This window comes from Ovis aries, chromosome 4, assembly GCF_016772045.2.
Source record: "Ovis aries strain OAR_USU_Benz2616 breed Rambouillet chromosome 4, ARS-UI_Ramb_v3.0, whole genome shotgun sequence".
In the NCBI taxonomy this organism is placed as follows: Eukaryota; Metazoa; Chordata; class Mammalia; order Artiodactyla; family Bovidae; genus Ovis; species Ovis aries.
In genome coordinates this window covers 41,648,658-41,761,577 of record NC_056057.1, presented here as the reverse complement: position 1 = coordinate 41,761,577, position 112,920 = coordinate 41,648,658, and the positions used below count along the sequence as shown (strand labels likewise).

Below are 112,920 nucleotides of genomic sequence, written 5' to 3'. Positions count from 1 at the left end.
AGGAAACCCTGCTTTCCTCAGCAGGGGTTCACTACTGGTTGAGACCACAAGTCCTCCTAAAAAGGCTCCCCATAGAAAGGAAGATAGACCACATTCTTCTCTGTGTTTTAAACACAGGTTTATAGCATAAACTGTTGGTAACTAGTTTGCTTGGATAATAAAATCCAGAATAATTTAGTTTCTTCATGTTAGCTGCCAGGCTAAACCCTGAAAACCTCACAATGAGATACCACCAATTCAGGATGATATTTTGAAAATCTGAAGATACTCAAAACATATTGATGTAACGTCCTTGCATTTAATTGGGAGGGAAAAAGTAACCTCCCAATGTATGGAAATCTACGAACCAAGACATTCTCTTCAGATACTTAAAAGTCTACTTTCTTTGCATTAGGATATCTGTGAACATTCTAGTCTAAGAGAAATACAAAGGAAACTTTACTTCTTAAACTAAGTAGGACTGGATGCTGTAAAGTAGAAACTCTTCAAAAGAAGTGGACGAAAATTACATATCTACCTCATGGCAGAACTGCATAACCAATCAATAATTCATTTTTAAATTTTCATATAGAAATGCATATCATTGTATGTAGGTACCAGGAAAATGATTTTCACTTATGTGTCTATAGGTAAATACATGCATATTCTAAACCCTATCATTCCTCACCATGCTTTCTCTAAACTCTATATATTAATTATAAAAGGAACAAGAATTCATACTCAAACATTACTAAAATACATGAAAAATACCCAATAGAAAATATACTTCCTTTAATACGTGAGACATAGATTTTTTACATGAAAAGTGGATTTGGATGTCTGTATGTTTCTGTGTGAATGTGCGTGTGCTGAGTTGGAAGTGGCATTTTTGAAAATGTATTAAACATGTGACTTGTTTGACCAAGGCAAGTGTCAATGTACACATGGATGAATCTTCATTCTTTACTCCATAGAAAATCTGTACTATTTGGTAAAGTGGCACATTTGCATTCTAAAGTATGCTTAATCTCTATTAAAATATAGTTGTTCAAAACTGAAGTTTGAAAATGAATAGCATGTGCAAAGGAGTTAACCTAAGTTAGGAATCTATAGCATCTTAAAATGGGTGTGCGCTGAAAAGAATGTGAAGAAAGAGAACAATCTACACAACTTTCAGTTTTCAGGAAAAGTAGTATAATTTAAAGGAAAAAAAGGTGTAGTAATAAGGAAAGATGGTTATCCATGAAAATTTGTTCTTGTGAAAATGCTGGATATTTGCATTTGGAATTTTACACATGTATTAATCTGTCTATCATAACCCATTTTCAACGTCTGAACTATACACTGACCATATTTAGAGCTGGAGTTTGTTGCAGGTGTGTTTCAACTGTCAGTTCAGAGTTTCAGGTTGAAGTTCAATATATCAGATACACTGTGGCTGCTTTCTCTTTGTCTGCCTCTTCAGGCCCATCTACAACTTTAAATAACCACTCCACTTAAATAATCACTGCCTATTACATATTTCTGCATATACAAATGGGATTACCTGTTTGCTTTTCTGAATTATTTGCAGTAAGCTTAGCTAATAAACTAATAAGGAGTTAGTGTTGAATACTGGTATCAAATACATATAGGCATACTCTGCTTTTTTCTTTCCTATATCAAAGACAGCTGCAGTTTTAAATATTTGTGAGAATAAAAACTCCCTCTATTAGAAAATGATTTGCTTTCCATTTATAATTTTAAATGTGCTTTACTTCAATACTGTTTGATATGCTACTATAATTGTATATTTGCTGTTCTGTCTATATACCAGTTTTGACATATTAACTCCTGTTTTCTTTTCCCAACTGTTCTCAGATGCTAGTAAGCTTATATGCAAATATTTCAGAAATGCTCCATTCTACACTCTCAAGAAGAGAACTGTGACATAGTTAGGGCAGACATAAATGTTTTAAAGTCTTGTTTTTTAACTGTGTGAAATCCGAGTCAGATGCATTAGCATTACCTATAAACTTGCTAAAAATGCAGAATCTCAGTTGCCAACTCAGACCTACTGAATCAGAACTTGTAGTTTCAAAGGATCCCAAAGAGAAAGAGAGAAAGAAAGAGAGAGAGAGAGACAGACACAGAGAGAGAGAGAGATAAGAAATTGGAAGAGTCCTGATTTAAGAAAGATTGAAACTGAATTACCTGTGTAACAGCTTTATTTGACCTGTTCATGGTAATAGTTTGATTTATCACCAGACTGACTAAAAAGATAAAGAGAGCAAAACTACAGAAGTATAATGAGATAAGGGGAAATCCAGCAGACTTTAAAATTTTCTATAAATATTTCACTAAGTTTTGCCCATTGCCTGTTGAGCTTGTAAATGCTATTTCCAAATGGTGCAATTCAGTCCAGTTTGGTCATTCAGTCATGTCCGACTCTTTGCGATCCCATGGACTGCAACAGGACACGCCTCCCTGTCCATCAATGAGTCGGTGATGCTGTCCAACCATCACATCCTCTGTCATCCCCTTCTCCTCCTGCCTTCAGTCTTCATAGCATCAGGGTCTTTTCAAATGAGTCAGCTTTTTGCATCAGGTGGCCAAAGTATTGGAGTTTCAGCTTTAGCATCAGTCCTTCCAATGAACACCCAGGACTGATCTCCTTTAGGATGGACTGGTTGGATCTCCTTGCAGTCCAAGGGACTCTCAAGAGTCTTCTCCAACACCACAGTTCAAAAGCATCAGTTCTACAGTGCTCAGCTTTCTTTATAGTCCAAAACTCACATCCATACATGATTACTGGAAGAACCGTAGCCTTGATGAGACAGACCTTTGCTGGCAAAGTAATGTCTACTTTTTAATATGCTGGCTAGGTTGGTCATAACTTTCTTTCCAAGGCGTAAACATCTTTTAATTTCATGGCTGCAGTCACCATCTGCAGTGATTTTAGAGCCCCCAAAAATAAAGTCTGTCAGTGTCTCCACTGTTTCCCCATCTACTTGCCATGAAGCGATGGGACCAGATAGCATGATCTTAGTTTTCTGAATGTTGAGCTTTAAGCCAACTTTGTCACTCTCCTCTTTCACTTTCAAGAGGCTTTTTAGCTCCTCTTAACTTTCTGCCATAAGGGTGGTGTCATCTGCATATCTGAGGTTGTTGATATTTCTCCTGGCAATCTTGATTCCAGCTTGTGCTTCATCCAGCCCAGTGTTTCTCATGATGTACTCTGCATATAAGTTAAATAAGCAGTGTGACAATATACAGCCTTGACGTACTCCTTTTCCTATTTGGAACTAGTCTGTTGTCAGCTGTTATGTTCAGCTCTGTTGCTTCCTGACCTGCATACAGATTTCTCAAGAGGCAGGTTAGGTGGTCTGGTATTCCCATCTCTTGAAGAATTTTCCACAGTTTATTGTGATCTACATAGTCAAAGGCTTTGGCATGGTTAATAAAGCAGAAATAGATGTTTTTCTGGAACTCTCTTGCTTTTTTGATGATCCTGCAAATATTGGCAAATTGATCTCTGGTTCCTCTTCCTTTTCTAAAACCAGCTTGAACATCTAGAAGTTCATGGTTCACGTATTGCTGAAGCCTGGCTTGGAGAATTTTGAGCATTACTTTACTAGCATGTGAGATCAGTTCAATTGTGCAGTAGAGCATTCTTTGAGCATATTCAGATGGTAACAGGAATTTATAGGTTCTATATGGCAGAGTAGAGGGTGAGGCGGCAGTAACTTTGTACTCTCAAGATTTCTGAAATGTGTTATTTGCTTTGCTTTACAATATACATGACAAACATCCATGTTTACTGTATGTAAAGTAGGACATAGGTCATGGGTAGGGCAGAGATACTAAACTCTGGAGATACTCACCAGAGTTTATCTGAGATGGAAATTATGCATTGGAATAAAGGCACTCTTGAGGACCCTCGAGTTTTATATATCACATAAACTATAAGGAATATATTAATAGCCACAGAGCTTTAGCCCAACCCTAAAGCTGCCAGAACTTACACAGACCTGGGAAATAGACTCTTGGAGGGCTCAAACAGAACCTTGTGTATACCAGAACCCAGGAGAAAGGAGCAGTGACCCCACAAGAGCCTGACCTAGACTTGCCCGTGAGTGTCCAGGAATCTCCAGTGGAGGTGTGGGTTGGCAGTGGCCTGCTGCAGAGCTGGGGGCACTGAGTGTAGCAGTGCCTGCATGGGACCTTTTGAAGGAGGTCCCCATTATCTTCAATACCTCCACCATAGTTTGGCTCCAGGTAAATAACAGGGAGGGAAAACAGCCCCACCCATCAAAGGAAAATTGGATTAAAGATTTACTGAGCATGGTCCTGCCCATAGGAACAAGACCCAGTTTCCCCCTCAGTCAGTCTCTCCCATTAGGAAGCTTCTATAAGCCTCTTATCCTTCTCCACTGGGGGCGCAGACAGAATGAAAACAAAAATCACAGAAAACTAACCAATCTGATCACGTGGACCACAACTTTGTCTAACTCACTGAAACTACGAGCCATGCTGTGTAGGGCCACCCAAGATGGGCGGGTCATAGTGGAGAGTTATGACAGAATGTGGTCCACTGGAGAAGGGAATGGCAAACCACTTCAGTATTCTTACCTTGAGAACCCATGAATAGTAGGAAAAGGCAAAAAGATAGGACACTGAAAGATGGACTCCCAGGTCAGTAGGTGCCCAACATGCTACTAGAGAAGAGTAGACAAATAACTCCAGAAAGAATGAAGTGACGGAACCAAAGCAAAAACAACAGCCAGTAGTGGATGTGACTGGTGATGGAAGTAAAGTCCAATGCTGTAAAGAGAAATACTGCATAGAAACCTGGAATGTTGGGTCCATGAATCAAGGCAAATTGGAAGTGGTCAAACAGGAGATGGTAAGAGTGAATGTCAACATTTTAGGATCAGTGAAATAAAATGGACTGGAATGGGTGAATTTAACTCATATGACCATTATATCTATGACTGTAGGCAAGAATCCTTTAGAAGAAATGGAGTAGCCATCATAGTCAACAAAAGTCATCAACACAGTCCAAAATGCAGTACTTGGATGCAATTTCAAAAACGACAGAATGATCTCTGTTCATTTCCAAGGCAAACCATTCAGTATCACAGTAATCCAAGTCTATGCCCCAGCCAGTAATGCTGAAGAAGCTGAAGTCGAATGGCTCCATGAAGACCTACAAGACCTTCTAGAACTAACACCCAAAAAAGATGTCCTTTTCATTATAGAGGACTGGAATGCAAAAGTATGAAGTCAAGAAATACCTTGAGTAACAGGCAAATTTTGCTTTGGAGTACAGAATGAAGCAGGGCAAAGGCTAATAGAGTTTTGCCAAGAGAATGCACTGGTCATAACAAACATCCTCTTCCAACAACACAAGAGATGATTCTACAACATGAACATCACCAGATAGTCAATACTGAAATCAGAGTGATTATATTCTTTGCAGCCAAAGATAGAGAAGTTCTATACAGTCAGCAAAAACAAGACTGGGAGCTGACTATGGCTCAGATCATGAACTCCTTATTGCCAAATTCAGACTTAAATTGAAGAAAGTAGGGAAAACCACTAGAACATTCAGGTATGACCTAAATCGAATCCCTTACAATTATACAGTGGAAGTGAGAAATAGATTCAATGGATTAGCTCTGATAGACAGAGTGCCTGAAGAACTATGGATGGAGGTTTGTGACACTGCACAGGAGGCAGGGATAAAGACCATCCCCAAGGAAAAGAAATGCAAAAAGGCAAAATGGATGTCTGAGGAGGCTTTACAAATAGCTTTGAAAAGAAGAGAAGCTAAAGGCAAAGGAGAAAAGGAAAGATATACCCATTTGAATGCAGAGATCCAAAGAATAGCAAGGAGAGATAAGAAAGCCTTCTTCAGGGATCAATGCAAAGAAATAGAGGAAAACAATAGGATGGGAAAGACTAGAGATGTCTTCAAGAAAATTAGAAATACCAAGGGAATATTTCATGCAGAGATGGGCACAATAAAGGACAGAAATGGTAGGGACCTAACAGAAGCAAAAGATATTAAGAAGAGGTGGAGAGAATACACAGTAGAACTATACAAAAATGATCTTCATGACCGTATGATCACTCACCTAGAGGAAGACATCCTGGAATGTGAAGTCAAGAGGGCCGTAGGAAGCATCACTGCAAACGAAGCTATTGCAGGTGATGGAATTCCAGCTGAGCTATTCCAAATCCTAAAAGATGATGCTGTCAAAGTGCTGCACTCAATATGCAGCAAATTTGGAAAATTCAGCAGTGGCCACAGAACTGGAAAAGGTCAGTTTTCATTCCAATCCCAAAAAAGGCAATGCCAAAGAGTGCTCAAACTACCGCACAGCTGCACTCATCTCACATGCTAGTAAAGTAATGCTCAAAATTCTCCAAGCCAGGCTTCAACAGTACATGAACCGTGAACTTCCAGATGTTCAAGCTTGATTTAGAAAAGGCAGAGGAATTAGAGATCAAATTGCCAACATCCGTTGGATAATTGAAAAAGTAAGACAATTCCAGAAAAACATCTACTTTATTGACTACACCAAAGCCTTTGACTGTGTGGATCACAACAAATTGTGGAAAATTCTTTAAGAGATGGGAATACCAGACCAACTGACCTGCCCCTTGAGAAATCTGTATGCAGGTCAGGAAGCAACAGTTAGAACTGGACATGGAACAGCAGACTGGTTCCAAATAGGAAAAGGAGTGCATTATGTCAAGGCTGTATATTGTCACCCTGCTTTTTAACTTATACACAGAGTACATCATGAGAACTGCTGGGATGGATCAGGCACAAGCTGGAATCAAGATTGCTGGGAGAAATAGCAATGACCTCAGATATAGTGAAGAACTAAAGAGCCTCTTGATGAAAGTGAAAGAGAAGAATGAAAAAAACTGGCTTAAAACTCAACATTCAGAAAACTAAATCATGGCATCTAGTCCCATCACTTCATGGCAAATACATGAGGAAACAGTGGAGACAGTGTCAGACTTTATTTTTGGTGGCTCCATAATCACTGCAGATGGTGATTGCAGCCATGAAATTAAAAGATGCTTGCTCCTTGGAAGGAAAGTTAAGACCAACCTAGGCAGCATATTAAAAAGCAGAGACATTACTTTGCCAACAAAAGTCCATCTAATCAAAGCTATGGTTTTTCCAGTAGTCATGTATGGATGTGAGTTTTGGACTATAAAGAAAGCTGAGCACCGAAGAATTGACACTTTTGAACTGTGGTGTTGGAGAAGACTCTTGAGGGTCCCTTGGACAGCAAGGAGATCCAACCAGTCCATTAAAGGAAATCAGTCCTGAATATTCATTGGAAGGACTGATGCTGAAGCTGAAACTCCAGTACTTAGGCCACCTGATGCGAAGAACTGACTCACTGGAAAAGACCCTGATGCTCGGGAAGATTGAAGGCGGAGGAGAAAGGGACAACAGAGGATGAGATGGTTGGATGGCATCACCGACTCAATGGAAATGAGTCTGAGTAAACTCCGGGAGTTGGCAGTGAACAGGGTGGTGTGTCGTGCCGCAGTCCATGGGGTCGCAAAGAGTCAGACACTACTGAGTGAATGAACTGAACTGAACAGTAAAACAGTAGGCTCAATTGCATGCATAGAAAATGTATAGAGAGGAAGAAGCATCAGAGGCAAGAGAGGAGAATACAAAGACAAGGGCTTATTTCTAGGGAAGAGTGAGCCTCTATACAGTAATAGAAGCATAAACAAGGCCAGTGCAGAGGAGAGAACCGAGCTTGGACCTACCTAGGCTCATAGAGCCACAGTTACAGCTACTGTTCTACTACTGCTAATACCACATTCATTCTACACAGTTGAGGACTATGTTTTATTATGGAAAGACAGGCCTACATGAACGATTGGAAATACGTAGTTGGTATAACTCCACATCCTAAGTATTAAAGAGCAGAATTTAATTGCTGGAGACTTCATAGGAACCTTCATAGGAATCTTCTTCTTTTAAGAAGACAACTTCTTCTTAAAATGGAAATTTGGATTGTGATAAATTATTAAATATTTTCACTTTCTGATAGAGATCAGGGAGCAGGATTCTAAAACTTTTCTTTATTTCTGAAACTTTTATGAAATAGTAACATCAGTTATGTTGTATATTTTCCACAGATATCTTAACAACCCTTTTAAATTAAAGGCCCCATAAGATTGTGAAACCTATCTGTATTAGCAGTTAACTTCCTTCTGCTTGTCCCCATTCCCTTCCCACCCTAGCCCTGCCATCAGCACGTGAGCAGCATGTTTAGAGAAGTACAAGGAGGGGAATCAGTGGAGTAATCAACTGAACGGACAGCTGAGTGACAAGGATTCAGAAATTTTTCTACAAATAATTTCTTGCTGAAATCTGTTACTTTGCTTCATTATTTATGTTATCAGAATATTTAACTCTGGTTCCAGCTGAAGCTGGCAACACAGGAAATTCCTGAACTCACCTTCTCCTACAGACACTTCGAACCTACAGCAATGTAAAGAACAATTTTCTCCGAAAAAACTAAAAACTAGCTGAGCAAGTTTTCTGACACATAGAACAAATGAGAAAAACTCCACATCAGGGCAGGTAGAAGAGGCTGCAAAACAATCCTGCCATTGTCAAGAAATGGTCATGGTTAAATCTAACCTGGAACATCACCTAAGGAGGAAAAAGTCTAAGCCCCACATCAGGCATACTAACATTTAGTAACTGCCCTTGAGAGATGAGCACACAATACAACTAGACCTGAAAGCCAATGTTTCTCTCATCCATGAGGAACTAGAAAATGAAAAAAGTGAGGTTCAAAGTTAGCAGAAAGAAAGAAATAAAAAAAGAGCAGAAATAAATAGGGACTAAAGACATAGATAAGATCAGCAAAACTGAAAGCTGATTCTACAAAAATATAAACAAAACAAAAAAACCTTGGGTACATGCACCAAAACAAATTCAAATAAATGAAAGAATTCAGATAAAATCACAAGTGAAAGAGGAAATATTACAACTGATACCATAGAAAAACAAAGGTTAATTAGATACTATTGACAATTATATGTCAATATATTTGATCACCTAAAAGAAATAAGGTAAATTCCTAGAAACATACAACCTACCAAAACTGAATCATAAAGAAACAGAAAAACTGAATACACCAATTACTATTAAACAGCTTGAATTAAAAAATCTAAAACTTTTCACCAAACAAAAATTCAGGATCTGACAACTTCATTGGTGATTTCTATGAAACGTTCAAACAAGAATTGATAAAAATTCTTCTCAACTCTTCCCAAAAACAGAAGAGGAAACATGCCAAACTCATATTACAAGTCCAGCAAAATTATCACATAAGAAAGGCACAAGAAAAGTATAGATCAATATCCCTGGTAGACACAGATGCAAAATTCTCAACAGAATATAAACAAGGCAAATTCAACAACACGTTAAAATGCTTATACACTGTGAATATGTGGAACTTATTTCAAGGACACAAGGATTGTTCAACACGTACAAATCATTCCATGTTATACACCACACTAACAAAATGAAAAATAAAAGTCACGATTATCTCAATAGATACACAAAAAGCATTTGACAAAATTCAACACTTATTTATGATTAAAAACTTCCAACAGAATTACAGGAAACGTACCTCAACATAATAAAGGCCATTTATGACAAACCCACAGCTAACATCATATCCATGGTGAAAAGCTGAAAAACTTTCTTCTAAGATCAGTAACAAGACAAGGGTGACCACCCACAATTGTTACTCCACATACTACTGGAAGTCTGAGCTGCATCCATCAGATAAGAAAAAGAAATGAAAGATGTCTACATTGGAAAGGAAGAGGTAAGACTGTCTCTGCAGATGACTCGATATTATAGGCAAAAAGTCCTAACGATTCTGCCAAAAAATAAAGAAAAAAGAAAGACACAGTTAGAACTAGTAAAAAAAATTCCATCAAGTAGCATGATACAAAACCAAAGTACAAAAATGTTGCCTTTCTATACACTCTATAAACTCTCAGACACAAAAACTAAGAAAACAATCCCATTTGCAATTGGTTCAAGATGAACCATGCACATAGGAATAACGTAACTGAGGTGGTGAAAGATAAATTCTTTCTCCTAAATTCTGCACACTAAAAAATGAAATGATGAAATAAATAAGTCACAAAGATCTTCCATGATCAGGAATTGAAAGAATATTTGCTAGCTTAAAACTCAACAGTCAAAAAATTAAGATCATGACATATGGTCCCATCACTTCATGGCAAACAGAGGGGGAGAAAATGCAAGCAGTGACAGATTTTATTTTCTTGGGCTCCAAAATCACTGTGGACAGTGACTGCAGCCATGAATTAAAAGGTGCTTGCTTCTTGGATGAAAAGTTATGACAAACCTAGACAGCAGAGAACTCACTTTGTCAATAAAGGTCTGTATAATCAAAGCTAGGGCTTTTCCAGTAGTTGTGTATGAATGTGAAGAGTTGGACCATAAGGATGGCTGAGCACCCAAGAACTGATGCTTTTGAACTGTCGTGCTAGAGAAGACTTGAGAGTCCCTTGGACAGCAAGGAGATCAAACCAGTTGATCCTAAAGGAAATTAACTGTGAATATTCATTGGAAGGACTGATGTTGAAGCTGAAGTTCCAATTCTTTGGCCACCTGATGTGAAGAGCTGACTCACTGGAAAAGAACCTGATGCTGGGAAAGACTGATGGCAGCAGGAGAAGGGGGAGACAGAGGATGAAATGACTGAATGGTATCGTAACTCAATGGACATGAGTTTGACCAAACTCCAGGAGACAGTGAAAGACAGGGAAGCCTGATATGCTGCAGTCCATACGGTCACAAAGAGTTGGACATGACTGAGAGCCTGAAAAACAGCCGTGATGGAAAACAGGTGGAGGTTTCTCAAAAAATTAAAAATGCAATGAGGTCAAGCAATTCCACTCCTGGGTATTAGAAGAAAACAAGAACCTTGATTTTGAAAGATTTCTACATTCCCAATATTGCTGCAGCATTACTAACAATAACCAAGATCAATCAATCAATCAACTGATCAATTGATTTATCTATCTAGAACAGACTATCATACAGCCATAAAAAGTAAAATCTTGACCTTCGTGACACCATGGATGGTCCTTGACGACCATAAGTAAAATAAGTCAAATAGAAAAAGACAAACACAGTATGATTTCATTTATATGTGGAATACAAAAGAAAAAAAAGTCAAGCTCAGATATACAGAAAACAAATTGCTCGTTGCCAGAGGCAAGGAGTGGGGGTAGATGAGTCAGCAAAATGTGTCAAAATGATACAAACTTCTAGTAATTAAGTCCTTGGTATATACTGTACAATATGACAACTCAGTAAATAATCTTGCATTGTACATTAGAAAGCTGCTAAGACAGTAAACCTTTAGTGTTTATCACAAGAATAAAGAACTGTAACTATTTACAGTGATAGTTGCTACCTAGACTTATTTTAGTGATTATTTCACAGTGCATATAAACCAAATCTTTACTGTACACCAGAAACTAAGGTAATGTTATACCCTAGGTATCTGCACAGGATTGGTCCAGGACCTCCATGAATACCAAAATCCAAGGAGGCTCAAGTTCCTTACATAAAATGGCATAGTGCAATTGGTCCTCCATAGCTGCCATTCACATCCTCAGATTCAACCAAGCATCTGCCCTTCACATCTCCAGATTCAACCAAGCACAAACTGAATTCCAAGTCTGGTAAAACCTGCATTTAGGGAACCCAAGGATATGAAGACATGGCTGTGTGTCAACCGTACAATATTCTTCAGTGTATTTACCTCAGCTAATACAGAATAAATAACAAGGACATGAAACTAAGTGTGGAAGTTAAAGTGACTCATTAGATATCAAGTAGAGGCTTGTTAGGACTTCCCAGATGGTGCTAGTGGTAACGAACCCGCCTGTCAACGCGGGAGGTGTAAGAGGTGTGGGTTTGATCCCTAGGTTGGGAAGATCCTCTGGAGGAGGAAATGGCAACTCACTCCAGTATTCTTGCCTAGAGAATCCCGTATAGTCCATAGGGTTGTAAACAGTCAGACATGACTAAAGTGACTTCAAAACTCCTTTGCTCTCTTCTCATATATTATTTATGTTTATTGGACAATAACATTTTATTTTGCTTTTCTTTTTATGGTAAACATTTGCAAACTTGGGCTTTTAATATTTTTTAAAAATCTTCAATTTAGTTTTTATTATTTTTGTGAAAATGTTTTTTCTATTGTGAATAAATTTAAAATTCCTATAACCTCCTTTCTCTAAATGTGATGGATAGAAATTTGGTTTTGGCGCCTGGGATTTGAATTCAAGGCCTACCACTTTCATGACCTTGCAAAAATTAATTAAGCCTAGTGTGTTAGTTCCCTTACATGTAAAATAAAAATTCTGATACCTAAACCATGGAGTATCTTTGATTAATTTAATAATGTATGTCAAGTGTTTTCCACAGTGAATGAAACAGAGTCAGTAAATGCTAATTAAGACCCTGTAACTTTGGTGCCCACTTGCTCAGTCGTGTCTGACTCTCTGTGACCCCATGGACTGCAACTGCCAGGCTCCTCTGTCCATGGAATTTACCAGGCAAGAAGACTGGAGTGGGTTGCCATTTCCTACTCCAGGGGATCTTCCTGACCCAAGGATCAAACCTGTGTCTCTTGCATCTCATGCACTGGCAGGCAGATTCTTTACCACTGCACACCCTGGAAAGCTGTAACCTTGGTAGGTAGTAAATGTGAGTTGATTGTCAGGTAACTCATATTTCTCTTCTGTCAAAATTGGTAGCCCTGGAAAAACTACTCAAATTAACTGACTTATGCAAAGAGTTGAAAGTTTATTATTACTGCCTTATTCTTATATGTAGCACATCTTGGATTTGAAGTTACCCTAGTTACAAGCTAATAAGTTGGTCTAAACTATAGATGGATGTTGGCAGAAGACGCATGATACTCCTGGGACAAAGACAAAAAGTTTTGTTACAGCTATAAAAACCATAAGTATCAGCCTACTTGCTGTCACATCCTTGGACCTTATGTCTCACAGGGGAGATATAACAGGGTCAAATGGATGCCGTGCACATAGTGAGACTCATGAAGCCTAAATTTGAGGGATCCACCACTTTCACAGCAAGCAGTAAGCAATGCCTCTGATGGTTTGGGGGCAGGAGTAAGACATTATCTCATTCTTGCAGGTTCACCACTGAAAACATAAGCCCAAGAAAAGGCCCATGTATGAGCAGTTACGGCCTTTCCTTCTGGCACACCAGCAGAATATGCAGCAACCCTAAGCCCAACAGCTACTATTTCCTTTGTTGCATACCCTACCCAGCCATGTGTGACAGGTTATTATTATGTTTACTCTTTTTAGTTCTACGATAAAAAATCTGATAAACTTCTGGTTAGTGATATTAAACTGACTTCTTCATGGAATGATTTTCAAGTTCTCAATGTGCTATAAATTTCTAAGAAGAAAGATTTACTGTTCAGCATTTCCCTAAGTTTTATGACCATGAGTTTCTTCTATTTAAGAATACCAATTGCAGTTTTTCAAAAGTACTGTTGGCTGCTGCTATTTTGCTTGCCTCTATTTACTGACCTTTTAACAAAAATCACTGCAATACTCTTATCTATCCATGAATATAATATTCCTCGGTCTAGTATTTTTCTGGTGGCAACTTTAGGATTTTCTATCTACAGTATCATGTCCATCTGCATCAATGAATTTGGTAAAATCACCGTTTAGAAAACTAATATACAGAAATTTGTTGCATTTCTCTACAGTAACAACAAAATAACATAAAGGTAAATTAAGGAAATAATCCTATTTACCATAACATCACAAAGAACAAATGTCTACAAATAAATGAAGCTAAAGAGGCAAAAGGCCTGCACTTGGAAAACAATACAACTCTGATGAAACAAACTGAAGACGACACAACCAGAAAGATATCCCTTGTTCTTAAATTGAAAGAATTAATATTGTTAAAATGACTGTACTCTCCAAGACAGTCTAGAGATTCAGTGCAATCCCTATCAAATTATCAATGGTATTTTCCACAGAAACAGCAATTAAAAAAAAAAATTGTATGGAAATACAAAAAGACCCCAAAATAGCAAAAGCACTCTCGAGAAAGAAGAATAGAGATGGAAGAGTCAGACTCTCTGACTTTCAATTCAGTTCAGTTCAGTCACATCCGACTCTTTGCAACCCCATGAATCGCAGCACGCCAGGCCTCCCTGTCCATTACCAACTTCCAGAGTTCACTCAGATTCACGTCCATCGAGTCCGTGATGCCATCCAACCATCTCCTCCTCGGTCATCCCCTTCTCCTCCTGCCCCCAATCCCTCCCAGCATCAGAGTCTTTTCCAATGAGTCAACTCTTTGGACAATACTAAAAAACCTATAGTCATCAAAACAGTATGGTACTGGCACAAAAACAGATACTTAGATCAATGAAATAGAATACAAAGCCCAGTAAGAAATCCATCCAATTAATGGTAAATTAATCTACAAAAAATGTGGTAAGAATATACAATGAAGAAAAGATCATCTATATAACAAACGGTACTGGGAAAACTGGACAGCTATGTATAAAATAGTGAAGTTAGAACACTTTTTAACATCATATACAAAAATAAAGTCAAAATGCCTTAAGACCTAAATATAATACTGGATTCTATGAAACTCCTACAGGCAAACATAGGCAGAATATTGTGACATAAATCATAGCAACACCTTTTAGATACACTTTCTAGAGTAATGGAAATAAAAACAAAAATAACAATTGTGATCTTATTAAATGTAAAAGCTGTTGCACAGCAAAATAAACCATAAACAAAACAAAGAGACAATCTATGAATGGGAGAATATATCTGCAAATGATGTAACTGACAGGGGATTAATTTCCAAAATACACAAACAGCTCATGCAATTCAATATCAAAAATCAAAACCAAACACCCAATCAAAAAATGACCATATCTAAATAGACAGTTTTCCAAAGAGGACAAATAGATGGCCAACAGGCAGATGAAAAGATGCTCAATATCACTAATTTTCAGAGAAATGCAAACCAAAACTTCAGTGAGGTATCAGCTCATACCAGTTAGAATGTCCATCATCAAAAATAATAAATGCTGAATAAGGTGTGGATAAAAATTCCTACACTGTTGATGGAAATGTAAATTAATGCAGCCACTGTGGAGAACAACATGGAGTTTCCTTAAAAGAAAAAATATATTGTCATATATCCAGTGACCCCATTGCTGGGGTTATACCCAGAGAAAACTATAATTAAAAAGACCCAAGCATCCTAATATTCTTAGCAGAATTATTTACAATAGCCAAGACATGTAAGCCCCCTAAATGTCCATCAACATATGAATGCATAAAGAACATGTGATATAAAATCATAATGGAGTAATACTCAGACATAAAAAGAATGAAATAATGCCATTTTCAGCAACATAGATGGACCAAGAGATTATAATACTAAGTAAAGTAAGTCAGACAAGAGAAAGACAAGCTTCACCTGACATTGCTTATGTGTGAAATATGAACAATTGACACAAATTAACTTATTTTCAAAACTGAAATAGATTTACAGACTCAGAAAACAAACTTATGGTTACCAAATTGAAAGGGACAAATTAGGAATTTGGGATTAAAACATATACACTACTATAAATAAAATAGATACCCATAGGGACCTACAATATAGCACAGGGAACTATACTCAGTATCTTGTAAAAATATACAATGGACAAGAATCTAAAAAAGAATATACAAATATATTCTTTTTCATTGTGTGCATAACCCAACAATGGTTTGACTACACAATGAAACAGCACTCAGCAAAGAAAGAAAATGGTGATACACCCAACAACACGGGTACACTTTAAATGTGTTATGCTAAGTGAAAAATCTCATTCTCAAAAGGCCACATATTGTATGACAATATCCACTTGTATGACATTCTCAGTTCACTTCAGTTCAGTTGCTCAGTCATGTCCAACTCTTTGCAACCCCATGGACTGTAGGACGCCAGGCTTCCTTGTCCATCACCAACTCCTGGAGCTTACTCAAATTCATGGCCATAGAGTTGGTGATGCTATCCAACCATCCATCCTCTGTCGTTCCCTTCTCCTCCCACCTTGAATCTTTCCCAGGATCAGGGTCTTTTCCAATGAGTCAGCTCTTCGCATCAGGTGGTCAAAATATTGGAGTTTCAGCATCAGTCCTTCCAATGAATATTCAGGACCTAAAGTTATGTCCAACCTAGACAGCATATTTAAAAGCAGAGACATTACTTTGCCAACAAAGATCCATCTAGTCAAAGCTATGGTTTTTCCAATGGTCATGTATGGATGTGAGTTTTGGACTATAAAGAAAGCTGAGCACCGAAAAATTGTTGCTTTTGTGGTGTTGGAGAAGACTCTTGAGAGTCCCTTGGACTGCAAGGAGATCCAACCAGTCCATTCTAAAGGAGATCAGACCTGGATGTTCTTTGGAAGGACTGATGCTGAAGCTGAAACTCCAGTACTTTGGCCACCTGATATGAAGAACTGACTCATCGGAAAAGACCCTGATGCTTGGAAAGATTGAAAGTGGGAGGAAAAGGGGACAACAGAAGATGAGATGGTTGGATGACATCACTGACTCAATGAACATGAGTTTGGGTAAACTCCAGGAATTGGTGATGGACAGGGAGGCCTGGCATGCTGCAGCCCATGGGGTCGCAAAGAGGTGGACGTGACTGAACTGAACTGAACTGAACTGAACTGAACTAAACTGATTTCCTTTTGGATGGACTGGTTGGATCTCCTCTCAGTCCAAGGGACTCTCAAGAGTTTCCTCCAATTCTTCAGCACTCAGCTTTCTTTGTAGTCCAACTTTCACATCCAACATGAGCATTGGAAAAATCATAGCTTTGACTAGATGGGACCTTTGCTGGCAAAGTAAAGTCTGCTTTTCAATATGCTGTCTAGGTTGGCCATAACTTTTCTTCCAAGCAGCAAGTGTCTTTTAGTGTCATGTCTGCAGTCATCATCTGTAGTGACTTTGGAGCCCCCCCAAATAAAGTCTGTCACTGTTTCCATTGTTTCTCATCTACTTGCTATGAAGTGATGGGACCGGATGCCATGATCTTAGTTTTCTGAATATTGAGTTTTAAGCCAACTTTTTCACTCTCCTCTTACACTTTCATCAAGAGGCTCTTTAGTTACCATATGACATTCTACAAAAGGCAAAAGAGCAAGGCACAGAAACTGATCAGTCATTTACCAGGTTAGCACTGGGGCAAGTGCGTGGCTGATGGTACAAGGAAATTATACTGGTGCTGCCGATTTTCTGCACGCTGTTTGCAGAGAAGGTTACAAGAACCTTTTTTATGAATGCTTAAGAAATGCATCAAACTGTATAACAAAATAAGATATTTTAATTGTATGTAAATGTAGAATGTTTAAGTCTCATCAGAAAAACATAAAATATTTAAAAATATTTTGGGTAGTAACTTATAGAATTCCAATATGAGAAAGTCAATACAGAAAAACATTAAGTACTTCTTTTCTATATTTTATTTTTGCATATTTCATATATTTCAGAAGCTCCAGACCAATGGGTACAATATAAGGAAGATAAAGAAGTTACATGTTGGCTCAAAAAAGAAGCCTCTTTACTCCAAAGTAACTGGATGCAAATTATTGAGGATAACCCGCAACTTCAGCTGGCAACAGTGAAGCTCCAAATGGGAACAGAGAGGGTGCCTAAAGCAGCAGAAACTTGTTAGTCAAGACAAAAATTTCCTTTACATATAAAAATTTTGAAGCAAGTGATCAAAGTGATCACAAGGTGTAACACACAAAAACATAAACTGCATTCACACAAGTTTGCATGTATATACAAGGATGTATACTCGAGTGTTAGTTTACATATGGATGTGTATAAAGATTGAAGTGAAGTGAAGGTATCAGTCACTCAGTCGTGTCCAACTCTTTGCGACCCAATGGACTGCAGCCCTCCAGGTCCTCTGTCCATGGGATTTTCCAGGCAAGAATACTGGAGTGGGTTGCCATTCCCTTTTCAGGGGATCTTCCTGACCCAGGGATCGAACCCGTCTCCTGCACTGCAGGCAGATTCTTTACCATCTGAGCCACCAGGGAAGCCTTGTATAAATACTAGATCATAAAAATGACTTCTCCCCCTCTTCTCTTAGAGAGTTAAGTCAGCTTTGCAAAAGTTCAAGAGAAGTTTAGGTCTGCTAACACTTTCAGCAAGCCCAGTAAATTTACATACTGATCTGGCCCTGCCCACATGAGAACTATCTACATATAAAGAAGTGCTCCCTCTTTAATCTGTCTTTTACACACAGCTCTTACCACGGCTTCTATGAAACATTTGGGTAAGTTTATTTTATATCTTTAATGCAGTACATTTACTTTCATCCTATGGTCTGATTCATTAAACTATATGGTTTAACTCTGAATTTTAATGACACTGATACTCTACATTTTATCTTTAAGGGTGTCCTTTAAATTTTCTTTTAAAGATGATATCAGAAACCTCTGTTTTAATCACTCAGGCTTTCACTGGCATTATCATATCCTGCTTTGTCTTTTGTATTCAATTTTTTTCTTTCTAAATTTTGCACATTTGTGTTTATTTTTAATCCCTGCAGATAAAGCCCCTCTTCGCCATATAAAGCAGATATAACCTGCCACTGGTTTAATATTTCTATAAATGAAAAAGGCAATGGTTAAAAAATAGAAGTTCTTTTATGCATATACACAGACACACAGTCATCTGTGTTATGTATGTGCATAAATATGTGTGAGTAAATCTCCATGATTAGTTACCCTAAGGATTAAAGTGATAAAGTATATTTTTACCTTATGGTCTTACATTGGTAACTAATATTTTTGTGAGATACCTTACACTGTATGTATACAATGTATATGTTACAGGTCTTTAGAATGAATTTTGTTTAAATCTTAAAATAATATTTGCCGCTTAAAGAATATTGTCATTGTTCACTCTGTGTTTGCTGTATTTATTTTCTTTTCTAATAACAGCATATTTAAAATTGTTATTCAATCTATACAAATGTCTTGAAAAGAATATGTAAGCCTAGATCCTGATCAAGAACTCATTTATATATATATGTGTGTATATGAATATATTTTTTTCTTTCCAAAAAGGGTATAGGCTTCTCAGTCAGTATATCTGGGTTTTAATCCTTGTTTTGGCACATATTGGCTGTGTGACCTCAACTAGTCTAAGGAACATATAAGGTGATATGACAGGTCAACGAGATAACATATGGAAATATTTATGGATAAATATATGGATAGATGTAAGACACTTATTTGGACAACTGGCAGATAGTAAGCCTCCAATATAAATCAATGCTATTACTGTATCATCATTATAATTTATAGATATTTGCTTATACATACAACCTAGAATTGCAATGCGTATGATATTAAAATTCTTTTCATTTGCTGAGCTGTAAAGAAGTGAATCTCTACAAATTTTTACAGCCACATAGACACCACATATAGCTTCACATTTTAAAACTTAAATCTACCGTATGATTTGATCTTCAGTTTAAGGATGTAGGCAGCCAGTACAGTTATTCTCTTCGACAAGAAAGGAAATCAGGAGTGTATCTGTGTACTGCCAGTTTGCAAAACCTGTTACTATTAACAGAGCTGTGGTCAGAATGTGGCCACAAGAGTCCTCTTACAAAACTCTTAATATGCGTCTGTCATCTGTGTTCTGGGCTTCCCTGGTGGCCCAGATAGTAAGGAATCTGTCTGCAACGTGGGAAAGCCAGGTTTGATCCTGGGTTGGCAAGATACCCTTGAAAAGGGAATAGCAACCCACTCCAATATTCTTGCCTGGAGAATTTCACAGCCAGAGGAGCCTGACTAGCTGCAGTCCATGGGGTTGCAAAAGAGTCAGACACAATTGAGCAACTAACACTTACTTTTCACTTACAGTTACTACACTTTCTTTTTCCTCTTTCACTTCACAAATGATAAACTCCATGAATGAGGTTCTCTAGAAGTACTGTTTTAAAGGATTTTTTGAAAATATACAAATGGTAGAAGAAAGCTTGTTTATTATTTTTCATATTCTTTGAGAAGGCCTTTCAAAGCATGACACAATACTTAAAAGGAATCACTGTGAAAGTTAATGGCATAAAAGTTAAAATTTCTCAATAATTTAAAAATACAAAAAAAAAATTTTAAATAGTCCAAACATTTTTTTAACTGTCAAATTAAGAAGACTGGCTATTTCCTTACTAATTAATAAGGAAGGGTAAAACCTACAGAGGGGAAAAAAGATGAACAAAATTATTATCACTAATATTTAAAACTGTAAATGCCAATACAGTTAAGAAAATAGGTTAAACTTCACTCAATTAAATACTTAACAATTAAATACATACTTGTTAAAAACAAAGTTCAGTATAAACCAGTGTGAGTTATGTATGGAGATAGGCATTTTCAAACATTGCTTTTATCTGTTTTAACTGAAATTTGGTAAAAACTCTCTATACCAAAAAATGTATATATTTTCAATCCAAAGACTTTACTTTCTGGTGTTTACTAGTGCTCAAGTACATAAACAAAACTGCATAGACACAAATTTTTAGCATTATTTTTGTAAGATCAGAGAACTAGAAAAAACAAAAGTTACATTAAACATGATAATGGTCTTTTAAAAGACATTCTATATTTATTATGGACTACTTTTCAATAATGGATTAAAAAAAAAAAAAGAGTTAACACTATCCATGAGATGAGAATTTCTCCAAGGCACTTCATATTAAAGAAACAAGTTGCAAAAAGTGTGACTCAGTATATACCTCAATCCGTTGTTGTTTAGTCACTAATTTGTGTCTGACACCTTTGTGACCCCATGGGCTGGCTGTCCATGAGACTTTCCAGGCAAGAATACTGGAGTGGGTTGCTATTTCCTTCTTCAAAGGATCCTCCCAACCAGGAATCAAGCCTGGTCCTCCTTCCAAAATTCCTGCATTGTGGGCGAGTTCTTTTACCGCTGGGCCACATACATATATTTGTGAGTGTGTTATAAACTGACAAGTATATGTTTATAACTTTATAACACACACACACACACACATATATATAGATATACACACATATATATATATATTTAAAATTTATATAATTCCTAGGAGGATGTGGACATACTTAACATCAGTCACTTCTGAAGAACTGATTTGGTGATTAATATTTTTTTTCAACTATTTTCATTTGTTTTTTACTATTCCATGTCACATTAATATATTCTAAAAGATAAACATTTTCCAATATCATGGTTTGTGCTAAGTCCTTCATATTACCACTCTTTATCTTTACAACTATCCTGAGAAAAACCTATTTCCACTATGACCGAGAGAGAAGCAGAGTAGTAATAATAAGTCACACACTGTAGCAAGGGATGAATTCCAAATTTCAGCTTACGTCCATTTACTTCCCTAGCACAGGCCTTTCATTTCAAGCATATTTGTGATATGACCTAACATTATAATAACCTCTCATTTCTGGTCATTCTCATTACTTTCAACATATCACTGTAGTTATGATAATCATGTGGGTTTCCATGTATTCAACTGATTACCAGCTACCAGCCTGCTCTGTGCTCTGGGGCTTCAGCAGTGCACTAAGCAGACAAGTTTCCCCTTCCCTTCACAATAGAGCTAACATTCTAACAGACACAGAAATAGGACCAAAAAAAAATCAATCAAGTGTATGTCTGATGGAGATATGCAATCTCCACGAAACAGAGAAGAGGCGAAAATGGCCAGGGGCAAAAATGGAAAGGGAAGCATTTTGCTGGCTTGTAATCAGGTGCCTGTCAAGTGCTACACACAACTTAATTAGTTCTTATTATGATTCTTTAATTGAGTTTCCTCCATTTTTTGATTAAGAAAATAAGTTATTTAACTCCAAATCCCCAATCAATAAAGCTAGTGGTGGTAACATCAGGAGTCAGTTATGTCTGATTCCAAATTCTGAGCGGTCCTTCAAAAAAAATATAAAAAAGCGTTCCCAAAGCACTGTTCATAAGCTGTCATTGGCATATAGGTAATTTTAGTTTTCATTCCACTAAATTTGTCTAGTGCTCTGCAGCGGTCCCCAACCTTTTCGTCCCCTGCCACTCACCTCCTGCTGCGCACCCCATTCCTAACAGGTCCCGCACCTATAGGCGGCCCAAGGGTTGGGGACCGCTGCAGTGGATTCCATGGGGTCACTGAGGGTCGGACATGATTGAGTGACTTCACTTTCACTTTTCACTTTCATGCATGGGAGAAGGAAATGTCAACCCACTCCAGTGTTCTTGCCTGGAGAATCCCAGGGATGGGGGAGCCTGGTGGGCTGCTGTCTATGGGGTCGCACAGAGTCGGACACGACTGAAGCGACTTAGCAGCAGCAGCAGCAGTGGATTAACACAAGGTTTATCCTCATATAAAACATACTGTTAGGTAGAAAGTTAGGCATGAGCAACAGAGGGGTGGCCTAGCTGATAAAGTTTCAAGCTAAACGCTAAAGCCCACCTCCACAGGCCGGGTGAGGCTGAGGAAGAGTTCACAGATATGCTACAAAATAACCACAAAAACATTTCTAGCTCCACCCAGCCTATGTGCCCCTGTGGCACAGTGGACACAAACCAACCACAGGGACTTCTCCTACCCCACCACGTGCTTCCTTAATGCACAGCTGTGTCCTCAAGTATGGGGAAGACATGCACAATAGAGTCTGTTACGTAACTTGCAACTATCAATCAAAAACGTCAATCCACGCCTACCTAGATGAATACACAAAAGCCCTGACTTGAAAAACCCTATCCCTCATCATTTCAGGTCAGGGCAGTGCCTTTATTGGTTTGCCCACTTCTCCTTTGAGGTGTTCTTTCTGTTTTCTTCAGTAAACTTATTTCTGCTATGGGTAAGACCTCAGATTCTTCTTTGTGTCCTTATCAAGAACCAAGGCCCGTGAGGATGGGTCCTCTTAGACTCTCCTTATTATCTGCGGACACATACCCTTCAAAATATTGTACGTACATAATCTTTTTAAAATGTAAACCTCAACATAAACTACTCAGAAATGATATGGTAATTTTCCGCCTTACTGTTTCAGATGAGTATTTTGCTTAAAATATAAATATATGGTTGCAGATTTTACATAGCTCTGTATTTTCCAGGTCTTGTATGCTAAGCTATTCAAGAACGTTGTTTATGGGACTGAACACTTAAGAGCTGTCTCCGGGAATGGAAATATAACTCTTTGGGCTACTCACAGAAGTATGTGACATTTTTCTTTCCAGAGACAGAGAATTTGGATGGTGTTAGGCTACTGATTGGGCTTCCCAGGTGGCGCTTGCAGTAAAGAACCAGCCTGCCAATGCAAGAGACCTGAGATATCAGTTCAGTCCCTGGGTCTGGAAGATCCCCTGGAGAAGGGCATGGCAGCCCCAGTATTCTTGCCTGGAGAAACCCTTGGACAGAGGAGCCTGATGGGCCAGAGTCCATGGGGTCATAGAGTGGGACACAACACGACTGAAGAGACTTAGCATGCACAGGCTACTGATTAGTGATCCAAGGAACTTGAGCATCAATTTAGGCATTTACATGTATTTTTCTGGATTATCTTCCTCTATTAGTGGTCATACTTTCATTATAATTTAACTAAACTTTCAATATATCTAAGATATGCTGTTTTAAATTAGCAACTGCAATTCTGTGTTAGTGGGCTAATATTGTCACACTGGAGGCTGTGTATGGTGTATGTATCCGTGAGAATTAAGGCCGAGAAGGAAATGTATCAAAGCAGCTTAAATACAATAAAATAGACATTCTTAATCAAAATAATTGTTAAATTAGCTTTTATACTACCATCTTACTAATACAACAAAGATACAAGGTCTCAATTTTAAGGAAATTATCTTTTTAAAATATGTAAACTTTCTGTAAGTTATTCTTAAATGAAAAGTATAATGAGCTTACACAGCCCACTTCTAGTTTGTCTTAATTAAGTGGTCTGACATTGGAAAAAACAATCCCAATATAATTTTTTTATAACTTACTTTTACATAAAGGTATCAGTCAAAATACCCTGGAAAAAGAAAGAAATTCTCCAGAAAAGAAAAAATGCTTTGAGTTCCTTCCCAGCTGTGTTGCAAAGCTAGCAATTGCAAGGAGCCTACACACGGTTTAAATATTATCTAAAGAACTAAATGCATTTCTGCCTATTATTGTTAGGTTGTCTTTCAAAGCTGATTGAGAACCATTTATTCAGCTGGTTTGTCCGTCAGATGAAAGCTTAACCTCGGGAGATTTTTATTTTGCTTCTAGGATTGAGAATTTCTTTGTAAAAAAATGTATTTTTAATAGGGAGGGTCTTTTATTTCTCCCCAGTGCAATGCCTTTTCAAGTTAACTTAAGAAAATACTTTTTATATTAAAATATCATCCTAAATAGTAATTCTATTTAAATGTTATTTAATAGTTGGTTTTTTATCTAAAAAATCTAGAGAAATAATATTTTTGGTTTTCATAGAAGAATTTTGCTGTGATCACGAAACTTTTGTAAAACTAACAGAAAGTGACAAATGGTGGAAAAAATCCAGTTAGAAAAATAGGTTTTTTCCTTTATGACTGACAGTCTCCAATTATTTTCACAAGTGTCAAGCACAACATTTTAGATTAATGCTGTATAGAAAAGTGCGTTTTATTTAAACTTCATGAAATGAGTTCTGGAAGCTAAATCATACAGGGAAGTGCGACTCTGCTAATTCTCCCTAATCTGTACTTCTGATCCCCTGGGCCTAATTTTGTTGTGTTCAGTTGCTTAGTTGTGTCCAACTCTTTGCAACCCCATGGACTGCAGTATGCCAAGCTTCCCTATCCTTCACCATCTCCTGAAGCTTGCTCAAACTCATGTCCATTAAGTCAGTGATGCCATCCAACCATCTCGTCCTCTCCCTTCAATCTTTCCCAGCATCACGAACCCAGTTATCATCTGGAATAATGACTGTGCAGTAAAACAGAGCATACTAGAGCCCACTCAGCAAGTTATTTCCTTACGTCTCTCTGGCCTCTGACTTATTTGGAAAAATGGTTTAAAAAAAAAAAAAAAAGTGCTGCCGAAGGATCTCAGATGGAGGTCATCACCAGAATAGAAAAACAGACCTTGAAAAACAATGTCAGTAAGAGGACACAAGTTTCTTTCTTCTCCTTTTTAAATTTCTCTTGCAACAGATCACTCACCGGGACCTGATATATTTTTTTAAGCATATTTAAACTCACACTGTTTTTTTTTTGTTTGTTTTTTTTTTTTGTAATAAGGACTTCAGTGTAGAGTTTTTCTACAGAATAACATTTGGTCCTAAGAATAACTGTCTATTTAAATTTTGGAGCATTTGTTTGAAAAATCCCTCTTAGCCTTTTTAAAAGTAAGTCATAATGATTGTTTTTAAATAAAAAGATTTATGCTTCCCAAATAATAGGAGATTACACTACTATATACTCTTAATGAGTTATAGAACACAAGCAGCAAGCAGGACATGTTGTCTTGAAGTTATTAGGCTTTTTTTAAAAATTAGGTTTTGTGTTTTCCAAGTTCTCAACCCTACCTTTTATGTTTAAAAATATTGAAACTTTGTCCAATAGTTAATGTCATTTTGCTTGATGTTTAAAATTTTACGTTTATCTGTAAACATTTATTTGTTAACATTTACAATGATGTAGTATCCATTTTTATTGCTGGGGAATTTTCATTGTCTATTAAGCTATTTGTACATGATATTTAATTTAAATTATGAATGAAAATAACCATAATGAAAATAAACATCATTACAGCAGAATTAGATCCTATTAAACAACTTGCCATACTTATACCAATATGGTTCACAATATGTAATGTTAACTAATTATTACTTTAGAGAGTCTATTAGTTTGTTTAATCTTCTATCATAACTGCACAGATTTTGGTGAACTTGACTTTGTTCACACAGTAATGCAATGTCTATTTTGGATATGCTCTTATTATGCATTTCTTAAGGAACAAGGGCACTTTAATTTTTACCGGAGATAGTGAATTATATTAATTCAAATAATGATTCTGATTTAAATAAATTGTATAAATTATACACAATTTGGTAGAATAAAAATAAACCAAAATTCATACTTTTGGATATTTAGGAAGCTAATTACAGACAAAAGCAAATTACTTTCTTGAATGATGATACCAAGTTTAAATAAAGACAAACCATTCTATAGAAAAGTTTTAATTTACTTATAGTAAGTAAATTCATATATATTGTAAATAATAAATTCTCTAGAGAAAACTTCAGACAATTTCTAGAATTGTCAAGTAACATACTGAAAGATGTTATTAAAATCTTTGCATATACTTTTTTCAATTGTTTACTATATAAACTAGTAAAAGAAACATTTGTTTTAAATACTCATCCATAAGTTAACCAACAAATACATTTTTAAAAATATTTTATGTAGAAATCCATTGGCACATGGGATAAATTATAAGATAAATTCATTATGGGACAAGCATGCACTCTTGCAATCTGAAACTGTTTTAAAGTTTCATAGCTCACATCCCAGGAAATTTTAACTCTGGGCAATGCCTTTTCTAGGTGGAGTCTCCCAGGGACTATAGCTCTATTCACACATGGGAATAATTACAGATTCTTTGGGAACTTTCTCTGATTTTCTGAACTACTTATTGGAGACACTTCATGTAGCTCAGCCTTAGTTCCTACCACCATGTTGCCAACATTGTGCAAAGGCATAGCGCTTATATGTTCATTTTAGAAACACTCTGTAGATATGATAGCGAAGAAGAAACAGAAAAATTATGTTCTTCTTTTTTTCAAAGAAAGCCCACATATAGATACATTTTTAATTCTACAAAAGGAATAGAATTTATGATCTATGAACTGACAGGACACAGCTGATCTCCCTATAGATTCAAGAGAAGTATGTGATTAGTGATATCTTAAAACACATTTTTTATTTTCTGTTCTTGATGTTAAGTCTCAATAATTAGTTTTCTTTCCTGCCCCTTTCTTTTCTAAACTTCAGTACTTTAAGCAATCAATAAATTACTACAGACATCGATGTTTTGTCTATTTCTTAAGATGAAAAAATAAAGAAAAAAGTTTAATCTAAAATTAGCAAATAAAACTTTAACATGTAAGAAGCTGCAATATTCTGTTATTAACACTCTTGATATGTTTGTATGTATAAATAATAATTTCTATCTTATGAACAAGATAAGAAAAAAAAATTTTGTTGTTGTTCCAGAACAGTTGTGTAATACACTGCAAACTATTATCCCTCTCAGGACCTCATTTTCCTATTTGCTTATCTCCAAAACATCTTCAAGTATCTATGTATTTATCTCTTCTTTTTCATTTTAATAATATGTAAAATAAAACCATAGGGCTTCCCTGGAAATTCAGACGGTAAAGAATCTGCCTGCAATTTGCGAGACCTGGGTTTGATCCCTGGGTTGGGAAGATTCTCTGGAGAAGAGAATGGCTACCCACTCCAGTAATTTTCCCTGGAGAATTCCATGGGCAGAAAAGCCTGGTGGGCTATAGTCCACAGGGTCACAAAGAGTTGGACAGGACTGAGCAACTAACACACAAAATAAAACATTAACAGAATAGAATATACATTTTGGCTCCTATGTTGAATATCATTCTATTTAGCAACTATTCTCTCTTCTTTTAATAAGCCATCTTCACAAAACACCAGATATTTTCATCTACTGTAACCTCATTACTGGTAACTATGTTGTAGATACTCTAAGACATGTCTCTATAAAATGATTATTAACTTTCCACAAAGGAATTATAGTAAAATTTGTATGTGAAATGATAAATATGGTTTCTAAAAAGAAACTGCATTATTAAGAAAATCAGGTAAGCAAGAAAAATTTTTTACCTGCTACAAATAGCTACATTTGAGAGAACAGTGGGAACAAACCACATTTTTTTGAAGATGAACATAAATGAAAGAGCTGTTTAATAGAATGTGCTGAGTAACCTGAACTTTTCTCTTATGTATCCAGTGCATGTCTGATATAATGCCTTGTTCCCGCACTGCTTAAATGAATAAAACTACAATTGACCTTTTGTGGGGGCGGGGGGGGGGAGATTTAAACTTATGGTTCCAATTTTATGCAGATTTTTTTCAATAAAAGCTAAATTACTACCCAAACCACAATGGCTGATTGGTTGAATCCATGCATACAGGACCACAGATAAGAAGGACTGATTGTATAGTTATAACCTCGATTTTCTACTGTGCACAGGATCTGTGCCTGTAACCCCTCTGTGATATTCAAGGGTCAATCAATTCTATTTCAAATTTATAGTATGAACACAAGTTTAAAGTATGACAATGAGAGCAATATTTACTCATGGGGATAAGGCACTGAAGCATAATAAATGAACCCAAGTACAGTAATCCTTCCTTTACCCATGGGTGTGGGGGAAACATTCCATCACCTTCAGCTTGTGCACGAAACCACGGATGGCACCAAACCATAAGTGGTTCCCTATTATTCAAGATTTTGCTTTGCACAGTTTCAGTTACCCTCAGTTGACCTTATTTAAGTGTGAGTAGCTGAAACCACAGAAAGCAAAGCTGCCGATGTGATAAAGGAGAAATACACTCATGTGAAATACCCTGCATATTCTTAGAAAAAAAAAAATGGAAAACTTACATCAAGGTGACAAGAGTCAGGTAATTCAAAATATAAAAAAGTACATAAACTCAACTTCTTTCTGTCAAAAATACCAGTACATGTATTCAGGAATACTGGGCTTCCCTGGTAGCTCACACAGTAAAGAATCTGCCTGCAATGCAGGAGACCTGGGTTCAACTTCTGGGTCGGGAAGATCCCCTGGAGAAGGGAGTGGCAACCCACTCCAGCATTCTTGCCTGGAAAATCCCATGGACAGAGGAGCCTGGTGGACTACAGTCCACGGGGTCTCGAGTTGGACACGACTGAGTGACTAACACTATGCAGGAATATCAGAGTAACACTTAAATCTTGGCTTATATATCATCCAGACCGGTATTAGACTAGTAACTAACCATGCAATTCAAAAGAATAAATTATTGACACTTCTCTTTTCTGATGAACTTGACTGTATGGGCTATGTGCACTATCTCACTTCAATATTACGTTCAGAGCAGACAGAGTCTAGCCAGTACCCAGGTCTGCTCATGACTCGACATCTCTGGACTCAGGGTCCTTGGATATCCTAGTAATGAGTTTTTAGGTTTAGAGTGGGAGGCAATGCACAACATGTGCCCCCTGTGTCATCCAGCGGACTTTCTTGGGATGTTTTTTTCCCTTGAGACTCTTCCCTATAGTCCATGTGCTGCGTGAAGAAAGGAGAATGATTTTAGGAGAAATAGATTCTCAGCTAGGTAATGGCATAAAATCTGAAAAGGGACAAATATACACAAATATATCCATTTTTAGCATTGACATAATTAAAATTTTTAAATCACTTATATGCCATCTGTCAGACCTGCAAAGAACATGGAGGTTGTTTTGGGTTCCCACCACCACTGTAATCAAAGTCACTTTGCCTGGTCTTCCGTGTAAGAATTTGAATGAAGAACCAGTTCAGCTGCTTATATTAAAAACTGCAGATATTGTGTTAGCATCTTATGTTACACATAAGGAATTAAGAGTCATAGAGAGATTCAATGGTGGCAATTCAGGCTCTGGTTTCATTGTCAGACCACCAGTCTCAATCACACAAAATATAAAATCCTTGTATTTTGATGACTATTTTAGATATAACATGTATTTGAGAAACGGGGAATAGTCTATGAAATCGGTATTCAATAAAATATTATTTAATAACCCCCCCTGCCGAATATGATCCCACTTGTATCTGTACAGAATATCTGGATGACTTTCTCTACTTAGCAATGACAATGACTGTTTAAGAGATTATGTTCCATGAACATTTTAAGTGGCTCTAAAATTAGACTTCACAAAGGAGATTCTGCCTGAGAACATATAGTCATTATTATCACGTTTACATAACTCGTTCCATTGCATTATGATAACCTTGGCCAAAGTCACAGGAAGCAGCATGTTGCTCTTCATCTTTCACCTTAAAGTTAGTAAAAAGCCCACCCTACTTGCTCAGTGACACATAATTTCCACAGGAAAAAATAAGTCACTTGTTTAGGCTTGTGTGTTTTTCATCTACACTTGAAAAAAAAAAATGCCACTAATGACCATTTAAGCTTCTTAGCCACCAGGACATCAGTGTGAATCAGTTTGTTCATCCTGATTTACAGTGGAAGTATCCTAAGACAAGAAGCACAAGCTGGAATCAAGATTGCCGGGAGAAATATCAATAACCTCAGATATGCAGATGATACCACCCTATGGCAGAAAGTGAAGAGGAACTAAAAAGCCTCTTGATGAAAGTGAAAGAGGAGAGTGAAAAAGTTGGCTTAAAGCTCAACATTCAGAAAACAAAGATCATGGCATCCAGTCCCATCACTTCTTGGCAGATAGATGGGGAAACAGTGGAAACAGTGTCAGACTTTATTTTGGGGGGCTCCAAAATCATTGCAGATGGCGATTGCAGCCATGAAGTTAAAAGACACTCCTTGGAAGGAAAGTTATGACCAACCTAGATAGCATATTGAAAAGCAGAGATATTACTTTGCCAACAAAGGTCCGTCTAGTCAAGGCTGTGGTTTTTCCAGTGGTCATGTATGAATGCAAGAGTTGGACTGTGAAGAAAGCTGAGCGCCGAAGAATTGATGCTTTTGAACTGTGGTGTTGGGGAAGACTCTTGAGAGTCTCTTGGACTGCAAAGAGATCCAACCAGTCCATTCTGAAGGAGGTCAGCCCTGGGATTTCTTTGGAGGGAATGATGCTGAAGCTGAAACTCCAGTCCTTTGGCCACCTCATGTGAAGAGTTGACTCATTGGAAAAGACCCTGATGCTGGGAGAGATGGGGGGCAGGAGGAGAAGGGGACGACAGAGGATGGAGATGGCTGGATGGCATCACTAACTTGATGGACATGAGTTTGAGTGAACTCCGGGAGTTGGTGATAGGCAGGGAGGCCTGGTGTGCTGTGATTCATGGGGTAGCAAAGAGTAGGACACGACTGAGCGACTGAACTGAACTGATCCTAAGACAGGTAAAGGAAGATCTTAATAGATAAGAACAAAAAATTAACACATTTCCATGAAGATTTTTCTGACAGTTTTTCTGTCCACATATTGTGAAAAGTCTAATTTCCCTTATTTTCTTACCATTATTTTCTTAGCCACATATGTGGAAAAAATGAAGAAGTGAAGTCGCTCAGTCGTGTCCAACTCTTTGCGACCCCATGGACTGTAGCCAAAGGCTCCTCTGTCCATGGGATTTTCCAAGCAATAGTACTGGAATGGATTACCATTTCCTTCTCCAGGCGATCTTCCCAACCCAGGGATCAAACCCAGGTCTCCCACATTGTAGACGGATGCTTTACCGTCTAAGCCACCAGGGAAGTCCAGATACTGAAATACTGAAGAAGTGAAGTTGCTCAGTCGTGTCCAACTCTTCGTGACCCCATGGACGGCGGCCTACCAGGCTCCTCCAACCATGGGATTTTCCAGGCAAGAGTACTGGAGTGGGTTGCCATTGCCTTCTCCGGATAAAGGGTGAGGTTACCTATAAGTGTCTCAGGCTGACAAAAGAAGGCAAAAGGTGAGAATACAGTAAACATGATTTCCTTAGGTAAGATTTCAGTATCTGAATCATTTAAAAGAAGAAAATTTTAAAAAGTAGAACTTTAAAGAAATGCTCTATGTGACAATATTTATTATTTCTATCACTGGTAGGTAGCTCAAATCAAGAAAAGAGTAAGACCTAGAAAGTTTTCTTTAAAAAAATTATTTATTTATAACTGGCAAAATGACCTGTTTCAGTTGTATGTTTTCCTTGTACTTTGATAATTGTACTGATATTTATGCTTCTGTTTTATGGTCTCCTTCCAATGATAGAACCGGACCACTTGGAAAACACCTGCATCAGACCCAAGAGTTTGAAAGAAACAGGTGCTGAATCTTAGCTTTTCCCCTAAAAAGAAGAATGGGCTGCAATCGAAACTGTGGGCTCATCACTGGTGCTGTCATTGGTGCAGTCCTGGCTGTGTTTGGTGGCATTCTAGTGCCAGTTGGAGACATGCTTATTGAGAAGACAGTTAAAAAGGTACAAGTGGCATCAAGAACATGTCATTCCTTTTAAGTATGTCCAAAGAATATATTACATGCTTTTTTTGTATACATATATACCATTTTTATTGAAAGATTCTTAAACTATATTGTTTTGAAATTTTCAAGTTTCGCATACATGATTTCATATGATGTCATAATAACCATTTTCCCCCTATTTCTGTATTGTCCCTCTCCTTCCTTCTCCTCACTGGTAACCACTAGTTTGTTTTCTGTATCTGTGAGTCTTTTTTTTGTTTGTTTGTTCCCTGGCCCCCTAGTAGTTTGCTGTGTTTTTTCACACTTCACATAAAAGTGACATCATACAGTGTTTGTCTTTTTCTGTCTTATTTCACTTAGGTTAAGGCCCTCCAAGTCCATCTACATTGAAAATGGCTAAATTGCTCTTTTTATAATTGAGAACTATTCCTTTGTGCATACATACCATGTCTTCTTCATCCATTTATCTGTTGATGGACACCGAAGATGCTTCCATATCTTGGCAGCTGAAAATAATGCAATTATGAATATTAGGGTGCATGTACGTTCTCAAATTAGTGGGTTTTTCATCTATGTATCCAGGAGTGTAATTTCTGAGTCATATGACAGTTCTATTCTCAGTTTTGTAAGACAACTCCACACTGTTTTTCTACAGTGGCTGAACCAATTTACATTATCAGCAATAATGAATTAGGGTTCCCTTTTCTCACCAACATTATGTTACTTGTGCTTTTTTGCTGATAGCCATTTTGCCAGGTGTAAGGTGATATATCATTGTGGTTTTGACTTATATTTTCTTGATGATTAATAAGGTTGAGCATGTTATGTGATGTTGACCATCTGTATTTCCTCTCCAAACAATAAATGCTGGAGAGAATGTGGAGAAAAGGGAACCCTCTAGCACTGTTGGTGAGAATGTAAATTGACTCAGCTTCTATGGCAAAGAGTATGGACATTTCTTTAAAAAACTAGGAATAAAACTACCACACGATCCAGCAATCCCACTACTGGGCATATGTCCTGAGAAAACCATAAATGAAATAGACACATGTACCCCCGTGTTCACTGAAGCACTATTTACAATAGCCAGGACATGGAAACAACCTAGACGCTCACTGACAGATGAATAGATAAAGAAGTTGTGATACATATATACAATGAAATATTACCCAGCCATAAAAAGCAACAGATTTGAGTCAGTACTAGTGAGGTGGATGAATCTAGAGCCTGCTACATGGAGTGAAGTAAGTCAGAAAGAGAAAAACAAATATTGTATATTAACACGTATATTTAGAATCTAGAAAAATGGTACTGATGAACCTATTTGCAGGGCAGGAACAGAAACTCAGACTTAGAGACCAGACTTATGATCACAGCGGTGGGAGGAGAATATGGGACAAACAGAGAACAGCACTGAAATATATATATTACCATAAGCAAAACAGATAGTTAATGTGAAGTCATGGTATAATGCAGGGAGCTCCACCTGGTGCTCTGTGATAAATAGATGGGTAAAAGATGGGAGGGAGGTTGAAGAGGGAGGAAACATATGTATATCTGTAGCTGATTCATGTTGATATATGGCAGAAACCAACCCAACACTGTAAAGCAGTTATTCTCCAATTAAAAATAAATTTAAAAAAAAAAGACACAAGTACACCAATGTTCAGTTCAGTCACTCAGTCGTGTCCAACTCTTTGCAACCCCATGAACCACAGCACGCCAGTCCTCACTATCCATCACCAACTCCCAGAGTTAACCCAAACTCATGTTCATTGAGTTGGTGAGGCCATCCAACCATCTCATCCTTTGTCATCCCCTTCTCCTCCTGCCCTCAGTCTTTCCCAGCATCAGGCTCTTTTCAAATGAGTCAGCTCTTGGCATCAGGTGGCTAAAATATTGAAGCTTCAGCTTCAGTATCAGTCCTTCCAATGAATATTCAGGACTGATTTCCTTTAGCACTGACTGGTTGGATCTCCTTGCAGTCCAAGGGACTCTCAAGAGTCTTCTCCAACACCACAGTTCAAAAGCGTCAATTCTTCGGCATTCAGCTTTCTCTATAGTCCAACTCTCATATCCAGAAATGACCACTGGAAAAACAATAGCCTTGACTAGACAGATCTTTGTTGGCAGAGTAACGTCTCTGCTTTTGAATATGCTGTTTACGTTGGTCATAACCTTCCTTTCAAGGAGTAAGCATCTTTTAATTTCATGGCTACAATCACCATCTGCAGTGATTTTGGAGCCCCAAAAAATAAAGTCAGCCACTGTTTCCCCATCTATTTCCCATGGAGTGATGGGACCGGATGCCATGATCTTAATTTTCTGAATGTTGAGCTTTAAGCCAACTTTTTCACTCTCCTCTTTCACTTTCATCAAGAGGCTTTTTAGCTCCTCTTCACTTTCTGCCATAAGGATGATGTCATCTGCATATCTGAGGTTATTGATATTTCTCCTGGGAATCTTGATTCCAGCCTGTGCTTCTTCCAGCCCAGCGTTTCTCATGATGTACTCTGCATATAAGTTAAATAAGCAAGGTGACAATATACAACCTTGATATACTCCTTTTCCTATTTGGAACCAGTCTGTTGGTCCATGTCCAGTTCTAACTGTTGCTTCCCAACCTGCATACAAGTTTCTCAAGAGCCAGGTCAGGTGTTCTGGTATTCCCATCCCTTTCAGAATTTTCCACTGTTTATTGTGATCTATACAGTCAAAGGCTTTGGCATAGTCAATAAGGCAGAAATGGATGTTTTTCTGGAACGCTCTTGCTTTTTCCATGGTCAAGCAGATGTCGGCAATTTGATCTCTGGTTCCTCTGCCTTTTCTAAAACCAGCTTGAACATCTGGGAGTTCACGGTTCACATATTGCTGAAGCCTGGCTTGAAGAATTTTGAGCATTACCTTGCTACCGTGTGAGATGAGTGCAATTGTGCGGTAGTTTGAACATTCTTTGGCATTGCCTTTCTTTGGGATTGGAATGAAAACTGACCTTTTCCAGTCCTGCAGCCACTGCTGAGTTTTCCAAATTTGCTGGCATATTGAGTGCAGCACTTTCACAGCATCATCTTTCAGGATTTGAAATAGCTCACCTGGAATTCCAACACCTCCACTAGCTTTGTTCATAGTGGTGTTTCCTAAGGCCCACTTGACTTCATATTCCAGGATGTCTGGCACCAATGTTCACTGCAGCACTATTTACAATAGCCAGGACTTGGAAACAACTTAGATATCCATTGAGAGATTAATGGATAAAGAAATTACAGTACATATATACCATGGAATATTACATAGCCATATAAAGAAGTGAAACTGGGTCATTTGCAGTAATGTGGATGAATCTAGAGTCTGTCATTCAGAGTGAAGTAAGTCAGAAAGAGAAAAAAAATATGAACACACATACACATATATATGGAATCTAGACAAATGGTACTGATGAATCTATTTGCAGGGCAGGAATAAAGATGCAGATGTAGAGGAGACTTGTGGATATGGTGGAGGTAGGAGAAGGCAGGACAAGTTGAGAGAGTAGCATTTATATATGTGTGTGTGTATATATATATATATATATATAAAATCATGTATAAAACAGATAGCTAGTGGGAAGCTGCTGTGTAACACAGGGAACTCAGTATGGTGCTCAATGATAATCTAGAGGGGTGGGATGCGGAGGGCAGCAGGAGGGAGAGAACAGATATAGATAGCTGATTAACACTGTACAGCAAAAACTAATACAACATTCTAAGACAAGTGTCCTCCAATTTTAAAAAACATCCCATGATAAATAATAATGGAAAAGACTATTTAAAAAGAATGTATATTTAGGTATAACTGAATCACTATGCTCTATATGGAGAAGGAAATGGCAACCCACTTCGTATTCTTGCCTGGAGAATCCCATGGACAGAGGAACCTGGCAGGCTGTAGGCCACAGGGTTACGGAGAGTCAGACACGAATGAGTGACTCACACATACCTGCTCTATATAGGAATTAAGAACATTATAAATCAATTATACTTCAGTAAAAATTATAAATTTTTAAAAATATACTAAGTTCTTTTGCCTATTTTTAAAATGGATTGTTCTGGTTTTTTTTCTATGTTGAGTCGCATGAGATATCTATATATTTTTGACATTAATCTCTTACCCGTGGTCTTATCATTTTTAAACAGTTTCTCCCCTTCAGTAAGCTGTCTTCACTTCAACAATCTTTCCTTTGCTGTACCAAAGCTTTTACGAAAACTGGGTCTCATTTGTTTATCTTCATTTTTATTCCCTTTGCTTTTGGAGACAGAGCTAAAGGGATTTATGTCACGGAGTGTCCTGTCTACCTTCCTTCTAAAAGTTTCATGGGTATACAGCTTTAAGTTTAGGTCTTTAATCCATTTTGCGCTTATTTTTGTATATGGTATGAAGGAGTGTTCTAATTTCATTGATTTACAATGAGACTATTCAGCTTTCCCAGCACCACTTGGTGAAGAAACAGGCTTCTTTTCCTGGTGATCAGATGCTGAAGAAATTGCCTGCAAAACAGGCAACCCCGCACTGGTCCCTGGGTTAGGCAGATCCCCTGGAGAAAGGGATGGCTACCCACTCCAGTATTCTTGTCTGGGAAATCCCATGGACAGAGGCTCTTAGAGGATTACAGTCCATGGGGTCACAAAGAGTTGGACATGACTGAGTGACGAACACTTTCACTTTCATTGTAAGTTCTCGCCTCATGTGTTGAGGACTGATTGATCACAGATGTGTGGATTTATTTCTGGGTTCTCTATTCTGCTCCTTTCATCTATATGTCTGTTTTGTGACAGTACAATACTATTTTCATTGTTGCAGCTTTGTATGATTCTCTGAACTCAGGAAGCTTGATAATTCCAGCTCCATTTTTTTTTTTTTTCCTCAATACTGTTTTGGCTATTTGGGAACTTCTTGTTTCTCTACAGATTTTTAAATTATTTGTTGTACTACTCTGAAAAATGCCATTGCTACTTATTAGGGATTACACTGAATCTTTAGTCTGCCTTGGGTAGTATGGTCATTTTAATAATGTTATTTCATCCAATCCAAGAATACAGTATCCTTGTATCTGCTTGTGTGTTCTTTATCTGTCTCACAGTTTTCCAAGTACAGGTCTGTTATCTCCTGAGGTAGATTTATTTCTAGGAATTATATCTTTTTTGATGCAATGGTAAATAGGACTATTTCCTTAATTTCCCTTTCTGATAGTTCACTGTTAAGTGTATAGAAATGCAACAGATTTCTGTATATTAATTTTCTTTTTTTTTTTTTGATTTTTTAAAATTTTTACTTTATTTTACTTTACAATCCTGTATTGGTTTTGCCATACATTGACATGAATCCACCACGGGTGTATACAAGCTCCCAATCCTGAATCCCCCTCCCACCTCCCACCCCATATCATCTCTCTGGATCATCCCCATGCACCAGCCCCAAGCATCCTGTATCCTGTATCGAACATAGACTGGCACTTCATTTCTTACATGATAGTATACATGTTTCAATGCCATTCTCCCAAATCATCCCACCCTCTCCATCTCCCTCAGAGTCCAAAAGTCCATTCTATACATCTGTGTCTCTTTTGCTGTCTCGCATACAGGGTCATCTTTACCATCTTTCTAAATTCCGTATATATGTGTCAGTATACTGTATTGGTGTTTTTCTTTCTGGCTTACTTCACTCTGTATAATTGGCTCCAGTTTCATCCATCTCATTAGAACTGATTCAAATGTATTCTTTTTAATGTATATTAATTTTCTATCCTGAATGTTTACGGAATTCATTGATGAACTCTAGTAGTTTTTTAGACGGCATTTTTAAGATTGTCTATGCATAATACATGTCATCTGTAAAAGTAACAGTTTTACTTCTTCCTTTCCAATTTCCTTTTCTTTCCTTTTCTTCTGATGGGTGCAGTTAGGACTTCCAAAACTACATTGAACAGAAGTGGAAATAGTGTGCATCTTTGTCTTGTTCCTTATCTTAAAGGGAATACTGTCAGCTTCTCTTCATTGAGTATGATGTTAGCTATGATGGATCATGCCTTTATTATGTTGAGGAGGTTACCTCTATGCCTACCTCCTGGAGAATTTTTATCATAAATGGATGTCAAATTTTATCTAAAAAGTTTCCTGCAACTATTGAGATCATACAGTTTTTATTCTTCATTAGTTAATATGGTATATCACATTGGTTGATTTGAAGATAGTGAAAAATCCTTCCATCACCAGAATAAATGCCACTTGATCATACGGATGATCCTTTTAATGTATTGTTGCATTCTGTTACCACACTGTTAAGGGTGTTTACATTTATGTTCATCAGGGATATTGACTTGTGGTTCCCTTTTTTTTCTTTTACTTGGTTTCTCTGGTTTTGGTATCAGGCTGATGCTGGACTCATAGAATGCGTTCAGAAATATTCCTTCCTCTGAAATTTTTGGGACTAGTCTCAGAAGGAGAGGTAGTTACCATGGCTCTAAGTGTTTAGCAGAGTTCAACTGCAAGGCCATCTGATCCTACACTTTTATTTGTTGGGAGTCTTTAATTTGCTGATTCAATTCATTACTGGTAACTGGTCTTTTCATATTTTTTATTTCTTCTTGGTTTAATCTTGAGATACTGTATCTTAGAATTTGTCTATTTCTTAGATTAGGCTGTCCATTTTATTGGCACACAGTTGTTCACAGTAGCCTCAATATCTTTTGTACTTCTATGGTGTCAGTGATAACTTCCACGTTTACATTTCTAATTTTACTCATTTAGATCATTTCTTTTTCTTGATGAGCCTGGCTAAAGGATTATCAACTATCTTTTCAAAGAATCAGCTTTTAGTTCCATTGATCTCTATTTTTTAAGTTTCTGTTTCTGATGTTTATGATTCCTTCCCTTCTACTTTTTGTTCTTCTTTCTTTAGTTTCCTTAGGTGTAATTTTAGGTTGAGATTTTTTTCTTGTTTCCTGAGGTAAACTTGTAAACTTTCCTCTTAAAATTGCCTTTGCTGCAAACCACTGGTTTTGGATGTTTGGTTTTTTTTTTTTTTCTTTCAGTTTATTTCAAGTCTCATCACATTGTTGGGAAAGGTGCTTAAAAGTATTTAACTCTTCTTACATTTATCAAGGTTTCTTTTATAACCTAGTATGGAATTTCTCCTGGACAGTGTTCCAGATGCAACTGAAATGAAAGTATATTCTGTTTTCGAGTGGAATGTTCATATATATATACACATATATGTACACACACATATCAAGTAAGCCCATTTGTTCTAATGTATCATTTAAGACCAGTGTTTTCGGATTGATTTTCTATATGGATGATCTATATGATGTAAGAGGGCTGTTAAAGTTCTCTATTATTATTGTGTTATTGTTGATTTCTCCTTTTATGTCCATTCATATGTGTCTTATATGTTTGTGTGCTCCTATGTTGGGCAAATATATATTTACAAATATTATATCTTCTTGGCTTGATCCCTTGATCATTCCGGAGTATCTTTCTCTGTCTGTTATAACAGTCTATATTTTTAAACCCATTTTGTCTGATGTAAGTATTGCTATTCTGGCTTTCTTTTGCATGTCATTTGCATGGAATACCCTTTTCCATCCCTTGCTATAGTCTGTGTATCTTTAGATCTGAAGTGAATCTCATATCACAACATGTATATGGGTCTGTTTTTGTATCCATTCAGACATTCAATTTTTTGGTTGAAACATTAAGTCCATATATATTTAATGTAATTATTGATATCTAAGTTCTTGTTGCCATTTGTTAATATTATGGATATGTTTTGGTAGGACTCTATTTTCCTCTTTCTTCTTTTGCTCTCTTCTCTTATGATTTGATGCCTATCTTTACTGTTATGGGACTTCCCTGGTGGCTCAGATGGTAAAGCGTCTGCCTACAGTGCAGGAGAACTGGGTTCGTTCCCTGGGTTGGGAAGATCCCCTGGAGAAGGGCATGGCAACCCACTCAAGTATTCTTCCTGGAAAATCCCACAGACGGAGGAGCCTGGTGGGCTACAGTCCATGGGGTCACAAGGAGTCGGACACGACTGAGTGACTTCACTTTCTGACTTTCTGACTTTTTATTGTTATGATTTCTTCCTTTTTCTTTTTTATCTGTATATATGTTTTAGATCTTTGGTTTGTGATTCAGTTCAGTTCGCTCAGTCATGTCGGAATCTTTGCGACTCCATGAATTGCAGCACGCCAGGCCTCCCTGTCCATCACCAACTCCCGGAGTTCACTCAGATTCATGTCCATCGAGTCGGTGATGCCATCCAGCCATCTCATCCTCTGTCGTCCCCTTCTCCTCCTGCCCCCAATCCCTCCCAGCATCAAAGTCTTTTCCAATGAGTCAACTCTTTGCATGGGGTGGCCAAAGTACTGGAGTTTCAGCTTTAGCATCATTCCTTCCAAAGAAATCCCAGGGTTGATCTCCTTCAGAATGGATTGGTTGGATCTCCTTGCAATCCAAGGGACTCTCAAGAGTCTTCTCCAACACCACAGTTCAAAAGCATCAATTCTTCAGTGCTCAGCCTTCTTCACAAACTCTCACATCCATACGTGACCACAGGAAAAACCATAGCCTTGTGGTTATTGTATAGTAATCTATTTACATATGCATTACTGTCTTAGGTTGTTGATATCATTTTCAAATGCATTTTCAAAATCCTGCATTTGTATTCTCCCCCTCTCACAATGACTTTTGGATATAGTTTACATCTACTTATTTTCTGTATCCCTTAACTGATTATTAGTAAAGTGAAGTGAAGTTGCTCAGTCGTGTCCAACTCTCTGTGACCCCATGGACTGCAGCCTACCAGTCTCCTCCGTCCATGGGATTCTCCAGGCAAGAATACTGGAGAGGGTTGCAATTTCCTTCTCTAGTGGATCTTCCTGACCCAGGGATCAAACCTAGGTCTCCCACACTGCAGGCAGATGCTTTAACCTCTGAGTAATTGCTTTTAATTATGTCCAAAGAATATACTGATATGTTTTTGAATAAGAAACAAGTAACTGTATTTTGTGACAGTACATTTATAAAAGTAGCTGTACTCTGGCTAATACTGAAAAAAATAAAATCACATTTCTTATATAACTTAAGCATAATTGTAGTTAATATCAACACATGAATATCTGGAAAACCTGATAAAAATCTTATACTTGCCATACTGCTTTTTAAAATTCGTGTAATATATGACTGTCTTATTTCCTTTTGATTAAGCTTTAAACTTGACTTCCAGAAAATACTTTCAGAAATGAAATGTAGGACATATACCATTATATACTTAACAAAATGGCTATAGTTTTAACTAAAAATACAGTGACTTGATGTACAGACTTTGTACAACAACATTTTATTTAGAGAAAACAGAGTCAGTTCTTTTTATGTATTTATTTATTCTTAAATTTAAATGTATTTTAATTGGAGGCTGATTACTTTACAATATTATATTGGTTCTAACACAGAGACTATAACTTATATTATGGAAAAGTTTTCAGAGTAGAAAAGTCACAATAATCCTCCAGTGCATCATATTTTATATTAAGATTATTTTTCCAATATATAATTGATGATCAATATTTCAATAGTGGTAGTCTATTCTTTTATTATTCAAGATAGTATAGACATAGACTCTCATTAGATGACAAGAAAGGTGTACCTTTAATTTTCTAGCTCTACGTTAGCCACTCAGTCATGTCTGACTCTTTGCAACACCATGGACTATAAAGTCCATGGAATTCTCCAGGCCAGAATACTACAGTGGGTTGCCTTTCCCTACTTCAGGGGATCTTCTCAACCCAGGGATCAAACCCAAGTCCTCCGCACTGCAGGCAGATTCTTTACCTGCTGAGTCACCAGGGAAGCCCTCTGATTTCCTTACTGTTTATTTAATATTTTCCCTCTAAATTCACAATGCTAATCCTGAGGAAATAGGAGTTTTGAGATATCAGAAATTTGCTTTTGCAAAGAGACTAAGACAGAATAAAATAAATATTTACTTCAAGAAATATCTTTCAATTGGGGGAAAAGCATATTAGTTTTTTTTAAAAAAAGGAGACCTGTGAAATTCTATCATTGAATTCTAAAATATATAATATGGAAACATAAATGTAATTTATTTTTTAATATAAATTTATTTATTTTAATTGGAGGCTATATAAATGTGATTTAGAAAGAGAACTTTCTAAGAGTGATAAATAACTTCAGAAAAAAGGTGAGACGAGTTTAATTTTGAAGTATAAAACTTTGAACATCCAAAGAGGGCTGCAAATAAAGGGGTCAAAGAACAGGCTAACAATGGATAAAGTAGTGGAACTGTAACTAAATGTTGTGACAAGGGAAGGGCAAATGTAGAAAATGTGCCAAAAATATAGGTTTAAGCAGAGAGATGATTAAAAAGAGAACAATGTGGGTAAGATTTAGGATGCTTTGAATATCAGAATAGGTGAAACTGAAACCTCAATATTTTGGCAACCTGATGCAAAGAATCGACTCACTGGAAAACACCCTGATGCTGAGAAAGATTGAAGGCAGGAGGAGAAGGGGACGACAGAGGATGAGATGATTGGAAGGCATCACTGACATGATGGACGTAAGTATAGGTAGGCTCCGGGAGTTGGTGATAGACAGGGAAGCCTGGCGTGCTGCAGTCCATGGGTTTGCAAAAAGTTGGACATGACTGAGTGACTGAACTGAACTGAATATCAGGATATTTAATTAATGATGGGACAGACAACAGTAGTTGGTGTTTATTTTCCATTAGATATTGGATATAAAAAATCTGCATTTAGAGATTGATATCAAATATACTATATTATATACTAGGTATAGTTGCCTTGAGAGAACACACTGGTCATAGCAAACACCCTTTACCAACAATACAAGAGATGACACTACACATGGACATCTCAAAATGGTCAATACCAAAATTAGAACGATTATATTCTTTGCAGCCAAAAAGAGAGAAGCTCTATGTAGTCAGCCAAAACAAGACCTGGATCTGACTATGGCTCAGATAATTAGCTCCTTATTGCAAAATTCAGGCTTAAATGGGAGAAAGTAGGGAAAACCACTAGGCCATTCATGTACGACCTAAATCACATGCCTTATGATTACACAGTGGAGTGTGACAAACAGATTCAAGGGATTAGATTTGGTAGACAAGAGTGTCTGAGGAACTACGGATGGAGGCTCACAACATTGTACTGAAGGTGATTACCAAAACCATCCCCAAGAAAAAGAAATGTAACAAGGCAAATGATTGCAAGAGGAAGCCTTAAAATAGCTGAGAAAAGAAGAGAAGTGAAAGGCAAAGGGGAAAGAGAAAGATATACCCATCTGAATGCAGAGCTCCAGAGAACAGAAAGGAGAATAGGAAAGCCATCCTAAAGTGAACAATGCAAAGAAATAGAGGAAAACAATAGAACTGGAAAGACTAGAGACTTCTTCAACAAAAACAGAGATACCAAGGGAACATTTCATGCAAAGATGGGTACAATAAAGGACAGAAATGGCTAGGACTCAACAGAAGTAGAAGAGATTAAGAACAGGTGGCAAGAATACACAGAACTATACAAAAAATACCTTAACGACCCAGATAACCATAGAAGTGTGATCACTCATCTAAAACCAGACATCTTAGAGTATGAAGTCAAGTGGACCTTAGGAACTATTACTACAAACAAAACTAATGGAGGTGATAGAATTCTAGCTAAGCTATTTCAAATCCTAAAAGATGGTGCTGTTAATGTGCTGCACTTAATATGCCAGCAAATTTGGAAAACTCAACAGTGGCCACAGGATTGGGAAAGGTCAGTTTTCATTCTAATCCCAAAGAAGGGCAATGCCAAAAAAATCTTCAAACTACCATACAATTGTGCTCATTTCACATGCTAGCAAGATAGAACCAAGAACTTCCTAATGTACAAAAGGCAGAAGAACCAGAGATCAAATTGCCAGCATCCATTGAATCACAGAAAAAGCGAGAGAATTCCAAAAAAAAAAAAACAAACCTTCTACCTCTGCCTTCTCTGACTACGCTAAACCTTTTGACTGTGGTTCACAACAAACTGGAAAATTTTTCAAGAGATGGAAATACCAGACCACCTTACCTTCCTCCTGAGAAACTCATACACAGGACAAAAAGCAATAGTTAGAACAGGACATGAAACAATTGACTGGTTCAAAATTGGGAAAGGAGTACGACAAGGCTGTATATCATCACCCTGCTTATTTAACTTCTATGCAGTGTACGTCATGCAAAATGCTAGGCTGGATGAATCACAAGCTGGAATCAAGATTGCCGGGAGAAATAACAACCTGAGATAAGCAGATGATACCACTCTAACGGCAGAAAGCAAAGAGAAACTAATGGCAGAAAGGCAGAAGGAGAAGGGAATGACACAGGATGAGATGGTTTGATAACATTAACAAACTCAATGGACATGAGTTTAAGAAAACTCTGGGAGACCTTGAAGGATAGGGAAGCCTGGCATGCTGCAGTTCATGGGGTAGCAAAGAGTTGAACAACAACAAAAGAGCTTCATTAAATAACACTAAGTTAATTTGCATTTAGTATATTTTGTTTTTCAGTTGCTAAGTCATGTCCAACTCTTTGTGACTTCATGGACTGCAGCATGCCACGGCCCTCACAGACATGGTATTTCTACTACTAACAGCTTCATCCAGAGAACAGAATGGTTACTCACTCCAGTATTCTTGCCTGGAGAATTCCATTGACAGCAGAGACTGGTGGGCTACTGGCCATGGGGTCACAAAGAGTCAGACATGACTGAAGCGATTTAGCAAGCAAGCAATATATATAAATATTCATCTAGTCTTCACAAATACCTATCAGAACATATTATTTTTCCCACTTTACAGTCACAAGCGCTTAAACTGACTTGCACTCTCACCTAGCCAGAAAGAGGATGAGCCAATTTCCAAACATAGGCAATCTGGAAGAGACTAGATATTTTACATAGTCTTGAACAGTATAATTCTGAAATACAAAGTGTTGGAAATTGACGAGACTAAAAACAAGAAAACCAACAAAAGTTAGCCAGGACATGACCACGTTCAAGGAGAATTTAAGATTCCCTTTTAGAAAGATCTTTGCACAGTATGCACATAACAATGCACTCTATCTAGAGTGGTGGATATTTTAGAACTAATGGGTGATGAGATGCAATAGGATAAAGGGGCTAAAAGGGGAGAGAGAGAGAAGAGTAAAAATAGCAGACTGCAAGATGGCCAATGGTGTTACTGATAGAAATGTATACCTTAGGAGAAAAAAGTTCCAAGGTTTTATAAGCGATCTGAATTAGGCACTCCAGTATTCTTGCCTGGAGAATCCATCCCATGGACAAAGGAGTCTGGCGGACTACAGTCCATGGGGTCGCAAAGAGTCAGATACAACTGAGTGACAAGCACAGGACAAATACTTCCAAAGGTCAGAGCTCAGAGAGATTTAATCTTTACAATAGAGATTACAGATAAAACTAAACAGTAATTTGCTTTATAGGGAATCTGAATGCAGAGACAAAAGAACAGGCAAATTGGTCAACAGTAGGTGTTACACCTGTGAATTCTGTATAATCCCAGAGCACAAAGTGTCTTACCTCTGCCTTAGGAGCAGTTAGATTAATTCCGTTATTTTAAAAATACATACAGTTTAGAACTTGTCAACTTTTATTTACTATTGAAGCCACTGCAGATTACTTGCTTCATTTAATAAATACCAAATTGAAAAGTTATTACCTATATACAATAGCCATTTTGAAAAAATAATTAAAGTGCTTAATTATAAAAGATCAGAAAATAATCTCATGTTGTTATCTAATTTTTAAAGTACAGAGTTGAAACTATATGTTATCTTCTGATTCTAAAGGATGGTACCCTTGAGTTAATTCTTACATAGGTGGATAATGAGTCTGGGGCCCTCAAGGAGGAGAAAGGGATCCAGGGCTCTCAAGGAGGAGAAAAAGACCGACTTTTTTCTATATTTCTTTGTCTTAGTCACATGAAACTTTTCTTTAAGCCCAGAGCTAATGATTATATAACAAAACAACTCATCTTGCTCAGGGTATATTTTTCCTTAAGCTCTGTACAAATGATTACATAACAACAATGTATCTTGCTCAAGGATGTGTTTCTCCTTCTTAACAAGAACCTTCTGACTAATCCTGTTATGTAGGAATGGGTCTGGTTCACTTCAGTTCAGGAGCTCAGTCCTGTTGACTCTTTGCAACTTATGGACTGCAGCAAGCCAGGCTTCCCTGTACCTTCCCTGTCCACTCTTGGAGCTTGCTCAAGCTCATGTCCATCAAGTTGATGATGCCATCCAACCATCTCATCCTGTGTCTTCCCCTTCTCCTCCTGCCTTTAATCTTTCCCATTAGGATCTTTTCCAATGAGTCAGTTCTTTGCATCAGGTGGCCAAAGTACTGGAGCTTCACCTTCAGCATTAGTACTTCCAATGAATATACAGGACAGATTTCCTTCAGGACTGACTGCTTTGATCTTGCTCTCCAAGGGACTCTCAACAGTCTTCTCCAACACCACAGTTCAAAACCATCAATTCTTTTGTGCTCAGCTTTCTTTACAGTCCAACTCTCACATCCATATTGATTACTGGAAAAATCATAGCTTTGATTATATGGACTTTTCTCAACAAAGTAATGTCTCTGCTTTTTAATATGCTATCTAGGTTGATCATGCTTTTCTTCCAAGGAACAAGCATCTTTTAATTTCATGGCTGCAGTCACCATCTGCAGTGATTTTGGAGTCCAAATAAATAAAGTCTGTCACTGTTTCCATTGTTTCCCCATCTATTTACCATAAAGTGATGGGACCAGATGCCATGATCGTTGTTTTTTGGGTGTTGAGGTTTTTTTTTTTTTTTTAAAGTTCAAAGTCTTTTTTTTTTTTTTAACTTTACAATATTGTATTGGTTTTAGTTTTAAGCCAGCATTTTTTCTCTCCTCTTTCACTTTAATCAAGAGGCTCTTTAGTTCCTCCTCACTTTCTGCCATAAAGGTGGTATCATCTGCATATCTGAGATTATTGATATTTCTCTTGGCAATCTTGATTCTAGCTTGTGCTTCATCCAGCTCAGCATTTCTCATAATGTACTCTGTATACAAGTTAAACAAGCACGGTGTCAATATACAGCCTTGACATACTCCTTTCTTAATTTGTAACCAGTCTGTTGTTCCATGACCAGTTCTGTTGCTTCTTGACCTGCATACAGATTTCTCAGGAGGCAGGTAAGGTGGTCTGGTATTCTGATCCCTTGAAGAATTTTCCACATTGATGTGATCCACACAGTCAAAGGCTTTGGTGTAGTCAATAAAGCAGAAGTTTTTCTGGAACCCTTGCTTTTTCAATGATCCAGCGGATGTTGGCAATTTGATCTCTGGTTCCTCTGCCTTTTCTAAATCCAGCTTGAACATCTGGAAACTCACAGTTCACCTACTGTTGAAGCCTGGCTTGGAGAATTTTGAGCATTACTTTGCTACCATGTGAGATGACTGCAATTACGTGATAATTTGAACATTCTTTGGCATTAACCTTTCTTTGGGACTGGAAAGAAAACTGATCTTGTCCAGTGCTGTGGCCACTGTTGAGTTTTTCAAATTTGCTGGCATACTGAATGCAGTCCTTTAACAGCATCATCTTTTATGCTTTGAAACAGTTCAACTGAATTCCATCACCTCCAATACCTTTGTTCATAGTAATGCTTCCTAAGGCCCACTTGACTTTGCATTCCAGGATGTCTGGCTATAGGTGAATGATCACACCATCATGGTTATCTGGGTCATGAAAATATTTTTTGTATAGTTCGTCTACATACCCTTGCCACCTCTTCTGAATATCTTCTGCTTCTGTTAGGTTCGTACTTTTCTGTCCTTTATTGTGCCCATCTTTGCATGAAATGTTCCCTTGGTATCTCTAATTTTCTTGAAAAGATCTCTAGTCTTTCCCATTCTATTGTTTTCCTCTATTTCTTTGCATTGATCAATGAGGAAAAGTTTCTTATCTCTCCTTGCTATTATTTGGAACTCTGCATTTAAATGGGTATGTCTTTTCACCTTTGCCTTTAGCTTCTCTTTTCTCAGCTATCTGTAAGGCCTTCTCTGACAACCATTTTGCTTTTTTTGCATTTCTTTTTCTTGGAGATGGTCTTGATCACTGCCTCCTGTACAATGTAGTGAACCTCTGTCCACAGTTCTTCAGGTACTCTATTAGATCTTATCCCTTGAATCTATTTGTTGCTTCCACTGTATAATCGTAATGGATTTGATTTGGGTCATTCGTGAATGGTCTAGTGGTTTCGCTACTTTCTTCAATTTAAGTCTGAATTTGGCAATAAGGAGTTCATGATCTGAGCCACAGTCAGCTCCCAGTCTTGTTTCTGCTGATTGTATAGAGCTTCTCCATCTCCAGTTGCAAAGAATATAATCAATCTGATTTTGGTATTGACCATCTGGTGATGTCCATGTGTAGTCTTCTCTTGTGTTGTTGCATGAGGGTGTTTGCAATGACCAGTGAGTTCTTTTGGGAAAACACTATTAGCCTTTGCCCTGCTTCGTTCTGCATCCCAAGGCCAAACTTGCCTGTTAGTCCAGTTATCTCTTGACTTCCTACTTTTGCATTCCAGTCCGTTACGATGAAAAGGACATCTTCTTTGGGGTCTGGTAAGACCTTTCTTGGAGAAGGCAATGGCACCCCACTCCAGTACTACTGTTAATCCTATTATCTTAAGATGGATATGGTGGCAGTGGGTCTGGTAAGATCATTCTATTGTTAGTAACCAACTGAAAAAGTATATAAGGCCTTGACAAGACTAGCAAGGGGGTCAGTCTCTGGCCTTCTTCTGATGTCTATGTCAGAAGCTTCCTCTGTCCTTTTTCATTGTAATAAACTTCTGCCACACAAAATTCTGAGTGCCTGAAGCCTGGTCCCTGGTTCCTAAGCTAAATCTTCTTCAGAAATCACAAATCCAACATTATTCACCATAAAGCTATCACCCTGACATGAACATTTGAAATAGCCTAGAATAATCAATACATTTTATTTCATATATATGTATTTATTTACTCTTTATTTCCAATGTAAAATTTTAGGGACTTCATGTTTTTTATCCATTGTATCTGAAAATTTATTTACCAGTATTTTAGACTATGTTTCCTATTATGTTTCCTATTGTGTAGGTCTAGCAGGTTTATGCAATTTTGCTAGATGAAGTCAAGGATATGAGCTGCCATGAGTGTGGAAAGTATAAACCACCTAAAGACCAGAAGAGGAAAAAGTTTTACCAATATTTTCAAACAATAATTCATCACTTTGATGTTGTTAATACCACTTGGTTAATATTTAATGAATACTGTATAAAATAGGCAATTTAAAATAAATTTGATACTGTTGAACACCAAGAAGGGAATGAAATACTTCTCTCTTTCAGCATGCACAGTCACACATGTACATAATGCCCACACATATGAAAACATTTCTGAACATGTAAAAACTGCTTGCAACTGGTCCTAACAAAACAAATTTTAGTCGTGAGCAGAGATAATGAAAATCGTTTTCTGTGTGATTCTACTTTTCAAGGAAGTTTTGATTTCACTGGATGGCAAGTCAATATTAAAATGATAGCAGAAAAAAAAAGCAGATTAAATAGCAGAAAAAGAAGTTTCACAGGGGCTTTCCTGATGGCCCAGGAGTTAAGAATCTACCTGCCAATGCAGAGGACAGGGGTTTCAGTGCCTTGTCTGGAAAGACCTACATGCCCTGGGGCAACTTAATCCATGAGCCACGACTAAACCTGAGAGCCCTTGAGCCCTCTGCAACAAGAAAAGCCACCACAATGAGTAGCCCATACACTGCAACTAGAGAAAGCCCACAGGCAGCAACAGACTCAGTGCAGCCAACTGCCAGGGGCAGACATCATATTTCAGGACACAAAGTTGGTGAAGTTGTAGTGGTTATACTTTCATTTACTGCTACTCAGTTGGTACAGTGTGAAATGCCACATGCTTGTAAGTTCTGAGATTTTTTTTTCTGAAAAGGATACCAAATTGCTATGATTTATTCAGTAATCCTGGATAAATACTTTGGTATTATGTAGGAACTTGGATGATCCTTTCAGTTTTATTCAGTACTGTTATTTTTTAGAGGTCATGTACATTTCAGATCATCAGCAGTAATGTAGCAGATAGGTGAATTTCTGTTTTAGAGAGGATTGCCAGGTATTATACTCTCACAGGTTCTTAGGAAATGTTGTGGAATGTTTAAGAGTTATTGAAATTCATTTATGGAATATTTTCATGGAGAAGGAAATGGCAACCCACTCCAGTGTTCTTGCCTGGAGAATCCCAGGGACGGGGGAGCCTGGTGGGCTGCCATATATGGGGTCGCACAGAGTCGGACACGACTGAAGTGGCTTAGCTTAGCTTAGCTTAGAAAAGAAAGAAATGTCATAGGATTTTATATGAGTTATTGCCACATGAGTGGTTTATACAGTAATGCTAAGAACAAAGTAGTTAGAACAATCTGGGAAGTAAATGAGATAAGAGTGCTCCCTCTAAAGGGTGGATAGGATTTCTATAATAATAGCAGCCAATGTTTACTGAATGCTTGCTATATGCTAAGACTATACTAAGTGCTAACATTTATTAATTCTTATAACAACATATGAGGATAAACATTTAATTTCACCATATTCACTGATTTTGACTTTCAAAAATGCTAGTTGTATTAGTTCAACCTAATATTAATATTATTACAGCCATTTTACAGATAAGGAAACTGAGGTACAAATAAGTACCTGCCTAAGTTAAATGCTTAGAATGTGACCAAATCAGGGATCAAACTCATAGCATCTATTTCTTTATTAACCACTTTAATCAAGGCTTTGAGTAATAAAGCCAATGTAATTGGTCAGGCTGGGAGTAGGCTAAGGATATCTACTCATGGATTAAAATCCGCTATATATGATTCTATCCCTCATTACTGTGTAATATCTTTGAAAAATGGGACTATACATATTTTACATATGTATTCTGAATACTTCACGCATAGGAGGATATCAAAGATATTTTAACAGTTACACTAAAGTTGCCTATCATGTCGATGAGTACCATTTTCCCATAAAAGCAATAATCAAGGGACCATGTGACTAGATAGAAGATACTATTCTCTCAAAAATCAACTTTCAATATAATGGAGCAAAAAGAAGTTTCAAGGTAAATGGCTTTCAGCTCACCTGGAGACCATGCCATGTAAGAGCCTTCTGGTTGGAATCTACTCATTACTAGGGTCTTGTTGGTGTTGTTCAGTGGCTCAGTCATGTCCGACTCTTTGAAACACCATGGACTGCAGCACACCAGGCTTCCTTGTCCTTCACTAGCTCCTGGAGTTTGATCAAACGCATGTCTATTGAGTCGGTGATACCACCCAACCATTTTATCCTCTGTTGTCCCCTTCTCCTTCTGTGTTCAATCTTCCAGTATCAGGGTCTTTGCCAATGAGTCGGCTTTTCAAATCAAGTTGGCCAAAGTACTGGAGCTTCAGCTTCAGCATCAGTCCTTCCAGTGAATATTCAGGATTGATTTTCTTAAGGACTGAAAGGTTTGATCTCCTTACTAGGCTGGGATAGTCTCAATACTTAAAGGGAAAGATACTGATGTACGTATTGGGCAAGGGAGAGGATCTTATATTACTTTTGCTGTTCACATAATTACCACCTTTGTACTTTAAAGTTAATGAAACATTCGCAAAATAGACCAGATAATCCAGGTCTAGCAATTACTCTCCAATTAACAATTTTAAAAATAAAATAAAAACACAACCTCTTAAATTCACAAAGGATGTACAAACTTTTGCTACTTTAAAATTAAAGGAACTGATGATAAAATAAGTCTTAGTATTCAAGTAAGCCAATACAATTTTCTAGTACATACCGTAGTGTTAGGATCAGAAGGCATTCCTATTCTGACTGCTTCAAAATTTTTTCTCTTGCTCTCTGAACAGACTGTGGTGGTTTAGAAATTACTTAAGACTGGACTAAAATACCTGATTCCATTATCCACCACTAAATTGTCATACAATATTGAAGAAGACATCTGTTTCTCTAGGACTCACTTCTGCGATTCATGGGGTCGCAAAGAGTCAGACACGACTGAGCGACTGAACTGAAATGTAATGAATTAGACTGTTGAAATTTCTGGAAATATGTACTAACATATTGCTATAAACATACTGAGAATTAGGGAAGCCACACTGAGCAGGATTTTGAAGGGAGAAGTCAGATTTGTGTTTTACTTAATTTAACAAATGTTAATGATTTCCTTCTCAAGTATCCAGCTTCTGAAGAAAAGTGAAAAAGCTTCAATACCATTAGATTTTTATCCTTTCCTTCCTCAGTGCAACTCAGAGGGCAAAAGAGAAGTTAATGTTTGAGCTGCTAAGAACTTTTTGGAAAAATTTTGATAAAATTTTCTTAATAACTGTATTTTAAGCTTTCACAATACTGTCATAAGGTCACTTTAAAGCTTGCCAGTGGCTGGCCTTACAATCACCAGACATGTCTACAATATCACACAATTCTCTTTGTAAAATGTTGACTAAGAGAGACTGCTGTCTCAAGTGCTGAAAACATTTCTGTTGCAAACATGCGGCAGGTTGCCAAGGTTCTCATGCACAAGATACTTGAGATTAGTCCTTTCACTGGATAATTAAAGGTTTGCAGCTCCCACAAATGCCCATACTGACCACAAAGAAATAACCCAAAGCTGTTTTCTGTTTCACAGGAAGCTGTCCTTGAAGAAGGTACAACTGCTTTTAAAAATTGGGTTAAAATAGACACAGATGTTTATAGACAGTTTTGGATATTCGATGTACAGAATCCAGAGGAAGTGGAAGTTCACAGCAGCAAAATTAAAGTCAAGCAAAGGGGTCCTTACACATACAGGTGAGTGAGTCCCCACAATAAGTGGCACTCTTCCCTTGAGCATATGTATTTCTGAAAATGCTTTCACTTGACAACTGTTGTTTTATTGAAACATACTCGTTATTTTCTTGCCATTAATACACGTTGAAATATTTGTTTCTGCCTATTTAAAACCCTAAAGATGTAATGATGATAAGAAATACATATTTTGTTATGAGTTTACCAGCATCAATTAACTGCCATACATTTAAGAAGCTATAGGAGTTTTACTTATAACATATATTCTAAAGAACTCTAAAATCTGCATGGCAAATAGGAAAAAAATCTATCTAAAAAATGTAAAACCAGAGTATTTTTAAATCCTAAAATTGAAAGTGTGGGTTATAATAGTGTTCTCAAAGTGTGACTGCTGGACCAGTAACATCAGCATCTCCTGGGAACTAGGAAGAAACGCTAATTCTCAGGTCCCACCTTACCAAACATATCGGATACTCTGAGTTTTGGCCAAAGTAATGAATTCAACAAATACCCTGGAGGATTTCAACACATACTCAATTTTGAGAACCTCAACATTAAACTGATTTTCAGTTTAGTTCAGTCACCCTATCGTGTCCAACTTTTTGTGACCCTGTAAATCACAGCATGCCAGGCCTCCCTGTCCATCACCAACTTCCGGAGTTCATTCAAACTCATGTCCATAGAGTTGGTAATGCCATCCAGCCATCTCATCCTCTGCCGTCCCCTTCTCCTCCTGCCCCCAATCCCTCTCAGCATCAGGGTCTTTTCCAATGAGTTGACTCTTTGCATGAGGTGGCCTAAATTGGAGTTTCAGCTTTAGCATCAGTCCTTCCAATGAACACCCAGGACTGATTTCCTTTAGGATGGACTGGTTGGATCTCCTTGCAGTCCAAGGGACTCTCAAGAGTCTTCTCCAATACCACAGTTTTTACATAACCACAAAACCTGCTAAGGATTTCTATTCAAACTATTTTCCAGCTCTTAAGGGTGCTTTTACTTATTCAATAGTTTCATTCATATAATTTACCCACTATTGAGACTAAATATCTTATATGCCTTAATAATTCAACATACTTCTGAACCAAACATTAGACTATTAGAACTAGGGGAAAATAATTAGCCAGGACATTTCAATTTTAAATTAAATAAACTGAAACCAGGGGATATGCTGTGATTTATACAAACTTGAGAATTAGTAACTCTTACACTGTTGAGTAAATTTCTCCTATCTAAATTATAGACTGTTTTTTCTAACTATCAAAGTAAGAAAAGGAGGGGCAGAGGTGCCAAAAACACTAACTTTATTGTAATATTAGGAATATACTTATGGTGCCCACATGGGAACAGAGTTAAGTCCTGCTGTATCATTTGTTACAAAAATTTTTATTGTTCCTCAAGAATAATTTCAACTAGTTATATGCCATGGTCAACTACAAAATATCACATTTTCAATAGTTTCATCAATTCATAGTTTTACTTACTTGTTTTAGACAGTCTGTAATTACATAATTTCTTTCCTTTCCGTGCATTAATATATTTCTATATCAACAACTCACACTCAAATATAATGAAGTAGAGTAGTTGGGAGGGGATGCCTGCTGCTACAGCACGTAATGTAAGCTGTGGAGTGCCGTGGTGTTACTCTGTCCTAGCAATTATCCCCATGTGTCCTAGCTCCAGGCATATGCCTATGACTATTCACAACTCTCTCAGAGATTACCTGGTTTTCATTGTTACAGAAAAAAAATCTTACCTTCAAATAAAATTTTATCTTTTTCAGAGTCTTACAGTTCTTATGTCATTATCAAAAGCCTATGTGAATATCTGGTTTCAAAAAAAATGATGTAGCTATGATTTGTGCATTTTAAAATCTAGAATTCACATATGACCTAATAAGAATCTAAGCATAATTTTAAAAATCAGAACTCAGTGAACTGATGGCATGTAAGAAAGAATAGTTGTTAGAATTTGACAACTTACCACAATTTTTGTTTAATTTTTTGTTTGTTTTGAGAGGTTATGTTTTGACTTTTAAGGATACTAATTGTGGTATAGAAAAACACAATACTGACTCCTCTCCTAGTCCTGCTCTGATAGGTGGCAGTTAATATATATTTTATTTTTAAAGGAGCGGACCTCTCTCTCTAAGGGATAAAAGTGAAATGAGTAAGATGTAATTGATTTACTTGGAGGAGCAAAGAGGTGAGGGTTGGAAAGAGAAGTTAGTTTGCAACTAAAGTACACAAACAATAAATTTGTATATATATAACAGGGAAAAGAAACGCAAAAAAGCAAAATGGCTGTCTGGGGAGGCCTTACAAATAGCTGTGAAACGAAGAGAAGTGAAAAGCAAAGGAGAAAAGGAAAGATACAAGCATCTGAATGCAGAGTTCCAAAGAACAGCAAAGAGATAAGAAAGCCTTCCTCAGCAATCAATGCAAAGAAATAGAGGAAAACAGAATGGGAAAGATAGAGATCTCTTCAAGAAAATTAGAGATACCAAGAGAGCATTTCATGCAAAGATGGGCTCGATAAAGGACAGAAATGGTATGGACCTAACAGAAGCAGAAGATATTAAGAAGAGGTGGCAAGAATACACAGAAGAACTGTACAAAAAAGACCTTTATGACCAAGATAATCACGATGGTGTGATCACTCACCTAGAGCCAGACATCCTGGAATGTAAAGTCAAGTGGGCCTTAGCAAGCATCACTACGAACAAAGCTAGTGGAGGTGATGGAATTCCAGTTGAGCTATTTCAAATCCTGAAAGATGATGCTGTGAAAGTGCTGCACTCAGTATGCCAGCAAGTTTGGAAAACTCAGCAGTGGCCACAGGACTGGAAAAGGTCAGTTTTCATTCGAATCCCAAAGAAAGGCAATGCCAAAGAATGCTCAAACTACCGCACAATTGCACTCATCTCACACGCTAGTAAAGTAATGCTCAAAATTCTCCAAGCCAGTCTTCAGCAATATGTGAACCGTGAACTCCCTGATGTTCAGGCTGGTTTTAGAAAAGGCAGAGGAACCAGAGATCAAATTGCCAACATCGCTGGATCATGGAAAAACAAGAGAGTTCCAGAAAAACATCTATTTCTGCTTTATTGCCTATGCCAAAGCCTTTGACTGTGTGGATCACAATGAACTATGGAAAATTCTGAAAGAGATGGGAATACCAGACCACCTGACCTGCCTCCTGAGAAACCTGTATGCAGGTCAGGAAGCAACAGTTAAAACTAGACATGGAACAACAGACCGGTTCCAAATAGGACAAGGAACTCGTCAAGGCTGTATATTGTCACCCTGCTTATTTAACTTATATGCAGACTACGTCATGAGAAATGCTGGACTGTAAGAAGCACAAGCTGGGATCAAGATTGCCGGGAGAAATATCAATCACCTCAGATATGCAGATGACAGCACCCTTATGGCAGAAAGTGAAGAGGAACTAAAAGGCCTCTTGATGAAAGTGAAAGAGGAGAGTGAAAATGTTGGCTTTAAGTTCAACATTCAGAAAATGAAGATCATGGCATCTGGTCCCATCATTTCATGGGAAATAGATGGGGAAACAGTGTCAGACTTCATTTTTTTGGGGCTCCAAAATCACTGCAGATGGTGACTGCAGCCATGAAATTAAAAGACGCTTACTCCTTAGAAGGAAAGTTATGACCAACCTAGATAGCATATTCAAAAGCAGAGACATTACTTTGCCAACAAAGGTCCATCTAGTCAAGGCTATGGTTCTTCCAGTGGTCATGTACAGATGTGAGAGTTGGACTGTGAAGAAAGCTGAGCACTGAAGAACTGATGCTTTTGAACTGTGGTGTTGGAGAAGACTCTTGAGAGTCCCTTGGGCTGCAAGGAGATCCAACCAGTCCATTCTAAAGGAGATCGGTCCTCGGTGTTCCTTTGGAAAGAATTCCTTTGGAAGGAATGATGCTAAAGCTGAAACTCCAGTACTTTGGCCACGTCATGTGAAGAGTTGACTCATTGGAAAAGACTCTGATGCTGGGAGGGATTGCAGGAGGAAAAGGGGACGACAGAGGATAAGATGGCTGGATGGCATCACCGACTCAATGGACATGAGTCTGAGTGAACTCCGGGAGTTGGTGATGGACAGGGAGGCCTGGCCTTTTGCAATTCATGGGGTCGCAAAGAATTGGACACCACTGAGCAACTGAACTGAACAATATTAAAGGAATTTATGATTAACTATGAGTCATTTTGCCTCAACAGGTCAATAAAACAGTTCTTAGTGTCTGTTTGCTGCTAAGTCACTTCAGTAGTGTCCGACTCTGTGAAACTCCATAGACGTCAGCCCACCTGGCTCCCCCATCCCTGACATTCTCCAGGCACAACACTGGAGTGGGCTGTCCTTTCCTTCTCCAATGCATGAAAATGAAAAGTGAAAGTGATATCACTCAGTTGTCCGACTCTTAGCGACCCCATGGACCGCAGCCTACCAGACTCTTCTATCCATGGGATTTTCCAGGCAAGAGTACTGGAATGGGGTGCCATTGCCTTCTCCATAGTGTCTGTTTAGATGCCTTAAATAATAGGAAAATGACTGGTTACATTTCAGGAAAAGCTAATAGCTTTTTCCATCAATTAAATCCTGAGTTCAGTTGAAACTGGAAGTGGAGGAAAAGTATTGTTCAGTCACTCAGTTATGTCCAACTCTTTGCGACCCCATGAACTGCAGCAAGCCAGGCTTCCCTGTCCTTCACTATCTCCCAGAGTTTGCTCAAACTCAAGTCCATTGAGTCAATGATGCCATCTCACCATCTCATCGTCTGTTGCCCCCTTCTCCTCCTGTCCTCAATCTTTCTCAGCTCAGGGGCTTTTCCAATGAGTCAGCTGTTCACGTCAGGTGGCCAAAGCATTGGAGCTTCAGCATCAGGCCTTCCAATGAGTATTCAGGGTTGATTTACTTTAGGATTGACTGGTTTGATCTCCTTGCTGTCCAAGGGACTCTTAAGAGTCTTCCAGCACCACTGTTCAAAAGCATCAATTCCTCGGCACTTGGCCTTCTTTATGGGTCCAGCTCTCACATCCGAACATGACTACTGGTAAAACCATAGCCTTGACTAGATGGACCTTTGGTGGCAAAGTAATATGTCTGTTTTTTTAATATGCTGTCTAGGTTTGTCATAGCTTTCCTTCCAAGGAGCAAGTGTCACTGTCAAGGCTGCAGTCACCTTCTGCTGTGATTTTGGAGCCCAAGAATATAGTCTGTCACTGTTTCCAGTTCTTCCCCATCTATTTCGCCATGAAGTGATGGGACCAGATGTCACGATCTTAGTTTTCTGAATGTTGAGTTTTAAGCCAGCTTTTTTTCACTATCCTCCTTCACCTTCATAAACAGGCTCTTTAGCTTCAGTTTGCTTTCTGCCATTAGGGTGGTGTCATCTGCATATCTAAGGTTATTGACATTTCTCCCGGCAATCTTAATTCTAGCTTGTGATTCATCCAGCCTAGCATTTTGCATGATGTGCTGTGATGTAAGTTAAATAAGCAAGGTGACTATACAGCCTGATGTACTCCTTTCCCAGTTTTAAACCAGTCAGTTTTTCCATGCTGGGTTTTTACTGTTGCTTCTTGACCTGCATACAGGCTTCTCAGGAGGCAAGTAAGGTGGTTTGGTATTCCCATCTTTTAAGAATTTTCCACGGTTATTTGTGATCCACAGCCAAAGGCTTTAGCGTAGTCAATGAAGCAAAAGTAGATGTTTTTTCTGGAATTCCCTTGCTTTTTGTATGATCCAACAGATGTTTGCAATTTGATATTTGGTTCCTCTACCTTTTCTAAATCCAGCTTGTACACCTGGAAGTTCTTGGTTTATATACTGTTGAAGCCTAGATTGAAGCATCTTGAGAATTACCTTGCTAGAATGTGAAATGAGTGCAATTGTGTGGTAGTTTGAACATTCTCTGACATTGCCCTTCTTTGGGATTGGAATGGAAACCAACCTTTTCCAGTGGAGAAGGATGTCCCTCCACAATCAGAAGCACAGGCTTATTTAGCTTTGGCTGCTAATGCGAAGTTGATGAAACTCTGGCAGGATGTGACATGGATCAAAGAATAAAATTATCTAGTTTGAGATCTTGCATATGTCTACTCCGATCTACACCAATTCTTTGAAGACCTGGTTAATTCCTTCAGAATATTCTCAGATCCAGTATAATTTTTTTTTAATTCCTCTGCTTTGGTAGGTGTACACAGAAACCAATCTTGGGCTAAAGTAGAGGGGAACTCCTCCCTTTGATATCATTAACCAACACTTTCTAGAACCTGTACATAGTCTAATTTTTAAACCAAAATTGAGTTATTATGTCCTCTTACACAATGGAGTATTACTCAGCCATTAAAAAGAATACATTTGAATCAGTTCCAATGAGGTGGATGACACTAGAGATTATACAGAGTGAAGTAAGCCAGAAAGAAAAACACCAATACAGTATACTAACGTATATATATGGAATTTAGAAAGATGGTAACGATAACCCTGTTTGCGAGACAGCAAAAGACACACAGATGTATAGAACAGTCTTTTGGACTCTGCGGGAAAGGGAGAGGGTGGGATGATTTGGGAGAATGGGGTTGAAACATGTATAATATCATATAAGAAACGCATCGCCAGTCCAGGTTTGATGCATGATACAGGATGCTTGGGGCTGGTGCATTGGGATGACCCAGAGATATGGTATGGGGAAGGAGGTGGGATTCAGGATGGGGAACACGTGTACCCGTGGTGGAGTCATGTTAATGTATGGCAAAACCAATACAATATTGTAAAGTAATTAGCCTCCAATTAAAATAAATAAATTTATATTTAAAAAAAGTACATTTTAAACACAGACCTCAGTTTAAAGAATTTTTCTCTTAGTGATCGCCATCTACTGGTATAGTGTTGTAACTACAACTAAGAAAACAATCTGGGTCAAAACTATGTTGCTATTATTTCAATTATTATACATATATAAATCTTCCTGAAAATTAAAGTATTTTAACAGTAAATTTTTAATAATATGTAATCTAAGTTTAAAATATAATTTTCTAAGAGGAAATAATAATTGAGTAGTAATAGACTATCCTGGCTGCTGTTTTAGATTTTTGTATTCTGTGTCTGCAGTACTCCAAGAAGAGTGAACAAGAAAGCTTTAATGAAATTATATTAGAAATAAGATATGTATCTATATTTTTGTTAATTCACTCTTTAAAGAATATGAACCATTATTTATTCATTCTAAAATATTTACCAAGAAGTTACCATTTACCAGATACTGCTTGGGCATACAGAACACACATAATACCTATCCTACAGGAATTTACAATTTTATTATACCTGATTGAAATCAAGTCAGGTTTTCTCTGGTTTATTTTTGTTTCCACACTTCAGTTTCACGTTTTTTCAGTGTTTACCTTAGTCAGATAACAACAGGTATCTACTATAACCTCACATAATAGATGTTCAGGTAAATGATAGAGCAATGAATAACGTATACCTTATTTTATCTCACTAAATATCTTTTGCTTGCAAAAGAGTTTTCCCCATGAAACCACCCTTCATCTCTTTCCTAAAGTACCAAAGATGGTACTTTGCCTAGAGGTGTTAGAGCGAGAAGCTTAGATGTAATAAGTTTAATATATGGGGCAAGGATTGAGGGGAAATGATCTGTCAAGTAGAAAGTATATTTCACTAGCATCTTTAATTCTTATGAAAACATTGGAGACTATGGAAGCCAATACAGGAAAGTCTGTGCACTTTGAGCAGTCTTTCTCTTATGTGAAAACATGCTCTTACTACTCCCTTGTTTAAAACTCTTTCTTCTTCTCACCTTCAGGATAAAAGCTAAACATTTCTTTATGGGATGCAACCCTTTTAAGTCCAGATCTTACCTATTTTAATCACTTCATTTCCACCACTCTCCTTGCTCGTTAAACCAACCATATTGAAACATCTGAATTACTAAAATAACACATTTACCTAACACATGCTATTTTCTATCTCATTTTACCTAAGCTTCTATTTGTCACTTGGAACATTTAATATGGAATTGTATCCTGTCCATTATCCCCACCATAACCCCTAGCCTGAGTTTGTACCTTTTCGATGTTTTCCCACAAACCTGTGTAAACTCCTATAATGACACATATTCCTTCTCCTCTGCTATGCACACCCAAGATTCCTCTTCTCTAGTTTGCTGGAGGCTCAGCATTGGCTTATTTATCATTTCAATCCACTTGTTTACCCTAATTTCTGACATAATCTATGTACTCAATAATCGCTGCTTAAATGAATGGCATTTGAGAATTAATGTTTATTTGAATAACTATTTTGAATTTTAACTTCTGTTAAAATGAATGACATTCATTTGAAACAACGGTTTTGAGTTTTAGTTCCTCCTGTTTTTCAGAGTTCGTTATCTAGCCAAGGAAAATATAACCTACGACCCTGAGACCCACACGGTCTCTTTCCTGCAGCCCAATGGCGCCATCTTTGAACCCTCGCTATCAGTTGGAACTGAGGATGACACGTTCACCATTCTCAACCTGGCTGTAGCAGTGAGTAGACAAACCGCAAAATTACTGGTTTCGAAATCCTCTAGAACCCAACTGTAAATAACCTCATGATTAAAACTACAATTAGATATCTTTTTTTTCATTTTTATAAAAATGCTTTCTTATGCTATTATTTTGAATTACGATCATTTGGAAAGATGACAAGATCATAGAATGATCAACTGAAGACTGATTAGAAGACCATTTAGAGTGTATCATTTTAAAAAGGATTTATGGGGCTTCCCTCGTGGCTCAGTGATAAAGAATCCGCCTGATAAAGAATCCGCCTGATAATGCAGGAGACATGAGTTCAATCCCTGGTCCAGGAAGATCCCACATGCCTCAGAGCAGCTAAGCCTGTGCACCACAACTATTGAGCATGTGTTCTACAGCTGGGGAGCGCAACTACTGAGCCCACATGCCTCAGCTACTGAGGTCTGCACACCCCAGAGCCCATGCTCTGCACCAAGAGAAGCCACCACCACGAGAAGCCCACGCACCACAATCAGAGACTGGCCCTGCTCAAGGCAACTAGAGAGAAGCGTGCCCAGCAGTGAAGACTCAGCACAGCCAAAATAAATCACTCATGAAAAATATAAGTAAAATTTGTCAAAAAGTAGGACTCAACTTGAAACTCTTCTTCCTGTGGCCCACACACCACAGAGAAATGTAATCATTAAGAGATGAAATAATATACTTTTAGTCCTGGCTAGATTCGGCAGTCGTTTTAAAAATAGCTGGAAATTGTTTTATTCAGTTTAATTCTTGTATTTACATTTATTTGTTAAGAAAGTGATATTGCAGTTGGTGTCTTAAACCATGATTTTTTTTTTTTTTTTTGCAGGCTGTACCACATCTCTATCCAAATTCATTTATTCAAGGAATACTCAATTCACTTATCAAAAAGTCCAAATCTTCCATGTTTCAAAACAGAACTTTGAAAGAACTACTGTGGGGCTATACGGATCCATTCTTGAATTTGGTTCCATATCCTGTTACCACTACAGTTGGTGTGTTTTATCCTGTGAGTAACAATTATAAATCTTGATACTGTTAAGACTTTTAACTGGATAAATATAATCACATTGACAATTCATAAGTTTATCATTTAGTGTGTCAACTGTGTTTCTGATCTCAGAGTACCTACTCTGAGTCCTTAAAAGTCACTTTTAAAAGTTTAAAAAGTGAATTGAATACTCAACTCACTTATCAAAAAGTCAAATTCTGATGTTTCAAAAGAGAACTTTAAAAAAAACTATATATACTAGTGGGCCTATAAGGATCCATTCTTGAATTTGGTTCCATACCCTACTGCTACAGTTGGTTCATTTTATCCTGTAACAATATAAATGTCAATATTATTAGACTTTAACCAGATTAATATAATGGCATTGGTAATTCACAGTTTTATTATTCAGTGTGTTAACCCTATTTCTTAACCCTATTAATGTATTAACCCTAATAAATATTCTCACTATTTCAAAGTTTATCTCACCTAGTTTTATCTTTCCTAGTTGGTAGGGTGGTGGGAGGGGAGTTCAGGGTTGGGAACGCATGTACACCTGTGGTGGATTCATATCAATGTATGGCAAAACCAATACAGTACTGTAAAGTAAAAAAATAAAAAATAAATTAAACTAACAATCAAGTTTCCATTCTTTGACAAATTGTCTAAATACTTGTCTATATAAATTGTCTAAAATTAAGTCGTAGGGTGGAAAAACTTAGAACACTTTCAATTTTGGTTTTCTGTCTATGCACAATCAAGTTGAATGCCCAGTTTTTATATGAAATGTATTCATCATACCATTCTTCCTTCTCTAGACCTCCTAAAAGTTTGTTTGAATGTAAATTTAAAAGTTACCTGAAATTCTACACAACAAGAAGGATAAATCAGCAATGTCATATTTTCATAGAGTTAGTTTATAAAAACATCTAAAAATGCCATGAAAGGACATATAGGAAATTTAAGAAGATGTGAACTTGGTGATGTACTTAGTTATTGTTTAATGTTTTGGGCCATGAAAAGAACCAGTTGATTACTGCATTTTAAGTTGAATATGAATTCATTTGGCACTTTATTAGATATCAGTTATATTCTTTAATTATTTTAATTGAGATGATTTTTAGGATTGCAAGGTTATATATCAACTAAATTTAAGTATAGAAGCCTTAAAGGATAATAAATTCAATTATTATTTACCTAAAAGACTCAATTCTTTCCTTGGCTAATTCTGTTTTTCATTTTGTGTACCTAAATTTTAGTAACCACATATTAGAGATCATAACATTGAGAAAACTTCAGGAAAGCTGTCATATTTCTCATAGGTTTTGTTAACTATCTGTTCACCTCAATATAATAGGACTAGTGATCAAAATGGCCTTTCTGGCTTAATTACAAGAGTACTGGAGTTGGATTATGTCAGCTTCTGATCGTTGTTTTCTTCCTTCATCTCAGCATCTAGCACGTATTTCTAGGTACTTTTTATATCTTGTTTTTATAAAATATTAGAAATCAGTAATTTTAAAAATTAATCACATATATTTCAAATCATATAAAATAATTGTGAACAGCCAGTGTCTGAGAAATGCAAAAGTGAATTAATTACATACTTTATAATTTGGAAAGCATGGCTTGTTTTAGAAGTAATTTTTTCTTGTTTGTATTTATTTCTTCAGTACAACAACACTGCAGATGGAGTTTATAAAGTTTTCAATGGAAAAGATGACATAAGCAAAGTTGCCATAATTGACACATATAAAGGCAAAAAGTAAGTATACAGGCAAAGTGAGGGGTGTGTGTGTGTGTGTGTGTGTGTGTGTGTGTGTGCGTGCGTGCGTGCGTGCGTGCGTGCGTGTGTGTGTGTGTGACTAGGATGCTTTAAGGCAGGCAAGAAACTTATTTACCGACTGGTAAGGCACAGGCACCAATCTATAGAACAAAGTTGCCTGTATCTCAGCCCTTAGAAACTCCTGGTCTACTAGGCATTAACCTTTTAGTTGTGATGACTGGTCACACCAGTACATAGCTGCTGAGTATCAGCCCTACTGGAGGGTTCACCTTTATGAACAGGTGTCTTCTATATAGAAATCTAAAGGGGCTGCTTTTATCTGTGTTGCATAATCAGAGTTTTCATGCACACTTCAATTACATAACAGCAAATTAAAAGGAAGAATATCATTATGTCAACTCATCATCCAGGAGCTAGGAAAATATACTTTTTTTTTATACTGAGCACAAAATAAAAATATTGTTCATTCCAGTGACATGACTAAACAGGTCTATAAAGACGGAAGCTTAATGAATCCATGCCACAACTTTTATGACTTTCCCCTTCCAAATGTTCTTAAAATAACTCAGCTTTTTAAAAAAGCCTATCATTATAAAAATGGAATTATTATTTCCTGTTTAAAACTGACATATTGAACTTGAAAATAAAGAGCACATATTCTGTGAAGTAGTAGTAAAATGAGATATGTTCACATGGCCACAATTTTCTACTTTTCTCTAACTCCTGCTGCTTATCTGTAGTACGTCTAATCTGTCGTATGTCTAAAATAGGATAGAACCCCAATAAATACCAAGGAAAAAAAGACTTTTCTCCTCAAAGTTAAAATGAGTTTTAGATCAGTGATTTCGTGACAAAGAATAATCAAAATCAAGAGATGAAACATTTTTATTAAGCAAGCATTACCTCACACTGAGTTCCTATCTAAAATTTGTGTAAAACAGTTAAATAGTTACTCATATTCCTTGTTCATCTACAGAGTCCATAGTCACGTTTTTTTTTTTACAAGAAAATCTAATGGAGGGAAAAAACACCTCTAAATGCTCATTTCATGGGATATCATATCAGTGTTCATATATTGAGTACAGTGAGCATTTCTTTAATTTCAATATTACAGAGAGGTTTTGAGGAGTTACTGAGTGCTCCTAATTGGAATAAGAATTTCACATGAGTTTAAGGTTAAGATAAGGTTAATTTAACTGACCATGGCAAGACTGAGCATGATTGACAGCTTATTGTGTTTCAAATAGAAGCAACAGCTTGCCTTGACATGTTACGTATGATATGTTAGGAGGGTGAAAAACCCATTTTCTATCACCAAAAAGTGGCCGAGACTGCAGAGAAACAATCACTACCATTGTTTGTATTGTTTCCAGTTATATGTATATGTATATTTCATGAAAATACCAGAGTATAAATTAATAAACCCCATTCTAGTTTAATGTCAATTCATGCAAAGTTAAAAGAGGGGAAAAGTATAAATTGATTATTTACATTTCCGGTCACTTCTGATCAAACATCTGCTTCTTTGCTCCTCCACACTCCCCTCTTTTCCCTCATACTGAGTTTACATCAGTTACCTACTTAATATTTTCCTCCTATTCAGTTGAACACTCAATATACTATGCAATAATCCACTTCTCCCACCTGAACACAGAAATTTAATTCTAAACAGAGATCTAAATTTCTAATAAATATTTCTCAAAAAATGTTTAAGAACTCGGTCTGCTCCAAGTTGTTCCTAACAAAATTTATTAGTTTTTATTTTATAATCTGGCCACTTTATGGTATCAGGCACTTCATTTACCTCAGCAAGATGAAAACTTCTAACAAAACATAGACCAAATGATTTAGAATATTTCTTAAATTTAGTATCTGTCACAACTAGTCTCATCAATGTTTATTACTTTAGCAGAAGTAAGGCTTTCCCAGTGGCTCAGTGGGTAAAGAATCCACCTGCAATGTAGGAAACTCTCTGTAATGCAGGAGACCCAAGTTCAAGCCCTGGGTCAGGAAGATTGCCAGGAGAAGGATACTAGCAAGTCACTCCAGTATTCCTGCCTGGAAAATCCTATGGACAAAAGAGCCTGGTGGGCTACAGACTCCTGTAAGAGTCAGACACAACTTCACAACTAAACCATCCCCCCACCACCACTTGAACCATAAAAGACCAATTAATGTGAGATGGTGCTCTTGGAATGCGAATGTTCATTTCCTTTTTTTTTCCCCTAAGGCATCTCTCCTATTGGGCAAGTTATTGTGACATGATTAATGGTACAGGTAAGGGTATTTGTTTTGTGATAATACCACAATGAAACCCCCTCCTTTCTCCCACAAATCTACCATCATACCCACGATATTCTGGATAGGTATGCTTTTACCTATCTTTGTATCCCTACGACATAATTCAGAGTCTCAATTCCTATACAGGCTTCAGTTCAGTTCAGTCACTCAGTTGTGTCCGACTCTTTGCAACCCAATGAGTCACAGCACGCCAGGCCTCCCTGTCCATCACCAACTGCCGGAGTTCACTCAGACTCATGTCCATCGAGTTGGTGATGCCATCCAGCTATCTCATCCTCTGTCATCCCCTTTTCCTCCTGCCCCCAATCCCTCCCAGCATCAGAGTCTTTTCCAATGAGTACTCTTTTCCAATGAATACACCTCACTCTTCACATGAGGTGGCCAAAGTACTGGAGTTTCAGGTTTAGCATCATTCCTTCCAAAGAAATCCCAGGGCTGATCTCTTTCAGAATGGACTGGTTGGATCTCCTTGCAGTCCAGGGGACTCTCATGAGTCTTCTCTAACACCACAGTTCAAAAGCATCAATTCTTCGGTGCTCAGCTTTCTTCACAGTCCAACTCTCACATCCATACATGACTACTGGAAAAACCATAGCCTTGACTAGACGGACCTTTGTTGGCAAAGTAATAGTAACTACCTAATCTGATGGAATGTCTCAAGATTAACCACTAAAGATAAACCATTACTGCATTCCTAGGGAAATGTTTGCTTTGTAAAGACTAATTAACTGACTTACTGGTCGCAGAAGTAAAGAGGTTAGTAGTTACTGTTCACATCTATTGTACATACTGTGTAGATAATAATTTATGAGTGAAAGAATTTAACAATCAACATAATTATAAAAGGTAAAACACTGTTCTCCATAGTGGCTGTACTAGTTTGCATTCCCACCAACAGTGTAGGAGGGTTCCCTTTTCTCCACACCCTCTCCAGCATTTATTGCTTGCAGATTTTTGGATCGCAGCCATTCTGACTGGTGTGAAGTGGTACCTCATTGTGGTTTTGATTTGCATTTCTCTAATAATGAGTGATGTTGAGCATCTTTTCATGTGTTTGTTAGCCATCCGTATGTATGGGGAGGGAGGTGGGAGGGGGGTTCATGTTTGGGAATGCATGTAAGAATTAAAGATTTTAAAATTTAAAAAAAATAAAAAATAAAAAAAGAAATAAATTTTAAAAAAAAAAGGTAAAACATATATCCAAATGGAGGTTTCAATATGAAGAAGAATCAATAACCTTGCAAGGGGAGCCATCTATTTTGAATAAGATGATCATAATTACGGAGAAAAGAACAACAGTAGCAAAAAAAATAAGGTTATATATGTGTTAACCAATACATACCTGTACTGGATATTGTTACCAACCATGATAAAACATGCAAAAATGAAATTCTAAACTAGAGTTGGGAAGAAATCATGAAGTTAAAAGTATCTAAGAGAAAAACAGAAGTAAAAATACTAGGAGTAGAGGTATATTGGGCAGACCAAGGACTCTGATGGATTCTCTTTGAGACAGATTGTTGGTTACACACTAGGAAAAGAGTGTAAAGAAACAGAAAACATTCCAATGTTGTTAGCATGATAGAAGTACTTACTATACCTTCTCCAATAAGCTTAAAGAGGTATAAAATTGAAATATTGATTTACATTTGAATGTATTAAAAAAAAAGGGGGTCCTGTTAGTATGCACAATCCTGGGGTTATGACACACGGTAACTGCTGGTATCATTATGACAGAATCTTTGATGATATTTAAAGCTTTTCAATGTATTATTTTCCTTTCATGTTTAAGGTGTTGGGAAGGCAGTTGTAGGCAATGCCCATTCAGAGACCCATCTGGGCATTTAAGCTAATCTTCAATAACCCATTATCTTAAAGGCAGGATTGAGTTTACTGATTTTCTGTTATAAGTGAAATGTGAGAAGATTCCAAAGTTAGTGCTGTTACTAGAAAAAGAATGTGGTATTCATAATTGAAGGCTAGGTCTTACTGTTTTGAACAAACACATTCAGCAGTGGCTCATTTTGCTGATACTCATTTGTGGAGTAAATGGAGGAAATTATCTAGTTATTTCTTCTTATATTCAATGTGTGCCATGGATAATAACCATTGTAGGGGTTCAGTAAACTCAACAAATGCTTTTTATGTTTTGATGTATACAATTTCAAACTATCTGCATGAAATCCTGCTTAGAGAGAGAACTTCAAAAAATGATTTTAAAAATGTTAATCAGCCATAAGGGTAGGTGAATGAATCCACAATCAAAAGTAAGAACAACATTTACCGAAAGGACGTGTAAAGGAACCTCAAAGTAAGGAAATTTCCACTCTACTGATTGTTTTTCTACCCTATCATAGTTGTAACAACAGGTGATTTGACCATTAAAAAAAAAAAACCCTCATTTATTTTTAAACAGTGGGAAAATCTGATACAAAACTGAATACCAATGAATGTGGACAGTATACAGACTTGTTGAATAAGGTAGCAGCTAGTCACCTGTCCATATTAAGTACCTGAAATAGGGTTAGTACAAACCAAAATGTGCCATAGGTACACATGGGATTTTGTTAATTTTTTATTGATTATGTGTAAAATTATGTGATTTTGGATATACTGGGTTAAATATAACTGATACTTTTATCATTTTAAAATGTGGCTATTGGAGGATTTAAAAATTACATGTATACAAATTCCTGAATCAACTGGCCAGTAAGATGGCAAGGCAGAAGAGTTTGAGTTCATCCCTTCTTTCAAAAACACCCAAATCACAACTGATTGCTCAACAACCATCCACAACAACATCAGCAAAATGCTAGAATCATCTAAAAAAGAAAAAAGATACTCTACATCCAAAGACAAAAAAACACAAGACAGAAGGAGGGGCAAAGTCATGATCACAGTGAAACCAAATTCCATATCTGCCAGGTGGTATAATTATTTTCCACAAACTGGGAAAAAAAAAAAAAAACACCACTAGTGGAAGTTCTGGTGAATACCATTTCCTCCCCAAGATCTAGCCCCACCCAACATCCTATATGCTCCAGTGCTGGGGTACCTCATCCAAAACAACCAACAAGGCAGGAACACAGCCCCATCCATCAGCACACGGGCTTTCTGAGTACAGCTCTGCCCACCAAAAGGACTAGACCCAGCTCTACCTGCCAGTGGGCAGGAACAAAAATCCTCCCACCAGGAAGCCTGTGCAAGCCTCTTAGACTCAGATAGTCTTATCCCAGGGGACAGACAGCAGAAGCAAAAAGAACTACAGTCCTACAGCCTACGGAAAAGAAATCACAATCACAGAAAATTAGACAAGATGAGGTTGCAGAAGAATGTGTCCCAGATGATGGAACAAGATAAAACTTGGAAGAACATCGTATTGAAATGGAGATAGGCGATCTACCCAACAAGGGACTCGGAGTAATGAAAGTGAAGATGACACAAGGTCTCATAAAAAGAGCAAGAAGATGTAAGAAATGTCTAAGAGACCTAGAAAAACAAAAGAACAAAAAGAGATGAACAATTCAGTAACTGAAATGAAAAAATCATTAGAAGCAAGCAACAGTAGAGCAACTGAGGCAGAAGAGTGGCTAAGTGAACTAAAAGAATGGTGGAAACCACTGCTGCAGAACAGAATAAAGAAAACAATAATAAAAAGAAATGAAGAGTGCCTAAAAGTCTGGGACAAAGTTAAATGCACCAATATTCACATCTATATGAGTTTCTGAAGGAAAAGAGAGAGAAAAATGAATGCAAATTGCCAAAATTTCCCTAACATGGGAAAGAAAAGAGTGAGTGTAGTACAGGAAGTGCAGAGAGTCTCAGGCAAGATAAACCCAAGGAGGAACATGCCAAAACACACAGTAATTAAATGGACAAATATTTAAGACAAAGAAAAACATTAACAGCAACTAGAGTAAAACAACAAATAACATACAGGGTAACTCCCATAAGATTATCATCTGATTTCTCAGCAGAAATTCAGCAGGCCAGAAGGGAGTGGCATGATATATCCAAAGTGATGAAAGGGAAGGACCTACAACAAAGAATACCCTGTCCAAGAAGACTATCGTTCAGTTGCAACAGAGAAATCAAAAGCTTTACAGAGAACTTATTACCACCAGACCAGATCTGCAACAAATCCTAAAAGAAATTCACTACTAGAAACAAAGAAATTAAGAATGGAAAAGCTTACCGGTAAAGGCAAAAAAAGTAAGAAAGGAAATCATCTGCACAAAAATATGCAAAATATGCTATCAAAACCAGTAACTGTGAGAATAAGGGAGCACAAATGCAAGATATTGGAAATGCACTATTAAAACATCAGCAACTTAAAAAACCTTGTTTATGTATGGACTTCTATATCAAATCCTCATGGTAACAGCAAACTGAAAATCTACAGTAGATACACACAAAAAAATAAAAACAAATTCAACACTGAAGCTAGTCATCAAATAACAACAGAACAAAAGAGAAAGGGAAGAAAAAAGACCTACAGAAGCAAATCCAAAACAATAAAGAATATAGAAATAGGAAAAGATGAAAAAAAAAGAAAAAAGAAATAGGAAAAGACATTGCTAATTAGCTTAAATGTAAATGGATTAAATGCTCCAACCAAAGACAGACTAGCTAAATAGATACTTATATGACTTATATGTATACTGTCTACAGGAGATCCACTTCATATCTAAGTACACATATAAAATGAAAGTCAGAGGATGGAAAAAGGTATTCCATGCAAATGGAAGTCAGAAGAAAGCTGCAGTAGCAACATTCATTAGACAAAAAAGACTTTAAATAAAGACTTTCCCAATAGACAGAGACGGACACTACATAATGATCAAGGGATCAATCCAAGAAGAAGATGTAATAGCTACAAATGTACATGCACCCAAAATAGGAGCATCCTAATATATAAATCAAGTACTAACAGCCATAAAAAGAGAAATCACCAGTAACACAACAATACTGGGGGACTTTAACATCCCACTTTCAGCAATGGACAGATCATCCAGCAGAAGACCAAAGGAAACACAAGCCTTAAAAGAAAGACCAGATGGACTTATAGTGCACTCCATCCAAAAGCAGCAGAGTATACATTCCTTTCAAGTTCACATGGAACTTTCTCCAGGATTGATCACAGGCTGGGCCACAAAGTGAGCCTTGATAAGTTTAGGAAAACTGAAATCATATCAAGAATCTTTTCTGACCACAATGCTATGAGATTAGAATTCAACTTCAAAAAAAAAAAAAAAAACCACTGAAAAAACACAAATGGGTTGAAGATAAACAACATGTTATCAAGAAACCAATAGATCACTGAATAAATCAAAGAATAATAATAAAAGAAAACACCTAGAGACAAATGAAAATAAAAGCATGATGATCCAGAACTTATGGGAAGAAGCAAAAGCAGCTGTAAGAATGAAGTTTACAGCAATACAATCTTATCTCAGGAAGCAATAAAATTTTCACATAAACCTAACCTTACACCTAAAGCAATAGAAAAAGAACAAACACCACCCAAAGTTAGTAGAAGAAAACAAATCATAAAAATCAGAGCAGAATCAAAAAGAAAAAAAAAATAGAAAAGGTCAATAAAACTAAAAGCTGTTCTTTAAAAAGAATCAAAATGGCTAAACCTTTAGCCAGACTCATCAAGGAAAAAAAAAGGGAGAGAGTTCAAATTAATAAAATTAGAATGAAAAAAAAAAACAGAAGTTACAACAAACACCACAGAAATACAAAGGATCATAAGAGACAAACACAAGCAACTGTATGTCAATGAAATGGAAAACCTGGAAGAAATGTACAAATTCTTAGAAAGGTATACGCTCCCATGAATGAATTAAGGAGAAATAGAAAATATGAACGTACCAATCACAAGTACTAAAATTGAAACTGTGCTTTAAAAACTTTTAACAAAAACTGTCCAGGACTAGCTGGCTTCTTGAGAGTGCCTTGGACTGCAAGGAGATCCAACCAGTCCATTCTGAAGGAGATCAGCCCTGGGATTTCTTTGGAAGGAATGATGCTGAAACTCCAGTACTTTGGCCACCTCATGTGAAGAGTTGACTCATTGGAAAAGACTCTGATGCTGGGAGGGATTGGGGGCAGGAGAAGGGGACGACAGAGGATGAGAGGGCTGGATGGCATCACCGACTCAATGGACATAAGTTTGGGTGAACTCTGGGAGTTGGTGATGGACAGGGAGGCCTGGCGTGCTGTGATTCACGGGATCGCAGAGTTAGACACGACTGAGTGACTGAACTGAACTGAGATGCCTTCACAGGTGTATTCTACTAAAAACTTACAGAAGGGTTAAACCTATCCTTCTGAGACTACTGAAAAAATTGCAGTAGAAGGAATATTCTCAAACTCATTCTATGAGGATACCATCACCCTGATACCAAAACCAGACAAAGATACTACAAAAAGGGAAACCATGGGTCATTATCATTGATGAATACAGATGCAAAAAATTTCAACAAACTACTAGCAAACCAAATCAAACAATACATTAAAGGATCACACAACATGATAAGGTGGGATTTATACTATGGATACAAGGATTTTGCAATATCTGGACATCAATCTGTGTGATATATGACATCAAAGAATATTAAAGAATAAAATTATATAACCATCTCAATAGATGGTAGAAAGAGCTTTTGACAAAACTCAATATCCATTGAGATAAAAAAAAAACCTCTAGAAAGTGGGTACAGAGGGGACCTTTCTGAACATACTAAAGGCCATTTATGACAAAAATATAGTTAGCATCATATTCAACAGTTAGAAGATAAAAGCATTTCCTCTAAGACCAGGAACTACTACTATTATTCAATATAGTTTTGGAAGTACTAGTCATGGCAATCAGAGAAGAAAAAGAAATAAAAGAAATCCACATTGGAAAAGAAGTAAAACTGTCATTGCTTGCAGATGACATGATACTATACACAAAGAATCCTAAAGATGCTATCAGAAAACCACTGAATTCATTTTTGAAGAGCTGTAATATAGTTGCTGAAGAAGGAAATGGCAACCCACTCCAGTATTCTTGCCAGGAGAATCCCGTGGACAGAGAAGCCTGGTGGGCTACAGTCCATGAGGTCACATAGAGACTCAACTGAGCGTCTGAGCACAGTAAAGTTGCAGGATAAGTAAATTTGTAATTATTATTACAAAATTATTACACAGAAATCTATTCCATGTCTGTACACTAACAATGAGGGTCGCAAAGAGTTGGACATGACTGAGCGACTGAACTGAACTGAAGGAAACAAAAGACCTATACTCTGAAACTGTATGATTATGAAAGAAATCAAAGACGACACAAACAGATGGAAAGATACATCACATTCTTGTATTCAAAGATCAACACTGTTAAAATGACTGTATTACCCAATGCAATCTAAAGACTCAATGAAATCCCTATCAAATTACCAATGGCATTTTTCACAGAATTAGAAAAAAAAATTTTAAGTGTATATGGAGACATAAAAGACCTTGAATAGCCAAAGCAACCTTGAGAAAGAAAACAAAGTTGGAGGAATCACGGCTCCCTGACTTCAGGCTAGACTGCAAAGTTACAGTCACCAAAACAGTATGGTAGTGTTACCAAAACAGAAATGTAGATCACTGGAACAGGGCAGAAAGCCAGAAACAGCTCACACACATATGGCCAATTAACGTACAGCAAAGTAGGTAAGACTGTACAATGGAGAAAAGACAGGCTCTTCAATAAATGGTGCTGAGAAAATGGGACAAGTACATGTAAAAAAATGAAATTGAACATTCTTTAACACCATATACAAATAAACTCAAAATGGATTAAATAACTAAATTAAATTAAATAACTAAAGACTGAATACTATAAAACTCTTAGAGGAATACATAGGCAGAACACTCTCTGACATAAATCACTGCAGCATCTTTTCTGAGCCACCTCTTAGAGAGGTGAAAATACTGAAATAGAAATAAGAATATAAAAAAAATAGGACATAATTGAACTCAAAACCTTTTGTACAGCAAAGTAAACCATAAACAAAATAAAAAGACAACTCACAATGGGAGAAAATATTTTCAAACAATGCCACCAAGTAATTTCCAAAGTTTTCAACAGCTCATACTCTCTATATATACATATTTTAAAAATTTTTTAAAAAAATGGGCAAAAGACCTAAGTTGACATTTCTTCAAAGAAGACATACAGGTGGCCAAGAAGTACATACAAATGTGCTCAAAATCACTATTTACTAGAAAAATGCAAAACTACAACGAGGTTATCACTTCACAATGGTCAAACTCCATCACCCCAAAACCCACTAACAATAAATGCTGGAGAGGATGTGCAGAAAAGGAAATCTTCCTGTACTGCTGGTAGGAATTTAAACTGGTGACAGTCACAATGGAGAACAGTATGGAGATTTCTTAAGAAACTAAAAATAGCGCTACCATATGATATAGCAATCCCACTCCTGGGCATGTATCTGGATAAAAATGTAGTTCAAAAGGTTATATGCAGCCCAGGATTCATTGCAGTGCTGCTTACCATCGCCAAGACATGGAAGCAACCTAAATGTCCATCAACAGATAAAGAAAATGTGGCACATATATGAAATATTACAGCTATTAAAAAGGATGAAACAGTGCCATTTTCAGCAATATGAATGGACCTGGAGCTTATCATACTAAGTGAAGTAAATTAGACAGAGAAAGACATGGATCATGTCATATTGCTTTTATGCAGAATCTTAACAAAGTGATACAAATGAACTTACCAAACAGACTCACAGACTTAAGACAACAAACTACAGTGACTGAGGGAAAAAGCTGGAGGGGGAGATAGATTTGGAGTTTGGGATTGACATATATACACTATTAATGCTTAAAACAGATAACCCACAAGGACTTACTGTATAGCACAAAGAATGCTAATCAATGCTCTTTTTTAACCTAGATGGGAAAAGAAATTGAAAAAGAATAGATACATGTGTACGTATTACTGAATCATTTTGCTATACTCCTGAAACTAACAAAACATGGTTAATCAACTGATCCAACATAAAATTTAATAAAAGAGAAAGGAATGAGAAAAATAAATTTCTATTTAAAAAATTACATGTACAATTGCTACAGTTCATATTATATTTCTATCAAGCATTTTGGAATCAAGATTTCTTGATTTAAGACACAAACTGCATCTAATCCCTTGCTACTGGCTCAACTTTTAAACAGATGCAGCTTCATTTCCACCTTTTATTGAGAAGACCCGGGTATTGCAATTCTTCTCCTCGGACATTTGCAGGTAAGACAAAGACAATAATGTATTTCTCTAAGTCAGAATTATTTCCCCAAGTGACAAAAGATAAATCAAGAAGACCACACTCAATAGCAGTATATTAGAAAAATGAAATAAATTTAAGGAAGTTTTTTGATATATTAATAAATACAATATAGAATTCATAATGTGTTTATTACATTTCTGAAAACTGAAAGATGTAAAGGGTATTTTGCATGATGCAAATCATTTTCTTCTTTGTCATTTCTAAGCAAGAGCTATTGTTCCTCTCTTTTACTGAAGTAATAGTATGCTTATTAACAGTCAAGAAAGACATGCCCAAGTTTTCTTAAAATGTCTAAAATGATGATATTCCAGGCACAGATCTATGTTGATGTGCTCTACTGACACTACAGCATCCATTCAAATTGGCAGGGCGCAGTAGCTTTCACATAAGCATCAGCACCCACACTGGGCACTGGGTATGCTTGAATCTTTTAGTTTCTAAATTGTGTCTGGTTGAGAAAGCTTTGAAGATCTCTGAAACTTTTCTTATCTGTAAAATTGATGAGAGCAGAATTTCTTCAAATAAGGTCAGTTCAGTTGCTCAGTCGTGCCTGACTCTTTGTGACCCCATGAATAGCAGCACGCCAGGCCTCCCTGTCCATCACCAACTCCCAGAGTTCACTCAGACTCGCGTCCATCGAGTCATTGATGGCATCCAGCCATCTCATCCTCAGTCATCCCCTTCTCCTCCTGCCCCAAATCCCTCCCAGCATCAGAGTCTTTTCCAATGAGTCAACTCTTCACATGAGGTGGCAAAAGTATTGGAGTTTCAGCTTTAGCATCATTCCTTCCAAAGAAATGCCAAGGCTGATCTCCTTCAGAATGGACTGGTTGGATCTCCTTGCAGTCCAAGGGACTCTCAAGAGTCTTCTCCAACACCACAGTTCAAAAGCATACATTCTTCGGTGCTCAGCCTTCTTCACAGTCGAACTCTCACATCCATACATGACCACTGGAAAAACCATTGCCTTGACTAGACGGACCTTAGTCGGCAAAGTAATGTCTCTGCTTTTGAACATGCTATCTAGGTTGGTCATAACCTTTCTTCCAAGGAGTAAGCGTCTTTTAATTTCATGGCCGCAGTCACCATCTGCAGTGATTTTGGAGCCCCAAAAAATAAAGTCTGACACTGTTTCCACTGTTTCCCATCTATTTCCCATGAAGTGATGAGACTGGATGCCATGATCTTCATTTTCTGAATGTTGAGCTTTAAGCCAACTTTTTCACTCTCCTCTTTCACTTTCATCGAGGCTTTTTAGTTCCTCTTCACTTTCTGCCATAAGGGTGGTGTCATCTGCATATCTGAGGTACTTGATATTTCTCCCAGCAATCTTGATTCCAGCTTGTGTTTCTTCCAGCCCAGCGTTTCTCATGATGTACTCTGCATAGAAGTTAAATAAGCAGAGTGACAATATACAGCCTTGACATACTCCTTTTCCTATTTGGAACCAGTCTGTTGTTCCATGTCCAGTTCTAACTGTTGCTTCCTGACCTGCATACAGATTTCTCAAGAGGCAGGTCAGGTGGTCTGTATTCCCATCTCTTTCAGGATTTTCCACAGTTTATTGTGATCCACACAGTCAAAGGCTTTGGCATAGTCAATAAAGCAGAAATAGATGTTTTTCTGGAACTCTCTTGCTTTTTCCATGATCCAGTAGATGTTGGCAATTTGATCTCTGGTTCCTCTGCCTTTTCTAAAACCAGCTTGAACATCAGGAAGTTCACGGTTCATGTATTGCTGAAGCCTGGCTTGGAGAATTTTGAGCATTACTTTACTAGCATGTGAGATGAGTGCAATTGTGCGGTAGTTTGAGATAAGGTCATCTGGGTATCAAAAAAAAAAGTATATAGTGGGATTGAGTGCATTGCCAAGTTTATGGTGGATAGCTGTAAATGATAGGAGTGTAGAAGGCAGATATTAAACACCAGCATGCACACACTCAAGCAGAACTTCTCTCCATGATTAAGTTTTGGGACATTGAAACTTTATTTTTATCTCATTGAAACTGGGCACAAATTAAGGATTTGAGAGTCATCAATAATTAATCCACAGAAGAAATGAACCATGAGAAATGTCTGCTGTATACTCTATGTGGTTAGCCGCTCAGTCATGTCCAACTGTTTGCGACTCTGTGGACTGTAACTGTGGCCCACCAGGCTCCACTATCTGTGTGATTCTCCAGGCAACAAAACTAGAGTGGTTGCCATTCCCATCTCAAGGGATAAATACTCTATTGCAGTTCACAAACAAAAATTAATCTCAGAAGCTTTTGAAAACAAAGGTAAGGATAGCTCATATCCAAGTACTGAGTTCTGGCATACTTTAAAATCTCTCAATATTTTTTTCCTAAGAATTAAACAGGAATTCTAAGAAGATTACATAATTTTCCTAAGTTAATGCAATAATGTAAATTTAAAAATAGGAGAAAATGGATCTCCAGAACGAAGTTCGGTTTCCCAGAATGAACCTCTTTTGTGTCTGTGTTTAGGTCATTTTATGCTGTGTTTGGAGCCGAAATTAATCTAAAAGGAATCCCTGTGTATAGATTTGTTCTTCCATCCAGGATTTTTGCATCTCCACTTCAAAATCCAGACAACCACTGTTTCTGCACAGAAAAACTTCTCTCAAAAAATTGTACCTTATATGGTGTGCTAGACATTAGCAAATGCAAAGAAGGTGAGTTTACAGGTTCTTAATGTCACAATCCATGGCATAATTTGCATTATTCTTTAAACCAGGTAAACTTAAGCCAGGTTTGTTTTCCACAAGAAATTTAAAGTGAGAAAGCAACAATGGCAGAAGGTGGTAGGCTGTTTTTGTTCTGATTTTCACTGTTGCAAAATTTAGTTGTTATTAGGTAAAACCACCCTGATATTTTTCTGTGCTACTTTGGAAAATAAATTTTAAGGTTCTTTGCTCATTTTTTAACTGATTATTTTTTTGAGTTGTGTGAATTCCTTGTATATTTTGGATGTTACTTACTTATGGGATACAAGTTCTGAAAATATTTTTCCCACCCATAGGTGGCCTTTTCATTTTTGATGGTGTCCTGTGCTGTGCAGAATCTCTGTGCTCTTTTTAGATTTAGGCTAAAATTAGTTACCAGAATACTTTAAACATCCCAACTTATCTAACATTTTTCTAACTTTTCTATCCTAGAAAATGGTAAATAAAAATAAGTGTATTTCAGGAAGTCTCCAAAACAAGAATTGACTCAAAATTTGGAGTTTATCATATTTTGCTCACCTATTTCATATCGGTGTAGGTGTGAAGAAAGAAAGAAGAATCTCTTTTAAAAATTATCAGTCCATAGACATATTACTACCTGAAACATGTAGGTATATGGTTGTAACTTTGTGTTCAGCAGCTAAGCTTTGCCATTGTTGCTTAGTTGCTAAGTCCTATCTGACTCTTTTCGACCTCATGGACTGTAGCCTGCCAGACTCCTCTTTTCATGGAATTTCCCAGTCAAGAAAATGGAGTGGTTGCCATTTCCTCCTCCAGGGGATCTTCCTGACCCAGCGATCAAACCTGCATCTCCTGTATTGGCCGGCGGATTCTTTACCACTGAGCTACCAGGGAAGGCCAGCTAAGCCTTACTTATAGGAAATAAACACCTAAGGGATGACTGGTTACATTTCTTTTTTGTTATTGTTCAAAAGTGATTAGATGCTATAATCATCTCTAACCCTCACCATCCAATTAGTAGTCAAAGCAAACTTTGTATTTCATTTTTAACTTAAAAAGCTTTATCTTCAAGGAAATATTTTCTGAGAGGGATGTATAATAAGGAAAAGTATTTATATCATTTGTCTTTTAAAACTTGCTTGCAGGAAAACCTGTGTACATTTCACTTCCTCATTTTCTACATGCAAGTCCAGAAATTGCAGAACCTGTTGAAGGCTTAAGTCCAAATGAAGAAGAACATAGCACATACTTAGATGTTGAACCTGTAAGCAACTACATTATTGACCTGTTTGGTTTAACATTATTTTTTTAACGAAAGAAGAATTAAATTATCTCCATTTTCTCAATCACATTTATTGGTTATATTTATTGCATCACAATCTTGATAAATTACTTACTTTTATATCAAGGAAAATTACATTTATTTTCCTGTTGTTGCTTATGAGATGAAGTAATTCTGTTTTAGTTTTTTTAGCATGTGGAATTTTATAGACTTTTTTAATTGTTCATAGGTCAGAGAAAGCAATGACAGAAATGATTCTACTTAAAACAATTTGGTATAGAGTACGATTTTATGCTCATTTTATAACTTAACCGCAAGTACTGCTCACATGAAGGAACACTGTAGATTACAAGCAATTAAAAGATTTTACAGATATATATGCATTTGAGGTAAGATTCATTATACTCAGTGTAGGGAAAAATCTATTACATTTCCTATAGAGTAACAATTTTCAACTTTTCATTTAATATTCTCCTTTTCAAAGTTTAAATGATATGCCAGAATTTTAGGAGTCGCAATTCAGTTTAAAGAATAATAAGTAGTATTATAATTATACGCCTGATATATGGGTTCTGACTGATGTATACTTAATTGTGCAAAGTTCAGGATTTGTTGAAGGTATATGAGTTCTGGGTTTCAGTACTATTGGTGTGAATTCCTCAAAACCAGTTCAAATAAATATCATAAATTTAAATAAAGCCTAGGCATTAGTATGGGCAAAGGAATTTTGTGTGCCTGTATATGCATGGGCATATACATCTGTATACACCCATTCGTGTACACACAAAATTTAACTACGGAGAATTATGTGTGCCTGATGCAATATGTCCAATTATTATTTAATAGATTTCAAGTAGTAGAGTTTCACCTTCGGTAAAAATAAATTTTGGATTTATAAAATACTTTTTTTTAAGGAAGTGGATAATTAAGTTAGTTTGTTCTGTCTTTAGGTAACTGGATTCACTCTACAGTTTGCAAAACGGCTGCAGATCAATATATTGGTTAAACCAGCAAGAAGAATTGAGTGAGTCTCTTGAACAAGTTTCATTATGATTTTTAGTATTTTCTTGTAAGAATGAGAATCTATCTATGAAAAGAAGGGGAAAGAATATAAAATTCAAGTACTCTAAGTCAGAAAAATATCATACATTAACACATATATATGCAATCTAGAAAAGGGACACCAATGAACCTATTGGCAGGGCTGGAGTAGAGATGAGGATGTAAGAATGGATGTGTGGACACAGCGAGGGAAGGAGAGGGTAGAATGGATTGAGAGAGCAGCCCTGACGTAAACACACGACCATGTGTGAAACAGGTAGTGGGAAGCTGCTGTATCACACAGGGAGTTCGCTCAGTGCTTTGTGATGATGTAGAGGGGTGGCAGGCAGGCTGAAGATGGAGGGGGTTTATGTATACTTACAACTGATTCATGCTGTTGTACAGAAGAAATTAACACAACACTGTAAAGCAATTATACTCCAATGTAAAAAAAAAATCTGTTTTTTAAAGTAATATAGATGATCAGAGTTAATTAGCCCAAGGAATTGACCAAACACAGATAATAATAGGAGTCATGAAAGTGAAACTCTACCTGAACCTCTATAAAACAAAATGTTGGTAAATAGAAACAAAAGAAGGTCTACTGAAATTTAGGTAGCTGGACTAGGAAGACAGGCAGTGAATGGCCTGCATAAACAAATTGGTATGAGGAAAATATATATGCACAGAAAAAAATATAAAAGGAGATATGAAAAATTGTATCAGTTCAGTTCAGTTGCTCAGTGGTGTCCAACTCTTTGCGACCCCATGAATTGCAAAAGGCCAGGCCTCTCTGTCCATCACCTACCCCCGGAGTTCACTCAGACTCATGTTCATCGAATCAGTGATGCCATCCAGCCATCTCATCCTCAGTCATCCCCTTCTCCTCCTGCCTCCAATCCCTCCCAGCATCAGAGTTTTTCCAATGAGTCAACTCTTCGCATGAGGTGGCCAAAGTACTGGAGTTTCAGCTTTAGCATCATTCCTTCCAAAGAAATCCCAGGGCTGATCTCCTTCAGAATGGACTGCTTGTATCTCCTTGCAGTCCAAGGGACTCTCAAGAGTATTTTCCAACACCACAGTTCAAAAGCATCAATTTTTCAGTGCTCAGCTTTCTTCACAGTCCAACTCTCACATCCATACATGACCACAGGTAAAACCAGACCTTGACTAGATGGATGTTTGTTGGCGAAGTAATGTCTCTGCTTTTCAATATGCTATCTAGGTTGGTCATAAATTTCCTTCCAAGGAGTAAGCGTCTTTTAATTTCATGGCTGCAATCACCATCTGCAGTGATTTTGGAGCCCCCAAAAATAAAGTCTGACACTGTTTCCACTGTTTCCCATCTATTTCCCATGAAGTGATGGGATCGGATGCCATGATCTTCGTTTCCTGAATGTAGAGCTTTAAGCCAACTTTTTCACTCTCCTCTTTCACTTTCATCAAGAGGCCTTTTAGCTCCTCTTCACTTTCTGCCATAAGGGTGGTGTCATCTGCATATCTGAGGTACTTGATATTTCTCCCGGCAATCTTGATTCCAGCTTGTGCTTCTTCCAGCCCCGTGTTTTTCATGATGTACTCTGCATAGAAGTTAAATAACCAGGGTGACAATGTACAGCCTTTACGTACTCCTTTCCTATTTGGAACCAGTCTGTTGTTCTATGTCCAGTTCTAACTGTTGCTTCCTGACCTGCATACAGATTTCTCAAGAGGCAGGTCAGGTGGTCTGGTATTCCCATCTCTTTCAAAATTTTCCACAGTTTATTGTAGCCACATGTCAACAGCTACGTCATAGACAATAAAGCAGAATTAATGTTTTTCTGGAACTCTCTTGCTTTTTCCATGATCCAGCAGATGTTGGCAATTTGATCTCTGGTTCCTCTGCCTTTTCTAAAACCAGCTTGAACATCAGGAAATTCATGGTTCACGTATTGCTGAAGCCTGACTTGGAGACATTTTAGCATTACTTTACTAGCGTGTGAGATGAGTGCAATTGTGCAGTAGTTTGAGCATTCTTTGGTATTGCCTTTCTTTGGGATTGGAATGAAAACTGACCTTCTCCAGCTCTGTGGCCACTGCTGAGTTTTCCAAATTTGCTGGCATATTGAGTGCAGCACTTTCACAGCATCATCTTTCAGGATATGAAACAGCTCAACTGGAATTCTATCACCTCCACTAGCTTTGTTCATAGTGGTGCTTGCTAAGGCCCACTTGACTTCACATTCCAGGATGTCTGGCTCTAGATGAGTGATCACACCATCGTGATTATCTGGGTCATGAAGATGTCTTTTGTACAGTTCTTCTGTGTATTCTTGCCACCTCTTCTTAATATCTTCTGCTTCTGTTAGGTCCAGACCATTTCTGTCCTTTATCGAGCCCATCTTTGCATGAAATGTTCCCTTGGTATCTCTAATTTTCTTGAAGAGATCTCTAGTCTTTCCCATTCTGTTCTTTTCCTCTATTTCTTTGCACTGATCACTGAGTAAGGCTTTCTTATCTCTCCTTGCTATTCTTTGGAACTCTGCATTCAGATGCTTGTATCTTTCCTTTTCTCCTTTGCTTTTCGTGTCTCTTCTTTTCACAGCTATTTGTAGGGCCTAGCCAGACAGCCATTTTGCTTTTTTGCATTTCTTTTCCATGGGGATGGTCTTGATCCCTGTCTCCCGTACTATGTCAGGAACCTCCGTCCATAGTTCATGAGGCACTCTATCTATCAGATCTGGGCCCTTAAATCTATTTCTCACTTCCACTGTATAATCATAAGGGATTTGATTTAGGTCATACCTGAATGGTCTAGTGGTTTTCCCTACTTTCTTCAATTTAAGTCTGAATATGGCAATAAGGAGTTTATGATCTGAGCCACAGTCAGCTCCTGGGCTTGATTCGTTGACTGTATAGAGTTTCTGCAAAGAACATAATCAATCTGATTTCGGTGTTGACCATCTGGTGATGTCCATGTGTAGCGTCTTCTCTTGTGTTGTTGGAAGAGGGTGTTTGCTATGACCAGTGCATTCTCTTCGCAAAACTCTATTAGCCTTTGCACTGCTTCATTCTGCATTCCAAGGCCATATTTGCCTGTTACTCCAGGTGTTTCTTGACTTCCTACCTTTGCATTCCAGTCCCCTATAATGAAAAGGGCATCTTTTTTGGGTGTTAGTTCAAGAAGGCCTTGTAGGTCTTCATACAACTGTAGAACTTCAGCTTCTTCAGCATTACTGGTCGGGGCATAGACTTGGATTACTGTGATATTGAATGGTTTGCCTTGGAAACGAACAGAGATCATTCTGTCGTGTTTGAGATTGCATCGAAGTACTGCATTTCGGATTCTTTTGTTGACCATGATGGCTACTCCATTTCTTCTAAGGGATTCCTGCCCACAGTAGTAGATATAATGGTCTTCTGATTTAAATTCACCCATTCCAGTCCATTTTAGTTCGCTGATTCCTAGAATGTCGACGTTCACTCTTGCCATCTCCTGTTTGACCATTTCCAATTTGCCTTGATTCATGGACCTGACATTCCAGGTTCCTATACAATATTGCTCTTTACAGCATCAGATCTTGCTTCTATCACCAGTCACATCCACAACTGGGTATTGTTTTTGCTTTGGCTCTGTCTCTTCATTCTTTCTGGAGTTATTTCTCCATTGATCTCTAGTAGCATATTGGGCACTTACTCACCTGGGGAGTTCCTCTTTCAGTATCCTAATATTTTGCCTTTTCATACTGTTCATGGGGTTCTCAAGGCAAGAATACTGAAGTGGTTTGCCATTCCCTTCTCCAGTGGACCACATTCTGTCAGACCTCTCCACCATGACCCGCCCTTCTTGGGTGGCCCCATGGGCATGGCTTAGTTTTTTGAGTTAGACAAGGCTGTGGTCTAGTGTGATTAGATTGACTAGTTTTCTGTGAGTATGGTTTCAGTGTGTCTGTCCTCTGATGCCCTCTTGCAACACCTACCGTCTTACTTGGGTTTGCCTTACCTTGGATGTAGGGTATCTCTTCATGGCTGATCCAGCAAAGCACAGCCAGTGCTCCTTACCTTGGAGGAGGGGTATCTCCTTACCACCGCCCCTCCTGACCTTGAACGTGGAATAGCTCCTCTAGGCCCTCTGCCTGCGCAGCCACTGCTCCTTGGAGGTGGGGTTGCTCCTCCTGGCCGCCGCCCCTGGCCTCGGGCGTGGGGTAGCTCCTCTTGGCTGCTGCCCCTGACCTCGGACTGGGGTAGCTCCTCTCTGCCATTCCTGCGCCGTCGCAGGCTGGCACTCTCAGCTGCTGCCCCTGACCTCGGACATGGGGTAACTCCTCTTGGCCACCGCCCCTCAGGCTTGGGGTCCTCCTGGCTTCTGACTCTGACCTCAGACTGGGGTAGCTCCTCTCGGCCATGCTAAATGCGCCTATCACAGCCGCCCACACTAAGTGTATCAGCATGGTTATATCCTTCCATGTTGGCACCTAAGAGGTTTGCATCTCAACTCTTGCTACCAGCTTTATTACTGATACTCTTAAAGATTTAGAGATAAAATTCTTTTCTAATTTCTACATAAATTTAGAATATCTGCCCCTTTAGGAATGTCAAAACAGGCTACTAAAGAAAACTATGACCATTAAATGATTTGAAGGCCTATGTCCAAGAATTTCTGACTGAAGAAACTCTAAGCTGTGGATTAATGTATTCTTTGTTACCATCAGTTCAGTTCAGTTCAGTTGCTCAGTCGTGTCTGACTCTTTGAAACTCCATGGACTACAGCCCACCAGGCCTCGCTGTTCATCACCAACTCCCGGAGTTCAATCAAACTCATGTCCATTGAGTCAGTGATGCCATCCAGCCTACTCATCCTCTGTCTTCCCCTTCTCCTACCTTCAATCTTTCCCACCATCAGGGATTTTTCAAATGAGTCAGTTCTTCGCATCAGGTTGCAAAAGTATTGGAGTTTCAGCTTCAGAATCAGTCCTTCCAATTAATATTCAGGACTGATTTCCTTGAGGATGGACTGGTTTGAACTCCTTGCAGTCCAAGGGACTCTCAACACCACAGTCTTCTCCAACACCACAGTTCAAAAGGATAAATTCTTTGGCACTCAACTTTCTTTATAGTCCTATTCTCACATCTATACATGACTACTGGAAAAACCATAGCTTTGATTAGATGGACCTTTGTTGGCAAAGTAATGTCTCTGCTTTTTAATATGCTGTCTAGGTTGATCATAACTTTTCTTCCAAGGAGCAAGTGTCTTTTAATCTCATGGCTGCAATCACCATCTGCAGGGATTTTGGAACCTAAAAAAATAAAGTCTGTCACTATTTCCACAGTTCAACCATCAATTTGCCATGAAGTGATAGGACCAGATGCTATGATATTAGTTTTCTGAATGTTGAGCTTTAAGCCAACTTTCACTCTCCTCTTTCACTTTCATTAAGAGGCTCTTTAGTTCTTCTTTGCTTTCTGCCATAAGAGTGTCATCTGCATATTGGGGTTATGGATATTTCACTTAGCACTCTTGATTCCAGCTTGTTCTTCCTCTAGCCCAGTGTTTCTCATGATGTACTCTGCATAGAAGTTAAATAAGCAGGGTGACAATATACAGCCTTGACGTACTCCTTTTCCAGTTTGGAGCCAGTCTGTCGTTCCACGTCCAGTTCTAACTGTTGCTTCTTGACCTGCATACAAGGTTTCTCAGGAGGCAGGTCAGGTGGTCTGGTATTCCCATCTCTTTCAGAATTTTCCACAGTTTATTGTGTCAACACAGTCAAAGGCTTTGGTTTAGTCAATAATGCAGAAATTTTTCTGGAACTTTCTTGCATTTTTGATGATCCAAAGGATGCTGGCAATTTGGTCTCTGGTTCCTCTGCCTTTTCTAAAACCAGCTTGAACATCTGGAAGTTCACAGTTCATGTATTGCTGGAGCCTGGCTTGGAGAATTTTAAGCATTACTTTACTAGCATGTGAGATGAGTGCAATTGTGCAGTAGTTTGAGCATTCTTTGGCATTGCCTTTCTTTGGTATTGGAACGAAAACTAACCTTTTCCAGTCCTGTGGCCACTGCTGAGTTTCCCAATTTGCTGGTATATTGAGTGCAGCACTTTCACAGCATCATCTTTTAGGACTTGAAATAGCTCAACTGGAATTCCATCACCTCCACTAGCTTTGTTCATAGTGATGCTTCTTAAGGCCTACTTGATTTCACATTCCAGGATGTCTGCCTCTAGGTGAGTGATCATACCATCACGATTATCTGGGGTGTGAAGATCTTTTTTGTATAGTTCTGTGTATTCTTGCCACTTCTTAGTTTTCTTGAATAAACTCATGCAGTAATAATCCAATATGATGAAAAAACATATATAAAATAAAATTTCAACTTCTTTTGCTTAATTAATTAAATTGTTAAATGCTAATAACTTTCATTTGCAATTTAGAATTGTATCTAGTTTGTATTGAAATGGTATTTACACACATTTTGGAATGAGTTTATGGTGGTATTGCTCATTCCACTAGCTGGCCAAATATTTCTATGACAGTAGTTTCCAGAATTCAAAGTTTAGGTTTGAAGGGTTGTTGCCAAACCACAAAAGAGACTGGGGATTCTCGGCCTCTGGAGGAGAAGAATTCAATCCAGGGCCAGAGATGAGGCTTAATTGCTCAGAACTTTTGTGTAATAAAGTTTTTTTCAAAGTATAAAAGAGGTAGAGAAAGCTTCTGACACAGACATCAGAAGAGGGTAGAAAGAGTACCCCATCACTAGTGTTAGCAGTGGAGTTATATACTTTTAATCAGTTATTACAGTGAATCAAAACAATGTCTGGAGGTTGTAAAGACCTTACTAGACCCGCTCCCATAATTTACATTTTATGATAACAGGATTAGCCAGAACGTTTGTTTTTCCAGAAACTGTCCTCAAGCAGGTTACATTATTGTTATATAATCCTAAGGAATACAGAGGATAAAAAAGTTTGTCCTTTCTTCCTCCTTGAGAATTCCAGACCCCTCTCTCCTTGGGGACCCCGGACTTCTTAGCAACCTGCCTAGGAATTGACTCTCTCAGTTTCCTGGGCATCACTTGTTGAAAGAGAAAATAAATGATTAGCAAAAGTGAATCTAATTAGAAATATATATTAGAAAGATTCATAACAGTGATTATAAAACTCAGAAACAGACATAAAAATGTAAATTATTCATCACATGGAACAAAAATCAAGGAATTTAACCAAGACACAACAGCAACTAGCTTTTGAACATTCATGTATAGAGATAATTACTAACATTTCTGTTATACATGTATAATATATAATTATTTCCATAATTATTTAATATTTTATACTTATTTTCAATGTATATTACAGAGCATTAAAGCACCTAAAGCAGAACTATTTGGTGCCTATTCTTTGGCTTAATGAGGTTAGTATTTTTATCTATTAGTCACTAAAATAGAAAAAACCTTGGATGATTGAAAATTGAGTAAGTGTGCATAGTATTTGAAGTTGTATGAGTTTCCATTACTCATGTGGGCAAGTTTATACTTTATTAATTATATATATTAATTATATAATTAATTATTGTGAGAGAAGCAAGCCATGCAGAAATATCAGGATTATGTTAGATTTCAGTGTTTTTATTTTAGAAAGTACTTCCTATCATTTAAGATTATTTCCGTAATGCCTCTATTAAACACTATCTCTTGTCATAGTGCCTGTCATGGGGAAGGGTCATGCAAAAATGACATTCCAAATAACTCAGTGTGAATATTGTAGTGTTAATAAAAACCAACCAAGTTTATAAAGATGAGATTATAGTAACTGTAGGCAGTTTATCTCCTGCCAAGATATTTTTAGTGTAAAAATCATGGAATGGATTAGCCACAGAAATAGGAAATGCATTTTATAAGCCTTTAGAGAAAGAAAACTGCTGACCCTGATATTTCCCTGTGTCACTAAAAACATTCGTTGGGAAACTGGAAAATATTTCTGTAAGACCAGTATATTGAACAAGAAGTCAGTGTATTGAAGAATGCTATATAACATGTTTAAAGGGAAATGATTGTATTTCTCTAAATATTCCACCTGGGCATTTATTACCTTCTTTGACATGCAAAGAGACTTCCATTAGCTTGTTTTACAGAAAAAAGTAACTAAAATTTATGCAGTGTTTTGAAAAAAAAAAAACTGATACATAAATTGAAGGTTTTGAGTATTTTGCTTCACTAAACTACCCCCAAAACACTATTAACTTTATTACAGACTGCCACCATTGCTGATGAGAAGGAAGCAATGTTCATAGATCAAGTAACTGGAAAAATAAACCTCCTTCGCCTGGTACAAATAATCTTACGGAGTATTGGTACAGTGATGTTTGTTGCTTTTATGATTTCATACTGTGCATGCCAAGTGGGGTGTTAAATAAGTAAGTATATAATAAAAATTATATACAGCTTCTATAACATTAGTTTATATATTACTTGTTTTCATTTTATCAAAAAGAGGTTATAAATTAGGCTACAAATATTCCTAGATCTGTCTAGTCAACAATTGTTTTTAATTTATCTTTGAAGTTTTGAGATGTTTTTCCAGTGGTCATGTATGAATGTGAGAGTTGGACTGTGAAGAAAGCTGAGTGCCAAAGAATTGATGCTTTTGAACTGTGCTGCTGGAGAAGACTCTTGAGAGTCCCTTGGACTGCAAGGAGATCCAACCAGTCCATTCTAAAGGAGATCAGTCCTGGATGTTCTTTGGAAGGACTGATGCTAAAGCTGAAACTCCAGTGCCTTGGCCACGTCATGTGAAGATTTGACTCATTGGAAAAGACCCTGATGCTGGGAGGGATTAGGGGCAGGAGGAGAAGGGGACGACAGAGGATGAGATGGCTGGATGGCATCACCGACTCGATGCACATGAGTTAGGGTGAACTCTTGGAGCTGGTGATGGACAGGGAGGCCTGGCGTGCTGGCTGCAATTCATGGGGTCGAAAAGAGTTGGACACAACTGAACTGAACTGAATGTAAACTAAAACATAAATGAAGGCTGAATGAATAATAAGCCCCAGTAATACCAACCAGATGGCTACATTACATCTTTCTTCTGAAAGGAATAGGCTAAAGTATGAAATCACCACTTTTGAAAAATTAAAATGTTGCACAAAAGCTAAATGTGTTCTAACTTTTCATTTCTTGATTATTTCTAGCTAATTACTTTAAAATCATAAATAATTAATACAGACTAGGAAAGTTTATATATAAATGAAAATGGTAGATATTTGGGGAGACTGAAATTTACAAGAGAAAAGAAACTAGAAAGGTTTATTAAATAAGCTAGGAATTAAGGAGAAATAGAAACTCAATAAATGATAGTAAGAAAACAGGATAAATATGCTATTTTAAGATGAAGATAACATTAATATAAAGGATTACAGCATAAAACATGCTACAATCACAGTACAAAATCACAGTGTGTACCCTACATGTTTAATGTTGAAGCCTTGATGAATTATTACAATTCATGAACCAAAATTTAATACAATAGTATAAAAAAATAGAAGAAAAACAAGTCAATACAGTAAAGCCAGAGTTTACAGGAAAAATCAGGTACATGTGGACAGTAGGAGTTTAAGCAAAATTGAAGACGTGGCTCAGGTCTCTGTGTTTTAGTTATTAGTGCCTATGCCCCCTTGTAAATAGAGGAACACCTGACTCAATTTTCCCTAAATGAAGCCTTTAATAATCATATGTGGCATCAGTGTGGCCTGGTAGAGTGCAGGGAGGATTTTCCACTTACATTAGGTTCCATCCACGCTTCTTCCCAGGAAAATCAAAAAAATATATACAATCAAAATAAAAGCAATATACTTGCTATGAAAAATTACAACTTCAAAACAAGTCTTCTTACTCTCCTTTCAGATTGTTGACTGTATGCTGTCTTATACAGAAGTTCTGGAGCTGCCACTGATGATGACTGACCTTCTATTATGCACCAAAATTATGATAACTATTTTACATGAATTATCACAACTAATCTCGAAGAAAATTTTGTATTTCCAGTAGCCAGGGATTCACCAGCATTCATTCTATCTATCTTTTTGAGATATTATAGAAAATTTTAACAGTGCAAATCTGTTCATTTTTTAAATGTGACATCAGTCAAACTGAATTATTAAAACAGTGAAACAGGACATGCAACAGTATTTTCTGTATGTAAGAATGTGAACTTGGGCCTTGGAAGACCACTCAATCTTTTGTTCTGATGCTTTCTGCCTATATTTATTCACTAAAAAGATTGAATACTTCTGCCTACAATCCATCTGAACAGAATATTCAAAATGCTAATCTAATATATTCACACTGTAATGAAGGAAATATTGTATCACCTTTAAGACCTGTCATTAGTCAAGTAACAAATAAGTTATGATTAAACAAAGTAATACACATGACCATTTATACAATAGACAGAAAAGATTACCCAGTTAAAAGCCATATTACAACAAAACTTGTTCTAGTGGGAAATATGCTTTTAAAAATGAAGTGTAATAGTTGTAAATTCTTCTGAATTCTTCCCTGGAACTGTTACATGATATATTTCATCAATGCTTAATGAACCCTGAATATCCAGTATCTTGGGTCTCTATGTGGCTAAATTGAGGTGAAAGATGGAGAACTCTCTAATTGTCACTGTCACCAAGTATATTGATTTTTCTTAAACATCTGATTGTTGCAGTGGAAAGCTACTGCTCTTTACACAATTTTTTTTTTCTTTACAAACAGAGAACACTGTTCTCTGCAGATTACTTGATTTAATAGATTTGGAAGATTCATAGATATAGATTTCCTTAAACAGGCCTCATGTTGAATATTTAATAATTATGCCTGTGGGCAGACTTATAAACAATTGAAACATAAGAAGATGGATGTACAGGAGGGAATAAAGCAAAGATGGTAGACCTAAGGTATGGTTTTATTCACAGAGAGAATAAACCAATAGTCTTTTTTAAAGTAACAGTACATACACCACTAAATGGAGGATGGTCTGAAGGGACAGCAAGGAGTGGAAATGCTCATGCAGAGGAGATTTAATGAGTGACCCTCCTCATCTGACTGCATGCAGCTCTTGAGATCTGGAAAGGAGGCTTCCACGTTCCCTGGAATGGGAGAATAACTGCCTTATCCATGAAGTGCATCAGAGAATTTTTCTCTCCAGCTTGAGAAGCTGGGCTAATTACTAGAAAATAAGACATCTTCAGTATAAAGAAGGTCAGAATTACCTATTTTTTCCACAACTTTCTGATAAGTACTAAGTACTTACCTTTCTTCTTTCCAGGGAGCAAATGAGTCTTCACATTCATGCATCGGCTACATTAGGACCATTCTTAATATCGACCAACAAAATGAAGATTTGATATGCTTTATCTTTGCAAGCACACCTTATCTTCTAGTTGAAGAACTCGTGGCATTTTTTGTTTTGTTTTTGTTTTCCACTGAGCATAAGCACATTGCTAAAGGATCACTAAGATACCATCCACACTTTGAACAAAAATAGGTTTTAAAATTCAACATACCTTTTAAAATTCAACATACACACACAATTGAATTAAATTTCTACAGACCTCACTTATTCATGATACACTTATTTTTATTGGGTATTGATTTACTAATTGGTTCCCTGGTGGTAAATATGGAAGAGGACTGGACAACCTAAACAAATCCTGGATCTTGAACACTTGTCTTCCTCAAAGAGGAAATGTCATTACCCTTATCGGTGTCCCTGCAACAACACAGACCCCAAGACTGTTGGTACATTGCATTTCATGAGGATCAACTATTTTGAAAAGCATTTAAGAATGGTAACCAAATGCTTGGCCTCTGAACCATTTATTATACATTACTTCAGTTTCTTTCTTTATTGAATTGTTCATAATCATGCTCTCCTTAACAATATATGCTTATATTTTTGTCAATAGTTATGTAAATGGGTATGTAAAAGGATTTTGTCATTTTCCATGTTCATTAGCACTTGTGGAAAACTGAGTACATTTTGATCTTTTCCCTCAGCTGCATACAACTTATGCTTGGCAATTTCAGAATGCTGTGGGGACCCAGGTTTGAACTCTGGTCCAGGAAGATTCCACATACAGCAAGACAGCTAAGCCCAAGTGCTACAGTTACTGACGCCCATGCACCTAAAGACCATGCTCTGCAATGAGAGAAGCCACAAGGAGAAGCCCATGCGTCACAACAAGTAGCCCCTGCTCACCACTGCTAGAGAAAGCCTGCACACAGCAATGAAGACCCAGCACAGCCGCAAAGTACATGAATAAAACTAAAAAGAACCCTGTGCTAGTGTTAAAAGATGTAAATGAAAATAAAAAGTATTGCATGAAATGGTATGATGAGTAGAATGTGCATTAATGGTTACTTATTGTAATATTTCTTGCTTTCACAGTCACTGCAGAGAGACTGGTTTCATTCATTAAAAGATGCCCTTTCTTATTCCTGTGCTTTGCCTCATTCCTGTTGTATCACAAAACATTTAGTCTAATATTCTGTCTGAAGTAATCTATTTGAATTTTTATTTCTTTATACATTTGTATTTCTTTCTGAAACATTCTTTCTAAATTCAATCTTGACCACATTTTCCCAAATTAATTTTTATAAGGTTTTTCATTTTCTTTTCCTTTTTAAAATGCATTTCTTGAACTTTAAAAAAAAATGTATTCATTGATTTATTTTTGGCTGCACTGGGTCTTCACTGCTGCCCATAGGCTTTCTCTAGTTGCAGTAAGCAGGGGCTAAAATTGTGTGTGAGCTTCTCCTTGTGGTGGCGTCTCTTGTTGCGGAGCTTGTCTGCAGCAAGAGAAGCCACAAGAAGCAGCCCACATGTCACAACTGGCAGCCCCTGCTCACCACTAGCTTGGGCTCTAGGGCGTGTATGTCTCAACAGCTGCTGTTTGTGGGCTCAGTAGCTGCAGCACATGGGCTTGGTTGCCCTGCGGCATGTATAATCTTCCCAGACCAGGGATCGAACTCATGTCCCCTGCAGTGGCAGGTGGATTCTTATACACCAGGGAACTCCCATTCTAAGTTAATTTTTAAAGCAAGTTGGAAGAAAAGAAAAGGATACTTGGTTTCATCTTTTTCAGCAACAGGACTTCTAGACTGTGAAGGATCTTTTCTTTTTATTAGAATACATATTGTTAGGTAATCCTGCTTTCCTTAGCAGGTGTTCATTTGTGGCAGAGAGCACGAGTTCCCCCTAAAACAGCTTTCCACAGAAAGGGAAGACAGACTACACTCTGTCTGTGCTTTACCCAAAGAAGTTTATAGGACAAAGTATTAGTAACTGCAGTGTTCACTTAGGAAGGCTCTCTTATCTCTCCTTGCTATTTTTTGAAACTCCGCATTCAGATAGGTATATCTTTCCTTTTCTCCTTTGCCTTTCACTTCTCTTCTTTTCTCGGCTATTTGTAAGGCTTTCTCAGACAGCCATTTTACCTTTTTGCACTTCTTTTTCATGGGGATGGTTTTGATCACTACCTCTTGTACAGTGTTATGAACCTTCATCTATAGTTCTTCAGGCACTCCATCTAAAGGATCTAATTCCTTGAATCTGTCACTTTCACTACATAATCATAAGGTACTAGAGATCTCTTTGAGAAAATCAGAGATATCAAGGGATCATTTCATGCAAATATAGGCACAATAAAGGATAGAAATAGTATGGACCTAACAGAAGCAGAAGAGATTAAGAAGAGTTGGGAATAATACACAGAAGAACTACTCAGAAAAGATCTAAATGACCCAGATACCCATGATGCTATGATCACGCACCTAGAGCCAGACATACTGGAATGTGAAGTCACGTGGACCTTAGGAAGCATCACCACAAACAAATCTAGTGGAGGTGATGGAATTCCAGCTGAACTATTTCAAATCCTAAAAGATGATGCTGTGAAACTGCTGCATTCAATATGCCAGCACATTTGGAAAACTCAGCAGTGGCCACAGGACTGGAAAAGGTCAGTTTTCATTCCCATCCCAAAGACAGGCAATGCCAAAGAATGCTCAAACTACCGCACAGTTGCATTCATTTCACACTCTAGCAAGGTAATGTTCAAAATACTACAAGCTAGGCTTCAACAGCATGTGAACTGAGAACTTCCAGATGTACAAGCTAGATTTAGAAAAGGCAGAGGAGCCAGAGATCAAATTGCCAACATCTATTGGATCAGAGAAAAAGAGAATTCCAGAAAAACACCTACCTCTGTTTCACTGACTATGCTAAAGCCTTAGAATCACACAAATTGTGGAAAATTTGTCAAGAGATGGGGATACCAGAGCACCTTAGCTGCCTCCTGAGAAACCTGTATGCAGGTCAAGAAGCAACAGTTAGAACCAGACATGAGTAATGGACTGGTTCCAAATTGGGAAAGGAGTATGTCAAGGCTGTATACTGCCACCCACTTATTTAACTGATATGCAGAGTACATCATGCAGAATGCTGGGATGGATGAAGCACAAGCTGGAACCAACACTACTTGGAGAAATGTCAGTAACCTCAGATATGCAGATGACACCACCTTGTCGGCAGAAAGAGAAGAGGAACTAAAGAGCCTCTTGATGAAGGTGAAAGCAGAAAGGGGAAAAGCTGGTTTAAAACTCGACATTCAAAAAATGAAGATCATGGCAGTGGGTCCCATCACTCAATAGCAAATACATTGGGAAACAATGGAAACAGTGACAGACTTTATTTTCTTGGACTCCAAAATCACTGCAGATGGTGACTGCAGCCATGAAATGAGAAGATGCTTGATCCTTTGCAGAAAAGCTATGACAAAGCTGGACAGTATATTAAAAAGCAGAGACATCACTTTGCCAACAAAGGTCTGTACAGTCAAAGCTACGTTTTTTGTTTTTTTTTTTTTTTCAGTAGTCTTGTACAGAAAGAGAGTTGGACCGTAAAGAAGGTTGAGCATCAAAGAATTGATGCTTTCAAATTATGGTGTTGGAGAAGACTCTTGATGGTCCCTTGGACTGCCAGGAGATCAAACCAGTCAATCCTAAAGGAAATCAACCCTGAATGATCATTGGAGGGACTAATGCTGAAGCTCCCATATTTGGCCACCTGATGTGAAGAGCTAACCCATTGGAAAAAGCCTCTGAGCTGAGAAAGATTGAGGGCAGGAGGAGAAGGGGACAACAAAGGATGAGATGGTTGGATGGCATCAAGTCCACCTAATTGATGGACATGAGTTTGAGCAAACTCCAGGAGATGGTGGAGGATGGGGAAGCCTTAGGACTCACAAAGAATCGGATACAACTGACTAACAATTTTTAATTGCTTTGTTTGCCTACTAAAATCCAAGAGTAATTCAGTCTCCTCACATGAGGTGCCACAGTAAACACTGAAAACCTCAAACTGAGATATCACCGTTTCTGAAGGATCTTTGAAAAATCCAAAGATACTCAAAACATACTGACAAAAAATGTCTTTAAACTGGGAGGGTTTAAAACATATTTTCCTGAGCTATAGTAACACATCAGTGTGGCACTAGCACAAAACCAGAGATATCGACCACTGGAAGAGGACAGAATGCCCAGAAATAAACCCATGAACCTATGGTCAATTAATCTATGGCAAAGGAAGGAAGAATATGCAATGGAGAAAAGACAGTCTCTTCAATAAGTGGTGCTGGGAAAACTGGACAGCTCCATGTAAAAGAATGAAATTAGATCATTCTCTAACACTACACACAAAAAAATATTCAAAATGGCTAAAAGACCTAAATGTAAGACCAATACTATAAAACTCTTAGAGGAAAACATAGGCAGAACACTCTGACATAAATCACAGCATTATCTTCTTGGATTTACCTCCTAGAGTAATGAAAACAAAAAAGGGGGGGGGGAGAGACCTAATTAAACTTGAAGACTTTTCACAGCAAAGAAAACCATAAATAAAAAGACAACTCACAAAATGACAGAAAATACTTGCAAGTGAAGCAATTATCAAGGAATTAATATCCAAAATGTATAAACAGCATATGTAGCTCAACTATGGGCAGAAGATCTAAACAGACACCTCTTTAAAGAAGACATACAGATGGCCAAAAAGCACACGATATGATGCTCAACATCTCTAATTACTGGATAAATGCAAATCAAAACTACAATGAGGTATCACCTCACATCGTCAAAATGGCCATCATCAAAAAATCTATAAACAGTAAATACTGGAGTTAGTGCTGAGAAAAGGGAACCCTCCCACACTGTTGAGAATGTACTGATATAGCCATTCTGGACAACAGTATGAAGATTCATTAAACACTAAAAATAGAGCTACTGTATGATCCCATTCAATGACAACAGCATGAAGTTTCTTTAAACACTAAAAACAGAGCTACCATATGATCCCAGCAATCCCATTCCTGGGCATATACCCAGGGAAAACCACAATCTGAAAAGATACACACACCACACTGTTCATTGCAGCTCTATCTAGCTAAGACGTGGAAACAAACTAAACAGTCCAGTGATTGAGGGCTGCGTAAACAAGATGCGGTGCACATACACAAAGCAACATAACAAAGCATGAAATAATGGCATTTGCAGCAACACGGATGGCCCTAGAGATTCTTATACTAGTGAAGTCACAGAAAGACAGATATCATATGGTATCACATGTATGGAATCTTAAAAAAAATGATACAAATGAACTTTACAAAATAGAAGATTCAATTCACATAACAATAAAATTCCTAGTATACTGTATTGGATACTGTGACTGCTGAGTAATTACAACACATAGTGGCTGTACTAGTTTTGCATTAGTGTAAGGGTTATTGCTTGCAGATTTTGGGATTAACATATACATACTTCTGTATATAAATAACTAACAGTGACTTACAGTACAGTATAAGGAACTCATTCTGTAACCATTCATTTAGGAAAAGAATCTTTTTTATTTTTTATTAATATAAATTTATTTATTTTAATTGGAGGCTAATTACAATATTGTATTGGTTTTGCCATAAGATAAACTAGACACACTTAGTCGTGTCTGACTCTGCAACCCCATGGACTATAGCCTACCAGGCTTCTCCATCCATGGGATTTTCCAGGTAAGGACACTGGAGTGGGTTGCCATTTCCCTCTCCAGGGGATCTTCCTGACCCAGGAATCGAACCCGGGCCTCCTGCATTGCAGGCAGACACTTTACCCTCTGAGCCACCAGGGAAGCCCATATATCAACATGAATCTGCCATGGGTGTACATGTGTTCCCCATCCTGAACCCTCCTCCCTCCCTATACCATCCCTCTGGGTCATCCCAGTGCACCAGCCCCAAGCATCCAGTATCATGCATCGAACCTGGACTGGCGATTTGTTTCACATAAGATATTATACATGTTTCAGTGCCATTCTCCCAAATCATCCCACCCTCACCTTCTCCCACAGAGTCCAAAAGACTGTTCTATACATCCATTTCTCTTTTGCTGTCTCACATACAGGGTTATCGTTACCACCTTTCTAAATTTCATATATATGCGTTGCTGCTGCTGCTAAGTCTCTTCAGTCATGTCTGACTCTGTGAGACCCCATAAACAGCAGCCCACCAGGCTCCCCTATCCCTGGGATTCTCCAGGCAAGAACACTGGAGTGGGTTGCCATTTCCTTCTCCAATGCATGAAAGTGAAAAGTGAAAGTGAAGTCACTCAGTCGTGTCTGATTCTTTGCGACCCCATGGACTGCAGCCTACCAGGCTCCTCTGCCCATGGGATTTTCCAGGCAAGAATACTGGAGTGGGGTGCCATTGCTTTCTCCATATATGCATTAGTATACTGTATTGGTGTTTTTCTTTCTGGCTTACTTCACTCTGTATAATAGGCTCCAGTTTCATACACCTCATTAGAGCTGATTCAAATATATTCTTTTTAATGGCGGAGTAATAAATGTATCTATATTTATAACTGAATCACTATGCGGTACACTTGAAACTAACATGTTGCTAATCACCAACACTCCAATTAAAAATAAAAAGCTAAAAATAAATTGTGATACTGACACACACACAAAAAAAGACCTTGCAACTTTGGAAGATCACGGCATCTGTGAATTGACTGCCCAGTAACTCTTATTTCTCCTCTGTCAAAACTAGTAGCCCAGGAAAAACTACTCAAACTAACTTATGGAAATAGCAAAAATCTTATTATTACTATGCTGCACTATTGTATTTTAGACTTTACATTACTTACAAGCTAATACATTGGCAGGAGACACACAAAACTCCTGGGACAGAGGCAAAAGACTTTGTTACAGCTCAGTAAAAAGCATGAGCACCAGCCTACCTGCCATCAGTCTCCCCTGATCTCAAATCTCACAGGGGAGATGCAGCAAATTCAGACAGACTACACACACGATAGGTTTACATCACAGCTGAGGAAGGCTGAATTTCAGGAATCAACCACTTTGAAAGCCAACTGGCAGGAAAGCCTTTTTTTTTTTTTTTCCCAGTTGTATGCCAGGCTGAGCAGGGTATGGCAGGTTAATTTTTCTCTATTCTTTTTACCTATATGATAAAAAGCTTGGTCAACTTCAGTAAAAGACACTGATTTCTTCTGGAAGGCTTCTCAGAGCTCTTAATGTGATAGAAAATATCCAAGAGGAAAAATTACTATTCAGGGTTTCCTTTAAATTTTATGACTATGGATTCATTCTACTTAAGAATAACAAATGCCGAGCACATTTTTTAAAAAGTACTGTTGGCTATTGCTATTTTGCTTGCCTCTCATAATTCATTTCTTTGTCTTTAAAAATCACTGTACTACACTTAATCTATGCATGAATATGGGCTTCCCTGGTAGCTCAGCTGGTAAAGAATATGCCTGCAATACAGGAAACCCTGGTTTGGTTCCTGGGTTGGCAAGATCCCCTGGAGAAGGGATAGGCTACCTGCTCAGTTACCCCATCCTTTGGGCTTCCTTAGTGGCTCAGAGGGTAATGAATCCAAATGCAATGCGGGAGATCTGGGTTCGATACCCGGGTTGAGAGGATCCCCTGGAGGAGGGCATGGCAACCCACTCCAGTATTCTTGGAGGAGCCCAGCGGGCAACAGTCCATGGAGATGCAAAGGGTCGGACAAAACTGAGCGACTAAGCACAGCACAGCACATGCATGAATATAAAGTACTTACTGCAAAAAGAGGTATGTATAAAGCGCTCAGTATTTGAAATGGTTGTTTTCCCTATTCTGTGGCTTTCATTGACACGCTAACCTTAATCACATGATCATGGTAGTAACTACACTGTTTTATGAAGTTTTTGTACCGCAATGTACTACATTCCTGGACTACAGAGCTACTTACATAAGTGCTAACATTCCTAACTCCCTGATGTAACTTTCTAAATTTTTTTGCTTACTCTTACATGTGAGATATCTTAATATTAATTTAATACTTCTTTATATTCAATATACTCACATTCTGTGCAAATTCTATTCACCATCTAACTACAGTTTGTGTCCCCTGAATTGTATGATAGATGAATCTATCTGTTAATGCCATGGATATTTTGCTTAAAAAGGGGGTGTTGTCAGCCGTGGCATAGATAGTGGTGGCTCTAAATATTCTGTCCACTCCCCTGAATCTCTCAGAGACCTATAATTGGGAGCAGTTATACAACAAGTTCTAGCAGACTAGATGGAAGTGCTATGCAAGACTCCCTCAGAAGCGCTACCGAGCACTTAGCTGCTGCTCTACCTGACAACATGCAGATGAGATGGCGGCTCCCATCAGCTTGACTTCCTGGGAGACCTTGTGGAACACAGCCCCATCAGCTGTCAAGTCTGAAGCATGTGGCACAAGAAGGATATCCACAGATTATCCGGACTAGGGCACAGTCAGTTTCGGAGGGCCACACTGCTTATTGCAAATGCTAAGTCCTCATAGAGGTCTTCTCTGATTGCATAATATAAAGGAAGTACTCAGCCACTTTATCACATCACCTTAATTCTTTATACAGACTTTTTTTCAAAAAGTGTTTTATCACAGTGTAATGTAAGCTTAGTAAGAAATGAGAACTAGAATCTGATGATCCTGGAATAACATTTGGCACTTTGTAGGTGTTCTGTAAATATTTTCTGGCTGAATTTTAAGCCACTAGGTTTTCTGAACTCTTTGTTTATAAAATTCAGGCTATATCCTTGTTTGAGAAACCATTCTGTAAAGAAGACAATTCTTATATTCTTACTGTGTACACAGACATATGGAAACAGACCCACACGCACACATATATACCTGTGTGTGCACACACATGTATTTCTGTGTGCGTGCACTTGTACTTCCCTTAGTTTCTCCGCTTCAAAACTTTATATATAACAGGAACTTTTTCTTATGACTGAGAGGTTAAGGTTCAGGGGCTTTAGGTACCTGCTTACATAATCTATTCGCATTTTGAGCTTAAGTTGAGTGTCATCCTCATTTACTTCCATTCAGTCACTTAGGGGTAAAGCGGCTTCTTTTTTGAGCCAACATGTTCCCTCATTCCTTTATGTTGCACACATTTCTCTGGAGCCCTGGAATATGCATAATCTCTCTGTAACTTAGCAGCCCTACTGAATCGAAGTACTGAACATTTTTTTATGTTACCTTTCCCAAATTAGACTGCTGTGTTGCTACCCTCAATATTTTAATGGAATAGAATTATTCTTCGGTTACATTAAGAAACACTGGACCCCATGAACCACAGCATACCAGCCTCCCTATTTCCTGTACTATCTCCTCGAGTTTGCGCAGCTTCATGTCCAGAGGTGAGAAGTTAGATTTCTCAACATAGATTGTGTCATTTTCATAATAAGGATTTCCCAAGAGTTACCAAGAACAAGCTACGTTATTCAGGATTTCTAAAAAAAAAATATTTTTGAAGAACAACCTACGGTGTAGAACGCGGTTCTAGGAAATGGTCATCCAGACAAACGGTAAATGGGAAAGAACAGCTGGCTGAAGAACAATAGACCAGCCCAGAAACTTAGTCCTGGCATTAGCTTTCTGAGTGGATTTCATTTGCTTCTTCTATAAACTGAAGCAACTGAGCTCAACTAAGTGCTATTTATCTTGAAAACACGATTTTTTTTTAAAAAAACAAGAGCATATAACTTACCATACACTGTTACATGAGTACACTAAGAAAGTTGGTAAACAAGAATCACACTGATTATATTTTGAAAATAATCCGACTGAAATTATTCAGGAGAGAAAGGCCAAGAAAATAGAAGGTCCCTGAGCTCATAGCCCCTAGAAAAAAGCAAAATCACAAATATTTGTAGAAAGTAGAAGGTCCCTGAGCTCATAGCCCCTAGAAAAAACCCAAATCACAAATGTTTGTAGAAAAACCATCAGTAAGAAGAGCAGAATCTGTGAGAAAAGATCTTACAGAACTAGAGATTTATTTTTTTAAAAAAGACTAAACAACACAGGGAGGAAAAGCACACCTGTGATATAGTCAACTAACATACATTGGCAGGGGCTTCCCCATCAGGCTAAGGATTAAGACTCTGCACCACCAAACACCAAATGAAAACGTGATCAGCATCACACGTAATTAGGGAAATACTTATCCACACTACAAAGAGATATCACCTCCCAATGGACACGATGGCTGTCATCAAAAGACTACAGACAATAAATGCTGGAGAGAGCCTGGAGAAAAGGGAAGCCTCTAGGCCACTGGCGGAAATGTAAATTGGTAATAGTGCTGTGAAGAACAGCATGGAAGTTCCATAAAAACCTAAAGACAGAGATACCGTATGATCCAGCACACCAATTCTTAGAACTCTATCCTGAAAATAACTGTAATCTGGCAGCAAAACAAAACACATGCACTCCAAGGAACACTGCAGCTCTGCCTACAGGGGCCAACACCATCAAGTGACTGTGCCGTCCAAACAGAGACGAGCGGATAAAGAGGTTGCACTAAGTTTATATACAGACAAGGGAATGTTACTCAACCAGAGAAAAGAGCGAAATAATGACTCGCAGCCACTTAGTATTATGATTGCTAAGTCCTTCTAAGCGATGCAGGTAAGAGAGGAAAAGATAAATGTCACATGGTATCACGTAAGTAAAATCTCAAATTTGACACAAATGAACTCATTTACAAAACTGAAACAGACTCACAGACTTAGAAAACCCAATTCAGAGACACTGAAGTGGAAATGTCAGGGTGAAAAGTAAATCAGGAGATTCAGATTAACATATATACATCCATGTACAAAGACAGATCATCCACAAAGACTGACTGTATATAATGGGGAACCCTAGTAAACACTATGAAATAACCTATGGGGGCAAAGCCTCCGAAAAAGACTACATGTTAGGTCTATGAATATCTGAACCTCACTGCTGCTGCTGCTGCTGCGTCGCTTCAGTCGTGTCCGACTCTGTGCGATCCCATAGACGGCAGCTCATCAGGCTCCCCCATCCCTGGGACTCTCCAGGCAAGAACAGTGCAGTGAGTTGCCATTTCCTTCTCCAATGCATTAAAGTGAAAAGTCAAAGTGAAGTCCATACAAAACCAACATTGGAAATGAACTATAGTGCAACAAGAAATATCTACTAATCTGGTAAATAAAATGAAATTCCAACTATATCACCCTCAGCCCTTGGTGACCTGATCTGAGGTTCACAACCCTGGGCCCTGTCCTGGGGCTGCGGGAGCTGAGAAGGATGTGCCAGCAAATGGGCCCCTCATGGACCTGTCGTGTGTCCCTCTGTACGAACAGACAGTCTCCACTCCAGGGTCAGCCCTGAACAGACAAGAATAATGCACCCAAAGGAGGCGGGGACCTTTGGGCTAAAATTTTGAGCTTTGAAAATTTATCTGGACTCAACAACTCGCAGTGGTTGGGTTCCCACCTCTAGTCTCTTTCTTTAGAGTCGCCCCAATCACGGTGTGCCACGGTTCATGGGGTTACAGAGTCAGACGCGACTGAACTGAACTGAATCAGAGGGCACCACGTCAGCGGCACAGTAGGTTTGAAGGTTTCAATCCTAAAGGAAATCAACTCACAATATTCACTGAAATATTCATTGGAAGGACTGAAGCTGAAGCTCTAATACTTTGGCCACCTGATGCCAAGAACACACTCATTAGAAGAGACCCTGATGCTGGGAAAGATTGGAGGCAGGAGGACAAGGGGATAACAGAGGACAAGATGGTTGGATGGCATCACCGACTCAATGGACATGAGTTTGAGCAAGCTCCAGGAGATGATGAAGGATAGGAAAGCCCTGCCTGCCACAGTCAACCCGATTGCAAAGAGTCAGATGCAACTTAACAACAAAGGCTTGAAGGGGCTGGGATTTGTCCTAGGCATCAGGGGTGGGAGGGCTAATGAGGAAGAAATAATGAGATACAAATGCTTGTATCTGTGTTCTGCCACATGACACTCATTGACAAATTAGGACTTTTCACTAAGGCTCTGGTGCTCTAATAACCAGAGCTGAGGAATGAAAAAATCCTGCCGCCTTGTGGTCATTTCTCTAACAACAACTTTACAACCTGTGCTGATGGGAACTTATCCCTCACAAGGCCTGAGGGCCTAGAAATGACTGCTGTCCTCACGAAAAGGTTTCGGATAGGTAATACCCTAAGAATTTGAAACAGGGCAGGCTTTCAAGAAGGCAATTTCACTGGGTAAGTTGTATTCCAACGGATTTTTTTAAAAATCACACATGTAAAGATCCTCACTATCACTCAATATTGCATGCGGGTAGGCTAAGTTGCCTCAGATGTTTCCCGACTCTTTGTGACCCTATGGACCACAGCTCTCCAGGTTCCTCTGTCCATGGATTCTCCAGGCAAGAATAAAGGAGTGAGTTGCCATTGCCTCCTCCAGGGGATCTTCCTGACTCCAGGATCAAACCTTTACCTCTTACATCTCCTGTACTGGTTAGCAGATTCTTTACCATTAGCGCCACCTGGGAAGCCTACTATTAGAGAAATACAAATCAAAAATACAAGAAGGTATCACTGCTTCCCTAACAGCTTGGTAAAGAATCCACTGCAATGCAGGAGACCCTTGGTTTGATTCCTGGGGCGGGAAGATCTGCTGGAGAAGGAATAGGCTACCCACTCCAGTATTCTTGGGCTTCCCTTGTGGCTCAGCTGGTAAAGAATCTGCCTGCAATGCGAGAGACTTGGGTTTCAATACCTGGGTTGGGAAGATTCCCTGGAGAAGGGAAAGGCTACCCATTCCAGTATTCTGGCATGGAGAATTCCATGGACTATGTAGTCCATGGGGTCCCAAAGAGTCGGACACAACTGAGTGCCTTTCACTACACTATCACTGAGAATTATCATCATTTAAGTCTATAAACAGTAAGAGCTGGGGAGAGCCTGAAGACAAGGAAACCCTCTCAGGGTTCAGTATAGAGATAGAATATGATCCAGCATTTATACTTTGGGGATTCTACAAGAGAGAGAACTACAATTTCAAAAAGTCACATGCAACCCAATGTTCAACAAAGCACTGTTTACAGTATACAAGACGCAGGAGCAACCATAATGTCCATCCATAGATAAATGAAGAAATTGTGGTATATTTATACAGATGAGAGACCGTTACTAAACCACAAAGAGAGACTGAAATAATGCCATTTGTAGCAACGTAGTAGGATGATCACTAGATCCCTCTAATGGAAGAACTAAAAACCTCAGTGGAAGAAAGATACCATATGTATCAGTTATAGGGAGAATGTAAAAATTGATATAAATCATTTACACAGATGAAAGAGATTCACATACTTGGAAAATTGAGGGGAATATTGAGGATGAGGAACAAATCAGGATGTAGGGATTAACATGTACGCATTCACGTTACAAAAAAATGCATCATTTACAATGGGCTACACGACACAAAGGGGAAATCCCACTCAAATCCCTGAAATAGCCAACAGAGTCAAGGACTCAGAAAAAGGCTAGAAATTGGTTTATGTATACCTGAAGCTCGTGACTGAGCACCTTCAAAAAATACAACACTGGAAGTGAAATATATTCCAATAGAAATAGTGATTAATTCCACATGTGAAACGGCTACTGTACTTCGCTCAGGCCTGGGTGTTCTGGGTTAAGGTCACCTCCTGAGGCATCTCTTGGGGGATCCAAGACGGCGCTGTGCCTCTCCAGGCAGAGCTGAGGAGGAGGTGCCGGTAAACGACCCCAAATGGACCTGTGGTATTTGTCCACTCTGAATGAAATCAGTCTAGAAATCAGAGTTAGCCCTCCACAGGTAAACGGGATTTGCCCGCGTAGTCACGTAGTCATGTCCGACTCTTTGAGACCCCACGGACTGTAGTCTGCCAGGCGCCTCTGTCCACGGGCTTCTCCAGGCAAGAACACTGGAGTGGGTTGCCGTTTCCTTCTCCAGGGGATCCTCCAGGCTCAGGGATCAAACCTGTGCATCTGCGTCTCCTGCACTGCCCACGGAATCTTTTACCAATGAGCCATCAGGGGAGAACAAACAAACGAACCCAAAGAATGCCTGACCTTGGGCTACAAGAGCTTTGAAGACTGATCCGGTCTCCTCCTCCCCAGGTGGTGGGGTAGCCACTGGCACCATCCTTCCTCCGTCATCCCACTTTCAGATCGCCCCATCAGCAGGGTGGATTTGAAGGGGCTGGGATTTGTCCTGGGGGTCAGTGGGAGACTAATAGTGGGGAAGGAATGAGAAACAAGCCCTTGGGGGTGTGATTTGGCACTTATCACTCTCTACAAGTCAGAAACATGACTTTCACTAAGCCTCATATAACCAGAGTGTGGAATGAAGACATGCTGCTGCCTTCTCGCCATTTCATGTAACAGCTTTAGAATTGATGCTGAATGACACTTATTACTCACAACGACTGTGGGCGTGTAAATAACACCTGCCCTCATTAACGGCCTGTAGTAGGTAATCCCATAAGAATTCCAAACAAGGCAGGACTTTAAAAAGCCAATTTAAGTGGGAAAATTTTACTCAAACACGTTAAAAAACAAAAAAAAAGTAGAAACTCTCAGTATCAATCATTACTAAAGAAACGAAAATCAAAAATACATGAAGGTACAACTTCCCACCAGTCATAATGGTCAATTTCAAAACTTTATGAACAATAAATGCTGGAGAGAAACTGGAGAAAAAAGAACATTCCTAAGACACTGGTGAGACTGTAAATGATTAACAGCCGCTGTGGAGAACAGCATAGAGATTCCTTAAAAACCTAAGGACAGAGATACCATAAGATCCGGTACTTGCACTTGTGGGCCTTTACCTGGAAAGAACTGTAATTTGGAAATGTTTATGCTATTTACACTATTTACAGTACACAGATACAGAAAAAAATACGGTACAACCACAGATGCATGGATAAGAAATTTTGGTACATTTATATAAGACAAGGAAATGCTAAGTCAGTTTAGTCACTCAGTCGTGTCTAACTCTTTGCAACACCATGGACTGCAACACGCCAGGCTTCCCTGTCCATCACCAACTGCCAGAGCTTGCTCAAACTCATGTTCATCAGGATGGTGATGCCACCTAACCATCTCATCCTGTCATCCCCTTCTCCTCCTGTCTTCAATCTTGCCCAGCATCAGGGTCTTTTCCAATGAGTCAGTTCTTCACTTCAAGTGGCCAAAGTATTGGAGTTTCAGCTTTAGCATCAGTCCTTCCAATGAATATTCAGGACTAATTTCCTTTAGGATGGACTGGTTGGACCTCCTTGCAGTCCCAGGGACTCTCAAGAGTCTTCTCCAACACCACAGTTCCAAACCACACCAAAGAAATACTACTCAGTCATAAAAAAGGTTTGAAATAATGCCACTTGGTACAACATACTGGGAAGACCGCTAGGTCATTCTAATTGAAGGAAGTCAGAGAGAAAAAGACAAATATCTTATGGTTATCACCTATGCAGAAAATGTTAAGTTGATACAAAACTGAAAGAGACTCACAGACTTCAAAACCCAACTTAGTGACACTGATGGGGTAACACTAGAAGTGAGGAGTAAATCAGAAAGTTGGTCTTAACAGGTGTGAGTGCATGAGAGCTCACTTGGTTATGTTCAGCTCTGCAACCCCATTGACTGCAGCCTGCTAGCTCCTCTGTCCATGGGATTCTCCAAGCTATAATACTGGAGTGGGTAGCCATTTTCTCCTCCAATTAACATATAACACACTCATATAGAAAAACAGAACATCCACAAGGGCCTCTGTATAAAATGGGGAAAACTGCTCAACACTCTGAAATAGGCTAGAGCGTGAGGGTATACCAAAAAGCCTTGGCACTGGCCTACACATACTTGAAATTTGTTGCTTGCATCAGAAAAACATACACAACTTGGAAATGAACTATACTCCAATATAATCAATGATTAATTGCTCAAGTGAAATGTCCACTATATTCCCCTCAGCCTTGGGTGACCTGAGCTAAGGTCACTCTGAGGCCTGAGCAATGTTGGAACCTGGAGTTTACTGTCCTGGGCTGACAGAGCTGAGAAGGATGTGCCAGCAAATGAGCCCAGATGGACACGTGGTATTTTGTCCACACTGAATGATACTACAATCTCCAGACTAAGGTCTATCCTCCAAATTAAACAAAGACTAGTGCACTCAAAGAACTCTAGACCTCATGGCTAAAAGAGCTTTTAAAACATACTTCACCCCCTCATCCGCAAGTACTGGGGTATCCACTTAACCCTCAGTGTCGGCCCAATTTCAGACCACAGCAGCATTAAGGTTGATTTGAAGAGGGTTGGATTTATCCTGGGGGTCAATGGGAGATTAATGGAGAAGAAGTAATGAAATACAAGCCCTTGGTTGTGTGTTCTGGCATTTTCCACTCGCTATTACAAGCCAGAAACACTGCTTACACTCAGCCTCAGGCGCTCCAATAACCAGCGTGCGAAGGAATATATCCTGCCACCTTGTGGCTATTTCTGGTAACAACAACTTTAGTGCTGATGCTGACGGGCCCTTATTATCCACACGACCTGTGGGCTTGTAAATGAGTCCAGCCCTTAAGAATTGGCTTGGGGCAGGTAACTGAGTAGGATTTCAAAACCAGGCAGGATTTTAAAAATCCAACTTCAATGGGAAAATTTTACTCAACATTAAAAAAAAATGTAAAAATTCTCGCTATCACACAATATTAAAGAAATGCAAGTCAAAAATACACAGAAGTATCACCTCCAGCTGGTCAAAATGGCAATCATCAAAAGTCTACAAATAAAGGCTGGATACAGCATGAGCAAAGGGAACCTCATAAGACACTAGTGAGAATGTAAATTAGTAACAGCCACTGTGGAGAACAGCATGGAGTTTCCTTAAAAACCTAAAGACAAAAACAATATATGACCTGGCATTCCTCTCTCAGGCCTCTACCTGAAAAGAACTATAATTTGGAAAAGACACATGCACCCCAATGTTCAACAGTGCCCTATTTACAGTCTGCAAGACACAGAAGCAAACATAATGTCTAACCACAATAAATGGATGAGACGTTTTGGTACATTTATATACAGACAAGGAAATCTTACTCAGCCATGAGACATGTTTGAAATAAAGCCATCTGATGAAACACAGTAGGATGATCACCAGGTCTTTCTAACTGAAGGATGTCAGGTAGAAAAAGCATATATACCATATGGTATCATCACTTATAGGGAGAATTTAAAGACTGATAAAAATGAACTCAATTACAAAACCAAAAGATTCATAGACTTCTCATTATATCTTAGTGACACTGCTGGGGAAACACTGGAGGTGAGGAATAAATCAATAGCTTGAGATGAACACATACACACTCATTATACAAAACATCATCCACAAGGGCCACCTGCATAAAATGGGGAAACATACTCAACACAATGAAATAAGCTGTAGGAACAAGGCCTCAGAAAAAGCCTGAGATTAGTCTATGTACACCTGAAACTCTCTATGTACCTTCAACAACAGAACATTGGAAATGAACTATACTCCAGTGGAATTAACAATTAATTTACAAGTAAAATCTGTACTATATTCCCCTCAACCCTGGGTGAGCTGAACTAAGATCAATTATCTGAGAAGTGAGGATTCTTGGGACACAAGGATACACTGTCCTGGGCTGACAGAGCTGAGAAGGATGTGCCAGCAAATGAGCCCAGATGGACGTGTGGTGTTTCTCCACTCTGAATGAAACCACAATCTCCAGACCAGGGTCAGTCCTGCATAGCTAAACAAACACTGCTGCTGCTAAGTCACTTCAGTTGTGTCCAACTCTGTGCGACCCCATAGACGGCAGCCCATGAGGCTCCCCCATCCCTGGGATTCTCCAGGCAAGAACACTGGAGTAGGTTGCCATTTCCTTCTCAAATGCATGAAAGTGAAGTCGCTCAGTCGTGTCCGACTCTTAGTGACCCCATGGACTGCAGCCTACCAGGCTCCTCCGTCTATGGGATTTTCCAGGCAAGAGCGCTGGAGTGGGGTGCTATTGCCTTCTTCTCCAAAGACTAAAGCACCCAAAAATGCTAGATCTTGGGGCTAAAGGAGCTTTTACAATTGATCTCATCTTCTAACCACTGGCAAGTGGGTTACCTCCTTACACCTTGCTTCCTCAGTGTCAGCCCATCTTCAGACCAACTAATCATTAGCAGTGTAGATTTAAAGGGGTTGGGATATGGCCTGGGGGTCGGCAGGAGACTAATGGTGAAGAAATAATGAGAGAGAAGCCCTTGGGTGTGTGTTCTGTCATTTTCCACTTTCTTACAATTCAGAAACACAACATTCGCTCAGACGATGGGGCTCTAATAACCAGTGGGGAATGAATATATCCTGCCACCTTGTGGCCATTCTTGTAATAACAGTTTTACTGCTGATAACTGATGGGCACTTATTACTCTCAAGCCCTGTGAGCCTGGAAATGACTCTGTCCTCAAGTAATGGCCTGGGATAGGTAAACGGGTAGGAATTCAAAACAGAGCAGGATTATAAAAAGCAAATTTTAATGAGTAAATTTTACTCAAACACTTAAAAAAATCCACACGTAAAATTTCTCAATATCACTCAATATTAAAGGAATGCAAATCAAAAATTCACAGAAGCATCACCTTTAGCCGGTCAGAATGGCCATATCAAAAGTCTAAAAACAGTAAGTGCTGGAGAGGCACTGGAAAAAAAGGAAACCCCCTAAGACACTGGTAAGAATGTAAATTAGTAACAGCTACTGTGAAGAACAGCCTGGAGGTTCCTTAAAAACCTAAAGACAGAGATACCATACAATCTGGCACTTGGGCCTCTACCCGGGAAGAAGTACAATTTGGAAAAGACGCATGCCCCTCAGTGTTTATGCAGCACTATTTACAGTTCACAGACACAGAACTTCCATATTGTCCATCCATACATAAATCGATAATAAACTTTGGCCCATTCATATACAGAGGAGGAAATCTTCCTAAGCCATAAAAGTGTCTGAGAAAATGCTATTTGCTACAACACAGCAGGAAGATCACTTGCTCTTCCTAAGTGAAGGAAGTCAGACTTAAAAAGACCATCCGGCAAAATGCATGGCTTAATTTATTTGAATATAATTGTCTCCACTCTTCCCTGTTAACATGTATGTTCACTGAGGTCAGGTACCATGTTCCAGCCAGTGCTATGTAGATCTGAACTTGGCCACGAAGGTATACAATAAATACTGAACAGTGTTTAAGCTAAAAAAGAAGAGAATAAAACAAATATACCATGGTATTATTTACAGGGAGAATCTAAAACTTGAAATAATTGAACTCATTTACAAAAATGAGATTCACAGACTTCAAAAAGCAACTTAGTGACACTGATGGGGAAACACTGGAGGTGAGGCATAAATGAGTAGGTTAGGATAGTGTGCATGGGAGCGTGCATGCTCAGTCATGTCAAACTCTTTTTGATCCCATGGATTGCAGGCCACCAGGTTCCTCTGTCCATGGGTTTCTCCAGAAAACAATACTGAAGTGGGTTGCCACTTCCTTCGCTGATTAACACATACACATTCATTAAAGAAAAACAGATCATCCACAAGGGCTTACTGCATAAAATGGGGAAACCTACTCAGCACCCTGAAACAAGCTACAGGGTCAAGGTCTTGCAATAAGCCTAGGCATTGGTCTTGGTATACCCAAAACTCATCGCTGTGCACCTAAGATAAACACAATGTTGGAAATGTACTATACTCCAGCACAGATGGGCTTTCCCTGGTGGCTCAGTTGGGAAATAATCTGCCTGCAATGCAGGAGACCCAGGTTTGATGCCTGGGTCAGGAAGAGAGGGGAATGGCAACCCACTCCAGTATCCTTGCCTGGAGAATTCCAGGGACAGAGGAGGCTGCCAGGCTACAGTCCATGGAGCTGTAAAGAGTCAGACATGAGTGTGAAACTAATGAACACTCCCAGTCCCTCAGTACAACTAACAAATGATGGCAGAAGTAAAATGAAATGTCTACTATATTCCCCTCAGTCCTGGGTAACCTGGGCAAAGGTCATGTCTCTGAGGACTGAGCATCTTTGGGATCCAAGGATTCACTGTCGGGAGAGGGATGT

The 112,920-nt window shown here is 38.1% G+C and overlaps 1 protein-coding gene across 7 annotated transcripts; it reads left to right on the top strand.

The window, feature by feature from the left end:
* The first annotated feature begins 18,400 nt into the window (after positions 1 to 18,400).
* Positions 18,401 to 93,717, top strand: LOC101102230 (platelet glycoprotein 4-like). 7 transcript variants are annotated; one of them, XM_042248474.2, is made up of 14 exons: positions 18,401 to 18,445; positions 32,138 to 32,345; positions 53,184 to 53,344; positions 61,758 to 61,905; positions 62,747 to 62,926; positions 64,582 to 64,673; positions 66,925 to 66,971; positions 76,236 to 76,305; positions 78,834 to 79,021; positions 80,179 to 80,297; positions 81,266 to 81,339; positions 88,697 to 88,751; positions 89,591 to 89,753; positions 93,388 to 93,717. In XM_042248474.2, the coding sequence occupies exons 2-13, from the start codon at positions 32,226 to 32,228 to the stop codon at positions 89,747 to 89,749; spliced, it is 1,413 nt and encodes a 470-aa protein (XP_042104408.1). In that variant the 5' UTR covers positions 18,401 to 18,445; positions 32,138 to 32,225; the 3' UTR covers positions 89,750 to 89,753; positions 93,388 to 93,717. The 7 variants fall into 7 exon arrangements, 6 of the variants coding, with proteins under 6 accessions (XP_042104408.1, XP_012031956.1, XP_042104407.1 ...); XM_012176566.5 differs by lacking the exon at positions 93,388 to 93,717 and adding an exon at positions 89,902 to 90,495; XM_042248473.1 differs by lacking the exon at positions 93,388 to 93,717 and adding an exon at positions 23,281 to 23,380 and having other exon boundaries at positions 89,591 to 90,495.
* The last annotated feature ends 19,203 nt before the right edge of the window (positions 93,718 to 112,920 follow it).

Bases quoted from the DNA above. Each gene is read 5' to 3' on its own strand.
- LOC101102230 (XM_042248474.2), top strand. From the start codon at position 32,226: ATGGGCTGCAATCGAAACTGTGGGCTCATCACTGGTGCTGTCATTGGT. The intron at 53,345-61,757 runs GTGAGTGAGTCC...CCTGTTTTTCAG, and splicing joins AGGGGTCCTTACACATACAG to AGTTCGTTATCTAGCCAAGG. The intron at 81,340-88,696 runs GTGAGTCTCTTG...TGTATATTACAG, and splicing joins AAACCAGCAAGAAGAATTGA to AGCATTAAAGCACCTAAAGC.